General features: G+C 41.4%; 2 protein-coding genes across 2 annotated transcripts; one reads left to right on the forward strand and one right to left on the reverse strand.

Moving 5' to 3' along the window:
- Window positions 1-310: 310 nt before the first annotated feature.
- igfbp2b (insulin-like growth factor binding protein 2b) lies at window positions 311-34,148 on the forward strand (the record flags this gene model as incomplete). The annotated part of the gene is made up of 4 exons (XM_079254770.1): window positions 311-665; window positions 18,944-19,092; window positions 25,528-25,668; window positions 33,990-34,148. 4 exons carry the CDS (start codon window positions 311-313, stop codon window positions 34,146-34,148), a joined length of 804 nt encoding a protein of 267 aa, XP_079110896.1.
- Window positions 34,149-43,612: 9,464 nt separating this feature from the next.
- On the reverse strand, window positions 43,613-60,140 carry igfbp5b (insulin-like growth factor binding protein 5b). Its single transcript, XM_079254117.1, has 4 exons — window positions 59,389-60,140; window positions 50,090-50,304; window positions 49,704-49,823; window positions 43,613-46,829 (listed from the first exon to the last, which is right to left on the reverse strand). Exons 1-4 carry the CDS (start codon window positions 59,720-59,722, stop codon window positions 46,698-46,700), a joined length of 801 nt encoding a protein of 266 aa, XP_079110243.1. The 5' UTR covers window positions 59,723-60,140; the 3' UTR covers window positions 43,613-46,697.
- Window positions 60,141-144,179: the final 84,039 nt, after the last annotated feature.

Here is a 144,179-nt window from a genome sequence, read left to right on the forward strand (position 1 = left end):
ATCATCTAATTATGTGCAAGTGAGAAAACTGTAACACTGAAGGTTTTTTTGAGGGGGGATCCATTGCAGTGAATGTCTTCAGTTATATTTTCATATATACTTTAACATTAGATTAATTATTTGTGTGTTTTCATGCTTTTTTCCTTCATCTGTGTCAGTCAGTAATATGAGAGCAGATAGGACCCTGTCAGTTGCACCACAACGCTTACCCAAACAGCTGACTCGCAGAAAATCCTGAAGTCCAATGCTGTAATCATCCAAGGGTCATTTTACCTCCAGTTGTCACTAATTTTACCCTAGTAACAGCAAAATGATCATATCTTTTGGATTCCTCTTTGCATGCATTGCCCTTCCTGGACTTTCACTGGGGGATTTAGCTTTCCGTTGTCCGAGCTGCACAGCAGAGCATCTGGCAGCTTGTCCTGAAGACACATCAGCATGTAGAGAGATAGTGAGGGAGCCGGGCTGCGGCTGCTGTCCGGTCTGTGCCCGGGTGGAGGGGGAGCTCTGTGGGGTCTACACGCCAAAGTGCTCCAGTGGCCTGAGGTGCTACCCCAGCGTGGATGCAGAATTTCCTTTGCAGCAGCTCATTCAGGGTTTTGGTCGATGTGGACAAAAAGTGGACCTCGATTTCACAACAGGTGTGAACCAGCAGCCAACAAATGGTACGTCTGCCACTCAGAAAACTGTAACTACATTAAACAGGTTTCTAGATCCTTCTCTCAGATCTGGTTTCAGTTTTATTTCTTTTAAATGATTGAAGAGGTGGTGGTGGTGGTGGTGGTGGTGGGGGGGGGGGTTATCAGATGATTATCAAAGTATTTATGTTATAAGGAAACAGACTTGTGATTCACATTAACCCTTAATCTTTCACACTAGCAAAAAGACCAGAGAAAAATGTTTCTGTGTTTTTATGTTTGCTTTGTACAAGAATAAACAAAATAAATGTTTTTTTTAGCAAATCGTTGTGATGTTGAATAGAAAAGTTAATAATAATGTAACAACAGTAAAATGGTTGAAACAGTAGTGTTATAACCAACATTTTGGGGTTTTATGCCCAAATCAGCTGGTAGAGATGCTCAAGCAGGTTTATTTCCACAATTATTCTAAAGAAATACATCAAAATCACTCCAGATTTCCATTTACAGCATGGTAGAGCAGGACCTTAAAGCGTTAAAGCTACAAGTGACGTGGATCATCCTCAATTCTTTCCACAAGGAAGAATTACTCGATCCATCCTTCAAACTGGATGGCTTCTGGTAGTTTATGTCAGTTTTTATTAGTACCATATGAACACCTAAATGAGGTTATTCTGAAATATTTCATTGATTTGAAGTATTAGTGATGGGAAGTCTGCTCTTTTGAAAGCTTCAGCTCTTTATTCTCAGTTCCCACATGGCGCTTCATTTCATATCAATCCGAGCTTCAATTTTAGCCTTATTTCATTATGATGAATGATATGTGTGTTGCAAGAACTTTACTTAGTTCTCATAAATTATTTTTGTACTTTTTTTCATTAAAAAACAAGTACGATTTTTTTTCCCCATTTGTACTCACAGCCGTTTCTTCTACATACCAGCTGTCTTGAACGTGAACGTCCTGTGATTTAGCAATGAAATGCCAGAAGTTATTATCAAAGAAACAGAAGAAAAAGAGAGAGTTTGATGAAAGGAAGACAATAGTAAAGAAAGGATTGTCTTTAACTGACAGGAGAGAGATGTCAGAACAGGTGGGATGCAAGAATTCTGCTGAATAAGCCGCCAGTAGAGGAAAACACTGAGACAAACGGCAAAGGTTTCTGTGCTTGTTATCTGTTTTTTATTTTTAAAATGGTTTTGGCTTTTTTTCCAACTGTCTGATGTAGTTGACTGACTGCTTGATGCACAGCCATGGATGGATCAAATCAATGTCATGAAGTCTGTTGGATCACAGATCTGGGCTTCTTTCTTTACAATACAGTAAACAGCCACATTGGGGAGCCAGCTAACACTCCACTGGGCTGCTCCTGTGGAATAGCATTTTATAAATAAAGTCAAAATGTCTTGGATAGAACTGGAATATAATTGGATTTATTTAACTACATGTTAGATTGAACTTGTTTCCTTTGTCTTTAAAAGACCTTAGATGACTCCTACTGTAAACGGGAGTTTTATTAAAAATAAATAAATAAATAAGTAATTAGACTTGTTTTATGTAACCAACCACCTGACACATGTTGGTTTGCTACGAAAGCAGCTTGACATGTTATTAAGTACAGTACAAATCTCAGGTAACTTATTTGTGCACGGGATGTCCACAAACCAGCTCACCTGTTGAACTGGATCCGGATCTGAAAGGAAATACAGCGACCTTTGTTTTAACATTATCAACAGGATTTTCTTGTTTTTTTTTTACATGATACAAGAGGTTTCATAAGCAAAATTAGCCCAGTTTTTTTTATCCACATGGTACCACCAACAGGTGAGGTCAGAATATCTCAGACATATAGTGGATACATTAGCTCAAGCCATGAGAGGAAGACATTTTATCCATTCTCATGCAATGAATAAGGAAAAGTATATAGTCATACTCTCTGCGATTACTAGTTATTTAAATGCAACAACTTCCAAAAGTACAATTTTGAGGAACATGGATGAGTTTTAAGGGGATTAAAAACTACTGGGGATGGACTTTAATATAAAGGGTAGCATGTTTTCAGATGTACTCTCTTTTAAAATGTAGTGAAGGGAAGCATGTAGCAGGTGTAAGCAAGAATTCAAAAGGATACTCAGAGACTCGCTGGAAAGAAAAATCTGCTTCCATGGTTCACAGTGAAGGGATGCTGGGAATTTCAGAACAGCTGTGGGTAAAGACAAACAGGTTCTGTGAAAAAATTCAAAAGCACTGAGAGAGCATCCTGTTGCCGGGCCAGAAAAGGATCCTAATCCACTCCAAAATGTAACCTGCTGTTTTCTTGCCAATGGCTCGTCTCAAGTTCTTAGAAGAAGAAAAACAATGTCCTTATTGTGTCAAAGTCCTAATTAATGTAGTCCACCATGACACTATACATTTGTTAAGTATTAATCTGTGAAGCATTTACACATTACCCAGTATCTGTTTACAAATGATGCAGATGTGAAGTTGTCCTTTGGCTTTTGGCCTTCATCCAGCAACAGCCAGCAAGTACTTTAGCTTCTGTCCACAAGTTTTACAATATTAATCCACATACATGCTTTACTTCCAATGCAGGATTTTTTGTCTTGTACCCTAAAAAACCACCATCTACATCAAAAGTGTTTGGTAACAGTAACTACCCAAAACAAATAACCAGAAAGTCCACAGAGACTAAGAAATGCCAAGCACTGCTCTCCCAAAATACAGTTAGAAAGGACAAAGGGTCACTATTGATTCCTTAAAATGAATGTTGACATATGCAATGCTTTTGGCCGGCAGTGGCAAACCCACATCTGTGATCTCAAACAAACAATATCCCACCGTTGAACCCATAACATGTCTGTAACCCACATTTCTTCTAACTTCTTGAATTAGAAATGTCTTTTTTCCCTTAAAAAAAAGACCATTTAGGACAGATTTGGATGGCTAGAGAGACCTGAAAGCAGGTTCAGTAGTGGAAAGTGGATGCAACAGTTTTGTACAAACAAAGCCCATTCCAGTCCCTGTAACTCTGGCTGATGGTATGGTTGCTGTGTTGTCTGCATGACTTACCATCACAGGTGTTTAAACCACATGAGGGGAAAATGAGACTGCGGTTTGCTCTCGGTTCACAGTGTTGTTTGATATTTAATGCACGAGTTAACAGCTAGCTATGAAATGTTGCCTTCATTCTACTTCGCAACCACCAACAGTCATTTTGCAGACGTTGCTCCTGCTGTGCTTGCTTCTGGCCCCCAAATGACTTGGGGCCTAACTGCAGCCAAGTGTTTGTTGTGGTTACTGGTCTCTTGAAATGTCCAAAACTATCAAAAAGTGGTGTTTAGCGATCTAAATTTCCTTGCTTCACGGGTTACGTGAACATCGGTATTATTGTTTTGGATTCTTCCAGTTCTTCAGAGTGGAATATATTAGAAATGGCACATCACTTTAAATGTCCCGTACCTGCACCTCCCAGTCATGATCCTGAGAGGTCTGATGGGTGTGAGCTTCAGTGTCGAAATGAATCCAAACATCTCTTACTTTTGACTTCTGGACAAAGAAAATGAACGCACCATCTGTCCTGAGAAGCTGAAGTCCGTGACAGGTATGGAACGTCTGTCAGTGACGTAGAAACATCATTATATCATAATATTTGTATTAGCAACCAACATTTAGGCGTGGACGTATTTATGGAAGCAGGATTTTTATTCTGTTATCCAGCGCCGTGCTGCATTCATCTGACGGGGCTGGAAAGCTGAAATTCTACACCGAAACTGCTGCCAGCAGTTTGGCGTTTGCGAGGGAAAATGTTGCTTTGGAGGTCTAAAGAATCACTCAATGACTGGCTGACCAATCCGGAGAAAGTAATGCTAAATCCACTCGGTTTCAGGAAAAAACTTCACCCAGGAGAAATGTCCCCCCCTCCTCCCCTATCCGGAGTAATTAAAACCTATTTCAGTTTGTAACACATGAAGAGCTAATCTTGAGATACTCACAATGAAGAGTCAGACAAATGGAAATGGAATAGCTCCTAACTTTAGCTCCAGTTGTCATCGATGGAACCAGACAGAAGGTGTTGCAGAATGAGCACAGCTCATTTTCTGTGTATGAACACCTGATTAGTTCCTGCACGGTGGTGGTGAAACTCGCAGATATAGCTCACGGACAGAAAATGTTAAGTTTAGTCAAATTTATCTTTCAAGTCAGCTTTGAGCTCGTTTTTCACCGTGGTGTGTCGGGCTGATGTGCTCAATCCAGACAAAAACATCTTCTGGTTTAAGCATGTCAGAAAATCTTGCTAATTGCAATATGTGGTCCAACAGTCTTTAGGACGACGTGTTATCTATCCCCGGATGCTGCTGTAGATGCAGACGAGCTTCTGAACCAGTTCTAAAACCAGAACCTTATGTAAAAACACTGGTCCAGGCGGTGGAAAAGGATCGTTTTTGTGGATGTACAGCAGTATAAAAGTTTCATACATTTTACATTTGGTGTTAATTGCCACATGGTTTTGGAATCGCCTAAATATTTTTGTTGTGAAATCTACAATCTTATTTTCAAGACGGTGAAATGGCAACAAGTTTTTCAGGCTAATGGGCTGACTGGTCCCCATGATGTATACTGGACTGACTGTAGTCTCTACTTAACGTCAGAGACACAAGCCTTTTAAAGTAACACAGCTAAGAGTTTCCTCTGGATGACATCCCTGCATTCTTCCTCAGTTTTGACTTTACAACACAGTAACTTGTACTGATGAAACCAAATGCTTTAATTCAGCGAGTTTGCAGTATTTTACAAGAGGGGGATAAAGACTAACACCAAACTTTAACCCTTTGATGCATCGTGTCCGCTGCAGTGGATGCCTATTTAAAGGCTGTTTTCTCACATATTCATAAGTGAGGATGGTATATTTGCTATTTCTCCACTTCAGTGGACATCAGGAGTCATCCAGCACACTCACACTCACTGAAGAATAAACACAGACAGTATCAAATTTCATATATACACGTACACGTTTACCTCTGTGACAAGCAAGACTACTTGTCCATTTTTAAAGAATATTTCTATCATATAAATATGATAATATATTATTTTATAAATATTTCTACATAATACATAAATAAACAAAATAAAAAGTTTAAAAAAAAATATTGGGAACAAAGAAAGCTGTTTTTGTACATTTCTGTAGAACTAAAATATTGCATGTGAAAAAAAAGTGCTGTTTTTTAAATGATTCATGCATCAGAGGGTTAACTTAAGATTATTTTCTTCAGGGAATGTGTAATTTTTCCCAAAACCAGAACTTTTTCACATGATAAGCTATCCTATATTTTTTACAATTGTTATTTCAATTCAGCTTCAATTAGCAGAAAATTCATCTCAAGGCCTCATCAAGCTAAGCTAATTCCTCCTGATCACATTAAAACTAATTAATATTCTTCTAATTCAAAACAACTTTGTTCATACAAGCAAATTCATGAAAAATGAAAGTTTATCAATGGAAACCATCTGATTGTATTGAATCTAGACTTTAGTTTAATTCCCCATCCTGAGCTGCACAGGGTGGAAGTGTAAAGGAAAAACCTCCGGCAGAACCTGGAGCAGGGAGGACAGCTGTCCGTCTAGACCAGTTGGAAAGGACACGGAAGAGCAACAAACAAACACTGCAACTGTTACCCAGAGAGACCCGATCAAAGAGAAGATAAATGCAAGTTAATGACACAGATGGCCCTGCGATGGACTGGCGACCTGTCCAGGATGTACCCTGCCTTTCACCCAAAGACTGCTGGGATAGGCTCCAGCTTCCCCGCGACTCTTCCTCGGACCAAGCGGTTCAGATAATGAATGAATGACACAAATATTGTCATAAATGCATGAAAAACAAAGAATGGAGACAAAACTGGAAGGCATCATGGGATGTCCTGCAGTCGTCTGAGCCTATGTTAGTGAGGCTATGGGATGGCTACACCAACCCTTCTGGGTTAGAAAGGTTCCACTGTGGCTAAACTGGCTGTCACATTGTTGCTTTTGGAAGTTAATTCATTATCATAGCATGGCAGCAAACACATTTTAGCAGCAGTGATTATGCTAGTTATAGTTAGTATGAAATGTTTGCTAGGTCCAGGAGTCACAGAGCCTGCTATGTAAATATTGTTTAACTTGTTCAGGGTCAGAGTCGGAATTTATTCTCTTTGTGTGTAGGATCTCGTTTAGAAACAAATTCTCACTTCCTGGACTTCCACCAACTGTCTTTTACCTTTTGGCTTGTATATCTATTTTGATTTGATACACTGAGCAGCACATTGGTTGCCCTTTTTATGTCAAAGTGCCTCATTATTACACTGGTAAGGAATTCACGATGCAGAATGTGACTTACTCTCAGATGTAAGTTGCTTTTGAGAAAACCTAAATGTCTGTAGAATAGAATAGAGTAGAATTTAATTTAATTTAATTTAATTTAATTTAATTTAATTTAATTTAATTTAATTTAATTTAATCTAATTTAATAGAAAATGGATAGGCAGACGGAGAGACAGTTTCGTCCATCTCCTGTGTCGGTTATGAACATATTTTGGTCCTTTTTCAAGGAGCTTACCTGTTTGTTACGACACAGAAAACAGAGCAATGCCACTGGAAATGATGGGGGAGTTCTGAGGTGGACAGCTGACACACAACCAGAGAACAAACCCAAGAAGAGGAACAGTAGGAAGACAACGCAGAAACCCCCAAATAAAAAGCACCCGAAGAAGAAGCAGAAGATGGTTATTACTGCTACCAACAGGTGTAAAAATGTGGACGTGAACTCTGACCTCAGCTCCGCCCACTAGTGGATGAACTGACTTGTCAACTACACCAATGTAATAGACACAATGAAGTATGAGGACGGCGACACACAACATATAAAACTAATGCCAATAGAGCAGAGTTTTGTTGGTAGTGAGATAAAAAATAAAATACAACAGCACCATCACCTAAATAGTCTTTATAAAGTTAAGAGGCTAAATAAACAATAAAAACACAGAAAAATGTCACACATACCACTAAAAAAGCACTCGGAGAGCGTAAACTTCCGGCAAGGCCTTAAAAAAATACCTGGATCCAGACGGTGATCCGGATCACCGCCAAAATGAAATCAGTTCTTCCTTTTCACATTTTCAACAACTCCTGAAAATTTCATGAAAATCCGTCTTTTACTTTTTGAGTTACTTTGAACACGAACACACAAACAAACAGATAAACGCCAGTAAAATCATGACCTCCTTGGCAGAGGCGTAAGGTGTTGTTGTGTCTCTTGCATAGAAACTGTTGTTCAGTCCATCCCTTCTGGCCGTCAGAGTCCTGCAGTGTTTGCCTGAAGGTAACAGCTCAAACAAAGAGTGCCTGAGGCAATGTGAGCTGTGGAGATCCTCCCATGAAGGAGCACCAGTTCTGACAACCCTTTGGAGTGCCCTCCTGTCTTGGAAACCATATGCAGATGTTGTAGGATAAAATGTTCTCAAACGAGCAACAGTAGAAGGACACGTGCCTGTTCCAGAAACTGGGTTCAAAAGAAAGTCCAGGTTAGCTTACATTAAGCTGAGCAACTCTGAGTTTCCTGTTCCAGAACAACTGCTTTCGGTTGGCTTAATCAACTGGGCGTCTTCACCAAGGGTTGGGAACAAAAGACAAACCATCTTCAATGGAGCCCCGACACCTGGATTCACCATGGCAACAGCTGACAAAAGGCCAGTTGGAGAAACTGTGGCCTGCATTCATGCAAACAGACAAAACAAAGACATACGTTGTAAAAAAGAAGACATTAAACCCAGAACTAAATGTTGCAATAAAACAACACTAATGGAAACACCTACATTTAGAAAAAGTCTTAAATATCATTAAAAAGTATTTACACCTTCATGTGGTAGTTTTTCAGAAGTTTTATATACAAACATATAGCAAAAGTGTAACGGAAATGACATGGGGGCCGTAACCAATTCATTTCTGGTAAAGATGGCGTGGTATGGAACGGACACCAGCAAACTTCAGTGCTGCCAGCCAGAGCCAGTGCTGAGGCCGATGGCAGAAGAAAGATGGTGGTCTACTCTCACCTTCTGGGTGTGATCCATCAGAAAGCTCTTGATCCAGAGTCAGACGGAGTCAGACGTTCCCAAAGCCGAGCTGAAATCTACCAAAAGAGGCACATAGCTTCTCTGCTGCACCAGGTGGAGAAGGACGAGAGAGCCTGTTGGCCCTGGAGGTGAACTGATGCGGGTCAAGGCCAGGTTGAAAGTAGGAGATTATCCAGACCAGGTTTTCACTGGGCGGTAATCATTTAAGCTGATAAAGGTGCTTTTTTGTGGGTGTGAGATGATGATGGGGGATTTCAGGCGGAGAAGGAGTAGTCTGGATCAGGAACTGGTCTTTTTGTAAGACTCCAGCCAACCCGGTGTTTTTCCACCATAAGAGCATTACTACTCTGGGTGGATAGATGTGGCGCGAGAAACCTGGACCTGTGTGTGGAAGCAGTCCTCTGCCAGGGACGCATCACCAGCTGAGGAACATCAAGGTCTGAAGTTGGACATAAGATGTAATGTCTCAGTAGAGGACATAAACACCAGTCCTATTTGACGTTATGATGGCATGATCCCACTTCTTCACTGCAGTTGATGTGAAATGTAAATGCTATCCAGCAACAAGGCTGCAGTTGCAGCATACTGAAGACACTGGCTACGTTCACATATCAGATGTCATCAGAGGTTTTTGCTCAGGTTGCTACAAGCTTGTTCTTTAGCAATGTTGATATAAAAATGCACTATTGGTGCAGGCAGAACATTCATTGTCAGTCTCTACCTTGCTTGTATTCAAATTTTGAGGGCAATGGATCTGAATTAGCCAAAGATGCATATAACTGATGGTGTTATTGGTCTGGATCATACTTTTTTTCCTCTTCATTGCAATGATACTGTTATTGGAAATTCCTTTTAAACCTCAGTTATTGCGTAAATGCAAATCAGAGATCACAGTGTTGATAATCTGAGTCAGGGACTGGCTTTCACAGCTGTTTATGCTCTGCATGTGCCAGCCCAGCCTTCATCCAGATCTGACCAGTGAGGGGTCCAATAATGGCAATGATTCACATTTCTTTGCAGGATAAAAGCAATTCGTCCTAGTTTCAGTGTTGGGGGTAGTGTGAGACTGATGCGACCAGTGGTCTGCATGATGAACTGATGTACAGCTTCCCTTTTCTCAACCATTACTGTTGGTCTTTAGCTGTGCATGACTCATGTAAAGCTGCATAGAGAACTTCAGCAGTGTTCTTCTCTGCTTTCTTGTGCTGTGGATGGTCTGAGACGGCCTTTGTTGCCCTGGAGGCGAATCTCTGTTCAAACTTGCTCCTCTCCTCCGCTCACACTCTCAAGTCTTTAATTATTCTTCGTACTTTGTGCTACTCTCAGAATATGTGAAAAGGTGAAGCCAGACGTGATCACTCTGGGTGGGAGTAGCATGTGGGTGCCTGCAGTTCTGACAGAACTCCCCCCCGAGGTGTTGTGGCCTTCCCTCCTTCTTTAGCTAATCTTAAAACTGTTCTCGCCGAGAAGTTTCAGCTTGCACAAAGCCAGCGCAACACTAATAGTTTACAATTTACTATATCGGGATAAATATACACTTCAGCTCAAGTAATCTGATCACACATATTTCTGCAATTCTTTTGAGTGATGCATTTATGGTAATTGTTAGTTACCAGACAGGGAGAGAGGGGCGGTAGCCTGCTTGTATTTAAACTAAAGTAACTATGATTAAATAAATCTGGTTGCTTGAATGACTGACTCATGTATTTTTCGTGTTTTTTTTTTGTTTTTTTTAATTTTTAAACTTGATTATATTACATTATAGGGTTGGGAAAATTGAATCGATAAAATGAAAAATCATGATTTTTTTGCTTCACAATTTTAAAATAGATTTTTTTTTGTTAAAAAATTAAGATTTTGCAAATAAATAAAAAAATCCATTATAAACTTTTTTGTCAATTTTTATTGTTTTTATTGACTGTTTTTACTTGTCTTCTTGGGCATTATAGCAGCAGAATGATGTTCTGGCTACTGTGTTGTTTTTCCGAATTAAAATCATGAAAAATAACGAGCAAAAACCAGTTTTATATATTTTTGTTTAATCTGCAAAAATCAGCAATATTGAAGAATTGTGAGAACTGCAATTTAAATCGGTATCCAAAATATCGGAATCAAATTGAATTGGTACAAATACATATCGTCACAGCCCTAGTATGTTAATCTTAGTATTTATATTGAATAATATCTATTATGTTGATGCTGTATCAGAGGCAAATTCGCTGAGGTATGAATGTAACCAGCGTTTTCCATGGTTGTGTGTAAAACCTTGTTTACTAAACATGCTAAACAGAGCTTTCCCCGAAGGAAAAATAAGCTACAGCTGCTATCTAAACACTGTGTTGTTGATTCGGCCTCAGCTCCATAGAAACGACTTGTCTCAAGCTGTTGAGAGCATTGGCTTTGGTTTTTGCCTTTAAGCAATGCTTTCACAGTTCTCTCATAGCACAGAATGAGTAATGTTTCTCCAGTGTTGCTTAGCATTGGTGTATTTGCCCAGCTATCATGTGTCTGAATTACTCAAATGGGCTTTGATGGCCTTGAAAGTGACCTTAGAGAAACCATTGTCTGTGCAAATGTTTCCTCTTAAAGCTCAACCACTTCAAACATTTCCATCTGGCAAATGTTCAAAATGCTGCAGAATAATGGCGCTCCCACTTCAGACCCTGCAGAGCTTTCACCTCTTGATGTTGTAGTGGCGGTGTGTGCCGTCTTAAACTGAAGGAGGTGTCTTTGCACCAGATTCAGTATAAGAATCCCGTTGACTAAAAGTTCAGAATGTTTTAATTTTAGAAACTGTGACCCGTGACAGTCACAGAGTACACAAATCAGAGGGAGCCCTGTGTGCCGAGTGTCATGTTGGCCATGGCTGCAGGGGCGCCTTTATCATCACTGGTTTTTTACCAGTTCCCATGCTGGTGCTCTTGTTGCTGTGGTCTGGTCGACTCCTGGTGCTGATAGTTTTCCTATACTGGGCTCCTCTGTGCCTGCATCATATTACTAGGTGTATGTATGATGATTGAGACTGGTGTGTGTGTGTATGTGTGTGTACATTTGAGTGCGTGTGAAGGGTGATGGGTTATTCTTTGTAGTGCTTTTAAAATGCGTAAAGCCCTTTGTATTGCATTTAATTGTACAAAAAGTGTTTTCCTAACAAAGTTTGTTGTAATACACACACACACACACACACACACACACGTGTATATATATATATATATATATATATATATATATATATATATATATATATATATATATATATATATATATATATGTATATATATATATATATATATATATATATATATATATATATATATATATATATATATATATATATAGTCAGTGTCAATTAGTGTTTATTTAATCTCCCGTTGTCTGTGTATTCTACATGCCCTTAATTTGACTAAATTCAATTTTACTTCATTAATAGCTATAATATATAGTTGACTGACTAAATAGTATCCTACAGTCATGCGACTGATGCTTGGATCCAACCCTGAGAAAAACCAGGAAATAATGCTGCGACACTAGAAATCCAGACAGAACTCTGTTTATAAAATACCATTTGTGTAGTTTTTATGGGCTATATTTTGCACAGAAATAGCGTTGACATTAAATTTGTGAGTTTGTAGAAGAACAGAGTTGTAGATCAGAGTCTCTCCTGGACGAGCGCGTTGCACTGTTTTTGTGTTTCTGCATGCGGTGTTTGCTCTGGAACAACGACCTCAGCTTCAGGAATTCCCTTTCTCCCTTCAGGTTTCTGTCAGTGCTGCCATGATCTGGCTGCTCCTAAAATAATTAAGAAACCTTGTAACTTTATATGTCTGAGTCAGTGACTGCATCACATCATGTCACTCATACAGATGCTGCAAGTCGGAGCCTGCTGGAAGCGTTCTGACAGAGATGCAGCCTTGAATCAAACTTATTTCAATTTATGACATTATGCAGCTGTTTAACTTTTTCATGCAGGTTCTGTTTGGGTTTTACATGTGGCAGGGCGTGCACACACACGTGATAAACACAGAAAGATTTGGACGATCCATTGCATGTGTACGGAGGGAACATTTCCCTCACGGGCATGATTTACAACCTTGGAGTTCTGCTTCAGTGCTAATTACAGATACACACAAAGCCTCACACAGTAACACACACTTACACACATTCAAGGAGCCTCTCACAGGTAATTTAGGTATTCAAAAGAAAAAAAACACCTTCGTCATCATGAGAAGCCTTCATCACATGCATCCCTACAAGTCATGGACTCTACTCAAAACCGTGATTCCTCATAAATGTGTGTGTGTGTGTGTGTTGTGATTTCCATGTTTGTTTGTTTGTCTTCTTTGTGCATGTTTTATTTCTCCTGTTTCACCAAATGATGAAAGAAACTCACCTCTTGGAGTTGTGCAATCCGTGCCATGAGGCTAGTATTGAAGACCGCTGGATGCGGCGCAGAGTCTGTCCTCGCTGTCGCCATAGTAATTACAGCCATAGCAATACCTGACTGTTCAGCATGGCATTAGTCACATGAAGTATGAGGCATGCAGGATGCCTTAAGGATACAGAACAACTTTGTCTTCTAATTCCAGCATTAAGAAAAGGGTCTGTTAAAGGGCCTGTTATTAGAAAATTGTCTGCTCATAACAGCCGCTTGTGATCAAAGAAACAAAAGAGTGCAGACAAACGTGTCTTTTAGAAAGCAAATGTGAGAAAGTTTGCCGTGAGGCGTCGACTAGATTAAACATTACAGACATATCGTAAGAAGCTGCTAAATATCTCAGTGTCCGCCTGAGCTTTGAACGGTTTTGGACCCAAAGTTTCCTGCCAGTTAGCGAAAGTTTTCAGTGCATTTTTTACAGTGTTCCAGATTATTCTGCATGCAGGATTTCAAACAATGAAACATTTGGATTTGAGTTCTTCTGTGTTATATTAGTTTCTGCTGTCTGTATGGATCTTTGATAAAAATCCCAGGTTTGATCATTAGTTTCCATGTTTTCAAAGGAAAACAAGGGAAGGTGGACCTTCCCGGATTTAGTGATCTGCCGTGGAGTCTGGAGAACGTGAAGACTTTTCATGCAAATGAAAAGCCCAATATGGTTCAATGTCCTGAGAAAGGACTGAAAACATGAGAACATTTCAGTGAGTGTTGTATTTAGAGAGCCGCTGTTTAAATGGACTGATGAGCAGCAGGTATCTGAAGCTGCTGGTGAGTCTCTCCATGCAGGATGCTGCAGTTGTGCACAAAGCTGTATCTAAGCCTCTCTTAACCAATGTTCACATGGAGAAATATTTGCAGAGGGCTCAGAAATGCACGAAGACTCGTTATTAAACAGCTTTATTCTGAATGCCATGGTCCAGAAGTCTACCATGTTCCAATGAGGCTGCCACGTCATCAGGGCGATGGGGGAGGGATGTTTGGTAGGACGCTTTATGGTCTGTAACTGAATACTTCCTACTATGGCACAAAAGGAAGAAGCCATGTTCCATCCCATCTTAAATCTGTCCTGCAGAAATGCCAGCATATATTTTAGCTCAGGGGTCACCAACTCTGGTCCTGAAGGGCTACCATCCTGTAGGCAGGTACAACACACCTGACCCAAACCAATGGCTCATTAACAGGCAGGTGCAGAAGATGACAACAAGTTCTTGGAGAACCTTTTCACTTGGATTAAATGTGTTGTACAAGGGAAACACTAAAACCTGCAGGATGGTAGCCCTCAAGGACTGGAGTTGATGACCCCTGTTTTAGCTGCTGTGGGTATAAATTGAGAAAAACTCTTGGTGAGACCTCCAAACATCAACTTCAGGAGGAAAGTCTGGTCTCCTCACTGAGATCCCGACTGTCTCGGACTTCCAGGTTAAACGGATGAGATAATTGTCAAGGTGATTTCCGAGAAAAATGACTAAAGCGTAAAAGAAAAAAATCTTTGTATATAATGTCCTGACAGAAACTTACATTTTCTGTCAAGTGTCTAGACACCTCTGTTAATATGAAAATAGGAAATTCTGCACTTCCACAATACATACACCTTGTTACTTACACAGAATGAAACTACAATAAACAGCTAAACCAATGAAAGAATTTGTTTTAACGATAACAAGAGGCTGAATGACGTTTATTCAGAGTCCGTTATTACAGTCATCCTAAGCATTTCTTCCACGCTGATGCAGCACAGATCAGATGGTGGGTCTCCATTTAGCATTCAAACTGCTGAATATCCCAAAAACATGGTCTAAATGTAAAGATAACACAGAAAAAGTAAAACACGTGACTGGAATTTTAAGAAATACTATCTCAAAAGGTTAAATTCCTACTGAATGTGCATTTCCCATGAGCATTTGCAGTCTTTGCACATGTGCTGCTGTGCATTTGTGAATCTAGAGAAGGCATCAGGCAACTAAAGCTATGTCAAACTTCAGCGTTGAACAGATGACTGCAGAATGCAGGACTTCAGATATGTCAAGGTTTACAAAGGTCCTTGTTCCCAGGATGCAATGTGTAAATAAAGCATCAGGTTAAACTACTCCTCTCCCTGAGCCGTCACCTTATCGTGGTGGAGGGGTTTGTGCGTCCCGAAGATCCTAGCAGCTATGTTGTCGGGGGCTTTATGCCCCTGGTAGGGTCACCCATGGCAAACAGGTGTCTAGGGGAGGGACCAGACCAAGCACGGCTCATAGACCCCTATGATGACGACCAACCTGGGCATGAATGTTCCCTTGCCCGGACGCGGGTTACCGGGACCCCCCCTCTGGAGCCAGGCCTGGAGGCGGGGTACGAGAGCGAGCGTCTGGTGGCCGGGCCTTCGCCTATGGGGCCCGGTCGGGCTCAGCCCGAAAGGGTTACATGGGCCCCGCCTCCCGTGGGCTCACCATCTGCGGGAGGAGCCGTAGGGGTCGGGTGCAATGTGAGCTGGGTGGCAGCAAGGGGCGGGGACCCTGGCGGTCCGATCCCCGGCTGCAGAAGTTGACTCTAGGGACGTGGAACGTCACCTCTCTGGTGGGGAAGGAGCCTGAGCTGGTGCGCGAGGTTGAGCGGTTCCGACTAGATATAGTTGGACTCACCTCGACGCATGGCTTGGGCTCTGGAACCAGTACCCTCGAGAGGGGCTGGACCTTCTTCCACTCTGGAGTTGCTCATGGTGAGAGGTGCCGAGCTGGTGTGGGCATTCTCATCAGCGCCCAGCTTGGTGCCTGCACGTTGGGGTTTACCCCGGTGGATGAAAGGGTAGTTTCCCTCCGCCTCCGGGTGGGGGGACGGGTCCTGACTGTTGTCTGTGCTTATGCACCGAACAGCATTTCAGAGTACCCACCCTTTCTGGGGTCCTTGGAGGGAGTGCTGGAGGGTGCTCCTTCTGGGGACTCCATTGTTCTGCTGGGGGACTTCAATGCTCACGTGGGCAATGACAGCGAGACCTGGAGGGGAGTGATTGGGAGGCATGGTCCCCCCCCTCTGAACCCAAATGGTGTTTTGTTATTGGACTTCTGTGCTCGTCATGGATTGTCTATAACGAACACCATGTTCCAGCATAAGAGTGTCCATATGTACACCTGGCATCAGGATTCCCTGGGCCGCAGTTCAATGATCGACTTTGTAGTCGTATCGTCGGACCTGCGGCCACATGCCTTGGACACTCGGGTGAAGAGGGGGGCGGAGCTGTCAACTGATCACCACCTGGTGGTGAGTTGGCTCAGATGGTGGGGGAGGAAGCCGGTCAGAGCTGGCAGGCCCAAACGTGTTGTGAGGGTCTGCTGGGAACGTCTGGCTGAGTCCCCTGTCAGAGCGAGCTTCAACTCCCACCTTCAGCAGAGCTTCGAACATGTCCCGGGTGAGGCGGGGGACATTGAGTCCGAATGGGCTGTGTTCCGTGCCTCTATTGCTGAGGCGGCCAGCCGGAGCTGTGGCTGCAAGGTCGTTGGTGCCTGTCGTGGCGGTAATCCCAGGACTCGTTGGTGGACACCAGCAGTGAGGGATGCCGTTAAGCTGAAGAAGGAGTCCTATCGGGCCTTCTTGGCCTGTGGGACTCTGGAGGCAGCTGATGGGTACCGGCGGGCTAAGCGGCATGTGGCTTCGGCCGTTGCCGAGGCAAAAACTCGGGCATGGGAGGAGTTCGGCGAGGCCATGGAGAAAGACTTCCGGACGGCTTCGAGGAGATTCTGGTCCACCATCCGGCGGCTCAGGGGGGGGGGGGGAGCAGTGCTCCATCAATACTGTGTACAGTGGAGATGGGGTGCTGCTGACCTCAACTCGGGACGTTGTGGGTCGGTGGAGGGAATACTTCGAAGACCTCCTCAATCCTACCAACACGTCTTCCCATGAGGGAGCAGAGCTGGTGGACTCAGGGGTGGACTCTCCTATCTCTGGGGCTGAAGTCGCTGAGGTGGTCAAAAAGCTCCTTGGCGGCAAGGCCCCGGGGGTGGATGACATCCGCCCGGAGTTCCTTAAGGCTCTGGATGCTGTGGGGCTGTCCTGGCTGACACGCCTCTGCAGCATCGCGTGGACATCGGGGGCAGTACCGCTGGATTGGCAGACTGGGGTGGTGGTCCCCCTTTTTAAGAAGGGGGACCGGAGGGTGTGTTCCAATTACAGAGGAATCACACTCCTCAGCCTCCCTGGTAAGGTCTATTCAGGGGTCCTGGAGAGGAGGGTCCGCCGGATAGTCGAATCCCGGATTGAGGAGGAGCAGTGTGGTTTTCGTCCTGGTCGCGGAACAGTGGACCAGCTCTATACCCTCTCTGGGGTCCTGGGGGGGGGGCATGGGAGTTTGCCCAACCAGTCTACATGTGCTTTGTGGACCTGGAAAAGGCATTCCACCGTGTCCCCCGGGGGCTCCTGTGGGGGGTACTCCGGAAGTATGGGGTACCGGACCCCCTTGTACGAGCTGTCCGGTCCCTGTACGACAGGTGTCAGAGCTTGGTCCGCATTGCCGGTAGTAAGTCGGATTCGTTTCCGGTGAGGGTTGGACTCCGCCAAGGCTGCCCTTTATCACCGATTCTGTTCATAACTTATATGGACAGAATTTCTAAGCGCAGCCGAGGGGTTGAGGGGATCCGACTTGGTGGCCTCAGGATTGGGTCCCTGCTTTTTGCGGATGACGTGGTCCTGTTGGCTTCATCTGGTCGTGATCTCCAGCTCTCGCTTGAGCGATTCGCGGCCGAGTGTGAAGCGGCTGGGATGAGAATCAGCACCTCAAAATCTGAGACCATGGTCCTCAGCCGGAATAGGGTGGATTGCCCTCTCCGGGTCGGGAGTCAGGTCCTGCCTCAAGTGGAGGAGTTTAAATATCTCGGGGTCTTGTTCACGAGTGAGGGAAGGATGGAGCGTGAGATCGACAGACGGATCGGTGCGGCGTCTGCAGTAATGCGGACTCTGCGCCGGTCTGTCGTGGTGAAGAAGGAGCTGAGCCAGAAGGCGAAGCTCTCGATTTATCAGTCGATCTACGTTCCTACCCTCACCTATGGTCATGAGCTGTGGGTCGTGACCGAAAGAACGAGATCTCGTATACAGGCGGCTGAAATGAGTTTCCTCCGCAGGGTGGCCGGGCTCTCCCTTAGAGATAGGGTGAGGAGCTCAGTCATCCGGGAGGGGCTCAGAGTAGTGCCGCTGCTCCTTCGCATTGAGAGGAACCAGTTGAGGTGGCTCGGGCATCTGGTCAGGATGCCTCCTGGACGCCTCCCTGGTGAGGTGTTCCGGGCACATCCCTCTGGGAGGAGACCCCGGGGAAGACCCAGGACACGCTGGAGGGATTACATCTCTCGGCTGGCCTGGGAACGCCTCGGGATCCCCCCCGCAGAGTTGGCAAATGTGGCTGGGGAGAGGGAAGTCTGGGCTTCCCTGCTTAGGCTGCTGCCCCCGCGACCCGACCCCGGATAAGCGGCAGAAGATGGATGGATGGATGGATGGATGGATGGATGGATGGATGGATGGAGGTTAAACTACTGACAAAAGGTTCCAGTGGAAGGTTTATTTCACACTTTTCCAGCACATATGGTCCTATTTTAGACTTTTCTAAGTGTGTGTGGTAATGCTGAACTGGGCCTGGAACAATAAAAGCACTGTTTTTACTAATGAAAAAAAGACGATTTTACAAACTGTTTCATGCTTTAAAACTGTTTTTAAATTATCTGTAGCATTCAGATTAAATGTTACATAATAAGAGAGTGTCTTATATTGTTTACTAAGGTATTTATTTATTTTCTAACTCCAGAGGTGCTTGGGACTGAAAGTCCGCTCACCAAGAGACCAACCATAGATGCCTGGCTTTGGCAGGAGTTCGCCATCAAACAGCACCAGCATGACCGCAAAGCCAAGATGAAAACCAACCAGCTGGAGGTTTGTCCTCCCACTCAGCCACAGGTTGGGACTTCAGTTTATGTTGCATCCACACAGACTTATCAGACCATAATAAGACCTCCTCTGATGTTTTACTTGTCAGCAACCATGTAGAAAATAAAATCTGATAAAAGTAGAGTTTTGTTTGCTGCTGTGGACTTTTCTCTCCCCTCACAGCATCTTCTGTCATGTGGGCTTTAGTTGTGCTCATAAGGCTGCTATGAAGTCCTTAGTCTGACCAGAGGCAACACACACACACACACACACACACACACCCACACACCCACACACACACACACACACACCAGCAGTGACACTGTGGGCCTGGTACATTAGTGCCCTCCTCTGGGCACTCTCTGCTTCAGGCAGACATACTGTATGGGCCAATGTTCAGCACAAAGGTCTCCTGAGCTGATTTTCCATGAGAAACACTGAGGTCAGACATGCTGAGGTATCCGCTTGTTCGTCCTCGTGTGGACACCGTTTATGGCTGACAACAGTCATATGAAAAACACAGCTCCAGGTCTCAGGTTTTAGCCATCAGGATGGTATAAAACACCATCTGGTCCTTTACCATACAACAAGAAGACATGATGGATCGTCATCCTGCCACTATTTGTTTCATGAAACAAAATCAGTAACAGCAACAGCAACAGCGTGGAAACACATCTCATGACTCAACAGCAGCAATAACTGGAGGTTATCGACTTTCTCCGTGATGTTATCAGGCTCTCAGGGTGCCGGTTCATTCTTCTTCTGCACAGCTTTCTGAAGCTCTCTGAAGCTCCCACCACAGCTGTGTTTAAGACCACTGGTCTGCTGTGTGAGCCAGCTTTAGCCAAGAGTTAGCCATCAGACAGACGGCCTCGCATTTCACTCTGTGGTACTGACTAGCAGCCGACTCTGTTGCTGAAAGGCAGCATGAGAAGCCCAGATCATTGTTACTCCATCACTGTGCTTTACACTTAGAGTGTTTGTGCTTTTCAAACATTTCCACTTTTGTCTGGTTTGTCCAACGAACACATTGTTCCAGAGGTCATGTGGTTTGTTTAGATGCAGCTTTGCAAACCTGTCATGGAGGCAGTGGTGGAGATGTGGACCCAAACGCAGGACGGAGAGGCAGGAGGCCGAGGAAATGCTTCGTACTTTAATGAACTGAAGAACAACAGGGGAGAACTACAAAGAACTGGCAAATGAAAACTGAAACCAAGTTGTATTCATACACAGAACAACCAACAAGACACAGGTGGACTGAATGAACTAAAAGAAACAAGGTGAACTGTTGAACAGGAAGAGGGAAGCCAAATACACCAGCGAGAATAACTTCAAAATAAAACCGGACTCTAGAACGGACCACGCAAAAACCAAACTAAGCTGTTCTTTTTCCTAGCGACCTTTCCAAACAAGCCGCACTTCTAGTCTTTTTCTTCTTGTGCTGTTGTGAACGTTAGCATTTGGCATGCTAGCTGGTGTATCCAGAGTCTGACATGGAGCTTTTTACTGCTTTGAAACAACGAGGTGAACTTTCTGGGACATCCAGTCCTGTCATGGATGCAGATGTGGGTGGTAACCAGTTACATTTACTCCATTATAGTTCACCAAAGTATGTTTTGCAAAAAATAATTAAATAAAAGAGCTCTTAAGAGTAGTTTTCAGTACCTACACTTACTTTGGTAAACATTCAACTGTTTATTTTAATTTTTTATTTTTCACTATTTATTTATTTAGACATGCTTTATTTTTACCAGAGATGCTGCAGTTTGATAAATATAAAAAGAACAATCTGCTCACAGTGATGTTCACATATTCTTTTCCCCAAAAATCTTTTTAACGTTGCTTAAGTATTTATTTTAACAACATTTTAACTGAGCATTACTGCCATTGAAGTACCATGACTCTTACCGGAGTAGTAGCTATTCTACCCACCTCTGCTCAGATGTTTTGTCATCGTGAATAATCTTTCTCACAGCTGGAAAATAGTCTAGTTTGGAAGCTTGTAGAATTTTTTAGACTGATGCACAGCAGCAACTGCTTCTGATTTTATTAATTTAAAATAAAAAAATATTTAAAATCTTAAAATATATGATATAGCTTTAGCTCTTCAGGCTAAGTTTCATATCAGTTCAATGGAAGAAGAACTATGATAAAAGACATAAATATGATACATTAGTGCTAATTTATTACTAGTTACAAGCCCAGCTGGACCAGTTGGACCGCTGTTCCCCATCCCAGTCGGCATCCTGCCACTGCTGACTTTTTAACTGGGCCATCATTATACCTGCAAATAGCTGAATTCCTTGCTGTGCTATTGTCTTTATGTGACTTACATGGTGTTTTTGTGAGACAAAGATGCAGAGAGACAACCTGGAGATGGTTTGAACAACCCGGACTTGTGATTCAGTCTCAGTTGGCTGATTTTCAGTCAGGACTTCTGAAGCTCAGAACAAAAGATACAAAAATATGTCATTCTAAAGCAGTTTTTTGGCATTTTAATTGGTTAATATACATTTCTACCTTTCTATTTTTAAAAGATGAAACTTTAGAGTGTGTACAACCAACTGTGTTAAAACAATTTTAGGTAAACCAACATGTTGAATTTTAAAGTTCTGCTTTTGGTCTGATTAACTAAATCTTTTTGTTTCTATGTTGTTGATCAATTAACTGATAGTATTTATTTAATAACACTTGGGTGCTGCTTATGGATGGACTTAGTTTTTACACACTGATTCTGCATTTTGGTTTAGTTTTGTTTTGCATCTTCACTCTAAAATCAACTTTTTTTTTTTTTTTACTTTATAAGAACCAGATGATCTTTTATTATCTTTAATTCCTAAAAATGACATTTTCTACATCACAGACTGTATTCTTCTGGTTATTGTTTTTTTTGTTTTTGTTTTTGTTTTATTAACTCGACTGCTCTGAATTTAAGGTACTTTTAGGGGGGCAGAGTTGTTTTATCACAAATTCTCATAACAAGCGTCTATATTCTTGAACAGGGATGTTGTTTTTCTTTGCATGGTTGAAAGTACGTTGGCAGTTGTAATCTATAGACTACAAGCACCGCCCCCTTTGTATTATTCAGCACTCACTCAACATTTCACAGTCTGAAATGTGGCTCCATAAAAAACATGAAAACATGTCTTTGACAACCTTCACTGTGATGGCGTACAAGCGCAAATATTCTGTTTCATGCAAATGAGCTTCTACCCAGGGGGCTACGCGTATGGAGGCCCATGTATGTCTCAGTAATGCAAACAATGATATGCTTTTTGCTCATTTTCTCCCTCGTTTAACTTAATTGCTTGCAGGAAAACAAAACTAAATAAAAGCAAGAAAAATAATAAGTTGGGCAGTACAATAAAAATGTCAAGTTCATTAGGAGGAACAAAAGAGCGGGAGCATTAAACGGAGTCGAGCAGCTGGCTGAGGGGAGGAACTTCAGACGGCTGGTGTCAAGCTTGGATGCACTTCATTGTGGGTGGTCATGTCACATAACTGTATATAAAATGTGAGCTTGAGTGTGTGTTGGGCCTGACTGGGCAACGTATATTCATATATTCCAGGATATACTCACGGAGTCCTTTATCAGAACCACCTGTACGCCTGCTTAACCATGCAGTTCTGCCAGAAGTCAGTCATGCAATGCATTTAAATCCTGCGGGAATGGAGATAAAAATGCGTGCTCAGTAACTTAAAATGCATGACAGTCAGGGAAGCCGAAATTTTCAGGACAGAAGTTTCCAATATTAACCGGGAATTTCACTCATTAAAAACTCTTTTTGAGCCATGAAAAGCTTTAATCTGCAGCGGTAATCCATAGCTTTTTGTTGCTCCTGGTTGCTGATAGCGGGGTGATTGTGTGGAAAAGCTTCGATTGGCGAATCTTCATTACTTTATTTAGTTTAAATGACGTGCATCCCTCGAAAGCAACATTTTGTCATGGCAACTCCCAGAAACTTAATAATCAATGTCCAAAACCGACTCATCTCAAGAACTCAGGAGCATCAGAGCAACAGATTGGGATATTAGGATGTGGAAAGGGAGATGCACAGATCTGTAGAAACAATGTGACATGAAATGTCCATTACCTTGCTGAGAGGAACTATTGCTGCTGTAGGAGCAAAGGCAGGCCCAACTTAGAGTATTTGTGGAAGAAGTGAATTGGGGATGCCAACTCTGGTCCATGGTATCTACTGCTGGTAGTCAGGTTCTGTTAATATCAAGCCAGTTAAAGACTCATTTATCTGTGTGTTGAAACTGGAAAACAACCTAAACTAGAAGTGGACATGCTCAGGAGAGTCAAATTATTATGGTGTTTGTTCCCAGGTGTGCCAAACTTTTCCCTTTACTGTATGCTTGGACGTGGCTAACAACCTAGCTTGACACAAGAAAATATCAAAAACACATTTATCTTGATTTATTAATAAAATAATGGGAAGCCGTATAACATATAAAAGTAGCTCTATTAACAAGGTCTTTTACAAACATTACCAGCTGACTTTAAACTTATTAGCGTTGCTTTCGGGCGTTGTAAAAATGGGTGGGAAATCTGCTAAGAACATAAATCCACGAATCTGAATGAGTTACAGACCATGTTGAAACAAAGATTTATTCACAAAAACTGTCCACTTCTCTGCGGAGAAAATGGTTCCAAACACTAAACATTACAATGTTTAAAAATGTTTAATAAGAGGCTGCAAACAATACAGATTTATCCAACACCTGTTTTTATAACTGCTCTTCATATGAAAAGATTAAGTACATCCACACACTATCAGCTCTACCTTGTTTGTGCCATGGTGGAGCCATTTTTTCCTGCAGACCTGCTGTAATTCTTGATATCAAAGATCCAACAAGGTGTTGGAAACATTCCTCAGAAATTTTGCTCCATGTTGACATGAAGCATCACACAGTTGCTGCACATCATGATGAGAATCTCTCGTTCCACCACATCCCAAAGCTGCTCTGCTGGACTGAGATCTGGTGACTGTGGGATGGACATGGTCAGCAGCAACACTCAGGTAGGCTGTGCTGGTTAAACCATGTCATGGTGGTACTACGGGGACCAAAGCGGACAAGAAAGACAAGAAAATCTTTTTCCCACCACGACACCAGCAGCAGCCTGAAGCGTTGATCCTGACAGCAGGATGGATCCATGTTGTCATGATGTTTCCAGCAGATTCTGATCCTACCATGTGAATATGGAGCTGAACTGGAGACTCATCAGACCAGCAACGTTTCTCCATCTTCTATTGTCCAGTTCTGGTGAGTCTGTGTGAATTGTAGCCTCAGTTTCCTGTTCTTACTGACAGGAGGGAACCCGGTGTGGTCTTCTGCTGCTGGAGACCATCTGCTTCCAGGCTGGACGTGTTGTGTGTTCAGAGACGATGTTCTGCAGATCTTGGTTGGAACCAGTGCTTACTGGACTTCCTGTTGTCTTTCCATCATCTCCAACCAGTCTGTCCATTCTCCTCTGATCTCTGACATCAACAAGACATTCTGGTCCAGACAACTGCTGCTTACTGGATATTTTCTCTTCTTCAGACCTTCTCTGTAAACCCTGGAGATGGTTGTTGTGAAATTCCCAGTAAATAAAAACATGCCACGTCTCCTTTTTTTTTTCCATTCTGAAGCTCAGTTTGAGCTTCAGCAAGTCGTCTGCATCATGTCTACATGACTAAATGTGCTAAGTTGCTCCCATGTGATTGGCTTATTAGATAATTTGTGTTAACAAGCAGTTGAACGGCTGGACTTGGTGATATGAGTGGTAGATCTATGTAGTACCTATGAATGCATAAAAAAGACCATGAAACCCCTGAAGCTGTCCCTCTGTGTGTGGTAGCCAGGGCGCTTGGGTCACACTGAAACCTGATGTTGCGTGTCATGACGTGTAGGCCTCTGCATGTCTCCATTATGAGGCAGTGAGAAAGACAGGAGTCAAAGACTGTAAGAGAGAGTGTGAAAGAGACACCCAGAGGGAGAGAAAGAGCACTTTTCATCCATACGTTCAGATGTCTGATAAGGTTCGTGGCAGACTGCCTCCTCCTGCTCTTTTCTCTCATCCTCAGCCAACTAATCATAAGACTGGACCCCTTTGATCCTACAAGCACAGTCATACACACTGTGTGTGTGTCACAATGAACTGTGTGTGCTCCAGGAGCAACAGTGTGCACATTAATAGTGCACATGTATATGCATTAACTTGTGTGCATAGGTTTGTGTGTGGTAGTGGCCACCAGCTGCGTTCATGTTCCACTCCACCAAACTCACATCGCTAATCATGGCTGAACTTTCCGCTCGATCAGCTAAACTACACAAATGTCAGCTTTTAAATATCTTCATTTGAGATGCAGATATTTTATTCTGTAGTCTCCTGGACAGAAAACCTTTGCAACATCAAGTCTGTGTCTGTTTATGCTGAACTGCCTCACTAACAGTGACCTTCTTTTGTCAAATCAGACAGCCTGTGAGGAGGAGCTGGACAAGGTCTTAGAGGAGATCTCCAAAATGAGCTCTGAGGATAACAGAGGCCCGCTGGAGGACCTGTACGGACTCAAATTTCCGAACTGTGACAGACATGGACTGTACAACCTCAAACAGGTGAGCTATGGACAGACGTTAGATATTAAACAGATCCAGAACCTGGTGACATCTGAGGATAAACAGAACATACACAGTGAAAGGAATCCCTAAAGACTTCTGCCTGATTTGTTTTTCTCATATATGACTGAAGCATCTGATTTTGTGTCCTAATTTTCAAGGTTTTCTTTTAAATTTTATTTTGGACTGGCGAGGGTCCAATTCTTAGTCCCACCACTACTTTATTCAGTGCAGACTCCAAGCCAGCCGGAACACTGTGTGAGATGTAAATTAAAACACAACATAATGATTTATAAATCTTGTACTCATGTTTAATTATTTAGATGTGGGAATTCATGGTTATAACACAAATGTTTATTTAAAACTATATTCTAAAATTACAACAATGTAACAGAGTTTTGCTTTACTACAGTTCAACTGTAGACCAACTAAAGGTGCATTCACTCGAGCCTTTTTTCATTTGAACCCTAGTCAGTCTGCTTGGAAAGTCTGCTCATTCCAACAAATTCCAATTTGAATCAAAGAAGTGGACATTTTTCGCAGAGGTCATGTGGTTTGTTCAGATGCAGATCTCAGTCCGTTTTAAGCGGACTAGAAAACAAAGTGTGGGGGACGTGTGGGATGATAAGCATCCCTGAATGGGAGAAGCAGCTAACTGTCAGATGTGAAGGAATTCAGTAAAAGTTCTGATATAAATATAATCAACCCAACACCACCAGGATTTGATGCGGCTCCAAGCTTTACCGTTATCTACTAGAAACTGAGGTTGCTCACAATTAATCAATAAGTGAATAAGTTTTCTTCTGTCCATTCTGTTCATTCGTCTCCTTCAGTAAATCTTGGTGCAGCGCCTCCTCTTGAGGAGAGTGGAATACATTATTTCAAAGGTTTGATTTGCTTGAGAAGTGCAGCATGAATGAAAAACCGATCGGGAAGAATGTTGCCCCCAGAAGAATGAGTCCCAGTCAGGCTGTCTAACGGACTATCCTGATGTGAATGCACCATAAGTTAGACAGGACCTTGCATATGCCATTCAGCAATGGATCCACAGCATTATTGTTCCTCCAACACTGTAAATCCTTCAAAACCAGGAAATGTTCCACATGTACCCCAAGTATAAGCAGGTCGGTCTCTTACAACCATTTCCTGCAATTAACTCATATAGTTACTTTATTTTCTGCACCACTTAGTCTAGCCCAGGGTTGCAACTAGCAAGTGAGAGGCAGGGTACACCGTGGTCCCTCGCAGGGCCAACAAGAAGAGACAAGCTAAGAGTGTCCAATTAATCTAACATTCATGTCTTTGGGCGGTGGGAGAAAGCCAGAGTACATGGAGAGAACCCACACATACACAGGGTGGACATGTAAACTCCACACAGAAAGGCCACCATTATTACCCCACCCCCCCAAACATGGCACCTTCTTCCCATGAGATCATGGCGCTAACCACCACACCACTCGATATCACAGTAATTGATATCACAGAATCATAATAAGTGACAGACTTGAATCCAGGTGCACAAACAAAAACAAGTTGTTATTGCATTAGTAACACATGACCACAATTTGCAAAGAAATGTTTATTTCAACTAAAAGAGGCTTACTACAGATGTCAGCTTTTCAATACCTGTCTCACCATTAAAGCTTCAAAGGCCATAGATGTCTGAGTACATCTTATTCAGCAGTGTTATAGCAGGTATTTATGATGATGTCATATAGGACAGAATGAAGTTTTAAGGATGTCTATGTGTGTGTGTGTGTGTGTGAGCTGACACTGGTTTGAATGACAACTAGTAGTATCTGTGAGTGTTCGGTATTTTTGTCATGGAAGAGATGGGGCTACAAGCCAGGTGCAGAGAACACGTGTGGATTCTAAACTAGGCTCATAGTAAAATGTGTAACATTGCGTCTTGTTGAAACATTTCTGCCACTTAACTGAATAAAATGTCATTCACATTGTTAGCCTCTTTTTTCAGTTACTCTCAAAGTTTTTGAACCACAACCAAAGATAGCACATGTTGGTGTTCACAGCCTCCAACTCCATGCATTGACTGAGTGAGTAATTGTGAGATGTGTCAGATGTTTCATCCTGCAGCCATCCTCAAAACGCACAGCTGTAAACTGTCAGTAAGAGGGATAAAGTGGTTTTCATTTGATTAGGTGCACCACTGTGACTCAGCATCATGTCCAAAATCCGCTTCTCGCAAAGATAATGCCAAATTCAGATATAATGTGTACTAACCATTGTTTAAACATTAATGTGTTAAAAATGAAAGTGTTACTGTCATAGGTTAATCTCTTCAGTAATGATTTAATCAAGACAGCCATGTAATAATACTAAATTTATTTGATGAATGTTGGTTATAGCTCATCAGTCATCTGGCAACCCCCTACAATTATTTTGTGACCTCTTTGGGGTTCCCAATTCCCAGTTTGAGAACCACTGGTTCAGATGACTTATTGACAGAGATAGAGACTTGAGTCTGGAACTCAGGTCCCATGACTTGAGACTTGAGAATCCATTTTTCTCTCGCTGTCTCAGGCTAATTTCCTCTCTTAGGCTAATCTCCAGTCTGCAGTCATTTCCACAAATGAGAACTCCTTTAGTTTGCAGTGTCTGTGATAGTCGAAATCAAGGATTCCAACTTTATTGACCTTAAAACACACCTGGAGGGGTGTGTCACTGTAATATGAAAGCTAATGCTAGCATCTATGTTAGCGTCGAGCTTACATAAATGCTAACGAGCGGAGCAAACATCAACTTGTTACTTACTCCATCAGACTGTTTCCTTTGAATTTGTTGAGAAAAGAATGAAACATTCACTGAAACCAGTTTCCATAAATGGTGACTTTACCATGATGACGTTAAACTGGGATAAAAACTGGGATCAGACCCACTAAACAATGTGTTTTACTGGGTCTGTTTATTAGAAAAGTACGTTATTTATTTTGGAATGTCAGGAAAATGTGCCTGCAAGTATCTGAATAAAATATTGAGGCTTTAAATTAATTTTTGAAAAGTTTAAAATGATTTTTTTCTTTTTAGAAATTACGTTTTTCTAATGCACTAGTGCAGAGGTGATCTCCTGAGCCTCTTGAGGTTTTACATTAATGGGATTTTGTAACTGCATCCTCTAAGGAGATCAAACAGCCGACCAACTAGTGACTTGACACTTGGCTTGATCCACAAGACCGCAAACTGGAATTGGACTTGTAAACAAGAGTTGTGAACATCTATAGACTAATCCGACGGCCGTTTTGTGTGTTGCACCATTGTGCAGCTGAGCCATTTAGAGGTGGCAACCTGGTATCTGCTGCTCTTTGTAGACACTGACAGCAGAATGGATGTCTGGACCGATGACATGAGATAGCGGCCAACAGTTACTGAGTTACACAGTTAAATGTTTTTCATGCTAGTTAGGAATTGTTTACAACAAAAACCAGAATAGAGAAAAAAACTCAAGAGAGAAAAAGTCCACTTGACTTTTCAATTCCCTTCTTAGTACTGTAATACGTTACTGTAATAGCTACATCGTTTAGTTGTAGTCAGTCACTGACTACTACTTTCAAGATTGTTTAATCAGTCACACAAAATATGAACTACAGGTCTGTCAGAGGGACAAAATGACCTCAGCTCTGGATAGGTTAGCCACATAATGTAGTAGATGTTCCTGTCAAACAGAAACATTTCAGATCTTTTTGTTAAGGTGCAGCAGCAATGTGGGACATTTACGAGTAACTCTATGTCACATGCCTGCAACAACAGTGCGTTTGTGTGTGTATTGAGCATCTGTCAATGGTTACAGAGCTGTCTTATGAAAACTAGCATAAAATTGTTTCAATAAATTGTGGGGACAATAAAGTTAACAGCATGTCTGATTTAATGGCCGGACATCAATATTATCACCGTATCATCTGAAGTGTAGCAGCAGAATGTCTCCGTGATTCAGTCCAACATGAAGCACATTCTTATAATAATATGTATTATGCAAATGTAATGCTTTCACCAAAATCTGAGGTCTGAACTAAAGTCCAGAAGTCACACTATCTCTCAAATTAGTCATTTACTCTCAGCAGCCTCTCCTCTCTCCATTAGCAGTAACTAGCATAGTAACTTGCTCCGCCATGTTAAGTTTAACAGTAGCTTGAAAACAGAATTTAGAGCTGAAATGACAACTTTTTACGTAAACTTACAGAGTGTTGTTATTGGGAATAAAATCATTGTATTGTGATTGACCAACTTCTGTTGAACGTCCGTGTCTCCTGCTTGCCCAGGAATCTATGTAAACCTGGAGTTCTCGAACAGGGACGGTTTTCGTGAATTAAACGTCTGTGTTCTTTGCCTTCATCTGCTTTCCAGAGTTCAAGTTTTCTGCTGGTGTCAGAACAACCAGGAACAGTCAATCCTCCCAGATTTGCTTGACATTGTTCAACAATAAATAAAGCAAAAACGACCCGATTTTTATCAGAATTATATGGTAAAAACACCACAGTCCTACCAAAAAAAAAAAAAAAGGTGGACAGTCTACTTCCCATTCTTTGCTGGGATTAGTCCATACTTACTGAGGTTGGCAGACCAACTTTGCTGCGTTACTGCCACCTACTGGACATGAAGTTGCACATTTACTATTGAGGCTGGAACTGGGCCATAATACAAATTTTGGTATTGATCTATCCATCCATTCATCCATTTTCTGCCGCTTTTCCGGGGCTGTGTTCATGGGACAGCAGCCTAAGCAGGGAAGCCCAGACTTCCCTCTCCCCATCCACATTTGCCAACTCTGCAGGGGGGATCCCAAGGCGTTCCCAGGCCAGCTGAGTGACATAATCCTTCCAGCATGTCCTGGGTCTTCCCCGGTGTCTCCTCCCAGAGGGACGTGCCCGGAACACCTCACCAGGGAGGCGTCCAGGAGGCATCCTGACCAGATGCCTGAGTCACCTCAACTGGTTCCTCTCGTTGCGGAGGGGTAGTGGCTCTACTCTGAGCCCCTCCTGGATGACCGAGCTTCTCACCCTATCTCCAAGGTAGAGCCCGGCCACCCTGCGGAGGAAACTCATTTCAGCCACCTGTATGCAAGATCTCGTTCTTTCGGTCACGACCTACAGCTCATTACCATAGGTGAGGGTAGGAACGTATATCGACTGGTAAATCGAGAGCTTAGCCTTCTAGCCACTATGACAGACTGGCGCAGAGTCCGCATGACTGCAGACACCGCACCGAGCCACCTGTCAATCTTACGCTCCATCCTTCCCTCACTTGTGAACAAGACCCCGAAATATTTAAACTCCTCCACTTGAGGCAGGTCCTGACTCCTGACCCAGAGAGGGCAGTCCACCCTGTTCTGGTTGAGGACCATGGCCTTACATTTGGAGGTGCTGATTCTCATCCCAGCCGCTTCGCACTTGGTTGTGAATTGCTTAAGCGAGAGCTGGAAATGGTGCCAAAAGGACCACATCATCCGCAAAAAAGCAGAGACCCAATCCTGAGGCGACCAAGCCGGATCCCCTCAACACCTCAGCTGTGCCTAGAAATTCTGTCCATAAAATTAATTAACAAAATCGGTGATAAAGGGCAGCCTTGGTGGAGTCCAACCCCCACTAGAAACAAATTCAACTTACTGCTGGCATTGCGGACCAAGCTCTGACACCTGTTGTACAGGGACCGGACAACTCGTACCACATACTCCAGGAGTACCCCCACAGGAGCCCCCGGGGGACACGGTCTAATGCCTTTTTCAATTCAACAAAGCACATGTAGACTGGTTGGACAAACTCCCATGCCAGCTCCAAAGAGCCCAAAGAGGGTATAGAGCTGGTCCACTGTTCTGTGACCAGGACGAAAACCGCACATCTGCACAAATTGTCAAGAAGTTGTTCTCCATGGCCTCGCCGAACTCCTCCCATGCCCAAGTTTTTGCCTTGGTAAAACCGAGTAAATCCAGATAAATATCAGTATTGATACAGATACTGATATGATTGCTTGACAACTTTCCCTTAATTTAATGATTATGATTATTTTCTCAAATAAAACACTTTTGAATTATAACATTTTTATTCAAGCTTTTTTAGTTATTGATCTCATGTCACTGGAATCAAACAATACTGATACCAGCTTTGGTAGCAATGCTATTGATATTTGATCAATCCACCCGGCTCTTCGGGATGCAGCCTCACTGCCATGACTAAGTTTCCTGCCACACACACACACACACACACACACACACACACACACACACACAGACACACACACACACACACTACAGGTTCTCAATCAAATCAGCGTCATCTCACACTTCTTAAACCTCTCATTTGCATGACTATGAGCTCACACATGCACGTATGACCTGTCACATACTGTTTGGCTATAAATGATTCAAACGAGTATAGTGTGGGCATGGAGGGATGGGCTATACCTCCCTTTGGTTCACTGGATAGTCGGCTTGCTTTCACACTACAAGCAAACCGCATCATGGTTCACTTGCATGTCAACTATGTTAACCAGTTTGTATCTTCTTTATGCCTGGTGTCACAAATTTGCAACAAACATCTTGTCCACCTCGTTTTTCTGTTGACAAAATGCCATTAGATCCTGGCCATGTGGAATATAAATAAAACTCATTCAGTCATTCATTGATTAATTTTCTTAACCGTTTTGTCCAATTAAGGGTCACAAGGAGCTGGAGCATATCCCAGCATTTATTGGGTGAGAGGCTGGGTACACCTAGACAGGTCGCCAGTGGTGTAGTTAATGAATGAATGAATATGATAAAACATAATGTCCAGTAACCAGCATTAAAACAGTAATACATGAAAACAAACCTAATTCTAACTAACAGCAGCAGCTTCATCATGAGATCTTAAAGTCCAAAAGGCTACTGTGATAATGTGACGCTGAAGGATTACACTGTTGATGGGCTTTAAACACAACTTTATTGCCATAAATTTTCAGTAGTGAAAGCAAATGGTCTGTTATCAGCTGAATAATATCCATCCTCAAAAAAGTATCAAATCCAATATTTTAAAGTCAAAGAATTAACTCTGTAGTATCAATATGCCCTCCCTTAGTAGGATGTCTTTATTTAGAAGAAATTTATAACATCAATGTGTAGAGTTTCATGTGTTTCAGATTTACAAAACTTTAAATAGTTATTGATAATGTTAGAAAAAGTTTCTGTTGCAATTAAGCATCACCATAATTGATCTACATGTACAATACATTTAATTTTATTTTAACTTCCCGTTTTATCCCTCAGCCTTCTGTTCAAGTTTGCACCACCACACTTCCCAAAACACACACAACCCCCTTCCCTTCTTTGGCACTTCGCTTTTAAATACACACACATACACATGCGTAGTTGGATGTTGTCATGAATGAGGCAACAAGCTTCTGAGCTTAAGGTTACAAAGCAATAAAAATGTTTGGCGTACTTCATGGGAAGACTTTTGTTAAGCCGAGGGAGGAACTGTGCTTCCGACTGGGGGGAATTTGAATCCTGCTCATCCATAGAAATCAGACAGAAGAGGACAAACGAGGTCACATATCCAGTGTTTTCTTTTTCTTTTCTTTGTTGTTGTTGTTGCTTTTACAAAGATAGTGGAGCAGAAAAGAAGATTTGAATAGCCGCCACCATTTCCTAAAGCAGGGTTCTCAACCACTCGGCCAATTTTCGTCACTGGTCACAAACAACAGCATTGTTTCTGACTGGAGTCCTCAGTTCCCAGGGAGGAACACTGTACCTCCTCAACACTTGGCTCCTCTTTGGAGTTGTCCCTCCTTGTTGCGCGGTAATTACTGTAACTGTCACTTTTTTTGTTCTTTCTCATCCAAGGAAGAAAATGGAAAGTCCTTTCTTTTCCCCCCAGCACCTCATTCTTTTTGCCGCCCCCTACTCGGTCACCCCACGTGCGCGGCGTAAACTGTGTCCACTTCAAGTACGACCTCATTTCTGAGTAGAGGAGGGGTCTCTGCGGGGGGGCTAGCATACTGGCATGGCTCTGTGTGTGTGTGCCTGTTTGTGTCTGTGATAACGTGTGGCTGTGGGTAGGTTTTGGGTTGTGAGTAGGGGGCAAGACCTGAGGACGGCCTGTTATTGGGTGAGTGTCATCCCACCCGAGCCATAGCCCTCACTCTCGTCCAATGGCCTGCCACCATTAGAACATCCACATGCACACAACATGCACACACAGACACATCTCAGGCCACCGTATGCCATGCTTCATTAACTCATCCCCTGCTTCCCACTGTGCATCCTTAGCCCCCCTCCTCTTTTTTCCAATGTTTTCCAACTTGTCTAGTTTGTGTTTTTCCTTCTCTCCTTGCAGTGCAACATGTCCACCCATGGCCAGCGGGGTGAGTGTTGGTGCGTTAACCCTTTAACAGGGGTTCAAATACCAGACACACCTAAAGTTCGAGGGGATCCCAACTGTAGCCAGTTTCAGGAGGAACTCAGGGTGATGTCCACTGCTGCAACATTTCACTAGCACACCGAAACAAACTTCACACTGAGATGGCTTTTTTTTTTTTGAGCAATCTACAGAAGAGGATCATTTTGTTCCAAAATGTGCAGTAGTTTCAGTATTTGGAAGGTTTTTTGCTTCTTAAATGGTGTGAGGCTTAAGGTTAGAATTTAAGCTATACTAACTACACCAAAGTAATAACACTGTTCTTCAACAATAACTGCCATTGATCACATTTCCTTACTTGTTCAATCTGAGAACAAAGATCAGATTTAGTCTAACTCAAGGTATGGATAGCAATGCAATTATGTTTGTATTTTCATTTCTTTAAAGAAAGAAAAAAAGTTTGCTATTTTAACAGCTAGACACAGTAGTTATTAGCAAATGTTAATGGAACTAAGGAAATAATTTGGTGCTGTTTGAAAAGTATTTGTAGGATTTACTTATTAAAAATTTCTTGAAAAAACAAGTGAGGATACGTGATGTATACGTATGTATGTATGTATACGTACATGACTATAAATGTATATGAAAAAAATAATAAAGCCAAGTAAAATTTGTCATTGTCTTCATTTTGGTCCTTTATCGATTGGTCATGGGGGCTGCATGTTTGCAATATGCAACACAACAATGGTGGAGAAAGATAATGATGCACATGCATTTAGCCTCTTACTCCAAGATTATGCTCATAGTCAGTCTGACTCTGTGATGAACATATTTATTTACGTACCTGGTTACAGTGTTACATACCAGCACATGCCACTGGGGGGCACATTACAGTGTGTTCAGACCAAACGCGTTTTGAGCGTCAAGAGCGGCAGGTTTCCATGTAAAGTCTATGGGGAGGCGCGGCAAGGGGGCATCGAGCTTTCTCGCGTCGCGTTTTGAGCATTTTGGGCATCAGCGTTCCATGCGGAACACGTGTCAAAAGCCAAAGATGGGAAAAGCTGAACTTTGGCCGCTTGACACGGGGCATCAACCAATCAGAGCGATCAGCTCGCAGCTCCTGGAGGATTTCTGTGGTGAACCCGACACGGGGCTGAGATTCCATTACTTTGTGCAATATTTAGGATAACCATTCCTTGCTAAAAAGCTGAGTGTTTCTGATTTTGCAACATAGTAGTATACGTTGCCTAGCAACGCTTTGTTTGGGGGCGGCTGCAGCTTTCTGCTGAGTGCGGCTCTTGTTGCATTAACACTGGCTATCACTGCCCTACGACGATGTTCTCTAGCTTTATTCATTAAATAAAACCATGCCATCGCATGAATTCAATTCAATTCAATTCAATTCAATTCAGCCTTATAGCACCATTTCACAACAATGCCATCTCAGCACACTTTATAGACACATCAGTTCAAGCCAATTCATAATTAATGTCTAGTGAAGCAAAACCAACAGATTGCATCAAATCTTGACTTTGATCCAATCCCCCATCCTGAGCTGCCTGAAGTAACACTGGTTACAGTTTTTTTTTCTGTCTAAAAGTACCAAACAGATGATTTAACCACTGCCAACATTTTTACTAAACTGTCTCTGATGGAAATTTCTTTTGTTCAGCCAATGGAAGGTCTGTTTCTCTTCCATCCACACCTTCTTTAACTGCATGTCGGTTCACAGCAACAGCTTCCAAATTAAATCATCACACCTTGAACTATCTCCAGACAAATTTGAGTTGATAGACCAGCCTATCAGATCCATGATTTGAGGAAAAGAGATGTAAAAAAAAAAAGGTTCTGAGTCAGACAGGACAAAGTAGCAGGCCATAGTGGGGGGGGGGCGTTGGAGAGCAGAGAGTGGTATGCACCAGAAAAATTAGACTTCTAGCAGCTTTCAGGGTAGCAAAGGTACTTTCTTTATGGAGGAGTTGGAAACAACTTGTTTTGTTATGTGTGCACAAAATTATAAAGACTGAAACGATGAAGGAATTTAGCCTTTACTTCATTTTAAGATCACAACAGCAACAGTAATGTGGATGGCTATGTTTTGTCTTTGAAAAGTTTCCATCATTTTTATCACTTCCGATCCTGTTTATGACCTTATATTTGGTTAAATCTGTTCCTATGCAGCTACTCATTTGCTCAAATGTTGCAGCTTGTGAACATGCGGCTCTAAATTAGAAGGACTTGTTGAAAAAGATGTTTCAAACTAAAGGAAAATATGGTGTTCAAAAGGCAAGTATGTTCAAAATGCATGCAATGCATAGATTAGTTATATACCGAATATACTGAACTTTGACTATATTATTCAGGTGAAGGGAAGAAAACCTACAGGTGGAACGTGAGTATTACTTTAATCATTTTAATGATATTCCAAAAATTTTCATTTAAATTTTGTTTTTTACTTTGAAGCAGTTTAATTACGATTCATTCTGGCAAGCAGTTATCTCTGTGAATTTCTATTCAATTAGTAGCCTAAATGGCAATCACCCTGATCTTATCATGCTAATAAATACTGTTAAACTCATTCAGCAGATGCAACTTAAATATCAGGCTTTCTACAAACATTGAAGTCTTTGTAATGTCATTTGTAAGTTCATTCATTCATTCATTCATTCATTTACTATAACACTTACAGTTAATGATCCTGGGGAGGCTGGAGCCTATCCCAGCAATCATCAGGCGAGTAGGTATGAAAAGTTGTTTCACGATTTTTTGCCAGGATGTCTTTGAGTATCTGAATTTAGGATGATGTAGATTCCTTTGATGAGCAACACCTGGGGTTTAATGAAAAAAACAAAACAAAACAAAACATCAAGACATACCACAAATAAGTCATCACTGTAGCATCATTGATCTGAGCTTGAACAAACCAAGAAGCAAGAAAAGCAACTTAAGCGACATAAGAACCTGATAACACTGAGCTAGCATAAACTAGTCAGTTTATCAGGACCTGTTTGGACCACTTTTTCCTTCAGAACTGCTGGAATTCTTGGTGACAGAGATCCAACAAGGTGTTGGAAACATTCCTCAGAGATTTTGCTCCATGTTGACATGAAGCATCACACAGTTGCTGCACGTCATGATGAGAATCTCCCGTTCCACCACATCCCAAAGCTGCTCTGCTGGACTGAGATCTGGTGACTGTGGAGGCCGTTGGAGGACAGTGAACTCATCGTCATGGTGGAGATGATGTGAGCTTTGTGACATGGTGCATCATCCTGCTGGAAGTTTCCATCAGAAGATGCTACACTGTGCTCAGAAAGGGATGGACATGGTCAGCAGCAGGACTCAGGTAGGCTGGGCTGGTTAAACTGTTCCACAATGGTACAAAAAGGGCAACAATGGGGGACAAGAAATTATCCCCTGCACCATGACACCACCTGTAGCCTAAAGCATTGTTCCAAAGCAGGATGGATCCATGTTGTCATGATGTTTCCAGCAGATTCTGATCCTACCATGTGAATGTGGAGCTGAACTGGAGACTCATCAGACCAGCAACGTTTCTCCATCTTCTATCGTCCAGTTCTGGTGAGTCTGTGTGAATTGTAGCCTCAGTTTCCTGTTCTTACTGACAGGAGGGAACCCGCTGTGGTCTTCTGCTGCTGGAGACCATCTGCTTCCAGGCTGGACGTGTTGTGTGTTCAGAGACGATGTTCTGCAGATCTTGGATGGAACCAGTGCTTACAGAACTTTCTGTTGTCTTTCTATCATCTCCAACCAGTCTGCCCATTCTCCTCTGATATTTTCTCTTCTCCAGACCTTCTCTGTAAACCCTGGAGATGGTTGTTGTGAAAATCCCAGTATATATTTTGACCAACATCATGCCATGTTTAAAGCCAAGTAAATCTTTCTTCCTCATTCTGATGCTCAGTTTAAACTTCGGCAAGTCATCTACATCATGTCTTCATCTCCTCTTGAATGAGCACATTAGGTCAGCACACACATCAATCAGACTATTTGCTACCTTTAATGCAGGACAGTTCAAGTTAAAAAAAAAAAAAAAGAAGAAAGAAACCTTTAAAATCTTTCCACAGTTACATCAGAACATGTACATTGCTTTTGCTGCTTCAGATTTCCTCCACTATTTCCTTTGCATGATATACGAGTTTACATTTAACAGCTATGTCAGCCATGTTAAATGCACAGCCTGACATTTCTCATGAAGCTGAAAGTATCAACAGTGCCAGTGTCCCCACTAAAAGTCACCAAAGATTTGTGATCAAAATGATTCAGGACTTGGGTGTAAAGAAAGAAAGAGTTCTTTGTAGTTCTGGCCAAAAGCGTATCATATGAGCCCACTCCTGACTGGCTTTGGCCTTGTAACCTTATACATGTGCCAGTGTGCCAGTTAGCTGAGCACCAGTCCAAGGCTCCATATAATCAGGCTGTGCAAAATATGAGCTACTCTGCTACTCTGTTCAGTCTTTGTGACATGTTGTTTTACCCATTTCTTTTTATTTGGTTTTATTAATGCCTGGGCTGTTTTTGGCAGATTGTTTGCTATTAATGTTTGACAGCTTGGCTTGGTGTTGTTTGTGGGTCTTTGGCTTCTTCGCCACATTAAATGGTAGTTTTAGGCTGGTGATTTCCTGAGAACAAATCAAAAGAGGCATCTTTTGTTTTGGGGTTTACAGATCAGGCACAATAGGCCAAGGAGAGTAACTTAGCTGTAGGAGTAATAATGGGGTGAGTATATGTGCTTAGTGATAGCGTCATGATGCATGAGTCTGTGGAAATGATGTATATTGATACGAAAAAAAACAACAAAAAACACACGTACATCTCTAAGGTTTAAATTATTTAGGCCTCAGTTAACAAATGTTAAAGTTCACAACACAATCATTAAATGACTGTCTTTGTGCACCTTGCAGTTGTTCAGTGCAGAGGTTCCCAATCTTGTAGCTACAAGATCATTTGGGGGGGGCTGCCAGATAATTGTAAAACATATATAGCCCTTATTTATCAAATAAATTAAGGATTTTCATAAGGAATGTCTACATTAAACCCCTAAATTAGTGAAATTAGTACCTTAAATTTGTTTACCCCAACAATGCATAAACAACAAAGTTAGTGATTCAAATATTTAAAGTCTGAATTTTGGTTAGGGTGACGTACTTGTCTCACAACAGTGAATCACCAAAAACTACTTTACCCTCATTATTTATGAATATTCTGAAAGTTTTCAAGCCTTACATGTAGAGGATGACCGATCTGATGTATCACACAGTTGTGTGGGGCTGGGGGTCATGTACACCAACCTGTGTTGTCTTGGGGGGTCGCAGCTGGTTTGTGGACCATGAACTCTTCTGTATACCAAGGTTTTCGGGAGTCATGTCATCTGCTAGTGTGATCCTAAACAAACCTGTAAATGTCAGAATCCTCCATGTGGCTTCTGATGCTCGTCTCTCATCTGCTGCGGTACTCCTTGGCAAATGGTAATTAAACTTGTATTCATTTAGTACTTTCCCAATCATGCCAACCCTCAAAGCACTTTACACTACTTGTCACATTCATTCATTCACACACATATTCATACAACACACACATCCCGAAAGGCACCTCAGGGAGCAACTTAGAGTTCAGTGTCTTGCCCAACGACACTTCAGCATGTAGTCAGCGGAAGCCTGAAATTGATCTCCCAACCTTCCAGTTGAAAGATGACCGCTTTTCCTCCGGAGCTACTCTTCCTCCTTGACCTTTGTTCTTGCTTTTTACATAGTTGATAGTAATATTCTGATAAAAAAAAAGTTATATTAGTGGGTGGGCATATCAGGTGTGGCCCCAGACTGGTTGAAGTCGTGCCTCAGACACGAGTTTTCTTGTCTTTATGATCCATCTTCTCTGACTTGCGATGTTCAACAGGGTTCAGCCTGGGGACCGATATGATTATGTTACCTTTGGGGCATGTTATTGGCTATTTTAATGTCATAAATCACTTGCATGCAAGACACATACAGCTCCACTTTCTACTTAAGAAAACTGAATTATCTAAACTCACTAGACTTGTTCTGTTTTACTGTAATGGAGGCGTCAGAAGGGAACAACGCGGTCATCTCTTTCCTTTGCATAGAGATGACCAGGCTGTTTAGTGTGGTGTGTGGAATGTTGGTCCACTCCTCTTTTGAGGCTGTGTGAAGTAGCTGGATATTAGCAGGAAGTGGCACACCCTGTTACATACGCTGATCCAGAACATCCCAAACATGCTCAATGGGTGACATGTCCGGTGAGTATGCCAGCCATGCACAAACTGGGATGTTTTCAACTTCCAGGAATTGTGTGCAGATCCTTGCGACATGGGGCCGTGCATTATCGTGCAGCAACATGAGCTGGTGGTTGTGGATGAACAGCAAGACAATGGGCCTCAGGATCATGTCACGGTATCTCTGTGCATTCAAAATACCATCAATAAAGTGCACATGTGTTTGTTGTCCATAACACACTTTCTGCCCATACCATAACCACCATGGGCCACTTCCCAACACTGACATCAGCAAACCCCTCGTCCACACAGTCTGCCACCGGCCGTGCACAGAGAAAACACCTCTCTAAAATGCCAGATGCCACTGAATGAAAGCACTTGTCCACTCAAGTCGGTGATGACAGCGCACCACAGTCAAGTCAGCACCCTGAAGAGGACAGAAGTGTGCAGAAGTACCCGATTGTAGCAGCTTTCCAGGAGGCTGGTCTCAGCTGATCTTGGAGGTGAAGATGCTGGATGTGGAGGTCCTGGGCTGGTGTGGTAATACATGGTCTACAGTTGTGAGTCTCCTTAGATGTGCTGCTGAATTCTCTGAAACATGTTTATCAATGGCTAATGGTAAAAGCGGGAGCAACGGCTCCGGGACATTCCTGCAGTCAGCACACCAGCTGCCTTCAAAACTTGCAACATCTGGGAAATCGTGCTGTGTGACACGTTTTTTCACACAATGCTAAAGCAGTTTTCTCTAGTTTTTGTGAAATGCATGACACTCTTTAGTTTGTTATGTTTTGTTTATCTGCAGCTGGATTAAGTTTATGGTAAATGAAGTGCTGGTTTCATAGCCTTCAAACTCAGTGTGTTTTTACTCTATCACATGACAGTCTTTTAGGTGCTTTTTCTTCATGTTGGCATTCAACAACGTCACATGTTGACGGTGGGTTTGTTCCTAAGACACCCGGAAGATGTACTTGTTGAATGTTAACAAAATAATTGTTGTTTAATCTTTGTTGGGATGACGAGGTTCTCCAGCGTTAGCAGGAAGTACTTGAGTTTATCTTTTGTACATAAAAAGCCAGTTATTATGCCTCAGCTCATCCAGGCAGGAAAGACTTCCACCACATACAGCGATGGGAAGATGTTCTGATGAGTGTATGGACTTGAATAGATTCACTGTGTGAAGAACAGCGGAACAATCTGCACGGATGAACACTTTTAAAAAACTTAACACAGAAAAGACTGGGGAGAAAACTTAGTTTCTTTTTAAACTATTAAATTTATATTTGGCCTTTTAAAAAAATGTAAAAAAATGTAGCATTTTTTACCATTTATTACCATGGGATAGGTCAAAATGATGTAGTACAGTCTTCTACTTCTTGGTATCTGTAAGGGGGAAAGAGACAGGTGCCAGATTATGTTCATCAACCAGTTGTGGGCTTTTGGTCCATATGTCTGTGTATATGAGTAGTAATTTATGGTTACTGCGGCGATGCATCAAGTAAACTGAACCAGAATAAAATACTTCGACCAGAACTGATGTCTGCCCTGCGATGGACTGGCTACCTGTCCAGGGTGTACCCCGCCTCTCGCCCAGAGACTGCTGGCATAAACTCCAGCTCCCCCTGCGACCCTGAATCAGACTAAGCAGTCTGAACTGGTTTCTCACAACTATCCCAATACTATACTGGGATGTCAACTGATCAGTTACAATGCATGTAAAATCCTAACACCAGTGATATAAAGATTCGTCTTTCATTGTTTGCAGGACAAACTCCTGCAGTCAGCTTACTTAACGTTTGTGATTCTCACAGTCACAACTCCAGCCTGTCTGTGATGGAAGGGCTTGGATGAAACCAGCAGACACTTGTCTGCTAAATTCTCCCACCAGCATCGCGGGATTCCACCCTGAAGTCATGTGATTTGCTCGCCACTGCTGCACATTCTTTCAAACCTCCTTTCATCTCCATCTCAGCGATGACAAGAACCACTATTACCACTTTAAGAGATGGTATTAAACAAGCAGTGATTTGCAGAGATCCCATTAATGCAGTGTAAACATCTGCATGCCATTTTGTGCACGTTTGTCTTAAAACATCCCATGGCTGTTGCAAAGACCCCAATTGATGAATTGTACACTTTGATTTTTACATGATTGATCATTTGTTTGACTGGATTACTGAAATGCAGAGACAACGAGAAGACAGACATCACAGCAGGTTTTGGAGGTGTGTGTGGCAACAGACTTGCAGTTGGACTGGATTTGGGATGGATCGAGGTGCGTGACTTCATGTGGCATATAGACGACTAACATCGTTGGTCTAATCGTGTAATAAAAGGGGCATAAATGCTTTGAAGTCCTAAGTGCAGTTGTCAGTTTCTTTGAAGGCAAATAGTAATTGTCATGTTCACTGTCTCACAAATCAAATCTTCTGCACATGTTTCCACCCTCCCTGAAGTCAACATGCACACACGCATACACACTCAAACAAGGAAACATACCACAACAACCTTTACAGCAGCCTTGATCTGGCAGCTATACAGGAACTGCTGGGCCCTCAGCGCTTTCATACCCTGCCTCTGTCGCAAACATCTGGACTTGTTCAACGTCGGACAAAGAACCCCAGGGAAAAAATTTGTTTACCCCACCCCCTCCACCCTTACAAAAGATGTCACATTTTGTCACTTCCTGAAACAAAACAGAGCAGAGACTCATCTCTGGAGATCCCCAGATCCTCACATCTCCAAACATTTTGTCTTCACAAGCTGAAACCGAGAGAGAATATCTGAGTTAGTTCTTTCTTACAAACATGACTGCCAGATCTGGAGAGCACATATGTGTTTAAAGTTTAGCGCTAATTCAGTGTTGAGCGGAAATGTTGAGTCCATTTCCCCTTTAAGTGGTACTAAAGGCAGGTTTTCCATAACATGATGAAGCATCCTTCAGGCTACAAATCCCTCCTTCTCAGTCATTCGAACACTGAACTGGTCCCTCTAGACTAAGCGCCCCCCCCCACCCTCCTCTCCTCAATCTCTTGAAGTTCAAACTCGTGTTAAATGACTTCCTTGTTCCTGTGCAATCTTTCTGACTACGGTGTTGAAAACCAGGTGACTTGCCTTCAGGCGAGGCTTTATAAAGTCACATCCTGCATGCTGCATGAGATCCTGTGGGCTAGCCCGGGTGTCTCAGACTTAATGTCTAAGAGGTTTATCAGCTCGTGCCTCAGAGATTAGCAAGCGCTTACAATCAGGATCATCCCAATTCAAACTGTAGATCTGAAGCCAATTCAGAAGCTTCTCCTCTTTGAAATAAAAGAAAAGAGAACACAGAACTAGAAATGAAAACCTCACCAGGGTGCTTAAATGAATACATAACTTTATTTAAATAAATGCTTTGTCATAACAAAAAAAAAAAGACAAAGGTTAAAAGAGTACATAAATTACAAGTTGAATAAATATTACACAGTGATATTCACTTTAATAATTTGAGATTTTTTGTCTTTTTTTTTTTAAATTCTTTTTTGTCTTTATGTAGCTCCAAATACTGACCATTATTTCCCGCTATCCTCCTGCCACCGATGGGTCTATTTCACAAGCCAGTGAACACCAAATTAGGAAAAACACGAACCAATTGAACTGTCTCATTACATCCGAAAAAGTGTTATGTATTCAGAAAAAAAGCTGTACTGTAGTAACTGTCCTACTGAAGAATGAAATGTGAATACGAGTTCAAACCAAGCAGGAGACATGAAACCAGAGGAAGCGACTGGGTGACTGAAGGCGATGGACTTCTCTGCTCCACGCTGCAGCAACGCTTTCCCAACGTTTCCACGACTCCTTGTAACTGTCTTACTAAATGTATCTAAAGTCATGTAATTGGTGACCCCACATCGGGGAAGTGGCTAGGCCCTGATAATGACCACCGCCCATGGCGCTCGCTCTTCCTCTTTCCTCTCTCCCCCCACCCCCACCCTCCCCCCAACTCTCGCTCTGTCAGCTGTCATTTCTGTGCAATAGGCTGTGAGAACATCTCTGGCTGTGTATTCTGTTCATCTGCTTTCTGTTCCTCTACCAGATGTTGCTGTACTGGAGGCCACTCCCAGGCGTGGACTTTTGCAGCCCCTGTCATTTAACGTTACCTCAAAGGATCATCTTTGAAAGGTAAGCACAAGATAACAACATGTAGCTTTCTGTTGTCGTTCCACTAACTTCATGACATCCCATTGTGGAGTGTCGTTGTGTATCAATATCAATAGTGATTAAATGAAATAAGTGCAAGCTGCTTTTTTTTTCTTTTTTCATTCGAAAGTGGTAGGGTGGGGGTGGGGGGGAGGGGTTGTTTATGGAAACAGGGCAAGTAGCCTTACAAATATTTTCATTGCCAGAAGCCATGTAGGATGCACACATCACCCCCCCCCCCCCATTGCAGGAGAAAACCAACATCCAAGCATCTTTTGGTTTCCCTCCTTTTCTTTCTCTAACATATACATTGGCATTCACAAGAACAAAAAAATAGCAAGAATCTTAGCTTATTGGTTGTCAACGAAAGAGAAGAAGGAGGTTTAACTTTTCCGGGTTAAACTTCCTCGCACGTCTTTCTGGTCGAGAATTTAACCGAGGTACATGCAGAGATTACGAAACAGATTTGCAATGTCGCTTACCACATTCACTGCTCCCCTCCTGATTTAAGCTGAACCAAGACCTGTCTGTTTTTCGTCATGTCAAGTATCGGCTCCCAGCTGGGGCTGTCTGGAAACGGCCCCTGTGTGATATCTCTGACACTTTCACGTCAGTATTTAAATGTGTTTGCATGTGGAAAGGCACTGTGATTTGCACACAGAGAGAGGACAGCTCCATTAAAGACCCTGTTATGTCCTGTAACCTTTATGTTTTGGTCATGCTCCACTGAGATAGAGGCAGATAACCTTTTGTAAAGAGGCGTGTAATCAGAAGAATTCCAGAGGCGTCGCTTCTCCGACCGCCCTGTAGTCAAACGACAGTGGGTCACTCTCCTGACAGGCCACAAGAACTTGTTCAAATTCTTTACAGGCAAAAAAAAAAATCCAAGCACATTTACATACTTATCATACTTTGTTTCTGCAGGAAAAAACAACATTCAGTAACTATATTCAAAAGTAACGTAATACACCATGGTTACACTGTAGTAGCAGTACTGAAGGGGAAACCACTTGATAAAAGGAACATGGCTCAAAAGTGGGCAACCTTTACTTCACTGAAGGCAAAGAAAACAGCACAAACAAAACCATACAAAACTACACTTCACACAAACAAATCAAGAGAAGCGACTGGCTTCGACTGGGTCATCAAAAGATCAGATACGTAACTGAGCCCCAGCATGAGAGCTCCAGTTCTTCATTCCACCAGTAGAGCCAGCGCCCCTCTGAAGCTCTGTGTCGCCCTGCATGGCAGTGTCTGGTCAAATAGGCACAGTTGGCATATCAGGCTAGCTACAATGTCGAAGAGCCACTTACGAAGGTTCATCTGTGAAGATCTGCTTGCTCTTTTGTTTCGGAGAGACATTCTTTCCATTAAAGACAAGGCCAGCCCCAAGACCACCTCAAGCGTTAGCAATACTCGTAAATCAAACAAAAGAGGAAGAAAAAAGACTTTTTTTTTTTTGTAATAGGCTCACTCCATCATACACCAACTTCGGCTCATATGTAACACACATTTGCACTGTACACATACTCGTCACCAATCACACGTTGTTATGTGAAGTTATAATATCTAAGCAGGATCCCCTATTCATACGTGCTCTGACAGAACCACATGTCCAGATGGAGGCAACTGTTGGGTCCATTTTTTTGTCAATTGTTTCTTTCTTTTAAAAAAAAAGGAGGGATTGTTCTGCCAATTATCCGTTTCATGGTGGCACGATGTAACAAAGCCTAAAACTGATTCCTTCCAACCAGCATGCCAGATTAGTGTTAAAGCCACAATGCTTATTCTTTTCTTTGCAATAATTTAGCTTTACACAGAATATTGTATGGAAATACCCAGCTTCTGTAAAAATATATACATTCTGCACATGTTTTCTCCAAGTCAGGCTCATAAAAAGGGATCTCATGATTGATAGTCAAAGGTTTCTATTAAATCTTCAGGGTCCAGAATCCCCCCCCCCCCCCCCATTCATTGAAGAGTGCTTGGTTAAAAAAAAAAAAAAAAAAAAAAAAAAAAAAAAAAAAAAAAGCAAAGAAATTAGTCTTTTTTTCAGCCTGCTCTTTTTGTCTGGATTTTTCTCTTCTTTTTGTCCATTTTATTTAAAAGCAAAAAATCTTGAGGTGAACAGAGGGCGGAGCAAACAGGTGTGATTCAGAGAAGAGGCATGGGCCCTGGGTCATGTAGAGGTTACAGGGTGGGGGGTGTGGGGGTTTGAGGGATTGGGAGAATTGGTGGGGTCAAGGGTGGTCTTTCTCATTTCACTCGTTGTTGCTGCTTTCCAGGTCTTTACACTGAATGTCTCCTTCACTGTAGTCTGTGCCCGGGAGCTTGACGCCATACTTATCCACACACCAGCAGATGCCCCGTTTGCGACCGCGAGATGGTTTGCACTGGAGGCAAGAAAACACAACACAGTTTGAGACAAAAGGCCACAGCATTGTGCAGTGATTCATTTCTATGTAACTGGGAAATTAACTACTAGTTTGGAGACATGGTTGGTGGTTTCTAACCACAGAAACCTCAGCATATTTCCTTCAACTGTAAAAGCATCTCCAGTTGTGTAAAATAGTGTTTCATGGTGAAAGCACCTATGTGCACAATGTTCAAATAAATTCCTTTATGAGTGTGATAAGTAATATTAAACTTATTATAATCATATTATATTGTGTCATATCATGTCTTCCTGTATGAGACCATGTGGTATCATGTTGGGTCATAATGTTGCATCAGTGTCACATTAAATTGTATTGTATCACATTGTGTTTTATATGATGTAATATTGTATCATACAGTGAAATGTTGGATCATGTTTTGTATCACATCATACTGCATCACATATTATACTGTCAAATATTATTTTTTGATTTCATGTGGTAAGCCATAACATGTCACATTGTATCATATTTCATGTAATTTCATATTATAATGTCATATTTTCATCATGTCAAAATGATCATCAAATTTGTCACACGACAACACGATATAATGCGATACGATAGAATACGATACGATATGATGCAATACGATACGATACAATATGATGGGATACGATATGATGCGATACAAAAAAATATGATATGATGGGATGCACACAACACAACATGACATTTCACGATACAATGTGGTACAATATAACACGATGTGACATGACATGATATGATACCATACCATACCATACCATACCGTACCATACCATACCATACCATACCGTACCATACCATACTGTACCATACCATACCATACCATACCATACCATACCATACCATACCATACTGTACCATACCATACCATACCATACCGTACCATACCATACTGTACCATACCATACCATACCGTACCATACCATACTGTACCATACCATACCATACCATACTGTACCATACCATACCATACTGTACCATACCATACCATACTGTACCATACCATACCATACCATACCATACCATACTGTACTGTACCATACCATACCATACCATACCGTACCATACCATACTGTACCATACCATACCATACCGTACCATACCATACTGTACCATACCATACCATACCATACTGTACCATACCATACCATACTGTACCATACCATACCATACTGTACCATACCATACCATACTGTACCATACCATACCATACCATACCATACCATACCATACTGTACTGTACCATACCATACCATACCATACTGTACCATACCATTCCATACCATACCGTACCATACCATACTGTACCATACCATACCATACCATACCGTACCATACCATACTGTACCATACCATACCATACCATACCATACCATACCGTACCATACCATACCATACCATACCATACCATACCATACCATACCATACCATACTGTACCATACCATACCATACTGTACCATACCATACCATACCATACCGTACTGTACTGTACCATACCATACCATACTGTACCATACCATACCATACCATACCATACCGTACCATACCATACTGTACCATACCATACCATACCATACCGTACCATACCATACTGTACCATACCATACCATACCATACTGTACCATACCATACCATACTGTACCATACCATACCATACCATACCATACCATACCATACTGTACCATACCATACCATACTGTACCATACCATACCATACCATACCATACTGTACCATACCATACCATACTGTACCGTGAACTTTATTGCTCCCGTAGGGAAATTTTTGCTTTGCCTCAATTGCTTTTGCATTTGCAGCCGTGACAAAATTTATAAATAATACACCACAATATGATACCACTGTGATCTACATAAAACCAAGCAGAAATTATAATAATTGTATTGCATATTTGGGAAAACAAATACCCAATATATCAAGTGGTGTCCCACTGTATGTATTATATTATATTATATTATATTATATTATATTATATTATATTATATTATATTATATTATATTATATTATATTATATTATATTATTTTAAAGTGTGTATAATTTGATCTTATATTATAAGTATAACAAATTATTATGCATAAAATGATGCCATATTCTATCATCTTGTTGTCATTTTCTTAACCACTTGTCCAACTAAGTGTCGTGGTGAAGCTGGAGTCTATCCCAGTAATCACCTTTGACAGATAACCAGTCCATCACAGGGCCAACGCAGAAAGACAACCATTCACACTCACACACTCAGTGAGTGTCCTCTTGTTGTATTCTTTTATATCATATGATGGTATCATCCGGTTGTATTGTATTTGAAATTACAGACAAAAGTTTTTTTATTGAACTTTGCAGGGTGTTTTCAGGCCCAGTATCAGACTGGATGAGTGACTGGTCCAGATTTCATGCTGAGATTATGCTGACTGACCGAATACAAGGGGTTAGTTCTGAAACACACCAACCAAAACAAACAAACTTATACATTGGAAAACTGCTAATTTGATGAAGAGTTCTTGTATTGGCTGTTAATTTTATCCCCTCAGCGTTTTTGTCTGTGGTGTGAATGCAACCAGACAACCCCCACCCCAGTATTTGACTGGAGCTACCAACTCCCCATTTTCCCTCAACAAGCCCCAACAATTTGCTCCAGACTACACCAAGGGTTAGTAGGTGGGGTTTTACCTGGAAAACTAATCCTGAAACTCTTTTAAAGGCAAGGTGTTTATTTTGAATGCTGCAGTGACCAAGCCTTTTAAAGATGCTTGGAATAGTGAGGAGGCCCCTGAATGCACAATGTCAGCATTTGACATGAAAGTGTAAAGACTGGGGGCAACACCCACCTGCTTGCGCTTGAAGAATCCTTTTCTGTCACAGTTGGGAAGATACAGAGACAGCGCCATAACACGAGAAGTGTCCTTCATCCCCTGAATGATCCCATCTAGTTTTCTCCTGCAGGGACCCTTCAGAGAAGTACAACACAAGTTTACGACCAAGCAACATAGTCTTCTGAGGTTATCCTATCGTTCCTGTTACTGGCAGATTCAAGACAACAAGGTTCAGTCACTTTACGTTATCTGGAAAAGCAGCTGGAGGTCTAAATCTTTTTTTTGTAATGTGAAGCTCTACTTGGAGAAACAATCTCATCCAGCTGTATTTTTCCACAACTAAGAAGTACCGAAGCCACAAACATTAGAAATTCATACACAAGAGGCTTGAAAGTACTTACAAATTCCGGCTCGTGCTTGTCCAGGGGTAGAGCTGAGTAATCCAGCGGGGAGCCAAAGGAGCGCTGCTTACTAAGCTTCCTCTTCTGCTCTTTACGCACTGCGATGACTTTTTTACTGTTCACAATGTCTTTGGGATGAATTGGCACTTTAGCTGGCGGCAGCTCCCCTGTCATCTCTGGACTGATAGTGTCCTCATACTCCCGAGACTCCCGCTCTGCACCAGGATAACAGAAAACAGGGTCAATGTGTTAAAATGTATTACCAAGCGACAGCTTCTCACTTATGTGCAGGAAGACATGGTCCCACATCCAGCAGACATGAGTATGTATAGGAGACAATTGTGTCATTTTCATTGATTTCCGTCATTTGCAATATTGTGCACAATAACAGGTTTGTCTGAACAGTTGCTAAAGATTTGTTTATAGGGGTGATGAACCAGCACAGCTATGACCATATATACAAGTCCTCCTTTTCCTTTATAAAATATGTCCATTTCTTTTGCTAAAGTTAGTTATATAAAGCTTGGACACATCGAGCTAAAAGCAGAAACACACTTTGTTGCGCACAGATTCAGTAGATCGGGAAAAACGCATCATAAGCTGCATGGCTGCCGAGACTTCTCTGGGAAAAATGTGTTCACATATCATCCGGACTGCAAACTGCGACCAGGGCCGAGGCCCCCGGGAGCAGGAACGTTACAGCAACGTCTCCTACATGAAGCAGAATGAAATGGCAAGCTGAGGAAAACACAGTTGCCCTCTGGGCAGACATAAACGCTTGTGCTCGTTTGTGTCACATTTTATGCACTTTCTAGATGTGATTCCAGCTCCCCCAGGGGGCACTGTAGTCTCAGGGATCTGAAAGGCCTGGTCTGATAGGATATTTACAGGTCCGGTCTTTTATCCTAAACCAAACCCCCCTTTCCTATCTTTGGGGCTCAGCCTCTTAAGCCTGGACCCCCAGCCAGAGGTTCTTTGAGGCCACAGAAAGAAGCCCCCCACCCTCTTTGGCTTAGCTGCACCATAAGGACAGAGTTGTTGTGGGGACTTTGCCAGGTCCCAACTGGTTGTAGTGATGGTGCCAGTGGATGACCCTGGCTATATTTATCTGACAAGGAAACCCGCCTCGGTGCGGCGAGCCAGACGCTCTGAACCAGAGAGGAATGCTGGACTACAGGCCAACTCCTGCTAAACGACAAATCAACTTCCATACGCAGAGAACAGCTTGGAAAATATGATTTAACAAGCTGCCACCACCGAGGAGCGAGCACTGAGACGAAACAAGGGCATGCGCTCCGAAAAACTGATGTTCAAAGAGCCTGACACAGCATGATTGTCTGGGAGTCTTTGGGAGAGGAGGGAAGGGGCGGTGGGATGGGCGGAGAGGCTGTGGGGGGAAGGCAGGGGGGCAGGTTGATTACCAGAATTGGGTCTTTGGCTTCTGCACTACACTGTCGTCTCTTTGAAATGAATCTCACAACTCATGACTTGGCAGGCCTTGGTTTGTGTTTAGATATGTCCTTGTGTCTCTCTGCTCAGACTGCAAGGCTATTGCTGGCTATAAATAAATATTTCAAACAAGCATTCATGTGTACAGCACGCATGTGACCACTGTGGAAAAACTTCATTTCTGCTGTACAGTCCAATCATTTTTACAGGGCGTCTGATTAAAATGCCACATATTTGGCAATAAAACTTCTTATGTTTTCAACATGCATTCCTGTGTCATGTGTCACTTAATTTGAGCTCATAAATGAACAGGCTGAAAAGAAAAACACACAACAAAATAAATTGGACTTATAAGTCAGTTGCTTTACAGAAAAAGTTGTGTTTTTTTTTAGAGAATATTGTATAAAAACAACAGGGTGCCTTTTAAAATTCATGTAGTGTTTACAGGTTAAGACACTTCTCATTTTATTTCTAAATTTATTCTGAAAAACTCGTTTTTTTTCTGAGGGTACAGAGCATGTAAAGGAAGCTTAGAGGGTCTGGTTTAACTCCTGAAACTCAGCCAAGAGGCTGAGTGGAAGCCAAGCAAGCCAACTCGTGCAGCTTCTCTGAACCCAAAGCTGGTCTATCTCTCTCTCTCTCTATCTCTCTCTCTCTCTCTCTCTCTCTTGTCCAGCTAAAGATTTCATTAGGAAAAGAAGAGCGCACCAGCCAAAGGAGGTGCACCTGATACGTCTCTGTTTAAAAATTAACATCTGTGGACAATTATGCTTCATGAATATCCCAAGTTTCTTACGGGCAGAAGTCCAGGAATGAAAGATAAGCCGCCCCCTTCTTCGGACTTTTCTCTCCACTGGATCTTGAAGACAAAAATTATACCATTTCCACAGCAAAGCAGGCAGGACAATCGATTCCCCCGCCTTTCACCAGATTTCCCAGCATTACAGCACTTGGTTCTGTCCTGCCTTTGATTCAGTCGGTGTCTGCACTGCATCTGAAATTATATCTTTACAAGATGTAAGAGAGCAGTGAATAGAGGTGCTGTTTAATCTCATCTGGGGGTAGGACAAGATAATTGTGGGGAGAAATGAGCCCGAGGGCTTGAGCCACGTAAAGCGCAGCGATAGTAAACCATCCTCCAGCGTCACACTGCCTCTGCTGCTTAATATTTGAAAGCTGCGGCCTGATAACCGAGCAGAAGGAGAGGCGTGAAGTTGAGACGGCACCTGAGAACGTGTGGAGCAGTAGAACCGCTCGGTCCTGGAAGCTCTTTAGAAAAGCACAGGTTGGCTTTTCTAGACCTTTTTAGCAGCCAAGACATCAGGATGAATATCGAACTGAAATATTTGTTTTTTCAGCTGAGCTTGTGGTCATGCAGACCGATAATGGTCTCATTTTGTGTCTTAACATGATTTGTGATTTCTTCTCCAAACTGAGCTTTAGTGCCTTCTAGAAGCCCTGAATGTTTCTGAGCGATATCCCAGCTTAGAAACATTCATGTCGTACGATGAAACTGCATCCTGCAGGGACCGTAGTCCCCTTTATTACTCATCAAATATCATTCAGTTAACAAGAATTTTCCACTTTATAGTAGGACCGTGAATAAATAGCGGTAAACTAAAATATCACAATATTTTGTGTGATAATATTATATTTAGATTCAAAAGCACTGTATAGATTTTTTTTAGGAAAAACTGACTGAATATGCAGACATTAACAGCGGTGGGTCATTACTGAGGAACACTCAACCCTTACTTGGTTTTTCTGAATGTTTAAACGAAGAACCAAAAGCATTTAGATGTTTTTTATTTTTATAAATTACATATAGATAGGGGTGGGAAAACCGAATCGAAAAATCAAATATCTGGATTTTTTGTGTCACAATTTTAAAATCGATTTATATATATATATATATGTAAAAAATAATGAAAATGAAAAGTTTTTGTCATTTTGTATTGTTTTTATTGATCTTTTATTGATCTTTGTACTTGAATGATGATCTGGTTGTTGTGTTGTTTTTTCTTAACTGAAATCAAGAAAAATGACGAGTAAAAAAAGTTTCGTACATTTTTTTTGTTTTTAGTCTGCAAAAATCAGCGATATCGAGGAATTGTGAGAATCGCAATTTAAATCAAACTGGCACCTTAAAAATTGGAATCAAATCAGGACGAAAACATATCGTCACAGCCCAACATTTAGATGATGATGGTGACCTTTCTGTGTGGAGTTAGCATGTTCTCCCAGGTATGCGAAGGCTCTCGCCAGGTACTCTGACATGCATGTTGGGTTAACTGCTTACTTTAAATTGTACCTAGGAGTGTGAGCATGAACGGTTGTTTGTCTCTTTGTGTTGTCCCTGCAACAGGCTGGTGACCGGTCCAGGGTGTACCCCGCTTCCCGCCCAGTGATTGCTGGGATAGGCTCCAGCTCCCCGCGACCCTTAATCGGACTAAGCGGTTTGGATAATGAATGAATTATTGTTTAAGGGGTAACAGTTAAGTGTAATGACTTCATTTGACTTCATTTTGTACATAAAGAGAAAGTGTTTTTTACTCGTAATGAAATGTAGACCCCCTTGTTCGTATCAGGCGAGTTGTCCAGTAACATCTTTCAGCGTTTACTTTGCTCTGGCAGTTTTCTTAACTTTATAGTATTGCAAATATCCAAAAACATTGTACTGTTGCTCATGTATTGGGATACATATAGTGTTGTATGATAGTTGCCAACACACCCTTTACCTTGTGGTGAAGCTGCATCAAGCGACATGTGTACTTCTTCTATGGTGTTTTTTAAGACGTTGTTTATTCCAAACGGCGCTCTAGCGCCTGTCAAACTGCAGTTTTAAAGCATCACACAGTTGTGTGTCCATCAGCTGGTGGTACCATCACCAAGCAAACAAAAAGCGACCCTGGTACATCTAGTCTGTGTTTTCCTCAGAGCATCCACCACAAGTTGCTGCGTACGGTTTTATTTTCATTGCATGACTGAAGATTGGACGCATATTTTCTGCATCCAACTGAGATCTGCAACTCACTGAGGTAAAACACACACAGTCCCGTTCCACTTAACTTTCCAACATTAGTTCTGGAAAACAGATTTGTGGTTGGATTTTAAATAAACTTTTACTGCAAAACTATTGTTGCACTTATTTATTTATTGGTTAGAATTAATAAACACACATCTACATCTGACAAACATCCAACTAAAGCTGTGAAGGAATAAATTATCTGTCTCTACTGGACCAATCCGATGGTAGCAAGCTGCCACGCCGTCTGCTGTGTCCCCTGTTTTCTGGGAAAACTTTACCAGTTCAAGATGAGCTGTGCAACAAGATTAGCCATTAGCCTGCTTGACTGAAAACAAAGAAATCACATGACATCCCGTGTTGCTGTAAATTATTTGATTTAAGAGATAAAGAAATAAGAGTTCTCATGAGTTCAAGTTAAACGGTCTCTATCTTTAATAGAAACAAACGTATTGTTGACGCTGAAGCTAAACTACTAATGTTAGCTTCCAGTGTAAAATTGCAACGTAATGTTTAAGTTAAAGAGACGTTTCTTTAGAAACCCCGGCCAACCTGAGGAATTTTGTTCAGGAAGAGTTCTCGTGTTTCTGAACAGAGAACAAGGGGAGGGAGAACAGAAATATACCGCAGCTGAACATAGAACATACATTTTATAGTCTTCCTTTAATCTCAACATGCACAACCGTAAGGTGAAGGTCAAAAGGCTGATAACAACTGGCAGATGGAGCTATTTTGGATTTGACCCGAAAAGCCAATGATGTATATCCCGCTGCACAGGACATGACAACAGAACGGCACTTTTGTGTGAAGGATTAGGAGACTGATGGCTGAAAAGGGCCCACATCCAAACCAGCTGGAAGAAATCCGGGGGAAAAAAAGAGTTTATGCAATGTTGTTGTTCAGGAATGTGCTCTGCCACCAGACGTGCATGTCCTGTTGTCAGCGGACCCTCAGTTGTTCAGCCTTGTGCATGCTCTCCATCAGCTTCTGAATATGTAGGAAATAACTCTTCCCGCCGTATTGTGTGCACAGAATATGTTCATTGCAATCAAAAAATTTCCTGCTTTTCTGAATGCATGGTATAAATAGCAACAAGAACAATTCAAGGATCATAAACGGCAAAACAGGACTTATGAGAGGATGCAACGGCTTTCCAAGAGGGAAATGCAGCTATAGGTAAGCAAACCGCCTGACCTGTTTACAGCTTCCGCAACACAAAGTAAGGTTTGGTTTCAGTTCGCAGCTATGTGAAGAGGAAATGATCAGAGCGAGGCGCATGGCTGTTCTACTGTACATCGCTTATTTCGGTCTGAGGTCGCGTCCCATATTTGGGTTTGGGTTTTCAACAAGCCACACGCATGGATGCAATGTCTTTTTGGGCTACCATCACCACAGCACAATTGCTGGGTGTGACGAACTTCGAACTCCCTCCTCGTGGCAAACGCAGCTATTTTGGCGAGAGGCTTCTGGATGAGCAAGATGATCTTCAGGCAGAATAAAAACAAAGTCAGAGCGGGCGAAGTAGTAAGCTCGTGGTTCCGTCAGGGGAAACACTTCTGTTTGTAATGTTTTTAAGTATTCCTGTTGTTAGAAACACTTGTTCTGTTTACCTAATGACATACACACAAAGATCCTCTGATCAAAAAATATTTTTCTAACTGATCAAAAGTAAGGATCATTCTTCATCGTTTAGGAGGAATGGTAATTTAATGACCTTGGACGCGTCATTCTAGCATTCCAGAAAAGTCACTGGAGTCTAACCCTAAACCGAACCCATTGTTTTCCTAAATCCCTGGAAACTTGAACCTTTCTGTCCTGCTTACGGATGGAAACTTTCTGAAAAGTCTTGTATTGCAACAAAGAGATGATCCCTGTCCCTTCTTACAGCAATACCAGAGTGGAACCAGGTGTTGGGGGTCGACATTACGGCCCACAGGTCGAGTCAAACACATGTGACATCATTTTAAAACCCTGCACTACAGTGAGTGTTGATTTCTTTTGCAGCTGTTGCCACCAGCAGGCTAGGTGTCAGTGACCAGTAAGCTGTACAAATACCACTGTAAAGTTTTACTGGGAGAAATCAAGCAAGTGTGCCAAAGAGGTTATTAGCTCGCCAGAAACGGCTCCAAGGCTTGTCAACCGTCCCCGTGATCCCAACGCAACTGGAAAGATGCTGTAAAACAGGCGACAGCTTTACATCCAAGTCTTTGCTCCACATTTTCAACGAATTGCAATCTTTCTTTTTTCTCAGTCTGCATGCGACGCGATGAGAAAATGAGCTTTTTATTTCCATTAAACACCTGCAGCAGATCATTTGCAACATGCTAAACTCTCACTGCACGGGCATGCACATGCTGGATGTAAAAGCTGCCAGGCAACGTGGCATACCCACGGAGTTCTGCCACTGGTGCACCGTCAGACAGAATCAGCTCTCCTGCTTGCTTCGGCCTCTCAGCTACGAACCAACAACCAGCTGCGCCAGAGATGATGTGAGCATGGAAAAAGCAGATGGTAACGTTCAAAGCTGAACGGCTTTCTGCAAGTAAGCGATGACATTCAGAATGGTGATTAGACACGATAAGGCAGGAGTGGGACCGCGGCGCATCTGCAACATCAGAGGCCTGCAGTTCCTTAACCTACAGATGATTGTAAATATTAATGACGTTGCCATGTGACATGAGAAAAACCATGAGCTCTACAGAACATTGCTGCGGCCAAGACAGCCCGCATTAAAACTGCATCCACACACACACATGCAAAGAGCCGAGACTAACATAAAGTATTAAAGTTGTCAGCGAGGGCGGCAGGTTTCTTGTTGCTTTGCTTATAAGGAGCGTCTACGTCCGACAAGCGCGCCGGATCATCTTTTGTTTCTTGGCAGAGAGCAATCTGTTAAAACATAAGGCCCTTTCAGAAGCCTGAGGGATGAAAGGATGAGAGGCCTGCTGCCGTCAAGTCATATCTCTTGGCAAGCTTTCTCGGGCCTGATTCAGCGGCAGAGCGCGCCCACAGCGCATACCACCGCCTGCAGCCGACAATCCAAGCAACTCCTGGAGTCACGGTGCAGGAGGAAAGCATGAATTACTGTGCTGTTGAGACATGAAGCCAGACGGAGTGATGGCCAGAGGTTTTTCTGATAAAACGAGAGAGGTGGGGGGGGGGGCATTGTTTCACTGTCACGCTCAGTATTTAGCCGGCTGTGGACACTCGAGCTCCTCTTCCCTGCATTCGCCTCACTCAGCTGCCAGCTGCAACCCCACACGATAGGAAACCAGAGGCTCACCTCACCAGTTCCCATCTGAGAGAGCTGGGGGGGAGGTGAGAGGAAGAGGGTGAGGGGTTGAAGGATAGGTGGGGATCTGCTGAATCACGGCGACGTTACTGAGCGGCCGTACGATGAATGCACCGCAAGAGGCAGGAAAAGATGCTCCGATTACCTCCAACGGCCAACAAAGGAGTCTGCCTCTGTGTGAGTGAGACAAAACTGCCCGAGGTGTCATCACTAACAACAGTCTCACACACACACACACACACACACACACTCAGACACCCACGCAGCCCCACCCAGATATACATGAGAGTAAGCACACACTTGAAGCCGAAACACAGCGCTGATAGGGAGGACTACCTCTCACATCAAAGCATCATGTCGTTTTTTTTTACTTCATATACCACAGAGAGGACACTCTGCTCCTGTCATGAGAAGAAGAAGACATGATGATGATGATGATGATGATGATGATGATGACTCCATCAGCAGTCAAAGGGGAGACCGTTTTGTGTCCAAACCTTAAGCGGTTGCCTCCAACAAATCTTGTCAGTGACAAGCTACCAAAACTGAGCCACACCGAGGAACGTCCTAAATCATTCAGGACAAGCGGCTCAGCTCCTCTTCTCCCTCTGCCTCGTTTTCTTCCCCTCTTCTCTCTCACGCATGCAGCTTTACTGGTAATCCGACTCTAAACGCCACCCCAGGGGTAGCCTGCAGACCTAAATCTATCTGGATTCTGCTTCAACAAGACCTGCAAATAGCAGAGCAGCATCTAGTGTTAATACCAATGGATGTGTGTGTGTGTGTGTGTGTGTGTGTGTGTGTGTGTTTTCTCTTCTCCTGTTCTGTCTGGAGGAACTTCACATCCCCAGCAGGGAGGTGTGAATGATGAAAAGTGGAGGAAAGAAGAATCCTGTTTTTTATTTTTACAGACACTTGTTAAAGGAGCTGCATGTTAAAGGGACAGTCTCCTGGTAATATCCCAAACACCAACAAACAGTCCACAGTTTTCAGAAAGATCTGATAAACATGTAAGAATAAAAACTCTCCTGTCATCCAAAGCTAAACATCTGAGACAAGACCTGAGACCTGGATCTGTCTCAACCCCCCCCCCCCCCCCCATGACAGCCGCGACACATGGAGCTTTTTCTCCTGACTGGGGAATTCTGCTTGATTCGGAGCATGTTGGGTTCCGAGCTTCCCACCTTCACGGTGTATCTGTGCCTCAGCAGAGGGAGAATAAGCTCCTGCAGACGGTGTGGATAGAAGTTAATGAGATGGCTCCTCAAACCATCTGTCAAACCAGCGGTGTGTCAGAGAGCAGAGCCGCACATGATCCCGGACTTTCTGAGCCAGTCTGAGGCGCGCTTTGGGACCACAATCAGTCCTGCTGGGAAACATTTGCTCAAGTTTCTTCCTTAGGATGTCCACACACCAAGAGTTTTTCTCTTTACGCATTAAAACCAGAGCCCCCCCCCCTTTTTTTTTTTTAATGTATTTCTTATATTTTCTGTCCTTTTCATCATGCATTCACCAGCCGGTGCGCGTGCTTACCTGCGGGCGGGAGCGCAGGTTTGTATCCTTTCTCGTTGGTGCACACTCCCCTGCCGTGGAGAAGGGCGTGCAGGGGTTTCTCCTCCCCGCTCCGGGGCAGACAGCGCAGGCCCTTGGTGCACGTCCCGGTGTACACGCCGCACGGCGCGCCCTCAGACAGCGCGCACGTCAGGCAGCAGCCGCAGCCCGGCTCCTTGACCAGCTGGCAGCCGACCGGGACCGGAGGACACATGGACAGCGCCTTGTCGTCACACGGCTCGCACGGGACGTAGGAGCCCAAACACCCGGACAGCCCCAAGATAAATGTCAGCAAGAGGCAGAAACTCAGAAACATCGTTGTCGGTCTCTTCAGTTTATAGCATGAAGCTCAAATGCGAGGAGGAGGGGGAAAAGTAGAGGCTGCTCTAAATGGACACAATGCCTCAGTCAGATAATCCGATTTTTACAGTTAAAGCCAACAGTCTTTATCCACAGTGGTGCTATCTATATATAAAAAAAAATCATTTATGTCACTTTTTGCTGTGCACACTGCAGTGACTTAAAATAAGCAATAAAAAAAATAGAAGCTATATATATGAATATGGTGCTATTTTCTGTTTTGTTTTGTTTTTTTTTCCCTTTCTCTGCGGAAATCTTCCCCTCTGCAGGAGCAAAAGCAGTCTGAGCTTCCCTCCTCTTCAGTTTGGACTCCGGTACTTTCTCCAGCAAGTTTCCTGAGCAGACTGATCAACTTGAGACCTGCCTTGCCTTTTTAAAAACAGCCGTGCCCAAACCCCGAACTATGAATACGCAAAGCAGCAGGGAAGGGAGGCGCACTTGTCCCACGTCCTGGCAGCCAGCCAAGCTCCTTTTTTTTTTCTTTTTTTTTTGTCCCCAGCAGGAGGATCGCTCTTGGGCTGAACTGATACCGAGGTGCAACAAGGAGCAACAGTTAAAGAGAGAGAGAGACGCAATCCTCTCTGGGGAACAAAGTGTGCAAACAGAAGACACAACTCTGGTGTGTTTTCTCCAACTTTTGCACGTTCACTGCGCAAAAAACTGCTCAGTAAAAACCCCTGCTTGAGTCAGAACCGTCTCCTCTTGTCAGCGGAATATCCCCGGGAAGGAGAAGTGAAAAACCTCCTTTTCTTGATGGGAAAAGGGAAAAAAAGGTGTGTGTCGGGGGATTATTTCTGAATCATCCACTTCATATGAAACAGCCCTGGAACCAAAGGAGGGAAAGAATTTCTCTTTCTCTTCCCGCTCTGTTCCCTTTTTGTTTGGGTAACTGCTGGCTGGAAGTCACCTTTCCAGTCTGCACCTGTTGCTTCCACCGGACACCGTTTGCGTTTGCCAGGAGCCAAATCCACCGCTCACATCTCCCTCTCTCACGCGCACACACGCGCGCACACAGAGGGAGACACAGAATGTCAGTAATTTTGAGATTGGAAGAAAGAAAGGGACAAAGTCAGAGCAACTGTGCCGCACACACACAATGGACACCTGGTTGCCTTAGCAACTGCGCCAAATGCACATTCTGAACAAGCCCGGTCTGGTTCTGCTTCTAAAGAACCAGAATATGTTTTCATACAAACCACTTACTGATTTCTGCTCACGGGATCTTGCTTCTTCCAACCCTGCATTGCCAGACTAAAAGTCGTCTGCGGCGCGCACTTTGGCCACTAGGAGGCGCTGTTAACAACGCTAAACTGCGGAGCAGCTCTCCCACATCACTGCATACCTGTGAACACAGTAAATGCCACAATACTTGAACTTTACTCAAAGTCACAGCTTCAGTACTGTGCTGTAACATGGACTATGCTGCTGTGAGCCGATACATGTGACTCCAAACGTTGAGCTGATGGAGAATTAATTCATCAGCATCTCTGTGGAATGAGTGGCAGGACTCTGTACTGTCTAAACATCTCCAAACATCCTAAATAAAAACATGATTTTATGAACTTATTTAGTGAGTGGACTCTATCAGACAAGCTTCCATCTATATACACTCAAAGTAATCTCCAGGAATAGTTCTCCTCACTTCCTGGATAACTTTCCAGAACTCTTCTTCTGTTCTGTCTTCTGTCCAGATGATCTCACTCTGCTTCAGTTATGTTGTAGTCCAGACTCTGAACCTCCATCAGAGGTTCAGACTTTGTGTCATATGGCAAACCTCAGCCTTTTCTCCATGATTCTCTTCCTTAATGACGGCTTCTTGACAGCTGACCTTCGAGTCTCACCAGTAACCATCATCCAGATGGTTACTGGTGAGACTCGAGCCAGCTGAAGTTCCAGCTGCATCTTTCCAGCTCTTTCCTAAATGATCATTCCGTTTTCTTTCAGATTATTTTCATCTGTAGTTATTTCAGGCGTGACACTTCTTTCTGTCCTGACCTTGTCTTGGTAAGAAAATATGGATCTGCATCAGATAGTGGTCTGGACTGATCAGGTTTCCATCAGAACTTTTACCAAGTTCTTGTATTTCTGACTGTGAGCTATTCCGCCTCTATGTTTTGGTTGTGTTTACCCACAATACCTTGCACTGAAGCCACCTTGCACCTGTAGTCCGTATCCTAGTTAGTCCACTTGAAACGCATCAAGAATTGCGTTTGCAGGTGGACCTTTTACGTGTCTTTGATCTGAATCAGAATTTGTTTACACATTCACAGTACCCAAACAACTTTCTGAGCAAACAGGTGTTGATTCAGATCAAAAAGGCTGCTGTAGATCTTATCTTAGGAATCCTGAAGAACTTCTGCTTAAGATGACTTCAAATCATGGCAAAGTGTGGCTGCTTGACCTGTTGCCACTGATTTCTTGTCCAGTTCTTGCGTTACGTGGCAAACCTCAGCTTTTTCTCTCTGTTTCTCTTCCTTAGTGATGGCTTTCCTTGACAGCCACCCTTCCAAGGAGATCATTTTTCACTTTTCCAGTTTCCATCTGAGACAAATAAAATATATTTAATCCATCCATCCCTTTTCTGTACTTGCTCATTCCCGAGCAGGGTCTCTGAGGGCTACAACAGTTACCAGGTGAAAGGCAGATCTGCGATGGACAGATCTGCAGTCCATCGCAGGGACAGACAAAATATAAAAAATTTCATCTCTAAGGATTCTTCAGAGATGGATGGATGAACTGAAAGTCCAGATGCAGCTGAGGAGACTGCAGCTCAGGAGGAAGAGCAGTCGTTTCTCAATTGGAAGTTTGGTTGATCTTGACAGCCCATTTGGACAGTATGTCTTTGGAAAGATTCCGAACCCAAAGTTCATCAGCACATGAGTGGGTATATGTGTTGGAGATGACACAACATTGATTAAAAAGACTAAAAAAGCTGTTTGAGTGTGTGTGCGAAAGGTGAATGTGGCTTGTAGAGAAGCTCTACATATGGACAACCCATTAACAACCTCTAGGGACTTTTTCTGTAGATCACCGTCGGCTTTAGATAGTTCTTCGTCTGTTTTGTGTCGACAGAGTGCTATTTTATGACTTGAATTAGGAGCCTTTTCAATGATTTCTTGGTCAGTATTTTTGAAGAACTGGACGGAGAAAGAGCGAAAAAGCAGCCAATGTTCAAAGGGAAACTTTTTAAGACCCTCAGAAAGCCTGAGATCCATTGATTAAGACCACAAAGTCTGGGCGCTTGTAAGAGAAATAGAAAGAAAAGAGAGGTGGAGTTTTGTTTCCTTTGCTGTCTGATTCTAATCATCTCTGGAAAAGCTGTGATAAATGTGATTTATGCTGTGTGGCACATGGCAAGCATTTTCTACACTTTGCTTCAGCTACGGTTGTGTAAAACTCTGAAAACCTCCATAAGACCCATTTACATATCTGAACAGTTTTTTTTTTTCTCTCTAGATGTTCCTCTCTGCTGCTTCGCATGCCTTCATCGATGATGTCACCTCACATCATTTGCACTCAACCATAAACATTTGAAGCTGAGAGAAGTCCTTTTGTCAGAGTTTGACACAAATGAAGAGTTTGTGATTTAAAAAGGAAGAAGACGGTAAAATAATGACTGCAGCAGCCGCTTACACTGCACACATGGAACTGGGACAGTCTCAACCAGCCAACTCCTCAGCTAAAGAACAAAAAACACAGAAAGAAAGTTGTGGTGAGTCAGTATTCCCTCCAGAAACCAAGAGGAGTGGCAAACCCTCAAAGACATAAATCTGAGCTACTTTGGCGATAATGAAGAGATTAAGACAATAAAGCAGCGGGATTAATGGTGCTTCTCCGCTGGTTGTGTGACGATGGATGAAAAGACAATGACAAATTGCGAAGAAAATATGCTCCAGATACAAACCCCAGTTAAGGATGTACAATGTACAGATTATCGGCACTGAAGGAACTCAATGTTCTCCCTCCTGTTTTAGTCCTCCGCTCAAAGCAAATCCTAATTCCCCAAAGATTTGCTCATGCATCAATCCATCTGTTCCTCCCTCGGTACCACCCTCCTCCTGTTGATGCATCATTCTGACTTAAAGGAGAGCTTGCAACGTTTTATGCTGATCGAAACTGCAAACTCATGTCTGAATGTCTTCTTTGGGTGGTGTTTCCATTTGAATGCCAGAGGACTCATCGCTAAACACTGCAGTTTTCCAGACTACACATACAATACTCGGCTGTTTCTGTAACGGCTGTTTCTGACTTTCTGTAACGTGCAGAACCTCAGCAGCAGAAGCATTAAGAGCTATGCTCCAGAACGAGATGCATTTAGCAGAATTAGTTTAACGCTTTAACAGGAAATTGATGATAGTTGATACATCACTTTCTGAGACCTACTGTGAATAATTTGAGACTTCTTCTCTCACTTCATTGATTTATTGATGTTGTCATCAGTAACAGTCTTTAAGGTCTGATGGTCTGAGTTTTGGTTTAGATGTTATTCTTTTTGTGTTTTATGTGTTTTTTTTTTGGTTCATTTTGAGTTATTTTATCTTGTTTCATGTATTATTTTCTGGAGGAAGGTTTTCCGCTTGTGTATCCAGTTAAGTTGGTTCCTACATCACACACCTGATCTTCAGTTTCTCATTGCAGTATTCTCTCTGTGTACAAAAGCGTTTAGTATCAGCTCATCATCTCTGTACCAGTTTCACTTTGTTGCTGCTGAAGTTGGTCCACTTTGTCTTTTAGTGGCTCTTCAGTGGAAATTACGCCTATAAACAATGAATGGTGCAGATGGTTTTATGTCTTCTGTGTACTTTACATGCATATTTTTGTCTCTTTTCATTAAGCTTTTAGATGCGTATCCAGATGAGGCAAATATAGCAGTACCAGCGGGAATCAGGGGGGCAGTGTTGTGCTGTTTAACTCATATGTTACCAGCAAAAGAAATAGAGAAAGAGGAGGCTGCTATGTGTTTATCGTTCCACTCTGCTGCCTCTTTTCATATTTCTCTCTGAGAACCCTAACCTACATCACCATGTTTGCTATACTGCTGAAACTGTGTGTCAGGACTCTACAGAGAACTCAGCACTGCCCTCTGGTGGTTGTGCCACCCAACAACCACACCAGTGAGGACGCGTTGAGCATGTGGGCAGTGATGTTTGACAACAATTGTCAAATGTCAAGATGCATTTAGGCTTTTTCAACAATAACCAGGACCCAAACTGAGCTCCACGTGACCTATGACAACCCTGAAAAAACACCCCGGTTGGGTGGTCAGTATTTTTGACACCACCCTGAACGTTTGGGATGGGTCTTACTGAGCTGATAATTTATGATTTTTTAAATTGGTTTGATATTTCTAGCATTTTATTTCTTCCTTTAATGTCTCAACCATCTGAGGTTCAACATCCACAGCTGATCAGAGTATCTGGTAACTTTAGGTTAAGTCATAGTAAATTTTTTCTTAAACACAAACATTTGTTTTAGGAACCCTAGAATAAATAATTAGATATAATACGATTAGAAAGCTTTAATGTGAGTTCAAGATATTGCAGCTGTAAATTTATGTTTCCAAAGAAGTTCAGAGTTTGTTTGTGTCAATCAAGTTTTGTCATCTAGTAAAAAAAATTGCCAGAAAGTCATCCACCATGCCTGGATGGGGGATGTGCCAGAAGATCCAGCCCCTTGTGTACCTAGGGGGCCAACAGCCACCCATAGGTGATGGTTGTCATTAGAGGAACTAGGGAGAACCATGTTGAGCCTCCTAATGTAGAAGCAGCTATCCTATAATCCAAATGTATGTAACTTGCAAAGATTTTGAGCCAACAAAGCTGAAGGTGACATCCTGATTTTAATGTATGTGAAGTCTTACTGAGACTTTGGTGGATGCTGCTGGTTACAGTTCAATGGGCTTAACTTGACCAACCTATTTTCAGATATTTATGAAAATGCAATAGATTCAGGGCTTCCATCTATCCTTTTTGCTTCCCTGAAGTCAACAGGTCCATGAAGGAAATGCAGACAGCTCTGTCAACTGCAACACTCTCCAGTGCCTCATACAGGGATCCTGAGAAGCAGCAAGGCCAGAAAGGATGTACAATCCCTCCAGAGTGATTTGGGGTTTTCATCATGTCTCCATCACAACAACCAGGTTTTGCTTCCAGGAATTTACATTCCCAATCCCTGTTTCATCTCCTGCTTCCCAGCTCAAACTGCACCAAACATAAATCTCTGAAGTTTGGCTACCAGGTGTCCCTTCAGACCTGATGGCAACAGGTCTGGTGTCAAAGTTTCACCCCTTTTCTAGGCGAGGTGAATGATGCACTACAGTGAGGTTAAATTCATTCCTGAAAAACCAGGAAAAGAACGCCATTTGCCTTCTGTTCAACCAGGAAGGATTTCCATAATCTGATAACGGAATCTGGGGTTATCAGGGCTTAGTTGCTCAACAAACTGGTCTCAGTGGATCTGGAGTCAGATTAAGACGTATTACTTATCTTCTGAAAGACTTTTTCAGGTCTTACTGGCGGCCTGAAATTCCCCACCACTCATTAAGAATGACGAGGTATTTGGATGAGAAGTAAAACCTCTCCAAGACTCAAGAAAGAAAATGCAGTTGCTCTCTAATGAAGCACTAATACTTTAATTCCTCACTTCACCAGTAAACTTACACTAGTGTGGTGTGGTTCTTGAGAGAAACCAGTTTGATTTGATGACCTCAGGTTGAATAAATACCCATGTTTCAGTTTTTCAACATGCAGACTCTCAGTGTAACCAACCGAAAGATCAAATTTAGTTTTTACAGTACCGTACTGGCCATTGGGGATACCAAGCTTTTTCCTGGTGGGATGATGTGATTTTTTTGGGCCATCTTGGTCAGTGTACTGGTATTCCTGGTCCTACCTGTCAGACCCAAGAGAGTAAACAGAAGCACAGAGAAACTGGGAGATTAAAAAAATACATGCTTCCAAATGTTCAGTTATGATTGACATGTTTGCCACAACAGGACCTTCATCAGCTGCCATGGATGAAGACGATGATGATGATGAAGATGATGATGTTCACTGCTTTCACATCACTGAAATTCTGCTCTGAGTAAAGAGAACCATTACACCCAGTAAGTCTGAGCCAAACAACAAGCTAGTGGTTAACATGCTAGCTAGCTAGCTGTTAACAGTGTTATGATGAAGTGATGGGGAATAAAAAATCTGGTTTACTGGTGGTGTTAACTGGTTTAAACATCAGATCTTAAACTTATTCAGTGTCTTGCTGAAGTAAATCAACATGAGAAAACATAATGTTTTAGCATCACTCAGCAGCATCAACAGTGAGTCAGCAGATTTCTCATTTTCTTTATCTGCCTGCCGGCTATCAGTCGTGGGCTGATAGTTTGATACTTTTGGCTCAAAATGTGTCCGAGGCAACTTTTCTGCTTATGTTATGGTTACATTTGTGTCACTATGTTAGGTTTTCGGCTACTGATGCAACTGTGTGCCTTTTTATCACATAATCCAATAATTCTGCATCTGACTGCAACATTCTGGTAAAAAATAATAAAAGAAAAAGAAACTCCATTTAGTGTTTAGTTGAAGCTGGTTGAGTTAACACATCCAGAAGAGGTGAGGAAGAGGACAGTCAGTGAGGAAGAGAAGAGCAGGCAGCAGGCACAGAGACACTGTTTCTTAACAGTTTTCATCTGATCCATTCTTCTGCATGTCTTTTCTTTCTATTTTTTTTTCTCAAACAATAGGATCAAGATGGATCTATATATTCATCAATGTTCTGGATTATAAATGTTTATTTTATTAGCAAATAAACTTATTAAAAGTATTCATCATGTTTAAAATCTGATTCTGACTGCATGGCATCGGTGGTTTTATGGGGTTGCACCATTAACATTCACATTTAAGGAGCCAAAAGATTTGTGTAATGACGATCATACATTAGCTGGTCCGGGCCAAAATGCCAGGACTGATATTCTGCTCTGGGTTTGAGGTATGAATTTACAGTAATATTGATGCTGATACAGATAATTTAGTGCCACAAAGGAAAATCAAGTGACTGTACAATACTTAAAAGTAAAAATGTGTGTGTTTGTTTGAGCACTACGATGATAAACTTTCAAATAAACTTTATCACATCCAATTTGACAAGCGGAAATCAAAATACTCTCTTCAGTATATTATACATCCATTCATGCTTTCACATGGGAAGTGACGACTTCAGCTGGAGATGCAAACATGCTAACTTGTACATACATCTTTTCTTAGAGCTTCCTAACCTCATGCGCCCCACAGACCGATGTCTGCATGCAGACATGTCAAGTCTTTTTTGGACTTCTGCTGTAAGGCAGACAAAGTGCAGGAATGTGTTAAAGTTACTGCATTTAGCACGTGCTGCTTTTTGCAGCTGATTTTTCAGTTAATATAAATGTTATCACTCAGCACCAAACATTGAGTTTGTACAAAGTGAACTACATATAGTAATAGCAGCTTTTTATTCAACTGATTTCCACCAGGCACGGTTTGCTGGCTGTTTAAAGAACACATAAGCACCAACTTTATTACGTGAGTGTGAACAATTTCTCCCAAACACGCTAAGGCCATCACACTATATGTGCATGTGTGGTTTATAGTACTTTTCATGTGTATATGTCTACATTTAAGGTACTGCATGGATTTGTCTGTGTGGGCCACTTATGTTTGTGTGTTTACATAAGCTGTAAATGGTGTGCATGCCTGCGTGTCCGTGTGGGCAGGTGTATTTGTGTTCAATGTCCTTGCATTTCCATAGATGGAAAATATCCAGGACCAGAGAATGCGGCTCGTAATTTTTCGTTTTCCACTTCATCAAGTCGTCACTTTACACAAGAAGCGTGCGTGATACACAAACACTCTGAGGCACACAATCAGTGCTTTTTCCAAGGACATACAGAAAGGTGTTGTTGTGTACATCTGCTGAGACCAGACAGTGCGGCTCCAGGAATGAACCTGATGGCTTTGTTCGAATTTCAAAAGCCTCGTCTGCTCTGCGTCACTTAAAATGCGGAATATAACTTTGAAGGCTGTGGAGTCATAAATGTGTATAAAAGTGTCAGAAACACGACATGACACAAGGATCCGTTACACAGAGACAGAAAGACACAGGGGAAGGAATCTGACCAAAGCACTGGGACTATGATCAGCTTTGGTGCTTCGAAATAATGCAAACGATTGGGTTTTTTATACTTTCTGAGAGCAGCAGATCTCTGCTGCAGGGAGATATTAAACCTAAATACATTCATTTTGTCTGGGCTTCAGTTGTTCCGAGTCCTCTAAGGTGTTATTGCCATACAAACACTGTTAAGAAAAACAACATTAAAGCTTTGCAGCATGGTTATAGTCAAAATTTAATGAGGCGTATTAAATATCAGGACAAAACTCAAGCTAAGGACAGCTCCAGCGCAGACACACTGACGTCAGTATCAGCTTTGAAACATTTGAACTCCGCACAATCCAACTTTAACCCATTTAGAAAAGGACTCGGAAGAGAACTTGGTGGTTTTAGTTTTATGTGTGCATTGGCACAGTGAAACCATCACACTAAAAGAGAGTACACATCCTACAAATATGCTTTCTTCCTCTGACACATGACACTGGAGTCGTGAGGAAAGCTTTTAATTCACCAAATAGTGACAAATATCCAGCTCGCTTCCAGCTGGATTGCATCTCCCTGCAGTTGACAGTGTTGCTATAGTGGCATTGTCAACAGCACGGTGAACTTTCTGGCGTCGAGCGCCCTGCGGGCTTCCATTAACGTTGAATCGCCTCGACGTGACCGTGGGGGGACCTGCATGATCTTGTAACGTGAGTCAGTGCGAAGGCTTATCTGAGCACTGTGATGGAAACTCTGCAGATCGAGATAAGCTGGCGGTGTAAAACCTTTCACAAGTGGCAGCTTTTTATAGTCTATTAATGTATGGCCGTCCAAAGGCATGTCCAAAACAAAGTCCAATCAAACGTATGTAGGAGACGTCAAACAGGCTCAGAGATTACCGGCAAACAACAACTGCGGCTGTTTTTTTGGCTCAGCGTTCTGGTTTCCAGCCAAATCTTTAGCTTGAAATAGCCAACGCAGGGTTTTGTTAAAAGAGGATGCATTTGTGGTTTCTCCTCACTGTTGATTCACTCCTGCAAAACAAAGAATGATCTACTCAGAGTTGTGTTTTTCTTTGCCGCCTGCATATTGTCTTACCTTATACCGTGTACTTGTAATTGACAGTCCAGCTTATGCAATCAGTGCAACAAAAGAAGCTTGTCTTTGTTAATGCGTGCACAGGAATTTGACTGTTTACATGACTGGCCAGGTCAAAATTAGTAATCATACAAACAAATGTTTGAATACAGCACCAAGCAGTCCTTGAATATTCTTAAAACGTCTCCAAACAAAGCCTGTAGTTTGTCATGTTTAGGTATTAACCAACTCTATCATGATCTGTCTGACACAAAGATCAACATCAATGTGGCAACATCTGACGGAAAAAAGTGGATATAAAAACCCCAAGCAAACAAAATAAATTAAATTTTTACAAGCATTTAAGCAATGCCATGATGATGTTAAGGCCACGAGGGGAAAAAAAAAGAAAGAAAAACAATTGCATCACACTATGACCTTGTCATTAACTCCAGTATGAAAGTGAAGTATGTCTGATAAGATGTTGACAAATTTCATCAGAGGACAAGCAGTCAATTGCGTTTATTTCAAATGTCAATCTAATAAGTGTAAAATCAACAGTCTGGGTAAAAACACAACTTTCCCACGAAAGTTAGGACCCTTCATTCCTTTGGGGCTCCAGTTACACTGTAAAAACTGCAACGTATAGCTGTATCAACCATGATTCAGAGGGATCAGGCGTCTGACACAACAAATCTACATTCATTAGCTTATTTTTCAGGCCAAACTCTGTTATGGCTTTTTAATGAAAATAGTTAAAAAGCCAATCACATGGCAGCAATGCAACACACAACCATCTCTATGGTTTAGAGAGAATAAGAATCAGATTATTGTCATTCAGCCAGCATTCAGCGCAAAACAAGATTAGTTCCAGTACAACCCAACCAAGAGTCGACTAAACAACTAGAGCTGCAACTATTGAGGAATTTTGGAATCAGGTACTCTGTCGATTATTTCTTCAAGTAATCGAGTACTCTAACGATTATTTTATTTATTTTTTTTATTATAATTTGTGAAACAAATACTATAAACTCAACCAAAGTAAATCTATAAATTTATATTTGTGAAGCTGTTGCATGTGTTGTTACTACCTAATGCACAAGGAAAACGTTTTAAAACCAAAGCAATGAGAATCTTCAGACAGAAAGCAAACCTCTCGCCAGTGGTCTGAGAATGCATAAATTAAAATATATCGCCACGTGATATTAATTAAACGGAGCCTCGAGGCAGATAATTTGCCTCGATCAATTTTTGTACTCGAGTTACTCGAGTAATCGTTGCAGTCCTAAAAACAACATACATCTGACATAAACAGGACCAAGCAGACGAGGCAGCAGCCACAGAGTGGTATGCCTGTTTACCAAGCAGCAACCTCCGGCCGGTTAAAAGTGAAGCCTATGCGGAAGTGCCAAAAATTGCAGTTCCCCCCTCTTCTACTAGGGGCTTCAAAACAGACCAAATCCTGATAGATTCCCATGTAAAAAAATGTCTGGTACAAAAACAACATTTTAGGTTTGATAGGTCAGGTTTACTTCACGACAACTGCGGAAGAATGAATTTTTTTCAAACTCCTCCGTTTAGAAGTAATGTCACGTCAAAATTTGGCATATTTTGGGGTGTGTCCTTTTGATTGACAGGTACCCAATATCCCGCTTCAAGAAGGAGGAGGAATGTAGAGCAAGAGCAGTTTTAAGACGGTTAACAGCTTGGCTTAGTTTTAGCCCGCTTGCCTCCTTTTGCTGGTTAGCTCCTGTTAGCTCTGGGCTAGCTCAGAGGGCTCCTGGCTACAGGCAGGTTGGAGTTCACGAGATGTCAATAATCCACCTTCACACTCACAGCCCCCCCTTTATGCTCTACCTCTTTGCCCATTTTTTTTATTTTCCGAGACAGACAATGCACGTGATGCTGTCAAGATGAGAAAAGTACATGGAATCATTTTTAAAGAATGATCTAAAAAGAGAAAATGTCCCGTGTGCAACCAAGATATTCAGATTATCATCTCTGAACACACAACACGTCCGACCTTGAAGCAGATGGTGTACGTGTTTGCTTCTATCAAAGACTTTTGGATAAGAATCTGGATCTCAGATCAGTTTTAAAAATCTAAATCTGAAAACCAGTTCAGCTGTCCCTGCAGTCCAGTTTATTTTAGTTCTCTCACTTTTAACATAATTTAATATTCATGTTCAGATGCAATTTGCTTATTTCTGACTACAAATCATTTGGAATTTTGTGCAAACACACACACACACACACACACACACACACACACACACACACACATATATATATATAATTCAAATAAAAGGGTTAATGAACTATACCACATAACTCAGTTTTTCTTTAACTTGCTATAAATTGACATAATTACTAAGAAAAAAAACACACAACTCAAAAATGGGTTTATCTTTAAATGAACTTTTTTTTTTTTTTTTTTTTACATGATCTTTTTTACACTGTACAGCTTTCACCATTCAACCGGCTAAAGCCATCATCCCCAGAGAGACTCTTCCGACTTGACTGAGAGTTTCACTGCAATTTGAGATAAGTCAAAGCCACAGACATAAACATGCATAAATGTCACTAAAAGATAGAAAAATCACTGATCAGAACCAGAAACTACAACCAGGACTGTTGCTGATTTAGCCTGAGGTGCTTCGTCATCATCTGAAACTGTCACAACACCCGCGGCTGATGAAGTTTCAGTATGAAAATGTTCACATTTTGGATTAAAACCTTTAACTATGTGCAATATTCTGATAAGAAGTTTTTTCTCTACTTTTCTTCTATTGTACCTGTGTGAAACCTTCCTTTGAGGTTTAAGAAGGATTAGTCCTCACTGTGTTCTGTGTTGGATGAGCAAGAAAATACACAGAAAGCAGATCTACAATCTCATGCCAGCTGAGAGCAAAGGATAAACAGTATGGCAGAAGATAATGTCCACACCATTTGCTTCTCATGGACTGTGTTGACTCAGCTAGCTGGCAGCTGCTATGAAAAGTTGTGTAAACAAAAGCACACTTCTTTCAGTTCTTGGCTTTTAAGTTTTAAGTTGTGCCGGTACTGTTGTTGGTTTTTTAATCTCTCTCTGACTCCATGCATTTTAAAAGAGCAAGGAGTCAGTTTTATTTAACTGTCGGCTGCCTGTGGAAGAGGTGGGAATTAAAAACACTTGAAAACACTGAAACACTGATAAAAATCCAGAATACAAGACTCATTAGCAAACAATTAAAAATGAAACTACCAAGTGTCTGTTGATGTCTGTGGACCACTTGTGAAAAACATCCCAGTGCATTTAAATCAAATGCAAGCAAGACACAGTCCATGCTGGATTCAGGAGTGGCACCCGGTGTGGTCTTCTGCTGCTGTGGACCATCTGCTTCAAGGCTGAACATGTTGTGTCTTCAGAGATGATGTTCTGCATGTCATTGTTGGAGCCAGTGCTGATTAGACCTCCTGTTGTGGTTCTATTATCTCCAACCAGTCTGCCCATTGCAGTTAATCCTACATATAAATCTACTGAGTTTCTTGCATGTGATTGGCTGATGACCTGCAGCTGAACAGGTGGACACGCTAGTATGAAGGTGAATGTAGTGATTGTTGTAATGTTCCATTTGCAACTTTACAAAGAGATAATATTTGCAGTTATTTGTTATCAAATGTACTTTCTTTCTGAAGTCCACATAAACTCTAAAAAACTTTTTTTTGTCCGGGACTCCCATTGGTCCCAGTGCTGTGTTTGCTCGCAGCGCTTCATCCGGTATTTCAGGAAACTTCTGCCAACTGGAATGACGGAACTTGTTTTGCTGTAGAAAATAGAGCCACTTCACAGTGGCTCCAATGTTTGGCTGACCTGCAAATCAGAAATTACAACCCGATTGTTGTGCAAGGGTATTTAGCAAACTGCAGACATAAAAGTAAAAGAGAAAAGCCTCTGGATGTGAGTTTTCCAGCTTTTTGATTAGAGAGTGGGTTTGAATTTTGATTTGGTCAAGGCTCTGGTTGTGACTGGGACGCTACAGAGAATCCCAAACAGGCCCGAGTGGACACAGAGGCTTTTGCAGAGTATGTAATTACATAGCAAATTATTCAGTGGGTCCAAACCAAAACATAAAGGCATTCATTTTCAAAACCAGCTTACAAGGAAACCTCTGCCAGCAGAGCCAAATAAAAAAAAAAAAGAGTAGGAAGCTACCGTTGGATGAATGCTGGAATACTGTACCTGGAGTCATTTGTTTTTGCAGAGGCAGATGAAGCCTTGCGTCTCTTTTATAATGGGAAATAACATTGATATCTAACTGTGTCTTGGCTCGAGGAAGCAAATTGTGGTTGTAAAATTGTGCTTTGCGCAGCGAGAATCGCACCATAAAAATGACAGCAGAAACTCCATGATGACAGAAAGAAAGAGGAGGATGTATGATGAGACTCTAACTGGGTTGGCATCCACTCTGATTCAGCCAATGCAGATTAAACCAGCGTGTTTGTTTGGGCAGAAACCATCCAATGGATCCTGTTTCTTACAAATCTGAAGCGCAGCATTGAACTGACTTCAGCGAAGAGGTCAGTATTCCAGTTCAGCTGGAACATCCTCTTCCTCGGGCAATTATTAATGTATGATAAAGTGTCTGGTGTTTCGTTGCCAAAATATAACACACGAGTGGAGATTTTCACAGAGTCAGCAAAGTAAGGTCATCGGATCATGCTCGAAGCTTGTGGTTCAGTTGTTAGAAGTTGCTTAAGATCTCATGCTCCATGCATTGCCATCCGGCTTGTGGGCCAAACCTCGCTGGTATGGATGGTGATGACGGGGAAAGGTGATGATAGTTCAGGTTTATCAAAGGAAGAGCGGCATTTCTCCTGGAAACATTTGCTTGCAGATGAAGGATGATCTGGAAGTAGCGCTGGTGGGTCGATGTTGTTCCTGGCGGATTACTTTGGATGAACTTTGCTGTGCACTGAAAAATGGAGCAAAGGGCTTGTGGTTTCTTTCCCTTCATGCAAAAACACATGCACGATCTTCTAATGGCAGAATCAGAGTAAAGGCTGAATTAATAGCAACCCCTATTTGTGCTTTTGGTCTGAACAGTGAGTGTTGCGGTTCGGTTAAAGTATGAAGAACATGTAAAACTGTACAAAGAGAAAAGGAATAAATGAAAATTTCTGCAGATGCATTCAATCCTGGTTTAAAAGAAACATAAAGCAATAGGTGAAAGTGTTTGGGATTAAATGTGAAGGAGCATGTTTACAATCCTAGCTTGCCCTCTGTGACAAAGTGGGTGAGATTGTAATTGTTCACCACTTGTCCCTAACATTGACCTTTTCTCATATTTCTTCCTTTAACTTTATTCTGTTACTTCTGTTGCCAGGTAACCATGCTGCACTTACTATCCTGGGTTGTTAGTGTTTGCATTGTGTTGCATTTTTCATTGTGTTATCATTTAACATTATTCTTTGTTTGACTCCACCTTGCAGGACAGGAGTTGGGAAATGGCCAACCCAGCACTTCCTCATTGCAGGTGTGAGGGACTTCCTAGATTAGGGGATTTGGAGAAACCAAGTGGAGGATTTCCTCTTCTGTAGTTTCTTTAAGTGTGGGTTTATTTGAAATAATATATTAGAACTGGTTTGTTTATTAATGTTGGTGTAGAATAAGGTTGCTGGGGATAGTGATATGGGGAAATGGTTTAAGCTAAATCAAATCAGGTGTGTGTCTAATGGAGTATAAGTAGTCCGTTTTGGGAGTTCGCGAGGAGAGAGCGTGAAGGAAAAGGATATGAAACTGGTGACTGATGGCCCTGATCTTTGAAACTGTATAATGGACAATTTGTGGAAAATAAATGTTCATCTTTAAGGAAATCCCAGGACTGTTGATTCTGTCTACGTATAATCTTTAACCTCGGACACACTACCTCACACCCTCAGAAATGAACGCAACTGCATGATGCCAGCTGCATGGCGCTGCTGCGCTGGGAGGGTGCCAACAGCGGTCACTCAGCACAGACACTTCTGTACAGGTGAGTGCAAATACTTGTGAGATTATTTGATATTAAAGTTTATATAAAACTTTTGGTGCTTTCATCATTAATTCAGCTTTTTTCTGCAGACAGTCATGCAAAGCTGATGTCACACAACGCCATGTTGAGACGCCACGTTGTATTTGAGTTACCTAAGCACTGTCCGTGTGGATGCTAAATTCTCCTTCACTCAAACTGTCGGATCAGTGTCTGTGGTAATATTTCCCATCCTCAGAACCAAATATTCTACAGACTGTCTGTTGGACATACGGAGAAACACGTTCAGTGGGTTTTATGGGACAAAAACATAGTTCTTATTAATATAATTTAATAATCAAATAATTCAACAATAATATAATAATAATATGATCAATATATGAACATTATATGATTGTAAAATCCACTACGTATAACTCAACGGTGATTAAATATCACGTATCATTAAATAAAAGAAAATTTAATTGTGGTCAGTCCTGACAAGATGTTGCTCCTGTCCCACAATGCAACACTGCCTTTACGTTCTTCGTTCGGTTGCATAGTGCCTGTGTGTTATGGTATTGTTCCATAACGGTTTGTACCTCACAGTGGGTTTGCACTGAGATGAATAAGCGCAGCTTTTTCTTTATTTATTTCCTTTTTGAAACTTAATGTTTTAAAACTCCCAGTTAAAACCAGATGGTGGCAAACTGTGCAAAAATGGCCATTCTGGAGACCTTACCTAAACTGTACTAAAACCTCTCTAACTTTGACCTTAGCAGAGATAATGTCCACATATTGTACAACGATCTGTCAGGAGGTTTACAGCTGTACCTGCATCCTTCCAAAGAGATGTTCAGCTTCCTGAAAGTGTTTTCATTTACTCCTCACCAGTAACACATACAGATACTTACACATCCTTTCATGTATCCGCCTCGTACCTTGTAATTGTGAAGATGTACGTATCTGATTATCGGAGTGCCGTTTTAGAGCGGAGTCATAAAAAACAGGTGCATAGCTCAAATCATTCAGCTGGCAGACAAAGGGGGTTGTTGCGTTACATGTAAAGCATTTGCATATGTTGTAAAAGGAAAAACAAAAGTTAATAAACACGCTCTGTTGTTTTCTTTTTAGGCTTAAGTTTGGATTTGCCAGATAAGCGGTAGAAGATGGATGGATGGACGTTTGGTCAAGTGTTTTTTTATTTATGCATTTTGCAGGTCAACTGTTGCTGCACTGTGCAATTGCTCTTCAAAGAGAGAAAGAGAGAGGAAAACAAAACAACTCGGGCCTGATGCAGGTTCTGAGCTGAGAATTCCTAAAACCTCTCGGACCAGGCCAGGTTAGGGCCAGACTCTGGCCCAGAAAAGAGGCCAGTGTAGGGCTCTAATCTGCCTGCATGCTCATAAACACAAAGCCCACATGTGCTTGCATAAAAAATAAGTGTATAGACTGTTGTGTTCAAAAATAAATCTTAAGAGCTTAAGCCTCCTGGGCGAAACGGTCCCTCGGGGAAGGTTGTGCACCTCCTTACTGCATCACATTTCCACTCAGAGAGAGAGAAAAGGTCAGAGGGAAGACTATCTGCAATCTTATGTTCACATCATTGCAGTGTTCTCTGACAATGTCAATGCACGTTTATGTGATTTGTTCCACAGAACTTTGTGGCAACAGCAACTCCTAAAAGCAGTTCATAAATTACAGCATCGCCTGGACCAGACATCCCTCGGTTGTCTGTTCGCCATGTGAGCGGCTGCAGATAAACCTGAGTAGGTCCAACCAGCCCAACAAATAAAATGGCTCCATCTGGTTTTGTGAAGACTCTGGTGTTGACATTATTAAGTCAGAAAACCCTCCAGTGTGGTGAAACTATTTTGGACTCTCCTCAGAACATCTGCTCTGCTTCAGCTTTAAAGCGGCCCAATAGTTTTGTCACAAAGCATTTGTATGTCATCTCGGAGCCCCCAATTAGTGGGAACTATCATTCCACCTTAATGAGCACATGTTGGTGTAGCAGTTTTCTGCTCTGCCATGAGGGAAAAGTCGTAATCCTTCTACTGCAGTAGTTTTAATGGGGTGAAAGTCAACGAGAAGAAAAAATATGAGGTGTTTTCAAAATCTAAACCACATTTTGTTACGAAATGATGTACAAATCTGCGATTATTTTTTCTACGCAGGGCAGGATCGTAGAGCTCCGCAGCCCCATTGCTTCTTGAAACACCGCAGTGAGTTTTGGGTTGGTGGTTAGAATTTATTACGTATCCATCCATTTCAGCTCATTTAAAAGGAAGAACTGATTGAGTCCCATAATTCCACAGAAGCTTCAGAGGTTGTTAACCCAGCAGAGGCTCAGTCGCCACACGTCCTGGCTGGGGGAAAAGGGGCTGGTTTTAGGCAGCGGGGGTCAGAGGGTGCATGTCAACATGGGGGTCTACTTTCAGCATTTGACTGCTGACCCATGCATTGTATCACATTGCACTCATTAAAAAGGTCAGGACATGCAGAACTTGGTGCCTGTTGCTTAACCTGATGCTTGACCTGGTGTGGACATTCGCTTGGTTTTATTTCCCAACAATAGCAACCTTTCAGAGAAAGGCAACCTGCAGAACATCTGTTTCTGTGTTGAAAAACAACCCATCAACCAGCACCAAGGAAGGGGGTCCACTGTGGATGCTGTTTAGTGTGAGATGCTTACTTTTTTCTGTGAAAAAGTCATTAAAATTGACCGGTCGGCTTTGCTTTTAGGTTAATGAAGCAAAGAATTTGTGATCTGTCTCAGAGCAATTAATATCTCTTCTTCAAACCAGCCTTTAAACCAATTTTAATATGAGTGCTTACTGAAACGTAATATTCCTCTTTATAAAGTAAATAAATTCAGTTTCCTGATTTTAGGTAAATGACATGTTTTTAAAACAGATTTAGATTTAGATACACAATCATTTGGATTATTGACTACCTGACAAACATCAGAGTATGTCAGTCAGAACGGTTGTTTGTCTGAGAAGGTGGTCAGCAGCACACCACAGGGGACTGAACTTTGTTTCTCTGCCGTCTGAACGTTTGACTCATCCCGTCCAACCCAGAATCCTGTCTTCTGCAGAAACACTCTGATAACTCTGCAGTTGTGGGGTGTATCAGTGATGGACAAGCAGATCCCATAGAGCTGGTTCAGTATGTGGCACAGTGTTGCAAACTGTCATCATGAATGTAACCAAGACAAAGGAGATGAGCATGGGTTTTAGGAAGGACAAAGTAGCATGAGGTTCTCCTGTTGGAGCGGAGAGGAATGTGGTAGAAGACTGTGGATGCTGACCCAGACAGAAGATGCTGCATGTTTTTGATACATATGAAGGAAAGTTTAGTTTGCTTTTGCAGTTTTTTGTTGAGGACCAGCCTCAGACAGATGTTCGTTTTGTTTATTCCATAATCCCCAAACATTTTTATGTGCATAGAACAATCAAATCATATATGTTATATGTAGTTCAGAGAGGTCCAGTATGAGCAGTAGGATAAACATCCATCACGTTGCACTTTGACAAGTCCCACCGTTGGTCCGCTGAGCGGTCTGTTTGCTTTCACACTGTCAGCGAATGGCACCACAGTTCAGTTGCAAGTAGCAGCTTCAAGCAGACCATAGCTTGCTTTTCTGGTCCATACATGAAAGCAAATGGGTGTTTACAGCACTCCAAGACACACGAGAGACACATGACTATTCACATTCATTAAAAGGCAAAGTTTAGCATGACCAGTTAACCAAACATGCATGTATCTTGACTGTGGGAGGAAGCTAGAGACGGAGTGGACACACATATACTGGACACCATGACAACTCCACATAGAAAAGCTACTGTTTGAACCCCTCCGTAGCCGTACGATGACCTTCTTGCTGTGGTGCAGCAATGCCAAACATCACACAACCCAGAACGTGAGCCAGATTTACAACAGACCAAACAGTCCCTTAAAGAGACACACTGACAGAAGACCGACTCCGTGCTGCTTTCTGCTCTGAAAGTGTTAGCAGTCATTATGCAGAGAAGAATTTAGCAAAACCTGCTCAAAATAATGGACAATAAAGCCCACTGTCTTTGTAACAAAGGTACATGTGTACAGTCAGACGCTTCTTCAGCTCCCCTGCTGCAAAGAGAAGTACCTGAGGTTACATCTTCCAACAGCTTTAAGTGTATGATGACTTCTATATAGAAGCGACCAATACACTGCAAAAACTCAGCCTTAAAAAACAAAAACAAAAAATACAAAAATTAGGTAAATGTTGCTTAAAATAAGATAAATTATCTGCCAATAGAACAAGAAATTTGGCTTGTCAAGACTTCCCAAAACAAGTAAAAATACAAGAGGAATTATCTGGCACAAAAACAAAGAATTATCTTACCTTTAAAAAAATAAGCATATGTGTAATAAATTTAAGATTTTTAATCTTACTTAGATTTCAGTGTTTTGCAGCGTAGGAGAAAAAGGTTATATTATTTTGGTTGGTAATATTTTTCACCCATATCTGATCAACTGTCTATCCATTTTTTTCATTCTGGAACTTTGCTTTTACTGTTTATATAAATAAAAAAAATACTGTTTCTTTTTCAAGTATGAATAAATAAACAAAATAAGAAACTGCTATTAGCACTGCTTCCAGGCAGTAGAACATATCACAGCATCCTCTTCAGGGTCTGAACTGAGTCACAGAGAGACAAAAACCAATGTTTTAGATCAACATATAATGTTTCTGTCTCGTTAGTCCAAAAGCAGCTGTCTGTGTGTTTGTCCTTTACTTCTGTTCTGTGTAGCGTTTCAACACACATCAGAGTTTCCGGACCAGACCTGCTTCTCATTATCTATTATTTTCACTGGTCCAGTTTATGAGATGTGTTTACCCGTGAACAATGACCACCTAAACACACACCTGCTGAGCACTCACATACTAGGTTTTCCCACCTTTATGAGTAGATATGGACTTCTCTGTGTGCATAGTTGAACTGATGTCGTATATTGGTTAACTGAGGCTCGTGACATCTAATGCAGTTGAATAATGTAGTTGCACCCTGCAAGAATTGGTCACATTACTCAGCCAGCATGGTTAAGTAAAGGTTTTTTATATGCATTTACTTAAGAAATGACATTTGTGATTTTGCCTTCAGTGAGCTAGTTAAGTGAACAAGTGAAGCCCCACCACATTCCTGATATGATCCAGATGTTTCCAGGTGCTATGCTTAAGTGGATGCAGGCTTCTAGTAAATAAATCTCAGATTCTGTCAAAAGATTTTACCATATATACACATATATATACTGTAGGTAAACAGAGTGATACGTAAGAAAGAAGTCAGATACTGCACCTCTGAATCACATCGGACACATGTTGCTCATTAAATAAATGCTGTATATGTCAGTAAGAGTAGTTACGTTTTGTTTTCTTTGAATTCACTATGAGTTGACACACTGAACCTGTGAACTGAGATGAACAGAGTGGGGAAAAAAAAGGTATTCTTTCCCCTCCTTAACAAATATGGTGCTAATTTAAGTCTTTACTCAGCAGCAGCACAATGCAGATTATGTACCATGCAGATCCAGTTACACATGCGAGCCACTGTCTGCTCCTCTCCTAACAGGCCTTTAACACCTCGGGCGCTGCGATGTTGGCAGGCCACAACAAGAAGTGATGAGCTAGTCTTACAAAAAGTGCTGACATGCTTACTTCTCTCTGCCTTTTTTCAATCATGGCAAAAACTACCCTCTTTTTTTGTACATGTTTCTGTTTTGTGTTTTTCCAAAAACAACTTTGTTTCCATGGGTTTCAAATATCTTTCAGGCAGGATTTTATTCACCACACTTTTCTCTTCATCTAATGTGTGGGAATACGAAAACGTGTTGACATCAGGTTTATAATGTCTTATTTCATGTAAAACCACCACCATGGAAGTCTGTTTCGCCCATCTCAATACATTGTGCATTTTTTCAACATTGAAATTAATTTACATGCTTTGTGAAGATATAATAAGGATATCAAGAACAAATAGTTGTTCAAAATCTTTAAAAAGTGCTTAGTTCATATTACAAAGTATTTTACAAAAAATACCGAGATATGAAACAATGCAAGACAGGTGAAAAGATAAAACCAGATGGTATTTGTTTACAAAAAGGAAAAAAAGAGACTAAAGCAAGTATGATCAAACAGAAACATTACACAGAAGTACAAGTATAAAAGAACATCAACTATTTTTAACAGCTTAAACAGGTTTTAACACACTAATCTTGCCATTGTTTTCACATGTTGGCACAATTTCCTTAACTCTTTGTCCCATGCGGTGGTCTAACTACCACATAGAAACAGTAGAAAATCTCCGTCCTCAACCATGAATTTACAGATCCTTTCATAGGAATGCATGAGAGAGCCTTTTACAGCCTCAAGCTGTGAAAGCTGCGATAGTAAATGTGGAATTAAACTGTACTATAAACCCCTGAAGCATGTACCTTACTGTATGCATGTGAACACCAGCACACACTGCTACAAACACTCACGCTATGACAAAGCAAACTGATACTTTTAATCTTCTGATATTATTTTCCATGGAAGTCGCGTTTAAGATTTTCAGCAGCACATTATAAAACACAGACATGATTATTACATCAAAATCATCAGTCACACATTGACTTAGACTCCAGACCTCTCCGGTTCTTCATTCTGGTATTTGTTCAAGTATTTGGAAGCTAATGTTCAAGACTTTCCTACGGTTTCACCATGTTGCCTGCAGGCAAATTTCCCTTTTACATAATGCAATGATTAAGGGAAAAACACAGAGAACCAATCATCATGTTTTACCTTGCCACGTGACTCTCGGGACTGAAACCCTTTTTGGAGGATTTTTATTGAGAAATAGTGTAAGTGTTCACAGTGGAACTGAGAGAAAACCTTAATTTAATTTTGCTTGATGCAAGTTATTTGCTACTTAAATAAAGAAAATGTGTTAACATACAACTTTTGCCCTGGGGCAACATGAAGCAACAACGCATCATATGAAAAAGTAGCAAATTGATTTTATACATAGAAAATAAAGAACTCTAAAAGAAATAAGATTTTCAGGTCAGATAGAACAGCCAAAGTCTTATTATATCATTATTAGCTCATTTCTTTTATTAAAGATAATTTAATTGCTGATTACAATTTGTTGTTAACAATATAGCCAGGATGCAGCAAGAACTGAGTGGAAGTAAAACTGAAGGCTTTTGTTACATTGCTAGATATAAATTAAAGCTACATTTACTATTAGCTGGCTTCCATTCACATTGTTTGGCTTTTTGCCCCCCCCCAAACCCTCCACAATACAAATATCAATCTCACCACACTCGTATCAAATGACACTGATACTGGCCTTGCTATTGATACGTTCGATATTTGCATCAATCTGCCCAGCCCTACTGGGAATACTCCGTTTATGCATCTGCAGGTGGAACAGAGCCGTTGAAACAGAGTGCCTGATGTGCTACCTACACCCAGAAACAGCATGTATGTTTTCTGCATGTGCTGAGGTGGAGGGGGGCAGATATTTACTTCTACAAAAACCCGGCTACATGGCCTAAAAGTTGCAGCATAGATTTTTATACCTTCTGAGCCTCTCTGGTTGGCTAATCAACTGTTGATGAGTGTACCATGGACCAGCTGAAGGGTCAGAGGGCACCGGGCCTTTGTGGTGGCAGCAGCTCCCGCCTAAAACTTGATTTGTAAATTGTTTAGTAGTTTTAACAGCATGTCGAATTCACTGTGTTTCTGTTGGTGGTTCATGATTAAAATCAGCAATAAGGTGTTCCACAGACAACCTCTCTGTCTCCAGATTCATCACCACGGGCTCTTTCTCTGTCCACGAATAAAAGGGCTGGGCAACCATAACATTTTTAATCATGATCAATCAATGAAATTTTCTAGTCCAATAACCAATCACAAAACCAAACCAAATATTTCTATCTATCAATCTATTAGTCCATGTATTGTATATATACATACAGAAATAAAAAAAGGGCTGTTGTGTAAATACTACATACAGCCTGGCTCTTTATAATCAACTTTGTTGCGATTCAGACATTTCCTAATGGTGTGAGAGTTTTGTGTTACAAGCTTCTTGGGAGGTTCTCCAGAAGTGGTGTGTAGAAGCTGCACGTTGCGTGTGTTAGACCGTTGTAAAACAATATTGCTAACTTAGCAACTATATTTAGGAATTTTTTAGTCCATTTTAGTGATTTTAAATCTTTTTAAAATGACCAATCGATACTTCTTTTTCTGGTAATATTTGAATCTTTGAGACTAATGTTAAAGCACGCATTGATTACCGATTATAATGCTGCCAGCATCTTTCCTGTCTGAAAGATCTCACAAGAGGCTTGTTCCTCGAGCAGCATCAGTTCCTGCTACCAGCTGCAGCCAGCAGAACGGGAAGTGGACACAGGCTTGACATGGGAAACATGGAAAGTAGGGCAGACTGAGGGTCCTAGGCAGACAAGGAAACACCACAACAGGGTTAACCACCCTGGTTATTGTGAAAGGGCCAATGCAGCGAGGGACCAACTTGCAATTCTTAATACGAAGGGGATGGTCCTTGGTAGACAACCACACCCTCTGCCCCACTTGATATACTGGTGTGGTGATCCGCTGACAATTTGCAGACCAGGAATACACAGCAGAAGTCTTCAATAGGGCACAGTGAGCTCTCCTTCATACTCGCTGACATCTCAGTGCTGCTGTGTGGGCAGAGGGCGCTGTAACAGCATTCTCCTGCAGTTTGAAGATAGGTTGCTGGTATCCATGAACAGTGTAGAACAGAGACAACACTGTGGCACTGGACGGGAGTGAATTCAGGGCATATTCCACCCAGGGAAGGTTCTGCAACCACACAGAGGGATACTGTTCACACAACATGCAAAGTTTTGTCTCCACCTTCTGGTTAACCTGCTCTGTCTGCCCATTCGTCTGTGGATGGTACCCAGAAGAGAGGCTTACTTGGATACCCAGGAGGTTGCAGAATTCCTTCCAGAACGTAGAAATGAATAGAGGCCCTCTGCCAGAGACTATGTCAACAGGCAGTCCATGTAACCAGAACACCTTGCCAAGTTCCTTAGATGATGGCAGCTTGACAAGAGGAACCAATGAGTCATTTTAGAGAAATGGTCAACTATGGTAAGAACTACTGAATGAAAATTGGAGTTTGGAAGACCTGTGATGAAATCCATTGATAAGTGAGACCATGGTCGACTTGGAATTGAGAGTGGCCGCAGGTTGATGTGAAGATTTTGCTTGGGAACAGACACGGCATGCAATGATTAACTCTGACATCTTGGACCGAGGTTTCCCACAGGAAGCAACCCTGCACCACTGACCGCGTCTTTTTCACACCTTGGGGACAAAATAAACTGGAACTATCTCTGGGACTAGGTTTTCTGGTACAAAGAGGCGAGCCTTGGGACAGTTATCAGGAGTCGGGTGTTGCTGGTGGGCCTCCTTTATCTCTCTCTTCAAAACAAGTTGGGTGAGCCCCAGTCGCACAGATTTGGGAAGAATGTCACACCGACCATCTGCTCGTCCCTCGTCTGGATCCTCCTGAAGCCTTGAGAATGAATCTGGCTTGGTGTTTTTGGTTCATGGTCTGTAGGAGCTTGCAATCCCCCACATAATTCCTTTCAGCTGTGTAGATGCCTCTAGAAAAGAAAGCACATTGATGAGTCTTGCCATCAGAAAACCTCTGTCTAAAAATAGCACCAAATCCTGAGTCAGAGGCTTCCACCTCAACAATAAACTGGCGATCAGAATCAGGTGCATGGAAGACAGGTGAAGAGGGGAAGAATTCTGTTAAGTGAGAGAAGGCTTGGTCATCTAGTTCCAGATGAACTGGTTCCTGGATGAAGTAAGAGTATGTAAAGATGAAGCGATGGAACTGTAGTTTCTAATGAACCTGCAAGAGAAACTGGCAAAGCCCAGGAATCTCTGAAGCTGCTTATGAGACTGGGGAACTGTCCATTCCTTCACCGATGAAACCTTGTTGAGGTGCATGGAATTCCTGTTGGGTGAGGCATAACACAAATGATAGTATTTCTGTGAAACACACTTTTCTGCTTTCACAAATAGATTATTTTGTAAGAGACGGAGAAGAACCGTACGGTCGTGTCTCTGGTGCGTGAGGAGGTCTTTAGAAAAGATCAAGATGTCATCTAGATAAACAAAAACAGTCCAACCATATTAAGATCATTTACTAGGGCCTGGAAGACTATAGGAGCATTGGTCATGTCAAAAGGCATTACTAGATACTCATGCCTTGTGGGGGTTGTTGAACGTCACCTTCCATTCATCTCCCTCCTTGATGCGGATAGGTGGAAGGCATTTCTGAGATCTAACGAAAATTGTGGCACCTTGAATAAGATCAAAAGCAGTGTTCATGGGGGGAGAGGATAACGGTTCTTAGTTATGCCATTTAATCCTATAATCAATGCAAGGTCTTAGGGTTCCATCCTTTTTTCCCTACAAAGAAAAATCCTGCACCAGCAGGAGATGAAGGTTGTATTATTCCTGTCTTGGGTGCAATATCTATGTAATCTTTCATGACCTGGGTCCCTGGTCCAGACAAGGAGTATAAGTAACCTTTGGGAGGGAAAGCACCAGGTAAAGGCAATAGAGCAGTCATAGGGACAATGTGGAGGAAGAGAAGTTGCCAAGTGCTTGTTGAAAACCTGCTTTAGGTCATGGTACTTGGGAGGAACTTTAGATCAGGGTAGGTCTCTTGACAAAGAACTGGTTCAGTGGCTGGGAATTTAGCCATTAGAAGACAGGTGGAATGGCAATAGGGTGTCCAGCTCAGAATCTTGCTTGCCCGCCAGTCAATGTGAGGGTTGTGGTTCCGAAGCTGAGAGGCACCAAGAATGGATAACTCAAGAATGAATGACAATGATTATTCCTGTTGATTGCCACCAATGATGAACTGTCTCATGACCAGTGCTAAAACCTTCTAGCTCTTAGAGGTGGGTTGTAATTTAATGTTCAGAGATTTAGCCAAACCTGCATCAATGAATTCAGTGTCATCCATAGACTCAATAAATGCCTTAACATGCTGGGAAAACCATTTATTCGAAGTTGTGCCTGAACAGAAACCAAAGAGGATTTCTCCGACATGTGACTCAGTAGGAACTTTCCTTCTTTTAATGGGCACCGGTGAACCAGATGATCACTCTTTGGAGTAGAAACACAGATCTTTCATCCATCGTGCTCACTCTTGGAAAGTCAGACAGGTCCCTCCAATCTGCTTGGACTCTACAGAGTCCTCCAAAAGAGCTGGAACCACAGAAGATTGTGTTAAAGGTTTGCGTTGTGACAGGGGCCTGGATTCAAAGCGAAGGTTGAGGGGTTTTCTGCAGAGTATGGAACCCCCCTCTTCTGGTGGAACTGGATCAAAGATTCTGAGCTCCTTTGAGAAATCCTTATACAGTAATATTAACAGATGAGCGAGCGGTTTGTTTATGGATTCTTCAACATATGACCACCACTCCTGTGTGGAGAACAGGTCCATGGTGGCCAGATTATACTCTAAAGGGTTACTGTGAGGACCTAGAAGTTCAGCCACACACACACACACACACACACACACACACACACACAACAGAGCTGTGAACAAAAGCCAGTTTGAGGAATGGAAGACGAGGCTAAGGAGCAGAGGAACAATCCAGGGAAATGAACAGCTGTGAGAATCCAGGTTCTAGAGACAAGGTCAGAAGGGAGGCAAGGTAAGATTATTGTAGATAAAGTACTTAGCCAGGACGAGAGGCAAAGCTTGGGGGTCCAGAAAATCCAAGAGGCAAGAGGTGTCTGTCGTGGGCAAGGCAAGGAGAGGAATCCAGGGACTTGAAGAGGTAGGTTGGCAACAGGAGACAATCCATAGACCGCTGGACAACAACGTTGGTCTGATGATAATCTGGCAGAAGGGAAGAGACTGGATAGTGTTTAAGTAGGCTGTGAGTCAGGACAAGATGGGCAGAAAACCAGGTGAACCGAATGAGACTGATCAGCACTGCAGAGGCAGTTAGGAAGCTTCAGGTGGACAGAGTTCCAACTGATGAGTGCCGGCAGGTCAGGGAAGAAAAAAATGGCACTCAGTCTAAACTTCTGCATATGAAAGTTTTTTTGTCACAATATTATAGTCTAATGGAGTGAGATGTTAATTACATGCTTATGGTTGAAGAAGGCAAACACAGTAAAGATGGCTTCAAGTCATGTCCAACATAGATCAGCAGCTGCCTGAGCCTTTTCTCTCATAAGCGCTAGATGAAGTAGATGCATGTGAGCAAATGGACAAACTAAACACAGCCTGCAATAAGTGTGTCTGTGTATTTGTGGTGTTTTGTTTGTTGGAATGAAAGCCAGCATGATGCAATACATGTACTGCATGCTTTCTACAAATAAGCGTCTTTATTTTGGAGGCTGGATAATAAGTTGTTCCATGTGTTGGGAGTTTCAAACAGTATGTCATCAAGTGAAATGATGCACAGGTACTCTGATGTAATGACATGCACATGCTAATCTGATTAGCTGTAATGAAAGCAACAAGATGGGAGATGACATGCTGATGATACTTGCAGAGATTGCCTCATGTGTTATCTGACTGCTGTCTTTGCTGGATGAGAACAAGTTTTGACAAACAATAATTCCAATAATTCCAAAATGTGTATGAAGGGAAAAGGGTGTGCGGTTTGATTCCCTGTTTTATTCTTGTCACAGTAACCAACACCCTCATGGTTTCCTGGATGCACATTGCATTCTAACTAGATTGCTTTTGGATGACAACACCTACACATTAAAAGTTTTACAACGTTGATCTAAGATTTAATTTGTAAAAAAAAAATGTATATGCATGTTGTTTCTGAGTGTGCAGATTTCTAACAATGTGTTGCTTTATTCACACACCTGGGAGTTGAGCAATAAAACTGACAAACTCTTCACACTAAACAGATGCAGAGCGGCATTTGGAGATGCAAAACCTTTCAGAAAACCTGACCAGAAGTTGATTAAAGAGCAGAATATGTTAAGCATTTATTTAACTGTCCACATATTTTCTGAATTTGGTAAAAATCCCTGTTATTTCTGTCCATATGCTTGGAGTCCCAGTTCAGTGTTTACATGCTGCATGACCTCAATTATATTCATCTGCATGTAAAATAAAAGTAAAATATTTTATGTGGCTAACACACACACACATATATATAAATAAATTTGCAATTTGTTGGGGGGGATGAGGGGGATTTACCCACCCCTCTGCTTTTGATGTCCCCCCTTCTGGTCATTCTTTTTTGTTTTTTTTTTTATCCCATGGGGGATAGACTAATTTTCCAGTCTATGGTCAAGGCAGTCAAAATGCTATATAAAAAGCTATGTACATGGGGAAAAGGTCAAACAAAGCTGAGATCCCTCCCCATACCAGACTGTTCTGCTAAGTTTATAGGTAAGGGCATTAAAAAAAATAAGAATATTTTAAATAGGCCAATATTTTGGGAACATTATACTGACTTTCATTTTTATTTTCCGGATTTTTCTTCCAGTTTGGAATGAGAAGACCCAAGTGAAAGATATAGTATTGCTAGTTATTTTATATGAAAAAATATTTTTTAAAATGTCCCCCCATCTGGTTTTTATATCAACATCAATCTCTCTCTCTCTCTCTCTCTCTCTCTATACATCTACATATATATATATATATATATATATATATATATATATATATATATATATATATATATATATATATATATATGTATATATATCAATATATCAATAAATATCAATCTCTCTCTCTCTTTATACATACATATATATATACATATATATATATATATATATATATATATATATATATATATATATATATATATATATATATATGTAGATGTATAGAGAGAGAGAGAGAGAGAGAGAGAGAGAATATATATATATGTATATGTATAAAGAGAGAGAGAGATTGATATTTATTGATATATTGATATATATACATATATATATATATATATATATATATATATATATATATATATATATATATATATATATATATATATATATATATATTTTTCTGGCATCAGAGCTAGATGTGCTAACTCTGCAAGATATTTTTCATTGGCTTAGATGTGCCTTTACTTTACCATAAAAAAGCTAAAACACTGAGAATTTACTGACCGTGATCAACTTTCAGTAGGATCTCCAGCAACATCGTGTCGCGGCTCACCCAGTGACGCGCGTGCCTTGGCAAAGTTTCAACATTGAGTAAATATTCTGAATTTATTAATTCACCTTTACTTCAGCATTATCTGTCATAATCTTGGAAACTAAAAGAAGTTACTCAGCTTCACTTCTATACAGAGTTTGGATGGTCTACCCCTGGATGTGTTGGTGCCAAAATAATGCATAAAATGGTTACTAAGGAAACTGTGATGGCTTTTCTCCAGAGCGCCTGAAAACATTTTGTTTTTGTGATAATAGTGACAACAGTGCTGTATTTGATTACTTTTATTATGACAGGATAAGCAGACAGGGGAGAAACTGGTAAAATGAAAGAACAGGCACAAACATGCTGTGGATACGATCTTTTTGCAATGTTGTGAAGAATGAACAGAAAGGAAAGGAAGAGTTGAAGGCAGTGAAGTTGATGGTGGGGGGGGGATACGGGAGCCAGTGTGAAAGAAAACAGCTGGGACTGGATGGTAATCTTAATCTGATAATGTTCATGTACCGTGCAACTGAGCATGGAAGGATAAAACCTGATGCCTCAAACGCCCCTCCTTTCTCCCATATCTGGCTTTCATTCCCTTCGCTTACACCGTCTGCTTCTCTGAAACAAAACAGTAGCTGTCCACGAATTCTTCTCTAGCAGGAAATCAAGTTTGTTAGGACACACGACCCGCTGTGCCTCTTGTCAGGTTCCGAGGTTAATATCAGTTATTCGCTGCGTTTTCTTATCTCTTGTTCCTCTCGACTTGTTGACGTCAGAGGTTTGTGGTTGGGTTTCTGTGTCTGTGAAAGCCCGCCTGTCATTGTGTAGCGTTAAACATCACAATTCTGCTACAAAAGAAGATTACTGGTACTTATTATGTTTTTACAAGTTACGACTCAAAAGACGAGAAGCAGGGAGCCAACTTTGTATTTTTCCGATATACGTCTTACGTCACATGAACCCTCTGTCCAATCAGAACCCTTCTAAACCGGCGCTCTAAAGAAGAATTAAGTAAAGATGTGTTTCATATAAACCTTCATTTGGAATTATTTTATTTATATAAACTCATAGGATAATACGTTAATTCTGAATTATTTAATTCAAAATTATTAATCCTGAATTAAAAAACATCATGTAACCGTACTCAGTGATAATCTAATATGATTCGACCTCTCTCTCTCTCTTTCTCTTTTATTCTTTTTTTAAATTTGTTTTCCATGAACTGGAAGTGATTTCTTGGTTACAGCATCACAAAGGACGCGGGATGTGACGTGACGTGGATTATTTCACCCTACGGAGCAGCTCATCATCGGGAAGTTTGCAATCCATATTCTGTTTGCTTGTTACAATTTTATTCAAACTTTCATCACTAACAATTTCATCAGACTTTCGCCTTTATCGATCAGCCTACGCCATTTACACGCTAACACACTTCACCAGGTGTCGTCTGTGTACGTCTGTAGCGCTGCATCGTCACATTCAGAGTGTAGCATATCCACCCATCTCGATCCTGCAGCAGATACAAACACAACACTGATTCTGCTGAGGGTTTCATTCCAGGCTCTGCACTAACCAGCAAGAGAAGGCTGGCAATTCTTCCCTTCGTTTTCTCTTTGGAACATTTTCTCTTGACAATGATTTATGACATAATAAATCCCTGGTTGCTCAGACGGATCGTAGTTCTTTTAAAGGTAACGTCTCCAGTCGGCAAACTTTATTTTAGAGAAATGCTCCTCCTTCCCTGCTCACAGTCACCTCCCAGCCAGCCTACCGAATGTACCAGAGATTGCAGAATAATGATGCCTAAATGGATTTTTATTGGAATATGTGACAAAGAAAACTTCTTTGATGATCTCAAATTTCTTCTAAACATCATTAAATGATCCATCAACCTTTATCCAACATAAAACCTGGGACGCCATCCCAGCTGTCACTGGGGGAGAGTCTGGAGACACCTTTGACAGATCGCCAATCCATGACGAAAATATTGCATGTAACCAGACTAACAGCCTCTGTCTTATCAGAAAGGAGCAGCATTTACCAGCATTTTTGTCTCTGGTGGAAAACTTGCTTCTGATGTGGGTTTCTAAGTCAGAAACATATCACAACTCTGATTCCAAAATAGTTGGGACGTTGTGTACAATGTGAACAAAAACAGACTGCGATCATTTGCAAATCTCATAAATTTATATTTTATTCCCAGTAGAACATAAACAACAAATCAGATGGTGAAACTGAGACATTTTGTTACTTCATGGAAAATATGAGCTCACTGTGAATCTGATGGCAGGAACACATCTGGACTGCAGCAGACCAGTTCTCCTGCTCCACCATCAGGATGTGGTCCAGCATGGTGGAACCTGCAAGGTCTTCCCTGAAAGAGACGTTGTCTGGATGGCAGCAGATGTTTCAGCATTGATGGAGCTTCCCAGATGTGGACGCTGCCCACGCCATCGGCACTAATGCAACCCCATCCCATCAGAGATGCAGGCTGATAACAAGCTGGATGCTCCCTCTCCTCTTTAGTCTGCAGGACACACCGTCCATGCTGTCCACAAACTATTCCACATCTTCATCCAGGTTTCCACTCAGAACATTTTAAATGAGCTTTGGTCCAGAGAAGACGGCGTGTTTGTGGATAATGTTTCCTTATTAATTTTTCAGGTCGTCATCCTGAGTCCATGTAGGATCTCCAGAGAGAATCATGTTTGTTTTAATGCAGTGCTGTCTGAGGGCAAAAAGATCACCGGACCGGGCTCTTGACCTTGAGCCTAGTCCCATCTGTACAGAGATTCCTTCTTTTTATTTAAATCATATCATTATATTATCTTCAAAGTCTTTGCAATGTTACACTGAAAATTATTTTTCTGAAATCCTAAAATCTTCAGACCCAGTTTGTAAATATGTCCATCTTTCTGTCCATCTGTGAGACTCTTCCTCTCTCAAATCTTCCTCTTACACCCGGTCTTATAACAAACCTGTTAGTAGTTAACCTAATTAGCTGTCAAGTGCTCATCCAGTTGGTTTTGATTTGTGCCATTTCCTTTTCCAGGCTTTTTGTTGCTCCTGTTCCAACTTTCGACAGATGTCTTGCTGCCATCAGATTCAAAATGAGCTCATATTTTCCATCAAATGGTAAAACGGCAGTTTTAACATCTGAAACATTTCTATTCTACAGGAATGACATGTTTACATTTCACACAGCTTCATAACCTTTTTGAAACTTTGGTTGTATGGAGCTACAACAAAGAAAAGAGCATTTTAGGACCTCGCAGTTCATGAAAGGCTTTAGCTCAGTTGCAGAAATGACTGTCAGAAGCTCGGCTAACAAATCCCCCAGGCAAACTTTACTTATCATGCTGATGATATCTTTTTCAAGAATGAAATTAAATATTCCCCTAAAATAGGCATGAATGATGAAACTGTCACTTCAAAGTGACAGATAAGTAGTTTCTAAAACAAATAAAGTACATTCAAATCCCTTCGGATCGTTGCAGTTTCTCAGCTCCGGGTTTAAACACGCAGATCTACGTAATTCTTCCATGATGTATACACAACTCAAAACAGAAATTCTCCTGATGGTTCATTTGTTTATAACTCTGACACTTTCCCTCCAACAGCAGCAGGAACCTCTTGGCTCAAAGGAAAGTTATAACTCAATGATTTTAGAAGCCTGATACTCTCAGTGGGTGCGAGGATGAGCACCAGACACCGTATATTGTAGATGAGGAAGGGCGGCTACCAAGAAAACATCATAATGTTGAGAAAAACAAAGAAAGATGGAGGCAGGCTGTAATGGATCTTTGGATGAAGTGGTGATAAAAATTTTGGGGCGATAAGGGCCAGTCTCTTTGTCAAGTGCCAAGCAGATGACAGCACTGACACCCCCGAAGCACCATTAGTCAGTGGAGCTGATAATGGAAACACAGAATGGAAATATCTACTCCAGTGTTCTCTAAAGAGTACTCACCCACCGAGCCGTGTTTTTCTTTATCACGGTAAATGAATCTGACTGCTCCTCAGTATTGTTTTAGGAGAGCATGCGTCTGCATCCCGCCGAAGCGGGCCGAGGAACCGTGTTGTCTTTACTTGAAGTCAAGTTGGGTGTTCTCACATCTTCTCCCTGGGGGACACTTCCTCAAAGAAATATGGCCAGGCCCTGTTATTTTCCCCTTTCGGAATAAATCAGATATGTTCTAGTTTGCTTTGCAGCGATCAAATATAATGAAAAAAGCAGGAGAACATTTCTGTAATATGAATAAAGCCTGGCAAGAAGAGAGAAGAGCTGGTGTATGATGCCATTTCAGATGTTCTGGCATGTTTCACTGTCTCTCTGGGTCTTTGCTTAAACTTATGTAAAACAGCAATATGAGGATCAGAGCATCTTTACAAGCAGCAGGGGTTCTAGAAAGGGTCCAGGGTGGGTTGGGCCATCTGGACCGCAGGATTGGACCCCCTTACAACATTTAGTTTAATTAAACTATGTACTTCACTTTCATAACTTTTTTATATACACTGTTAGAAAAAGGCTTCTTAAATCCTTTTCTCTATCAGTTTTAGGTTTTTTAAGAGCAAGAGAACAGAAAGATAACAGAAACAGACTACAGATTAAATTATACTATAGATATTAGACTATAGATATAGATTGACATGTCAATTATAGAATAGGAATTCTTGTATGAAGTTCATGGAAGAAAACGGCGCACTTAACAGCTGATTAAAAACCTTCTCGAAAGGCTAGAACTGCCCCTAGCTCCAGATAAATCACACAAAGAGTGCGCTTGTGATAGCAATTTCCCCCATTAAGTTTCGTCTTGTGGTTCCTGAGATATTTGGCAAAGTGTTGATGCTGACGTGTCAGATCACTTGCGTACCAGCCGAGTGGTGAGAATTAAAGACGATTCTCTGCATTTCCTCTGCTTCCTTCATTTGGGTCCACATCATCACCACCGCTCCATAACATGGATTAATAACAAAAATGGTTGGCTTCATTTTACACCTGCCAAACTGCTCCGAAAGATTTCATTTTTATCAAAATGCCAAAATGACTTTAAATCTGCATTTAGCAGGTTGATCAGTGATCATTAAGAGTATGTTGTCTACAATTAGAGTGAAAGTGCTACACCTGCTTTGCTTCAGGAAACATAGAAATACAACAAACATATCAATGTGTTTAAAAAAAGCATAAAAAGAACAATATTAAAGACTTATGAAGAGCTAGAGGCATAATGTGAATTACCTTGAATAATTACAATGGTGTTACATTTTGAATATCTGTAAATGCTTTCAAAAATATTAAAGAAAGGAATGTAATGGGAAATTAATGCAAATTTTGGAACAACTGGATGTTGTATGTGAATATTGTAAAATGGATGATCATGATCTTAATATCATAAGATTGCTCTTCTTTATGCTCCTTTTCATTCAAGCCATATTTAATTGGCAGTCTTATTTCATTTTTTTTTTTTTATGTTGCTTTGAATGAAATAAATGAAAATGAAATAAAAAAATGAAAATATTCATAACAACACACCAGTTAATAAAAAGTTGTTGTGTCCCTTTCGACTTGTCCCTCTGAAGGAGTCGCCACAGCGAATCATTGCACGGTTGAACTTTTTGGCACATTTAACGCCGGATGCCCCTCCTGATGCAACCCTCTGCACCAGTCAATAAACAGTACCGCTCAATTAAAACTGGAGCAAGAGATGTCTGTTGTAGAACAGTAGATGAATGATTAATGCAAGCGGGTGGACAGCTGGGTGATGGTGTATGGTTCCGTATCAAGAGAATAAGAACAAAAGTCAAACAGAATTGAAATCTGACTTTTTAAAATGTGAATACAACTTGTGATCCGACTGGGTCAACACAGCGTTCTGATTCCCCGGCTTGCTGTGTGACGCATGGCGCATACCAGGCTGAGAGGAAATCAAGTGATGGAGCAGAGATAAACAGGTGGAGACAGGATGGCCATTATCTGGGAATGATGACGGTTTGGGTGTGCATTAGGAGACAAGCCTTGCGATGAGCATGGTTGGAAATGCAGGCCTGATTTCTGAAGCCTCGGCTTTTGTTTAGAAATGAGCTGAATTCCTTGTACCCAAACGACGCCTCAGAGGGCAGGAAAAAACCCCACTGTGATTGCGAGCCTTACAGTTCTGGAGATGTGACTCAAAAAGGGCCATTGTTTGGCATCAATGCTCACCACAATGTGGCAACGGAGCCTGACCAAGCCGATGGCGAATACCATGGCTACGCCTTCATCACTCGCACTGTCATCGCATTTATTTTGTCCAGAGTCACAAAAGACTTATGAACACAAAGAGTCTTGCTCATACGGAGTTACTGATAATTTGCTAATGTTCCTAAAGGCAGAGCATCACACTGAGCTAACCAACCAGCCCACACACAGGCGCCCAAAGCATCCCTCCCATTGAACAATGCCTTGTGTTGGGCTGATGGTGTGGCAATGTGGAACCAGCTTGCAAGAATTAACAAGCTTACATTGAGGGGAGGGGTGGGACGACATGAACTAGGACACAGAAAGGGAGAAAGAAAGATTTATTTTCTTCATGTAACCCTCTGCTGTTAACTGGGGAGCATATTCAGACTCACTGGACTCACTCTTTCCCATTAGACTTCAGCAAAACATTGATGTGTTTGTGTTGTAACACTTAGGCTGAATTGCTGCGTGGTGAGAGCATGGCTGTGAAGGCCTTCTGATCCACCCTTCTGTGTTAATGGAGAGCTTCCCACTCATTTGGAATGAGACTTACACAGACATGGGGAGCTTGTTAATATTGCCAACTCAAGAAAAAGTCAAAGAGGTCTTGAACGTTCCTCCAGTGAAGTCTTCCTGTCTGGCACACCCCAACACAGAATCAGTCATTCAAATAATAGTTTATAAAAAATACAAAGAAAAAATAAATATGTTTCATCAAACACCGGATTATAGGCTGATAACTGATCCTCATGGATTTTTCATGAGAAATATTGAAAAAGAAAACAACCTTTATTTGTTATTCATTCATTTTAAAACTTAGACACTGTTTTTATAATTTTCTAGACAAGTTGTGAAATGATGCTTTCCATATTTACTCTAAATTTAATGTCATCTCATTAACTACATAATAAACGCTCAAATTTTTTTGGTGCAGATGTTTTTGATGCAAATATGTAATCACACAATCACATGCCAGCAGTTCAACACATCAAGTCATGTAGATATGCTGAAGCGACTTGCTGAAGTTCAAACTGGGCAACAGAAAGAGGAAGGAAGGATATTTAATTGGAATTTGAACATGGCGTGAGGTTGGTCTGAGTATTTACTGGGATTTTCACACACAACCATCTCCAGGGTTTATAGAGGTCTGAAGAAGAGAAAATATCCAGCGAGCAGCAGATGTCTGGACCAGAATGCCTCTTTTGAATCCTCAAGACACACAAACATCAAACTCTTGTGTGAATAAACTGCACATCTGACAAACTGCACAAATAGTATTTCACACTAAACCTCACAGATTTTTACGTTAAAAACCGTCTATTAATATAAGGCTTTTCTGTCATAAAAAATGTGCTTCTCATGCTTTAAAAATATCGACAAAAATTGCACACAAATTCAAATCCAAAGAACCCAGCTTTTCCCCAGCACTTAAATGTCCCATGTATTTTTTAATATGAGGAGTCTGGAAGTGACTCATTGTAATATTCATCACGTACCAAGGCCATTGCATCTACTTATGACTTTTTATCTTCTCAAGCTCTTCTTAGTTTTTGTATGATTTTGCAGACATCTGAATTAACAACCAGGAATTCATCTTCTCATATAGAAATGTCTTTTATCCAAAGTGAAATTTTTTGCCATAAATGTATATATTTTTTAAATTAAACTCTCATATTTGCCATTCCTTTTCCATTCATTTTTCATGTCATCTCAGAACACATGACAGACACATCATTTCAAGCCAATTCATAATAAATAGCCTGGATAAGGGAAACCAACGGATTGCATTGAATCTTGACTTCAATCCAATCCCCCATCACGCATGAGGCGACAGTGGAAAGAAAAAACTTGCTTTTAACAGGAAGGAAAAAACCTCCAGCAGAACCCTGCTCCGAGCGGCCAGCCATCTATCTCAACTGGTTGGAGTGGAGAAGAAAGGAAAGACAGACTAATAGCAGCTTTTATCCAGGACGACCTGCAGAAAAAGGAGAAATATGTTTTTGATGGCACTATGTCATACATTTATACATGGAGGAAAAGCAGCAGAGAAATGAAAAGAAGTGCTTAGTGGATCACCACAAATCTTGTGGTGAGGGGTAGATTTGTTAAGATTTGTTAAAAAGGAAGGTTGATCTTAAAGATAGAGAGGGAGTCTGCCTGCTGAACCCACAGTGAGCTGGTTCCATTGGAAAGGAGCCTGATAGCCGAAGTCTTCCTCTTATCGTACTCTTAGGGTGCATTCACATCAAGATAGTCCGCTAGACTCGGTCCTATTGGGGACTTGGCTCAGTTGTAAGGGGGTGTATCCATTCTGCTCTGCACTTTGGTAAAACGCACCAAACCGATACAATAATATATCCCTATTCCCACTAAAGGTGGCGCTGCATTAATATGTAGCAAAAGAGAGGACAAGACCGGCGTGAGGAAGAAAAACTCAATTGCGCGTTAAACATGAAACATAAACTATCGCTGTTTTGGGTTTTTTATTGTGTCTTGTGCAAGTATACTGAATAAATACACTGCATGGAGGCAGAATGAACAACAAGATGAGGCAGAGGACTCTTTGTGCCATTGCTACGTATTTACCCACAATGCAATGCTACAGCAAATGTAGGAAGTGACTTTTTTTTTCAGTCTACAACCTGTATTTGGTCCGCTTGAAACGGGTCAAGACCTGTGCTGGTAGGTGGACCGAGTCCGCTTCATTTGGCGCATTCATGTTTCCCCAAAGAAAGTGGACTTTCCAAGCAAAAGGACTCAGATTGGAATCAAAAAGACTGATGTGAATGTGGCCTTAGAGACTCTGGGAACAACAAGTAAACCTGCATCTGAGAGCGAAGTGCTCTGTTTGAAATATATGGAACTTCTCTCAGACTTCTTAGTTCCTAGCTCTTTCTTCCAGGCCAGCCAAGAGACATACCTCAGGGATGACCAGGGTCTTCCTCAGAACCAACTATTTCTTCCCTTTCAGCTATCACCCAGTTTGCAGTGCAGCCAGCCTACATTTTCCTCCCCATAAACAGTGAGTTCTGGCTAGGTCTTATGTGCACCCCTCTCAGTCCTGGCTCCAGGAAGATGCCTACTTTTTCATTTTGCATGATGTATCTAATTAATCCTGGTGCAGGACTATTGAGATCTTCGAAATGCTCTTCATCTGACCCCTTCTGTGAGAGGACTTTGCAGAGGTACTTAATAACTGTTTACTAAATTTATTTCCTACGATTTTCTAAAGTCTGTATTTACAATTTATAGGTGTGAATGATGTTGACCAGGACAATATACAGTATCTTATAACATCAACGTTCCTTCACGACTCCAATTAAACAAGAGCAAAACAGAACAAACAAAAAATTCTGTTATGGGAGAATAATAATACACAGTTCACTATGTTGGAGGTCTGCTCAATAAAATGTTGTGCGATCCATTTTTCCTCAAACCTCCAACAATCAACACTGTTTATGAAGGTGACATCATTATATAACAAGCTAAAGGAAGTAACCCATTAATGCCAGCAAAACCACATTATATTCTGAGGAGGATAGGACATGGTTTACAAGGCAGCAAAGGGAGGGCTGAAAGCCTGTTAAAGTGGGACTTGTGCAGATAAGTAATTGGTGCTCATTTTGCCAAAGACATAACCTCATAAAAACAGCATCTATTTAAAACTGACTTGGCCTACACACACACACACATGCACACACACACACACACACACACACACACACTACACCTCCTTAATGCGAACAACATGAGTAAGTCAACTGGGTTTGCATAGCTTTAATACGTAAACCAGGTGGTCATCTCAGGACCAGAGTAAGAATAATGAAGAGTGTATGGTATATTTGAGACACACACACACACACACACACACAGTATGAACATGCAGCAGCAGACATTTATTTTAGCTTCTCTTAGTTTCACCAGCACAAACCAAACCGCAACAACATGAGTTTGATTAAAGTACAGACGAGGTGATGGAGAGATCTGGAAGGCCTGTGATTGGTTAATCTGGATTCATAATTTCAGGTTGGGGGGAAGAGAGTTGGATGGAAGTTCATCTCAGGATGTCACAGAGATGATCTAACTTGGTCTGTCTGTAGAGTAAAAGATGGATCTATGAATGACTGACGCAGTGATGAAAATAATGGATTAGAAGAGAAGGATGGATGGATGGATGGATGGATGGATGGCTGGCTGGCTGGCTGGATGGATGGATGGATGGATGGATGGATGGCTGGATGGATGGATGGATGGATGGATGGATGGATGGATGGATGGCTGGCTGGATGGATGGATGGATGGATGGATGGATGGATGGATGGATGGATGGATGGATGGCTGGCTGGCTGGATGGATGGATGGATGGATGGATGGATGGCTGGATGGATGGATAAAAAATATATTCCTTTGGAAAAAGTTTATGTAAGTCGAACTAAAATATTTCTAAATTGCCTTTAAAACAACATGTAAAGATTAAAAGTGATATTATGTCAAAATGAATGAAAAGTATTCTGTATCTTTAGAGACTATTCCTGCTCTATTGTCCAGGCATGTCATTTAAACGTGGACATCAGTAACTTTAAATTAAGGATGCCTGACAGAAAAGAAGACAGTCCAGTCTTGACATTAAATGCCTTTAATGTTTAGGGCTTAATTTTTGGCCCTTCCACAGACACATTTAATAGGGTGTCACGTCGAAGTTGTTTATTGCTTTTCTTTTCCATCACAAGAAATCTTTTGTTCTGCAGAAGTTTACTGCCTCATTTCTTCTGGTTTGCTGGAGTTTGTTTTATTTAGTTTTGGGGTTTACATAAGTGGCTGTCTTCATGTTTCATTGTGTTCAGCAGAGCTTATCCAGTATGAGGCGATGGCAGAAAGGGAGGAGTCTGCACTGAGTTAAGTCAAAACTGTACAAGGATGCGGTGATTAAACCATGCCATACTGGTACTAATGGCCCTTTTCCACGAGCACTTACTAAGCACTACCCAACTAAAGTTGACCCCTCACTACCTGGTATTAATTATCTCCATTACAATTAAGGCGCCCTTAGTGTGGACAGGGTTACCGTAGCAAGAAGGTAAGTATTGTAAGCATTGAGAAGTTATTTGTTTCCCACACACAGAACAACAATGGAGGACGCCAAGATGATGTTCGATCTGTGTCTTGTAATCAGGAAAAGATTGTTGTGTTGCTGTCAGTTGTTATCGGGAGTATGAAATGTTGCTCATAAAAATGCTTGTAAATCTTGCATTTTGTAACTATTTTAAACTATTGTGTCTCCTTGGTACTTGTTAACACTTGATGACAGACTAACTTTTTCTTACAAATGTTGCAGTGATGCATGACTTTGTGTTTGAGGATTCAAAAGAGGACCAATGGTAACCAATTCTGTAACCAGTGGTTACAGAATAAAAAACATCAGGAGCAAATACATAAACTTGTGCAAGGACATGTGTTGCTAGTATGATCTATCAGTTCTAGCCAGTAGGCTAGGATCAGTATCATTCAGTACCAGTGTGGTCGGATCTTCAGTAGTCTTGGTTACTGTAACAGAATTTTAACGGGTCTTCCTAAATAATCTATTAGACACCTGCAGCGCATTCAGAACTCTGCTGTTCAAGTCCTCACTAAAACCAAGAAAGTGGGCCACATCATTCCAGTTCTGAGGTCTTTACAGTGTCTGCCTGTCTGTCTGAGGACAGACTTTAAAGTTCTACTGCTGGTCTATAAAGCTCTAAATGGTTTGGGATCAAAGTACATCAGAGACCTCCTGTCCCATTATGAACCTACCAGACACCCCAGTTCTTCTGGATCAGGCTTTTTATCAGTTCCCAGACTCAAAACGAGACATGGAGAAGCTGCATTCAGCTTCTATGCGCCACATGTCTGAAAAAAGCTCCACATGTCCCAGAAAAGTCTGAGATCAGCTGAAACACAGTTTATTTAGATTGAGGTTAAAGACCCTCCTGTTCTCAGCTGCAGGAGAAGTTCTTTTAATATCTTGTTACACTCTTCATTTGTCATTTTATATTGCTTACAAACAAAAAAGATGAAATTTAAGTTTTTTAAATGCCATCATTGTAATAAAAATGTTTCACAATTGTCAAAGAAAGTGTTTAAGAGATTTTAACCTTATAAGATAATATATTATATTTGATAAACAGTTTTGCATCACTTTATGGTAAAAACATTGTTCGAAACCCAGTTTAACACAACCTGTCTTCTGCCCACTAATAGATACCAGCAAGCAGAATTTTTGACCAACCACTTGGTCACAAATGGTAAACATATTGCAGTTTGTTACATGCAGTTTTATTAGCGTGTAAGTCATCACACATTGTGGTCTTTTTAAATTGTCTTACAAATATTTTAAATTTCACTGTAGATTTGAATCTTAGTGCAAATTAACTATTTTTTAAACAAATTGCTTGTTTTGATCATTCAGGTTGCTTATTTCTGCCACAACAACTGGCAACGAAAACAAAGACGACAGCTCCATATGGTCACACCTCAGTCAGGATCGTAGCCAGGATACTGCATGTTGGGAGGCCACTGTGCTGAACCTTTGTGCTACTCTGTACAGCTCAGTTTCCATCAAAATAAAGAGGATGTCAGGCTTTACGCTTTTGATTTAACTAAAACAAATTGTACATGTTGATTTGTGATCTTACAGCCAACGGTCTCTGGCCACGTATCTGTAAGGAAAAAGGTATTTGTCTCCAGTTGGGATTAAGCCAAGAACATAGCGCACCTTGTCAATGGCTCCCAAGAGAGCTTTCCACAGCATTCTGTGCACATCATTATTGAACATGTCATGAAATATTGCTCGATTGCACAAAAATGTTCCTAACATGGAGTCCAATGTGGCTCCTAAGAAGCACCTGTTACTTGCACCTCCATCCCACTTGCTGTCTCGGGACATTTTATTTACAGCATTTTAGATTTGGGTGTGGTTATGAGTCCCACATGGAGCAGGAAGCAATGAGAAGAGACTTTGTGGTTTAAATTCAGGCATTCCCACATAAATGTTTTATTGAGGATGTCAAAAGGTTGTAGGAAGATTACACGCGGGGAAGAAAGGTCACGGAATTTTAGTGCAAACACATGAGGACACGACTGATTAAATCAACTCTGCACACATTGGAGACATGAAATATTTTATATAGGTCCTGTTGCACAAGCAGAAAATTGATTTGTCTGGTTTGTCAAAGTTCAGAAAATAAGTGAATGTGTGCAATATATTGTCAGTTCAGCTCAATATATATATAACTGTGGTTTTTCAGACAAAGCAAAAGGCCAGTCAGTGTTAAAAGTCAACCAGTTCATACTGGTGGGGTTAGTTTACCCTCTCTGCTTGAAAAATGACTATGCAAACCTCAACAATAATCCAAAGTGGTCAATTCAAACTAAAAATAAGAAAAAAGAAAGAAAAAGAAAAGCAAACATGGTGAACGGATAACTGAAATCTTTGTAGTAGTCTTATACAAGGCAGGCCAGGAGTTGCTCTGACCCTTTAGTGACCACACCATAACAGGGATCAGACTTCACATGAAATGCTCCAAGATATTTTCTTTTTGTGGCTTTAAGTGGTCAGAAAGAGTTTTTATTTTACTGTGCTTTGTGGAATTTGATTGCAAAAGAAAGAAAAAAATGGAAATAAACCTCATCATCCTTCAAAACTTCTTTAATTCTTGGTGTCATAGATTCAACTAGTTGGAAACATTCCTCAGAGATCTTGCTCCATGTTGACATGAAGCATCACACAGTTGCTGCACATCATGATGAGAATCTCCCGTTCCACCACATCCCAAAGCTGCTCTGCTGGACTGAGATCTGGTGACTGTGGAGGCCGTTGGAGGACAGTGAACTCATTGAACCCCTAAGAGACCCAAAGGATTTTCATGATGATCCCACCAAATTCTGATCCTACAGACCAGCAACATTTTTCTGGAGCCAAGTTTTCGAGCCACAGAACAAGATTGTAGTAAATCTTTGAGCTCCTGGTAAATTGCATCAAATCTTTCTGTGGAACTAATGTACATGTTTTTCAACCAGCCATGTGGTACTTCAAACAGATATTCTTCTAATGGTTTGAAGTGAAAACAGTGATTAGACCCAGTACTCACATGTCTATACCTCTATAGCAGGGCTATTCAAGTGACCAGACCAGAACCAGCCCATGAGAAAATTTGGATTGACCCAGTGTCCATCTAAACATAGTAAACATAGTAAACTAATAGCTGCAACTGATTTGTAACTGCGCCACTTCACAACATTACATAACACTGCTGTTAACGCTACAGACTGAAATTTAACTGGATCAATAAGTATGACCATATAAAATTGCTAAAAATAAAAATCCTGACAATCCAAGCCAATGTTGGCAATGAATATTACTTCATTAAAAAATGGTCATTGTCTGTTATTCACTGGTCTTGATCAGAGAACTTGACTTCTAGAAATATTGGTAGTTATAGAGCAGGAGTGGGCAACTCTGGACCTGCGTTGGGAGTTTCCCTGCTGCAACCAACCTGACTCAAATCAAAGGTAATAAGCAGACTTGTGCAGTGGTTGTCACCAATTCTACACAACACTTGCAGGAGTGTGGCTCTCAAGATCCCAAGGTCCGGAGTTGACCAATCCTGTTGAAATAAAACTGTTTTTATTTACTTCTGTTATTTGCACTGAGAATCAAAGTTGCTGTTGCTGTGATTTTATGTGACTGACGTCTTGCATTAGAGTAATAGTAGAGATGAATGTATGGCCCATATGTGGTCCATTGGAAAATGTAGTTGGACAGACTGCAGACAGACTGCTGTTCAGACTGCAGACATAAAAGGTTAGCTTCTCAAAGCCACTCCTTATCTGCATTGACCACGCAGGCAGCTAAAGCCCAAATCTGGCTTTTTGGCCCAAAGTCGGTTTGGTCACAAGCAAGCAGCAACCTCCAGTGTTTAAAAGAGAAGCCTATGTGGAAATCGCTGTTTATCCCTTATCCACTATTGGCTCCAAAACAGAGCAAATCCCCATAGACTACCATGTTAAACAGACCAACATCACTGCAGAAATAAACATGTTTACAGCCTGGACACCTCTTTCATGTTTAATAGGTTTAGATTTACCTTCACAGTCCCCCTCTCAGCTTTACCTCTTTGTCCATTTTTGTATTTTGCGGGAGAGATGACATGCGTGATGCTGCCAAGATGGCGATCGTCAGAACCGCCCAATGAGCATCACTTCAACTCTTCAGAAATATGGGTGATGGCACAGAGGCTCCGTCCATCTTTTATATACAGTCTGTGGTAACAAGTCATTACCGATTTGATCTGATCATGAGCTTCACTTTATTTACTTGATAGGGACAGTGTGCAATTACAGGATCCACCAATTAGCTAAAGGCTAATTTGCATGTGCAGGCCCTGGGCAGGTAAACAGGCAACAGTAAATACAAAATGGGGACAAGACATTACATAAAATAGAGGACAATCAGTGTTTTATTTACTTCTCAGACTTTTTTAAACGATCTCCCGCTTATCATCTGTAAGGACTGAAAACAGCTGACTTCCCGTGATGTTATGTACGTCGCTGTTCACTTCAGGTGATGTAGATTCCATCACGGTGGTCCAGAGAAGAAAAATAATATTTAAAAAAATCACTTACGTTGTGGCTTAATGTGTTGTGTTGTGACCAAAGATTGTTGTGTTTTGGCTTTTGTTTTGCTGTGACACTTCAGGCTGCACACCTGAGGGCCACCGTAGAGCGAGGATGAGCCCTGACCTCCTGGTTAAAACATCAGCTCTCATCTTCCCTGTCTCGCCCCAGTCTCATGTCCTCTTATGGATATTTTCTGGCATAATCTCTCACCTCTTATCAGCTCATGATGAGGGTTGAAATCATCTTAAGGGCAAAGAACAATTTTACAGAAAAAGCTTTTTTAAGAAATTTCTGCAAAAATTTCAGTAAAATCTTGAAGGAAATTATGGAGAAATTATGGAGTTGTTCTATTTTTCAGAGTCAAAAGAGCTCTGCTGATGTCATAGACATTTAAGTCGTTTGCGTCCAGGACATCATTTTATTACATTCCTGTAGTTGTGTTGTGGCTTAATGTGTTCCTGTAGTTTCTCGCTGCATTGTCCTCGGTGTGCAGCCTTCATTTTTTAATTCTCAAAAAATGATATCCCTTACAAACACATGACTTTTTCTTTTCTCTGCATTGCTTCAAAATGTATAATGGAAACTTGTTCGAGATAACATCCTTCATCACAGATCTGAGGAACATGCCCCACTTGGGTCAAACAGCCATGAAATTGTAGCAGAGCCTGATAAGGCCTGATTAGACTTGTTAGATTCGTTGCTTGCCAGAACGTTAGGCAGCACCACCTGCATCTTTAACCCTCCAGCCGTCTAAACCACTCATCCCCCTCTCTGGGAAATGCTGAATGTGCACTTTCTCTGCTCACATCTGTGACCTCTTGTGTCTCGGTGAATGCTGTCTGCTCCCTCTATCTCCATCTCAAACACACACACACACACACAGGCATGTGCACACAAGCATGCACACACATGCAAACAAACTTTTTTTTTTCCTTTTCAGGCTTTTCCCCAGTCTGTGTCTCTTCCACACCCTGACACACATCCACTCTTCGCTATTCAGCTTCAAATCTTGGGTTTCCCTGCCCCCACTCAACAACTCTGTGGGTTTAACTTGAACCTGTTGCGTCTCAAGGGCAGCATCCATCGCAAAGAAAGCTGCTTTGTAAAAGCAGCTGTGACCGTGTGGAAGTCAAGTCGAGTCCTGCTCCTGCCAAGAATTAAACATGATGATCATTTGTTAATGAGGTTAGATTTGGAAGTGAAGTTCATCATCTGCAATGTATTAAGCTTAAAGTCTGAATCTATGCCAGCTCTTCTGGATTTGTTTAGGCACATGCATTCATGCAATTACAGCTACAGAAGGCCCCTCCCATGTTTGGAAAAGGTTCATAGCCACAATGTGTTTTCCACTACAGGGATTAATCCAAAATTCACCAAATATAAATCCTTAAATATGTGGGTGCATATCAAATAAACCTTTATAAATAGCACCCATATGCACACAAATGCAGATGTTTGGACTCTGAAATTTGACACTATTGGGCATTGCAGCATGCAGAGGTTTCATTTTATAGAGCAGTATTTACAGACACATTTAAACTGCAAACCTTAACATCCTAACACTTTTTTTGGTATGCCTTTCTTAATCTAAAGTCTGGTTAACAATTGTAAATAATGTAAAATGTATGTATGTGCATATAAGAAGCCTATGTAGGTACAGAGTTGGAAATGTATGTATATATGTTGGTAAAAGCTTGATGACAGCTGATTGACATGTGTGTCTTTATAAATGTGTATCCTCTGCCTATTGTTGACATGTTGACACTGTTATGTTTACACAATTTTGAAAATGCAATAAAAAAATATGTTATCCCTTTAATAAAAACTCAGAAAACTTATAAGTCCCTATTATATAAAAAAAATAATAAATAGAAAACAAATAATTTCCATTTACACATGTTTATAATTTCTGTTGTGGTGTGGTTAAATTTTCTAGGAACTGGGCCCCAGCTACAGCCTGTTCTCCCCTGCAACAACTAGTCAAGTGAAACTTTGCACAGCAAACTAAGACTACTGGCTGTTTTGGGACGCAACTGGGCAGATATTTAGCATGCATTTGAGGAATGAAAGATGTTAGAAGCTAGCAAAGCCAGTGTGTATGCCAGCAGTGGCCAGTATTTACATCTCCAGCTGGGTGCTAGCTGCTGGTTGTTAGCTGCTAGCATCTTGGACAGGGTCCTGCATAGTGAAGAAAAGCTAGCTGGCATTTATTTTGAGAAGGCTGAGAGAGGAAAAAAATCTATCATCGACCGCACTCTGGCAGCTATTCTCCTGGTGGATAGATGCTTATCAGTTATAAGCTGCCAGAACTGGATGATGCTAAATATGCGAGTAGTAGCCTAAATCTATATGGACAGGTTCAAGTTTGTACATGGCAGATGGTGGCTGATAAATATTCAGTTCTTTGCTCTTACCAAAGTTACAGATGTCATATGTTTGCATACAGATAAAGGAAAAATATATGTCTTAGATTCACTGGACCTCAGTGCTACATTTGATACAGTTGACCAGAATATATTACTGCAATGACTGGAGAGCTGAGTGGGTCTCTGGCACTGTACTAAACTGGTTCAAAAAGGACTTACTTTTACCCCACACTGTAACAGGTTATACACACACACACACACACACACACATATATATATATATATATATATATATATATATATATATATATATATATATATATATATATATATATATATATATATATATATATATGTATATATATATTCACTCAACATATTTAACTAGTCCAGTGAATGCTTCATGAATGGTTGAGGCATAATGATGCATTAATGGTGTGGAAACAGTGTGGATTTCCTTTATTCAAGGCAAGAACTGCCATCAGAGGCATGTATAATAAGCCAGTGGTGTTATTTTGGGATTATGCAGTGTGTTTGTATAACATGTTGCAGTGTGGGGTAAAAAAAATAATTAAAAAGTGGTTCAAAATTCAGGTAAACTGTGCTTTGTCTGCAAGTTGGTGGATCGTTTCACAAGGAAGAGTTATATCATTAGCTACCTCTTGCTACACTAAGAGTAAACCACACAAAGCTCTGCACAACTGGATTTCACAAATGGCTTAAAACTAATCCTGCAATTGCAGATTGCCTTATTTTGCACTTCCTCTGGTGAAATCCACAAGTTTCCTGAGGTGGGAAACCAGAAGTTTGTAAATCTTCCTGTCTGTAAGCTTCTTAGTCTAAATCATATGTCTGCACAAATTGCTGTACAGGTACCACTGTGTCATCTAGGCATTATGTACCCTTTTTAGGTATTTTCTTTTTCTTCTTTTCAGTCTTATGTATATGAAAATGAGAAGCTGTGTCAAAGTAGCTCCTTGGAAGTATGTAATGTGTAGATTCTCATTCATTCATTTCCTAACCAACTGGTCCAATTAAGGGTTGGGGGGAAGCTGGAGCCTATCCCAGCAGTCTTTGGGCAAAAGGCAGGGTACACCCTGGACAGCTCGCCAGTCCATCGCAGGGCCACACAGAGACAAACAACTACTCACACTCACTCCTATGGGTAATTTTAGAGTAACCAATCAACCTAACATGCATGTCTGAAAACCTAACCTGATCCATCACCATTACACCATTACATCCATTAAAAGTGTTAACCTTCTCCTTCTTTTGCATTACAGTGAAACAAACAAGAGTCATTACAGAAACCATAAAGAGAGATTGAGTCCATCTTCCAAACATGATGAACCTAAATAAGCTGCAGGTAGAATCCCTGCCGGGGAAGAGGATACTTATGAGCAGGAGAACTGCATTCCTTCAAGCTCATGCTGACACAACCACCTCACCGTGCCACCTCACTCAGGAGTTTATTAAAATAACAAAAGGTTTTTGCTCACAGAGCAGACTCTTCGTCTTTACTGGTGCAAGCAGCAGGAAGCGACTTTTTATGTGCTTCTGGCCTGCAGTGTGTTTTTCCAAAACTCCGACTAAAACTAATATTTTACATTAAATTATTAAGTTCGAGTGAACTTAGTATGACAATAATAACTTTTCCAATGTTTCACAAGAGGCTTTAGTTCTTTTTTTTTTTAGTTTTTTTAAGGAGCAGGGGATTAAAAGTGCACACACAGCAGTAGTACAGCTCTTCTCCTGTGAGACACATCAAAGCAACAAAATTAAAATGTAAAATTGATCCATTCCTCCCATCAAGAATGCCATGTAGCTTTAGAAATAACACTGTAGGCCCCTACATTATTTTTCTCATTTGCTTAACAACACGCTCCTCCTTCGACCCACGTTCCCCCCTCGGGAACGTGGGTCGAAGGAGGAGCGTCCCGTCTTGGGTCCCCCTCGGGAACGTGGGTCGGAGGAGGAGCGTCCCGTCCTGGGACCCCCTCTGGAACGTGGGTCGGAGGAGGAGCGTCCCGTCTTGGGACCCCCTCGGGAACGTGGGTCGAAGGAGGAGCGTCCCGTCCTGGGACCCCCTCGGGAACGTGGGTCGAAGGAGGAGCGTCCCGTCCTGGGACCTCCTCGGGAACGTGGGTCGGAGGAGGAGCATCCCGTCTTGGGACCCCCTCGGGAACGTGGGTCGGAGGAGGAGCGTCCCGTCCTGGGACCCCCTCGGGAACGTGGGTCGAAGGAGGAGCGTCCCGTCCTGGGACCCCCTCGGGAACGTGGGTCGGAGGAGGAGCATCCCGTCTTGGGACCCCCTCGGGAACGTGGGTCGAAGGAGGAGCGTCCCGTCCTGGGACCCCCTCGGGAACGTGGGTCGAAGGAGGAGCGTCCCGTCCTGGGTCCCCCTCGGGAACGTGGGTCGGAGGAGGAGCGTCCCGTCTTGGGACCCCCTCGGGAACGTGGGTCGAAGGAGGAGCGTCCCGTCCTGGGACCCCCTCTGGAACGTGGGTCGGAGGAGGAGCGTCCCGTCCTGGGACCCCCTCGGGAACGTGGGTCGAAGGAGGAGCGTCCCGTCCTGGGTCCCCCTCGGGAACGTGGGTCGAAGGAGGAGCGTCCCGTCCTGGGACCCCCTCGGGAACGTGGGTCGGAGGAGGAGCGTCCCGTCCTGGGACCCCCTCGGGAACGTGGGTCGGAGGAGGAGCGTCCCGTCTTGGGACCCCCTCGGGAACGTGGGTCGAAGGAGGAGCGTCCCGTCCTGGGACCCCCTCGGGAACGTGGGTCGGAGGAGGAGCGTCCCGTCCTGGGACCCCCTCGGGAACGTGGGTCGAAGGAGGAGCGTCCCATCTTGGGTCCCCCTCGGGAACGTGGGTCGAAGGAGGAGCGTCCCGTCCTGGGACCTCCTCGGGAACGTGGGTCGAAGGAGGAGCGTCCCGTCCTGGGACCCCCTCGGGAACGTGGGTCGAAGGAGGAGCGTCCCGTCCTGGGACCTCCTCGGGAACGTGGGTCGAAGGAGGAGCGTCCCGTCCTGGGACCCCCTCGGGAACGTGGGTCGGAGGAGGAGCGTCCCGTCCTGGGACCCCCTCGGGAACGTGGGTCGAAGGAGGAGCGTCCCGTCTTGGGTCCCCCTCGGGAACGTGGGTCGAAGGGGGAGCGTCCCGTCCTGGGACCCCCTCGGGAACGTGGGTCGAAGGAGGAGCGTCGATCTCCTGGACCCCCTCGGGAACGTGGGACAGAGGATGTGGACGGGCTTTGGACGCTGGCGTGGGAGCCTGCAGCGCCGGAGACGTGGACCGGAAAGATCTCAGAGTGAACCGGAAACCAAGGAAAAAAACACAACCACCACATCATAACACACGGGGAGCACCAAAAATTTAATAAAACTCCATTTAAATTTTCATTTGGTGGGTTTAAAAATGAACTTTCTAGCCACTTTGGCAAGTGATGAATTAGCAATGTGTCTTTGAAGCTAATGCAAAGTTAGCAATTTCTAAATCTTCAGCCTCTGTTGGACACAATATATATAAAACATGGGCGGAGCCTCTGTGACGTCACTCGTAGGTTTTTAAAGAGCTGAATTAAAGCTCATTGGCCAAATTCTACCATCTTGGAAGTGTCATGTGTACCATATCTCCTTAAAATTACAAAAATAGCAAAGAGGTGGGAGAGTTGAGAGTGGGGCTGTGAGCATGGGGGTGGAGAAACACCAACCTTCTTAATGTAACTTAATGTGAGCTAACCCACTAATGAAGCTGGGTTAATCAAAAGGACACACCTCTAAATATACCAAATTTTGAGATTAAATTAGTTATAAACGGGTTACAACGAGTTATAAAATACATTCACTGCCCCCACAATTATTGTGAACATGTTTATTTCTGCTGTAAACATGTTTATTTCTGCTGTGAAGTTGGTCTTTTTAACATAGGAGTCTATGGGAATTTGCTCTGTTTTGGAGCCCCTAGTGGATGAGGGGGGAACTGCAGTTTTTGCACTTCCGCATCGGCTTCAATTTTAACCACCGGATGTTGCTGCTTGGCTGCACAGCAGGCAGCGGTGGAACTTTAGTTCAATAGGCACTTTAATCAGCCAATTAGAGGATTTGTCTGCTGTGGTTCTGTGTTGAGTTGTTCATTCAAGAATTTATTCAAATATTAACCAATATTGAAAAACAACATAAAATAAGGCTTCTCTCAAAATTACTGAGCAAAAGTTGGTCACTGATATAAAAACAATTCACAATTGCTAAATTTTGGAAAAAAAAAAAAAAAAAATTACAATGTTTTTGCATAAAGTCATTTGGGATGCAGAGAAGTTAACTTTTCTAAATGAGTCAAGTCTTTTATGTTGTTACAATCAGCCGCTTTGAATCTGAGGGAGTGGCCATGACTTGTGGAGTACCTCAGGGGTTAGTCCTTGGATCTCTTTTGTGCAACTTTTATCTGCTTCCTTTGGGTCAAATTCTGCAGAACTTCAACATTAATTATCACAATTATGCATTTGATACACACCTGGATGACAGAGTATCATCTACAATAAATCAATTAAATGAAGACTAAACTGATGTGGCCAGAGATTGTCCCTCCGGATCTCTATATGGCACCATGCCAGACTTACCAACCACCTTGTTTAGTGGGAAAGACAATGCCCTCTTCAAAAGTATTTGGCCATCTGGCTTCTCTTTTCCTCCCATCTTTATGGTAGGCCGTTTGGCGTGGTCCAGTCTGTTTGGAATTGTGCCAGTGAGACCCAGACTCTGCACAGGTAAAATGTTCCATCATTTGTTGTGTGCATTTTTGTACACATCAGTGACATGCTTGTTTCCTCCAAGCAGTGCAGGTTATATTGGCTGCTTGGATAAATTGCATATAAATACACAGTCATTATGCCAACAAGGCCATATGTTGTGGAAAAAATACAAGAGGTAGGTTATATTTCTTCTAACTTAACAATAACAACAACAATAACAATTTTTCAATTATTTTCAATAACAATTGGAAAATATGGGACGCTTGTTTTTGATGTACATCAAAATTGAACTGATTATGTTTTAATTTGGTTTAAAACTAAATGAAATTCTAAATAAATATTGCTTTATTTGCACATGTTGACAGAACAGCTAAGCCTAATGAAGCCACTCAATGTCCAGTCTGCAAACACGATAGTTTGTAAATACACTGATGTTTGTTTCACTGTTGAAATACAAGTAAACAAAAGAACAAGGCTTTTATGTTTTTAATAAAAACATATTTATTATTAATATTAGTTAGTAGTGACTACATACTGTTTAAATGTCAGACTTTAACAGATTGGAAATGACCATGTGAGTGGAAATAAGCTGCTTGGTGGGGGTCTGCGCTCTCCGAAGGCTTTTCTACTTTATAATGTAATTTCCTGAAAGAAGCCTCGTATGTCCAGGTAGAGGTCCTGCAGTCTTTTCTATCTCTTCTCTGCAAGCAATCCAGATTTATCATGTAGGATTTATTTATTCTTTACAGATCAGCAGTCATTTGTTGGATTGAGACTTTTTAGTTAATTTACTTTCTTATTAAGTTATCTTTTCATACTGTCATCAAATCAGAAGTAAAACTTCACGACTTATCAGGAGTGTCCATGTGCTGGTGATAGTCATAAAATCCTCACGTCTTTGACAATAATCATAAACCAGAAAATCTATAACTGTGATGTTTAGCTGCATCTGTAAACAGCAGCAGTGTTTATACCTGCTCGGCCTTCCAGTTCATCGCCAGGTTGTTGGTTTACTCAGCGGAACCCCGACCTGCCTGCTTTTCACACCGTCATCATCCCTCGGCTCATCTTTCCCTGCCAGTGGATTACAATAAAACCTTTTCCACTCAGCTCTGCGTCCGCTTGGATCCTGGTTTCACCCTGAACACCCAACAACTCCATCCATCGCTTGCATTTGTTGCTTTTTTCTCGGTTTGTTCACTTACCTTAGATCCTTAAATCCTGGTCTCTGTTCACCCAGATACAAAACCACGCTGAATTTTCTTTTCGTCCCATAAAACCAATCCCAGTCAGATGGCTCAGATTTAACAGCACAAAATGCAAATTAGACAGAACTCTGTCTCCACTTTTTCCTGGCTACAGCTGCTTTCCCTCCACTCTCCTCAAACACTCGTGACTTTTCGATTTCACGATGCCAACAATTAATGTGTTGCTCAGATAAACCCTTCTCCTGAGCGTCTAACACATCCCACCTCGCAAATTGACAGTATTGTTACACATAAGGTCTTGGACGTTTGAACCCATTGAAAACGACTGCTTATTTAGCCTTTATGTATTTTTAAGCATTTAAAATAACAAAGAAACGGATGAAAACTTTATCCTTTATTTTAACTGAAATGGTCTGCAAGCGCTACTGACATTTTTGACACACAGTCCCATTGCTCTGCTCTCTCCTGACGGCACACACGTGTTAATGCTCATTTCTGATGCTTTATACGTGACGGTGTATCGTCCAGATGCTTCCTGCTTCGCAGTAAGAAGGCTAGAAGCACCGGAAGGTGAGACTAGGATAACAAATCTATTACTACAGACGCCAGACGATTAACAGTCACACGCCTACACTCGGGGTCTGAGGTGTGTGCATGTGCACACACATGCACAAACTTGAAGGGCTCTTGATAATCCAACATTTCAGCTGCGAATGTCAGTCGTCCAGTTAACGGAGGCATATTCCAAAATATCTCATTAGCTTCCTCGCTGCTCTCACGTCTATTTATAGCACATACGACATGTTTGCACACATTCTTCCTGAGTCCGTTTGAGGCTTCAGGGTCTCACTCTGGGTGTGTATGTGTGTGTGTTTGTACATGTAGAGAGCGGAGGTAACTAAATTAGAGATTATGCACAAGTTTGTGGGGTTGGTAGGTTAACCACTGATTAATTGCACAGCTCCAGTCGGTTGCGGTGAGGGCACGCTACTGTAATTTTGCAGCTGTATGATACATGCAGTCCAATCGGCCTTCTGACTGCATACCGAAGCACTTAAAATAGTGCTCATTTCTCAAGGCCCTGCGCTGTCAACAAAACAATAAGGGAAGTTGTTAATAATGTGTTTTCCTCGCAACAACAAAGAAGTCTCTGCCCTGAAGGCAGTCATTATTAGGTTAGCTGAAGGTGGTTAGTTAAGCTCTTCTTTCTGTTATGTTTTTAGAAATAATTTTCCTGGCTGCATGTGAAGACTTGCTTTTAATTTGATCATAATGGGCTGTTTGTCATTGAGCAAGTGAACGGAAATATTTACTAATGGCACAGCAGTGTGTGTATAACTAAGTAAGCAAAAGAGAACAATTGAGTCACTCTTTTAGATCTTTTAGTTCATTTTTATTTATTTACCTTTTTATGCTGCCAGTGTTTTAAAAAATAAGCCTTCATCATGAGAACTGTGGGACTGCATGCGGCGCATCGTAAGATTTGATTTAGTTGCCTCAAGTAAAACCTCGGACACATAAACACACTGATGATTTACTCCTACGAATGTGTGTAACTTCGCCAAAAGTCCGACTTGTTTGCTCTGATACAAGGTGTTTTTAATCACTTACAGATTCCACAAAGTTGGATCTTGCCGGGGTGCGTAAAACACAGCAGATGGAGATGTCTGCTTGACGTAGCTTGATATTAGACAGATAAGAAGGAACGCTGAGAGCCTGGACGACTCAACTGAATTTGTTTATTAATGACCGTGGCGTTCTGACAGTAGCGCCGTGGTGAAGATGTTGAGTTACTTTTCACACCATAAATCATCGTGCAACGTTTAGGCCAACATTCTTTTTCGAGTCACACAATGTCCATCCAGCCACCAGAGGCAGCTGGGGCGATCTCGTGTTACCGATGGGAGCTCAAACAAAGAAAACACCTGTTAAAACGACGATAAGACGTGAAGAATAATTGCTCCATGTCACATGACGTCACGCAGGCCAAGATGTGATAAAAACACAGCTTTGTGTGACTCATTCAAGGGGAGCAAAGGAAAGGGGTTAAGGGATAAAACCTGTGGAGAGTTTGGAAGCTGTGCTTCTGGACTTCCTCACAGTGTGTTTGACTGAAGAGATAATTAAAAGTGAGCTGTTGGGCGCAGGGCCACTGCAGGCATGGAGACTGGCTGTCAGGGGGATGGAGGCCGGCCAGGGATCCTGACCTGCCGCACGGCAACGGCTCTGTGACGTGGCGAGGCCACTTTCGTGCTGTGAAGTGATCAGTAATGGAAACCTGACACAAGTCTTTTCCCTTTTTCTTTCTCAATCTCTCCATCTCAAGGATGCACGATAAGTCACGCTGTGGCAAACGTTCACACACCCAGACCTGGATTAAATTACACATCCCTCCCTCATCAGCGCTTCTGTTGATTGCAGTTTGGACAAATCGGGCGGAATAAGTGATGTGAACGATGAAAATGTGGAATGAGGAAGGTTTTCCATCTGTTCGTTTCCAAAGTCAGGGTCAGGAGGGTGGACTGGAGTGTGTCCCAGCTGCTATCAGAGCATAGAGGAGGGGTACTCCCAACAGCTTGCAGTGTTTTAGAAACAAACATTTATTGAACTCTTTTTAAAAACACATCATTTCTATGACATAATTATGGATATTAATACTTAAATTTCAGTTTACGTTAAATTAGTAAACTCACCTGCCCCTTTGGGGCCATCGTGGTTGACCCCCTCGCCTCCGTCTGCCTTCAGAACTGGCATAGATTCAACAAGTTGATGGAAACATCACTCATGCTGCTGATTTGTCATCTGAACATCCATGATGAGAACGTCCTGTTCCATTACATCCCAACGGTGCTCTATAGGCGGCGTGAGTAACCGTGGTCCCTGAGGCCCACCGTCCTGCAGAATCTGCATCCCACTACGACAGCCCAGATTAAAATGAAATGGATCTTAACATAGCGCTGTCTAAGGATCACCAGCATCTAGTTCTGACCTTCAGTCTGACTTATTTTTTACAGACTTTTCAGAGTGTTGCTGCAGCCAAACATGAAATCATTAAATGTTTGAGTTTTAACATATGATTTGTTGTTTATGGTCTAAATTATGAGAAGATAGAATAAGAGCATTGATCCTGTTTTTATTTATTGGTGAATTTTAGGGGATTTAGGTCTATAATAATTAAAGGAGGTGCAACAATGTCTCACAGTTCCCGTTACATCCTCTCGCTGATGGAAAAAGTGACAAATATCTCTGAAATGTACAAAAGAGAACCTGAAAACAGTAAAATTGTTAATGTTAAGGTTTTTTACGTGATAGATGCCGACAGCACTAAAGATTTTTATTTTGGTTCGAAGTTGTCATACTTATATAAACCAAAACATTCAAAGGTCAGAGGTGGAGGAATTGATTTCATGGTATCTCATGTGATGGTAAAAACCGTTTAGAGATTAGTGGATCTGAAAAGGGGGCCATGCCACAGCTTGTCTGCATTCAGGCATCTTGGATCTGTTTAACAAATTCATCAAGGAAGACATGGAAGACCCAAGAGTCCTTTTTGCTACAGCCCCCCTCTGCTCTTGTTCCTGTTTTGGTATTCTTCTCTGGAGAATCCTGCCACCCAGAGCTTGATGCAGAACAGTAAATGAGGTTTCCCCTGACATTTCCGGAGTGCCGGGGTGTGCCGAATGGTAGTGGCATTCAAAGTAAGTCTAAAGCCGCGCCTGAACTTTTGAACCTGTCACCTCGTCTTTCTTCTCTGCAACTGCATGTGAACTCTTCCTGCCTTTGTGTTACCGCTGAAGATGGAATCAGGCAGGTTGGACTCTGTGTGAACTGTTCTCATTAACCTAATTCCTCCTTTAATATAGATGCGATCATCCCAGAGATTTTACAGCTCAATTTACCCAACATGGTATTTTGTTTACTTTGCGTTACGTAAGAATTAATCATGCCTGCTGTAGCGTTACTTAACATGTCTCCACATAACATAACATAATTCAATTCTTTCTATTCATGGATGGGAAATGTCACCACAGTTATAATGTGCCATTCCATAATGTTATCTAACATCTTGCTTCATTGTACAACATCCTGGTGTTTCCTTTTCTACAGCTAATTAACCAATAAAGGCAATAAACTATGAGCAAACATGCGCAGTTCACAAACAATTTAAGCTGAAATCTGTAACCATATTTTGCGTAATTACAGCTGGGATTTTATGTTTTCAGCTGTAATCTGTGGACTCTTGAGCATGTGCTTTTCATAGCTGATGAAGAATCTTTAATGGTGCCATTTCTTGGATGCCAACTCTTTAAAACTCATCAAGAAACATTCAAAATCTTTTGAAATGAAGGATTACGAATGTGGCCTGTTAATACTTACATTCCTTTGTGTTATTCTGAGCAGACCAAACAATGTTTGTCCACATGGCTGCCGTCGTTGGCTAGTTAGCGTTGCAATGGCTCTGATAGGTTTCCAATTGGTTTTATATTTCAATTTCTTTTTTTTTTCTTTGAAATTCAAATGTAGAAGAAGGGAGGGAAACAACAGTCAAACAAACACTGCAGCTTTTTCTTTCTGTTTATAAACGCTTGGTCAAAAACAAAAAAGCGCTAAACTAATTTTTAGACCCAATCTTTTAAAATTTGTTCAAATGTGTATATGATTTAATCCATTCATTTGCACTTATCTAACGCCCTCTCCCCCATCACCCCCAACACACACACACACACACACACACACACACACACACACACACACACACACACACACACACACACACAATAACTGTGACTAGTGAGAATTCTGCAACTACAACTTCATTAAAATGCACTTTAAAAACAAGAAAGTTCACCAAAGTGCCACAGTTGAAATATTAAAAACTATTAAAATTAGTAGCATTGAAGATAATCAAATTTGAAATAATGTTAAATAAAATATAAAATAATCAACAAAAATGGAATCAAACTAAATTCACATCAGAAAGTCATTGTGTAAAAACTGATAAATGTATAAAGGATAGCAGTCAGGACAGGCTCGGACCCCCCAGGGACCATGTGTCGAATGAAGTAGGTTTAGAAAATAGATGGATGGATTCTTTGCTTGCCAAGAAGAATCCATTTTATATGATTATTATATAACTTCATAATGAACCTGCTGCAGGCTATTTAAGTATTTCTAAAAGGAGAAAGTTGCACTTTTAAATCTTGTGAAAATGCACTTGTTGATGTGTCAATAAGCAGTCTGGCTTCCTTTACAAATGCACTTTTCCTACTGCACACAGTGCTGACATATGCTCAGAGGAATGCAATGAGGTGACTATAAAACTTTGTGTCTGACATAAATGAAAGATTTGGGATGAATAGCACTGCTGAAGAACAGAGCGATGCTTTGCGACTGTGGGTTTTGTGCTTCAAATCCTGCCTGAGCATCGGCGTCTGCTGGGTGGAAGCAGCTGGGGGATGTCTTGGCCTGGAGTCCAAAACCTGGCTCCTCTTTGCTTCCCAGCTTGTTTGAAAGAAATCCCTTTTCAGCTGGTGGAAACTGAAAGGTCTCCTAGAAACCCACAAGGCTCCATAAATTGTCTCAAATATCCTTTCCTGCAGAGACAGGGGGATATCTCAATTAAGTATCAGTGAAGCATCAATTCTTTTATGACGTCTTTCCCATTGTTTATACACAAAAACAACATGGAAATAACTTTGTTTTTATTTGTAATGTTTGGAATCAACAGTTTATCTCTTTGGCCCAAACTAAAATGCCCGAAGCAAAAGATAAATAATTTTCCCTGCTTTGATTCCTAAAAAAACATTTGGATTTTCTCACCTTCCTGCTGAAAAAGAGAATAGAAAAATCATCCAATATTTCCAGTTTTCCTCATGTGACTGGCTGTGGACTAGAGTTAACATACTTTTACATTTAAACAGAACCATATGTGTCCTGTAAATAATGGATTTGGACGTTGGTTTTATCATGAACCAACATATTTCATTTAGGGAAGAAACCCTGTTTGACACCACTGACATCCCAACGTGTATTAAAATGGTTTTCCAAGTAATAGCTGCAAAGGAAAAAGCATGTGATTATTCTGAAAATTCACTGCAGAAGCCATCTTTAGCTCTGAGGTTAGATATGTATATATGACTGCACCAGCTAACGTATCGAGTAGCGGACTTCTTAGTTTCTGTGAACTTCCATAAAGATCTGCTATTAAGGATTTTTTCCTGCAGACTGCAAACCACACGGTGTGCTAAAGCAGGGCTGGGCGCGCTGGTTTCTCTTGATGTCAGTTTTAAAAGCATTCTGACCACAAACACCTTCGCATCTAATGCTGTGAAATATGAAAGTGTGTGTTCTGATCTCCTTGCTTCTTTCAAAATACCTTTTTCAGGAAGGAGAGCTTTTAGCTGAGGATGAAGAGTGGTCATCTGCCAATTCTACCAGCTGAAAAAGACGCATCACAACGGATGTAGGATGATGTTTCTGAAGGAGACTGAAGTGACAATCGAAACATGTCAAAGGCTAAACTACACCTCCATTCTGAAACACTCGCTGTGTCATGACCTGGCTCAAGAGCCATCACAATGAAGTGGTATGGTGCAAAGTTACAACCAAAAAGAAAACATGGTTTGTTAAACAACACAAACGTGTCCAACAAAACAGGGAAGGCAGGAAGGGAGGAAGGAAGGGGGATCATCAGGCTACAAAGAGTGTGGGGGGAGATTCCCAACCCTCTGGTAATCCAAGGCAGAGGTGTTTCCCTGGTGGACACCATTGAGCGCAGAATGGATGACAATCTGCTCTGTCACTTTTAGTCCATTATACTGTCCTCCGATGAAGACGAACACATTCTCTACAGTGATGATCAACTTTTCCACAAAACTCTGGCAGTTGAAGCCACAACCAGTCTTCTACGCCTGCATTAGATGTTCCGGTGCTATGAACAGCATTCTTATCAGTTGCAGATACAGTAAGAAGGTGTCCACTGTGAAAAAGAGGACTTGTCACAATTACTTCAGACTGACGGCACACCCGTTGGTCCACACACACACACACACACACACACTGATGGGCTTACCTAACTGTTGGCTCGGGCACCAGCACGCTACCAGCGACACGCCCGCGATGCCGATGTCCGTTCAGACATTAGGGGTGCATACAGAACAGTTTTGCTACCAGCAGTAGGAATGGCTTTCTGCTTACCGTGGCTCGCCATGTTTGTAGGTAGTTTGTGGAAACCGAGGCAACATTTAAGACACTGTGTCGCAATGTGGCAGTGACATCATTGTCATGTGATGCACTGAAACGCCGCATAGCAACGTATTATCATGTTTATTTTTCTTTTCACAATGTTAATCATTACAGTGCTGGGGTTGTGTAAATTCATGTCCATGTGGGGATATTAATGTATGTCTATTCGTTATGGAGAACAAATAGAACTTAAGAAAAACTGCATTTTCTGTGCTAATTGGTAAGCTTCCTGTGAAGGGAGGAGCTTCATGTTTATAAGACGCTCACTCTGAGCTAGAAGGTGTGGAAAATAGGTTAGATTGTGGATAGCAAAACGGGCATTTTAGGAACTAATGGTGAGAAACACTTGTAGATATTGTACACATTATAAATGTTGTACATATTGCATGGGAACTCTACATATTGCTGCACTTGGGAGGAGTTATAAATAAATCACCTCAATGAAGTCACGACTGCGCCATCATCATTGGGAACAGCACAGAACCCGTGGTACCACACTGAACAGTCTGATTTTCATCTCTATAAATGGGCCAAATGTTGCCTTCTTTCCTTGCCTGCAATTTTGCTGAGATGTGTTTGATGCAGAGACTTCACGCTGTTATTGATGCGCCAACCGGAAAGTAGAGAAAGGCTGAAATGTGTTCTCAGAGCAGACTGGTTTTATAGCGATAAAGACTTCCTGACAACCACAAGGGAAAAAAGAACATTTTGACAGCACATTGTGGAAGGCTTGCCATAATCTTTTAAAACTAATACAAGGACTTTTTTTTTTGTTTTTTATTAATTTTATTTATTTTTTATTTAAAACATTTGACACATTATTGAGCAAATTTTATTCAAGTGCAGTGGTTCATTTTGAGTCTTAAAAAGTACTAGCCTTCTTGGTTATATAGCCTCAGTGAAGTTTGCCTGAGAAGCATTAATTTTCCCAGCCATGGTCTAAGCTACGTGTTCATAAACTTGCAGCAGAAAGATGTGAACGTGCAGTAAAGTGCATTACTTTTACTCTGGAGAGTAGCTGTTAAACTAAAACCCACACCTGCTAAACCAGCCACTCATTAGTCCATTTGCCAGGTACAGTAAAACCAGCTCAGTGACCTCACAAACTGGTCTCCAGTGAGGGTCTGGGATTAAGTTCCCAGAGCCAAACAGTTGCAGACAGTAGTGACTGGTTTGCTGGAGCTGGACAGATGGGACAACTAAATGCATCAGTGGTAGCAGGACAAGTTCAGTCTGCCGCTGCTGCAGCAGCCATCTGGAAAAGCGAGCAGGATTCCAAGCCCTGACGAGGTGAAGAAAAGTGTGTCCCCCTCTGGGCCTGCCGGGCCAGGCAGTGATTTGTGCCGCAGCAAACAGGTGTTTGGTCCGACAAGCTGTTTTGTCTCTCCAAACTGTTATCTGGAGATTTCCTCATTGCTTGTCATTCCTCCTAACCTTTCTTTATTACACACTACGTTCCATCTTTTCCCTCAGAGTCTCAGAGGTACCTGTTACCTACTTCTCTCCACTGTCTTTAAAGTGTTTATCTTAACAATTTTTATCCATCAGCCGGCCTCACAAAGTGCACAAAGGGAAAAAAAATCTTTTTTTTTTTGCCTCAAAAAACGTCGTTTTACTTTTCGGTTATAGTATGACAGCTCTGACCAGTTTTGTCTACTGCATGGAAAGCAGTGAATGATTCCCATCGAACAGCTTTGAGAAGCAGCTGTTTAACAGGGGTGGGAAAGTCATCGCGAAGAACTGCCAACAACCAATTCCTCTATGTTTTAATGTTTAATGTGTTGCAAAGCATCAGTGTGAAAGAACACCACAACATGAGATTCATCCCTTTAGTATTGTATCTGCTTAATCCTGTGCAGATCCAAACGGGGTGCAGTCTTTTCCTGCTGACACTTGGCAGGATAATGTTGGAAAAGTCACCATCACACCATAAATGTTTCCAGTAACCTGGAAACATCCCAGTATCAGTGCAGATATTAATTTGATTTGGTGCAATCACAATGTCACCTGGAAATATGAGACAAACATCCTCTAAAAGTGGTTAAATGAGTTACAGCTATGGTGTGTGTGATGTGATATCAATGATCACCACAGGGTGTGAAATTTGATTGTTTTGTTATGTCATTATGTGGGTTAAACTCAAGTCATGTCTGGACCTTAATGTGGGTGCAGCTGATTAAATTAGAAGTCAGCTGTGATCCATTACATGTATTTTGATATCAGCCACAGACAAATGGAGAGTCGATGTATTTCTACAGTATTGCCATAAGTGGGGATTTAAATGCTTTGATAGCTGTCTTATCTTCACTGGTTCTTAAATGAACCATAGTTTCTTTCTATGACTTATCAGAGGATGATCCTATAAAGGTATGTGGAGTTATACTGTTTAAGGCAGGGGTGGCCGAGTCTGGTCCTGCAACGCACTACTATTAAATCCATCTCTTCTCCAACACACCTGACTTCCTTGATCCACGTGTCATTCAGCTCTGCAGAGGCCTCTAAACTGGAAACATTTATGGTGTGATGGTGAGCCATTCATTTGATTCAGGTGTGTTGGAGAAAGGATGCAGATAAAAGTATCAGAATTAGGTCTCCAGAACTGGACTTGGCCACCACAGGTTTGAGGGGTCATTGTGACTAAGGACTGAGAAACCCCTTGAAATACAAAGTCAAATTTTTATGAAAAAGTCCTGAAAGCAGGATATCTGTAAGAATGTATGAAGGGCTTGGGCGTCATGACATTGTTACTTGGCAGGCCTCCATGTTGGAGGCTTAATTAACTGCTCCTATGGCAACTGTGCAGTGTCCAGATGTGATCTTGTCGTGTGTGTATTTGTAATAGGTATCTTACATGTATTTTATTCTCTAAACCAACACAGTAAAGTGTAGCATCTTGTCAGTTTAAATAACTTAACTACACTTTTGAAGAACATAGTTAAAAGAACACCTGTGCATGCTGCTTCAACCTAAGTACTTACAATCAGAAGAGTCCAATGACTAATGCAAAAATACTCTGAAGTCAGTGTAAACACTGCAAACAGGTAGCCAAAGATGTTGGTTGTGCAGAACTGTGGAAGTCGTTGTTAGTCCTTCTTCTTTCTCAAGAATATAATATGGGTCCAAAGAATAATTTCTGTTTTTGCTTTTCTAGTAAATTTGGATTGTTTAAAAGCCAACAGTAGCAAGCTGGCTAGCTAACTTTAGCTAACTGACTTTTAAAGGTTCTTTAAACCAATAATTCTATACAAATCCTGTTTTCACATTCCCAGAAGAATTTATGATAGTTAGCTTGCATGACAGCTAACAGTAGCAAGCTGACAAGCTAACTTTAGCTTCTTGACTTTGAAAGCTGTTTTATTTATTTATTTATTTATTTTTATTATCAGGATGTTCTGCTTTTGCTGTTTGAACACAGTTAATGCTTTACCAGACACAAACTTGTGTTTTCTTGATTTACATGTTGTCAAGAAGTGACTATTTAAATAAGACAATGGTTGACTGACTTTCTTGAACACCAAACTCATAAATACTATCCTGTGTACTGCACATTACTATCAAGTATTCCTATCAAAGTTTAAATGCACACAAAAGGATCTTTGCAACACATAGCCTGTCAAATAAAACAGATAAAAAAAATGTCCCTCATGCCAACATCAATGTACAAATATAGAAATATAAATGATTTGTTGAAAATAATAAATGTAATAGATTCATATATATATTGACGTGACGGTATGTATTAACACATCAGTAGTATTTCACATAGAAATTATCAGGGTTTAAATGAAAAAATCTAAGCTGAGTTGTAATATTAGCCATTGGGGTTATTTCACATCTTATGACATGGGTGTGGGTGTGAGTGTGCGTGTGCGTGTTGTTGTTGGGGAATGTGGACATTTTCAGGGAACAAAATGTACTGTACTTGTTTTGGCCTGATGCTCTGTACTTAAACGCTTCTTCATGGTAAGAAGCACTTTAGGAGTCCAACATCCCCATTCAGATGCCACAGTCCAGCAGAGCATCAGCCTGTTGCGGTTGTCTTCAGCTGTTTGGGTCCCATAATGTGAGAGCTCTGGGCTCCTATCAGCCCTCTTTGTCTTGTCCCACAGAAAGGCTCCTGTTGATGACTTATTTTGGAAACCAGAAACACAGGGCTCTCAGCACTCAGGACAAGATGGCGAGTGACAGGGCCAGGCTGGCTGAGTCTCAAGTGTGTGAAAACTGGAAGCCTGATAACAGATTTTGGGAACACCTCCAGAAAAATTACTTTTATTTTCTATGTTCTTTCTTTCCCCTTCAAGGGCTCTGGGTTTGTTTTCTCATCTTCTGGCATTTAATTTGTTTTGTTTTTCCTGATTAAGCATTCGATCACGCTTAATGGGGGACAACATTGTTTACTATTTAGTGCAGCCAATCATGCAGCTTCCTTTTATAAAGCTGTTGCCGTTGATGATGTGCTGTTGTGTTTCTGTATTATTCTCAGTTGGCTGGCTTCACTTTGAAGAATGGCTTGCCGTCATTCCCACTGAAAAAGTTTTCAAATTTAACATGATGGAAATGCTAATGTGCTACCAGCTCTGCATGAAACTAATAAATGTAGCACTGCAAGTATGCAAGTTAAACGCAGGGTATATCTGTGTGAGGGAAAAACAACCAGCAAAATCGTCCCAGGAAAACGACTATTGTTTCAGTGCAATACATCTTAGAATAGAAGTAGATTAACAGAAGAAAAGCACAGTTCTATTTTTCTCACCATTTAGGTCAGTAGCAGCACACTTTGTTTGATGACAGAGATGGGAACAGCTTGGTGTATTCACTGTAGACTCAATCCTAAGAATGAAAAGAAGTACTAATTGTCTCAGTCAGCTTGCAAAGTGAATCAGTTCCATACATTAAATCCATTCAAATCCCTCTAAAGACTTCTCCACTGCATAAAACGTTCATGATGTAAGACTAACAATCCTAACAGGCTTTGTTTGAATCTGAAAACTGACTCCTCTAATTAGGCTTGGGGAAGGAAAGGAAGTATTTGTAACTGAACTGCTGTGAAACACTGCCAGTCTCTGCACTGTGATCTGCTTCCTATTCGTCCAGCAGTTAATTAACATACCTTTGATGAATCACAAAAGATCTTATTGGCAAGAGAAAGTCTTAATTAGTTTTACTGAAAACTGATGTACTGAAAATGAGATACATTAAAGTTTTTCCTGTCTGCCTCTAAACCTCCGAATAGATATTTCTGACTGACGTCTTTTCAGTGTTAAGTATTTTATGGCATATGAGATCAGTGCTGGTGACTTAAATGTGCGTTTCGAGTTCTCAGTTTGGTTAGTAGGATAAACTGCAAAATGCATTCAATTACATACTGGCCTTCTACTAAAAAAAAAAAAAAGCAAAAAAAAGAACTAAATAAAATTATCTAGATTTGTAAAGTGGTATGGGACAAATAACTTCTTTTTAAAGCATGGTGAATCAAAAGGGCAGAATATTCATATTTACTGTCCTATAAAGGCCCTAAACTCCATCTTGGACTTCCAGTTGCCTTCAGATGTCACATAATTAGTTAAATATGTTTTATGCTACAAGCAACAAAGAAATATGGCACCACAACAAAGGGCAGCACTAATCAGAGCAAACGAGATCAAAGGAAAGTGCTACGGAGACTAGTGCATCTGTAGGACCACCATAAGTCATATACGCCACAAAGCCTGTCCAGAAAAAACAAATCCATTCCATATAGGTTTGGCAAAATGTTGGCAGGAGATTTCCCAAACATCTGGACGGTCCTCTTGGTCAGATGAGACAAAAGGCCTGTTTAAGCTCTCTTACATACCTAAATAGTGATATCAAATGTTTTCATACTTCGCCACTCTCGCATATATGTGTATTTTATTTAGTCATAGTTGTTATCAGTTCATGCACTAGTAGGCAGTGTTGAGTTCAAGGTTTACTTTTGCTTATGACACCAGTTGGTAGCAGCAATGCACCACTATAATGTCATTTAGAATAACAGAACCGCAAAGGTTTTTGCTGTTCTCAACATCCGCTTCTTCTTCAGGTCCTTTTTATGTGGTGGTTTCTGCATCATCTTCTTCCTTTTCATATTTTCCTCTCTGATTTGTTACTTTTGCTGGTTGCATGTCAGCTATACAAGCCAACACTGCCTCTGGGATTTCCAGTGGTAGTGCTCCGTCTTTTGTGTTATATAGTGGATAGCAAAACCCCTTAAAGAAAAAAACCAGACAATGGTTGCAGAATACCGGAAAACGCTATGTCTGTTGTAGACACTTCTCATATCTGCAATATATTAACTCCACAGCGAAGCATGGTGGTGGCAGCATCATGCACTGGCAATGTTATTTAATGACAGCAACTGGGAAGCTGGTTGGGATTAAGGGGATAATAGATGGAGATAAATACGGTGAAAATTAAACATGTTTATTTCTGCTGGGAAGTTGGTCTTTTTAACATTGGAGTCTATGGGATTTGCTCTGCTTTGGAGCCCCTAGTGGAGGAGAGAGGAACTGCAATTTTCGGCACTTCAGCATCCGCTTCAATTTTAGCCACGGCAGGTTGCTGCTTGGGTGCACTTAGACATGTTGTCTAGAGCCTGATTGACACAATCTGCTTTGAAAAGTTCATCAAAGGCTAAAAGTTAAGATGACAGAGAGTAAGCTGAGTGTCCAGCATACGGACTGCTGTCATGTGACGTGTGGTGCTGCCTCCTCGTTTCTTTAGGGTTGCAAAATGACTGAAACACAATTGAGGGAAAAATGAAATGATTGTGTTCCAATATGAACAACTTGACTTCGATGTGCTTTAGTGTAGATTTGGCCCACTTACTTTGTGAGGCCAGAAACATGTTTCACTGTCCTCTAGGTAGTGAAGGAAAAGCCAACATTTTCAGTTCAGACTCATCTGACCAGTTCTTCATTTCCATTGGGGTTGTTCTCAGCAGACTGAATGAGGAGTCTAGTTTCAGTGTGTTTGTGAAGTCTTTCCCTCTCCAAACAGCATCCTGCAGTGCCTTTAAAACACACAAAATAAAGTAAAAAATTAATATTTACTTCAGCAAAACCTTGACAAAATTAGACAAAAAATAATATGACGATATGTACTGAATAAAGTACAAGAATATCTCAGCAGGCCACCAGTGTTAATATGACCTGCATTAATCAAAATCATTCATTTATTAGTCTAATATTCTGCGTTAATGTGTCAATGCATGCAAAAGAAATATAAAAGACATAGGCAAAGTACAATGCCTGATTTTAGTCATTAAACTGGAAAAAATAAGTAAAACAGGAGTTTACAAACAGAGCAGAATGGCGCCATGTCTCAGCAATCAATATCAGGCTCTGTTGAGGTTGAAGTTATGATTTTTTTCCCTGCGTATTGGACACCCTGATATTTAAAATAAATAAAGAAGAAAATAAATGAAAAACACTGGTTAACAAGTAATAACAAAAGCTATGAATGTTATTATGAGGTTATGCTGCCACCACACAAACGCAATAAAAAAAGAAGTAGTTTTTTATGTACGTTTCACTACAATTAAACCTGCTTACTTTCTCACAGTACTCTTATGTACCATAATAAAACACTGTTTGGTGCTACGCCAAATATAAAAGATGGATTTCATGACATTTGCAGAAAAAAGTCAGGCACATTTAAAACAATAACTCATACTGAGTATGATTTACCTTTCCTGTGATAGGGGGCTTGGGTTTTCCCACGCAATGTTTGGCAGGAGGCCTAGAAATATCAGTGGTCACTCAAATGTAACTGGCGACACTCACATAGTCTCACTTTTTTCCTGTCAAAATTAGTGGTAAGCTCGTCTATTTAGGAACACCTCCACACCTAGCATCTATCTGTGTGCGTGAACAGCCATGATTTAATACTGCAAGGTGCTCATTAATCTTTAATTCCAACCAACAGAAATAGCCGGCATAAATATGCAGACTACATGAAATGAGAACTCTACTTGATTTAAACAGATCATTTCTAAGCTGATTCTATTACATTTTTTCTCAAAATAAAAGCAAGATTTCTAACATTTTGATAAAGTACAACTGCGTCGAAAAAACTGACTTGAAAAAATATACTTGAAAGCTGTCTCTGACGAGGCTTTAGCTCTCTGTTGTGTTGATGGAATTAATTCAATGTTTGCAGCCCTCAGAAAATAAATGTATGACAGTCCATCCAATGAAAATCTGTACCGTTCATCCATGTCGTCTGGGACATCAAAAGGCGACTTCTTTCCCTAAAGACTTTCACTCCTCAGCGTTCCTCTCATGGTCCACACACCAGCATTGTTATAATGGGCAGGCTATTTTTCCACAGAAGTGACTGGTGACTTGGAGAGGTTTTTATACTTGCTGATGTCTTCAAAACAATCAGAACCGAAGCTGCTGGAGTGATGCTGTTCAGCATAAAGGCCTGTTTCAGTCTATGGTGGGTGAGGTGACCGATGCATCCCAAAAGCACCTTGTCGCAGCTCTCTGCATATGTACCAGTCCCCCATGCAATCAATCAATCAATCAATACTACTTTATTCATCCCTGAGGGGAAATGCAGGTTGGTATCGTGAACTCTATAAAGATTTTGTCATTAACAATGAGAGGTGAATCCTCAGGGGGTCTCAGTGGGTTGTTTTTTTTCCTATCATGGATAACAAGACATTTGTCATGGAAGTGGAGAATCAGAAGATTTTTTTTGACTCCACAGATCTTTTATACGAGGACAACACAAGAAACACAACACAAGAAAGGAAATAAAATAATTTGGAGAAAGGATGGTGTATTTAACATAACATATAAATACGTTCTGACAAGCTTGAGAACAGGTTTGGTTTGCTGCGGTGGTCACATGACCCTGCAGGACGTTGCAGAACTGCTCATTCTGACTTACATTTCCCACAAATGACTCTTTGTAGACTTTGCTAGAGTTTAAAAAAACTGCACGTTAATCTTAAGCTTACACACAGCTTCATTTGCAGTTTTTAAAAAGCAAAACAAAGCCGCTTCAAAGTTTGTTGTTTGAAAGAAACAAAACAAAGCATAAGACATACTTGTATATTTGAAATATGCTGAGCTGCTGCTTGTATTTTCCTTTACCTTAACCCAGCTTTAACACAGCTCCCTTTGTAACACCTGACCTGAAGATAACCCGAGACCTAACCTACTGCACCACGGGAAACACATGGGGAAGCATTTTCCAGAGGAAGCTGGCTTTGACGTGAGAGCGGCAATAAAGCTTAATAGAAGGTCCAGCTGAAGTGTTGCAGGAAATGCAATTTTAAATAGAAGGATGGAAATGATTGTAAGAATTATTAAATTGTTTTCAATGATAAGAAACAACAGTTATGTAACTGCAACCTTGGTCACAGCCAGTATTTACTCTGTATGTCCATTTTAAACCACATCCTGTGTATTTTAGGTTTAAATGCCACTATTTGAAAGGTAAACAACTGAAATATTTCAGTTAAATATAAGTTAAAAGCTCAAAACCTTTTTGTATTCATAAAAAAAGTCAGAAGTAAAACAAACATGAAATCTACAAGTGTAGTTGTGACCGTGGCAAAGGCAAGGTCAAAGTCAAAAAGTGAAAGTCAGAGTTGCTGAGGTGTCAACTCCATTGTATTAAAAGGCAAACAGGTCATTAAAATAGGATCTTACCCAAATCCACAGTGAATTTACAATATTTATAAAGTTTGAAAGATGTGTAAAAACTTCTGAAATACTTCATATAGCTAAATCTAAACTCTGCTTACTGTACACATACATGGTCTGTCCACATAACTCTACTTTGGCTTCATTCAGATTCCAATAAACATTAAGTTTCGTCACTTTCCCTCAACATAGCCAAAGACTTCCAGACTTTTACTCAAACATTATCAAAAAGCAACTCCACTGAACAGGACTGAAAGAAACACTGATTATTTTACCTGGTCTTATTGTATTCTGTTTTTTGTTTGTTTGTTGTTTTTTTTCCTTTACACAGTTCTCAAAATATTGTGTATTTGTTGGAAGTTTGATTGACTTGAAACATTCAGCCTTGTCAGACCATGTTACATACCTAAACATGCTGAATGGTTGAAGCATTTCAATCTTATAAGACAAAAGTTTATGTTGAAGTGTTTTTATTTGATTGTTTATGGTGTTGAAACTTTGACATTAAACTTCTCCGATGTCTGATGCTGAATTTATTTAATTTTTCTTTGAACTTTTCAGACATATAATCAGCAGTTAATAGTGACTGATGCTTCAGTTTTGATGTTTAAGTTTTTTTTTTAAATCCGTTCTGATATATAACAAAATTCTGATATAAATATTTAAGTTTTTTTTTTCCATTGCGCAGATAAAATATGCTGTATATGGAACACGACCAGGGTTGCACCAGAACAAGTGAAGCTATTTCTTTCCCACTCTTCTACCATCTTCTTCTTCTGTTATGCCAACATTTTCCTTTGTTTTTTTCTTTTGTTAAAATCACACAATCATTGGAGAGGTTATGAATATGATGACTGATTGTTGTGTCTAAGTTTGAGGATGTTTCCAAAAACTAATATTGTTGAAAAATGCTTTAAAATCAATTAATATTTGATCTTTGTTAAATATTTCTTTCTACTGTCACTACTGTAAGCACAATGTGATAATCATCCAGTATAACTTAGGCTATATTATATGTGATGCATGGACAAAAATGATAGATTACCATCCGTTTGCAATGCATTATGCTCCGTGGCGTTGTCACCCAGCTGCTCGTTTCATCACCTTAAGAGCTCTGGATTTGGCTGTAATCAACTAATTTTCCACTCACTACTCCACTGTGTTCACCGGCCAGAGAAAAGTCAAACCAATTGCTGTGTGACTCTTTGGAGACTGCTTCATTTTATGTTTTAACGGGAAGGAACCAAGTTGTTGTCAGGATATTTCAGCTTCTGCAAAAGTCATTCACAGGCTGCACGGCGCAGACGTCCCCCAGCAACCTGCAAAAATACACAGTGGAAAAGGAAATACATATTGTAATGGCAAATTAATAGCTTGTTTTGATTAGCTGACCAATTATGAAGACAAACAGCCAGTTGCCCCTTTACATGGGCCCATGTCATCAGGGTGTCTTGCCTAGAGTATAGTGCTTCCTCTGCTGCCATGGCAACCAGCAAGCAAAGCTATCTCTTGTTTCACGGCTTCATTGTTTTCCTTCCCGTTTTAATTGAAAGGCCTTGCGTGCCCTGAACAGTAGATTTTACAATAACACTTTTAAAGCCAGGTAAACTGGCAGGATGTTTGCTTTACTAGTCCTCCTGCAATTTTTACAATCAGTAATCACACCATACATTCAAATGCTTGGGAAGAAGTAAATACAAACATATTGCTCTAGCTTGCATACCACTGAATTATTATATTATTTCTTTTACAAAGCAGCTTAACCTTTATAAGAAGGATGTCACTTTAGTTGACATAACTTCCACTTCCATAGAAATACTGTGAGAAATCCAAATTCCAGAACAGATTAAGAGCTAGATCATATTTATAAATGTGTCTGATGCAAAAACAAGTCATGATCTCAAAACGTCTGAAGCTGTGTCAGTGTTGAAAAGCTCCAACTAATTCTGCTGCACTGCTTAGCTGGAAACTTGGGATGGAAACCACCTGTGTTTGTCTGACATTCCTCTGGCTCAACGCTCTACTGTGACCTGATTACATCGCACTGTAAAGGATGATCTTGTCTGTTTATGAAATTATGAAACGGTTGAAGCAGCCTCATCACTGCTCATTTTCTGGTGATGTAAATGTCTCCCTCTCCTCTGCTCTTCAAGTTTCCTCCAGCTTCCTGCCCAACTAGGACAACAGATCTGTTGCACACATGTACTCTCAAAACAAGTAACCCGTGTCTGTCTGGCAGTCAGCGAGGAGGCTGGCTTTATGTTTGAAAGCACATCATGATGACCATGTATCATTTAATCCAGAAATGAAGCATGAATAATGGAATATTGTTTCCAATTTAAGAGCTTTAAGAAGTTGTGTAGGCCAGACTCTTCTGTTAAGATATCAGCATGGGGAAACTTTAAAACTTAGCCTTGAGTTTCATTTTTCAGTTAGACAGTAAAACTGAGTGATGATAAATGTTTTGGTTGAAACTTTGGTTTGCTATCTTTGCAGCTCGTTGATAGATTTCAATAAAATGTAGTGCAGTCAAAATGTGCAGAGTCAGATCAACAGTCTGCAACACATGCAGATATTCTTTAACAAATGTAGCTTTTATCTGCTAAACAGCAGCAAGAAGAAAAGCCGAGCCGAGGGCGCCACCTCACACTGGTTTAAATCATATCTGTCTCATGTCTCCATGATCGTGATGTGACCTTTAAGCACACCAGGGTCTGTTGTGGTTTTCCTTGAAGTTCTTGTCTTGGTCAGTTCATTGTCTTTATGTGGGACCTCTGGGCAATATCATTCAGGAATATTCCATTGTTATGCTGATGACATTCAGCTTTATTTACCCCTCAAGTCAGCTACTACAGCTTCAGTCCAGTCTTAGCGGCTTCAAAACATGAATTTCCTGCAATTATCTGCTCTTAAAATTAATTTAAAACTGAGGTCATTGTATTTGGTGTTCAGAATAAATTCTCTGTAGTAGTATTTGGTGGTATTACTGTGGCTCCCATTGCTATGAGGAACCTTGTCGTAGTCTTTTATGAAGGATTATCTTTTCTACAGTCATTCAGCAGCCGCTTTTTACATATTGAATAGCTTTCAAGTACAACAGTTTTTCATCTGCAAAAAATATTCAAAATCAGGAACAATATTCCCTAAAGCGATGCTGAAAAATTGATCACATCTCGGACTGACTGTGAGGCTACTGTAGCTAGATGTCTAGACAACTCGCCTCAAATCATCCAGCTTATCTAAAAGTCTGTCAAAGTGTTCCAAGAGAAATCACATTTCTCATATTTTAACCTCACGTCTTTGGCCACCCATTAAATCCAGAAAAGATTTTTTTAATTAGCTAAGCCCTAAATGGCCTAAAACCATTTTATTTGAAAGAAGACATTGTCCATGGTGTCCGTTAGAGCTCTTGACTCCCAGAATGGCCGAATGGTTTTTGAAGAAGCTGTAAGTCCAGAAAAAGATGCAGTCTTTTAGTTTTGTGTTTGTTGTTGCCAGAGGAAATGTGTGCTTATTTGAAATGTTGGACAACCAGAGTAAAGTGATGACAGAAAGCTAATGACTAACCAAACATTCAAACCATTTTCACAACAAAGTGGTGATACTGGGAGAACTGAAGACCAGCTGATAATCTTACCACAATCCTTAGTTTTCCAGTCATTTCCGTACAGTATAATTCACATTCCAGCTTCTTGTCAAGTTCTGCACAATGACCCATTAGTGTGAGTAAAGCTTTTAGGGACATAACTACAGGACAGTGGTCCTCAAGGTCTGGAGTTTAAGAACCCTGTTGTAAATCATGGGTAACATTTGGAAAACTCCTTGGCAGTGTTTTTATGTTATTTCACTGTTTAAACACTGATGACATGAACACTCTTTTGGGCTGACTTTTTTTGGTGTATAAGAGCCCTTATACTACCACTAAAAGTCTCATTATAAGGCTGTGTAAACCATTGTCAGGGTGTCAGTCAAGTCAGCAACTATGCAGTCAAGGTTTTGCTCATACTCTGCTGAAGGGATTGTAGAATAAAATGATTTATAACAGCCTTCACGCATGGCTTGTTTAATGTTTGCTGTGCTGAACTGCTGCATGTTTGTATCGAGACCTACCATCATGCTGCTGATTGTAACGCAGCATGTTTTGTTTGTTGAGACTTCTAACATAGAACTTGTATTTAGTTATATGTCTAGAAAGGTGACAAGATGAAAGCTGTCCAGCTGTATTTTCTGAGCAGGCTCTTTTAGTTGCTAAAAATAATTAAAAAATAAATCAACTGTAAAGCTGATTTCCATCATACAAGATGAGCTCTATGTTTTCATGCCTGTATTCAGCTGCCTGCTGTTTTTTATTTAGTTGACAACTGCTTCCATGATGTTTACCTCACGGAGAAAAAAAAGGTTCAAACTCTAGAGGCACGCAGATAGAGCGTGTTGTTGGGCGTAGCTTTGGAGTAAGACTGGTACAATACACTGAGAAAGTCCCAGTTATGGTTTAAAAGAATAATCACCAACGTTTTGATTTTTCAGAAACGATAATGTGATTTATTCTTCGCTGGTAAATAGGGGTTGGGCATTGGCAAGAATCTGGCAATACCATGTGAATCACAAGACAGGGCAATGATATCTTACATGACAACGCAATAAGCAAGACGACATGGTGCACCTTTTTACTAGAATGTAATGGTATATATATATATATATATATATATATATATATATATATATATATATATATATATATATATATATATATATATATATATATATATATATATACATTTCCTATACAAGGAAACCAACAGATTGAGTTGAGTCCAACTCAATCTCCCATCCTGAGCAAGCACACTGGCGACAGTGGGAAGGAAAAATCTCCCTTTTAACAGGAAGGAAACCTCCGGCAGAACCCGGCTCAGGACAGGCAGCCATCTGCCTCTGCTGTGTGGGGGGAAGAGGACAGAAAGACAACAGACAACAGGAACTGCTACTTCCAGCCAGGGAGACCTGCTGAGACAGGAGACATACATGTTAATGATGCAACACTGTTATTGAGGGAGGGGGGGGGGATAAAAGAGAGAAATAAAGAGAGAAAGAAAGAAGCTCAGTGTATCAGGAAATGTCCCTCCGCAGATAAGTCTTCAGCCTAGTCTTAAAGGTGGGGAGGGTGTCTGCTTCCCTAACACTAACTGGGAGCTTATTCCATAAGAGAGGGGCCTGATAACCAAAGGCTCTGCCTCCTGCTCGGCTCTTTGAGACTCTAGGAACCACAAGTAAGCCTGCAGTCTGCGAACGAAGTACTCTGCTTGGTATATAAGGAACTATGAGGTCTTTGATATATAGTGGTGCCTGGTTGTGGAGGGCTTTATATGTAAGGAGAAGGATTTTAAATTCTATTCTAGATTCAACAGGCAGCCAATGAAGAGAGGCTAAAACTGGAGAAATATGATCTCTCATGCTGGTTCTGGTCAGGACTCTGGCTGCAGAATTCTGGATCAGCTGAAGGGTTTTCAGGGCATATTTAGGACAGCCCAGTAATAGAGAGTTACAGTAATCTAGTCTCGAAGTAACAAAAGCGTGAACCAGTTTTTCTGCATCACTCTGAGACAGAATGTCCATAATTTTGGCTATATTACGTAAATGAAAGAAGGCTGTTTTAGTAACCTGCTTAATATGTGGGCCAAAGGACAGGTATATATATATATATATATATATATATATTTATATATATATATATATATATATATATATATATATATATATATATATATATATATATATATATATGTATATGTGTATATATATATATGTGTGTATATATATATATATATATATATATATATATATATATATATATATATATATATATATATATATATATATATATATATATATATAGGTTTAGATAAAAAAGAAACAAAAGCTTTCATTGATGACGTAAATGTCCTCTGCATAATGCAGTTGTAGCTTTAGACTTCTATCAGATCATAATACAACATGTAAAACATCTCTGCAATAGTCAACTCTGATGAAGTGAAGCAGAATAAAACTGGAGGTTTTAGTGCAGTTGAGTTCAGGCGTGGTTTCCAATACTTTTTTTGACCCAGTTTGGTGCAATCTGCTTTTAAAGTCTCTCAGCTGTAGGACCTCATGTTTTAAAAGTTTTAAGTTAATTCCTTCGATTTTTAAAGACTTTGAATTCTTAGATGAATGATCTTGATAGAAAGATGTATTTAGTTTATTTAGTTTTCTACTGCAGTAACATCGATGTGGACATGTTTGGTACAGACAGTGGACATCGGGCATGTTAGCAGGTCCAATTCAGACACTAACACTGCATCTTGCAAAGTATTCGGGGTCTTTTGGAGATTGCAGATAACAGACTGAATGTCTCAAATGCAGAAGAATCATTCTGATTGATTTAACAGGAAAAATGTTCCTCTTCATTGCCATTTTTACCACAACTATAATTTCTGTTCAAAAGACTGAACCTCGGTACAAAAAGAATATTTTATAAGAATTATTTTTAACAAATGAATTAATGATTTTTTCTGGAGCAGTGCAGAAGAGTGATACAGTTTAACCCACCCTGTGCACTCTGCAGTGGTGAACGGCTGCACCAACCAGTCACAAGCTGCCTCTGCATTATTGTAGGCTCGCAGGTGGAAGACATCACTGAAAGCAACTTTAAATGTTAAACAGATCTCTGGGGGAGAGGGTCTTTAGTCAATCACTGTTTGTTTAAATTACCAGTTCCATATACAAACTGGAGAAGTCTCTTTCCCATCATGGATGGCAGGAAAAACAGCATGTTGATTAGCTTTCCAGGTAATAAGCCGGATGTGTAATCGTACCGTTGTGTTGTTTACATGAAGATTCAAACAAATTGAAGAAATCTCTGCAGACGAGGTGATTAACTACAGAGTGAGCAGTTTCTGAGGATGTCCTCCCACAAAGATGTCTTCCCTCTTCTCTGCTGGCCTCTGCTAACACTGGACTAATATATCATCAAGATGGGACTTTTTGTGGTGCACTGGTTTGCTGAATTATGCCCGAGCACATGTGAGTACAGCCTGTTATGCCTTTTATTGAAAACCTTTCCATGCCAAAAAGGAAGGGAGAAGAAATTAGGCATTTTACAACTCCGGCACTAAAACCTCTAAAAGCAGTCCGTTGAATTCTCATCAGAGATTGTAACCTTTGACACATCAAGGCACTGCTTGGGGTTGACACATTTTCTTTGTTAATGAGATGATGTGCAGTCACCAGAGTCAACCATTCTCTCGTGTTCAGTGCAGTCAGGAGCCTAATCAAACGATCTGAAGTCAAACTAGTGAGGCATTCCCAATATAAACTAATTTAGTGGGACAGGTTTAGTTCTCAACCTAGCAAGTGATCCACATCTGCAAAGAGAAACAGCCGGTGCTGTTTCCATCGAGGAAACACAGAAGCAAGGGTCTTTGGTGCGTCCTGTCTGATGGCCATCGGCACAACCAGGCAACTGGAAAGGTTTCAAAGGGACTGTATCAGAGCCCTGCTGGTCTGAAGTTCTCCTATGGTCCTTTGTGAGAGCTCTGACCACGGCTGCTGGAGAGATGGCTGGGGGCTGTGCAATGCTCTACTGAACCTCTTTCAGATCTTTGTGACTTGCAAAGGATATCGAGTTATATTCTGCTGCATGTGACTACCTAACATTTAAGCACAGCACCTTGAACATTATTTTGGTAGGTAAATGGCCAGCTCCTTCCTCATATCAGAGGATTTATACTTTAGCAACAAGGGGTTTGACCCTCTTTAAAATGTCTGTTGTATGACCCCAAGACGTTTTGGTGTTATGACTCTCAGGGCTGCTGTAAGAACGGTGACACCGGCGAATTTGTCTTTACTAGACTAGACTACTGTAACAGTGTCCTTACAGGTCTCACATCAAACGTCCATCAAACAGCTGCAGATAGTCCAGAACGCTGTTGCTGCAGGGAAGGGGATCCTACAACTCCAGTCCTCAGGTCTTTACACTGGCTTCCTGCTTGACAAAGTCATGACTTCAAAATCCTGCTGTTATTTTACAAAACCCTGAATAGTTTAGGACCAAAATACATTCAGGGTCTTCTGGTTTGCTTCGAACCAACCAGACCCCCCAGGTCATGAAGGTCAAGACAGAACTAAACACAGAGATGCAGCATTCAGGTTTTATGCTCCTCACATGTGGAACAAACCCCCAGGAAACTGCAGACTCAGCTGTTTAAAACTTTTCCATTCACCGACATCGATCAGAACAACTGTTAACTCCTCAAACTTTAACTTTTATGTCTTGCTTATCATGGTTTTCTCATTTCTTTCTTTTGAAAGTTAGTTTTAAATGTACTTTTAATGCTTCCTGCACTCATGTAACGCTTCTGATGCTTTATGTGAAGCACTTAGAATTTTCTTGTCCATGAAATGTCCAATAAACCTGCCTTGATGGATCAGTTCAGGGACCTTGAATGTTACCCTATGGCCTCTTGATTAGAACAACACCCTTAGAAAACCTTCAGCAAAATTAGCATTTAGAACATTTTCATCACAAAGCTTCTCCTCACCTGACTGTCAGCTGGAGAAACAGTGTAAACAGTTACACACACACAGCACACACTGAAATCTGATACGGCTAATAAAAATTCTGAATGTTTCCCTTAGACCTCATGTTAACTCTGTCATCCCAACAACATCTTCTCACAAACTTTCCTCCTGACAGGAAAGGTCCTTCAATGAGTCAGAGAGACGGTGGTGGAACTGGTCTTCATTTTCGAGACTTCAGATGGAACTTCCCGAACATTACTAAATCTGGTTCTTGACAAGATTTGGGGAAAGCAACATGGGTTGGTTTTTTTAATGATGAGCCCTCGTGTTCGGGCACCGAGAAGTTGGCTTTATGAAATGTGTTGGAAATCCAGCTGTAGTCCCTCATGTATGCGTTTGTGATGGATCTTGTACCTTCCCTGTCTGGTGAGCATCCCTGACGTTTGAAATGAGCACCATAAGGTTGTCTTCATGCTAAGCCAGAGATAACCCTGATGACATCATGCAAAACCACACCAAGCATTGCAATTCCATAGAAAAAGGAAGAGCCTCCAAGTGGAGGCTTCATCGGTGTCTGGTTGGTTGCAGTAGCGAGGCTGTCTAAAACTGCAAGACCCAAAGGCCCTGTAAACTTCCCTATAAAGAAAGCATCCCTTATGTGTTTCAGTGCAATTACAGATGCTTTTATACACCGTTAAAAATAACACAGGATGCAACATTGCTGCTCTCAGGACTAGCTTTGGGTTTAAAATGTGAAATGGCAAATCCAACCAGTATCAAGTCTTAAATTGTTTAACTTCTTCCTTAACTTGTCATACATGGAGAAAGTGGACATGAGGAAAAAAGCTATTCGTTACCCACTTTCATCATGACATCTGCAGCCTTTGAAAGTCATCGTCCTCAGAGTGAGCCGTTACCTCCGCTGCTGCCTTGCGGTTAAAATCATAAACATCCTGGTGGAAAATTATTAGATCAGATGATTCTGGTAAAGATGTCTGGTCCAAAACCAGCAGAGTGCACATAAAAATAAAGAACCTACTTTGTATTCTAAGCACACATTAGTGAGCAGTGAATGTGTAAAACCATTTGAGAGATTCTGATCTGAACTTGGGTTCACCTAATATTGCTGAGATGACATTTTAAGCAGATACCACATTCATTTATGGATGGCTGCACTTTGTGATTACCATGGGAGGAGCATTACGAGGGATAGGTGGGACAGTTATTTTCAGACCCATAAAGTCTGGAGTGCAGGTCTATGGAATAATCCACCACCCCAAAGGCCTCGCTACCTCCAGCGCAATAACAGCCTGTCTCCAGCCTTAAAAATAGCTGGACGCTGGAACTCTCATTATAACCATCCATCCCTGCAGTGGAAAACGTCTGACAGAAGGAGAGAAAATAAAGTTTGTTTATAAACGAGACACATGTGCCCTGCCAATATTTTTAGTGAATGATTTCAGTATTTTACATGTCCAAGTAGCGATAAGTACAGGATGCTCTGTAAAACAGCTGGAAGACTGAAACGGAAGGGGATGTTTAAGGAGGACCTCACTTTTGGTGCTTTTTACAGACGACACAAATATGTTTCACTGAAGTAAAGAATCCTTTAACCCAGACATGTTATTGTTGATAGAAAAGAGCTTGGATTCATCCAACTATAATCCGATCAGTTGATCAGCTTCTGGTATCTGATATCCGGGCTAGCCTGGAAATTTCTGTGAAAAAAATGTCAGTTCTGTGAAATTTACAGCAGCCGTACTGATGTCAGCACGCTGAAAATTCTGGTTCAGACCATCCCGCTAAGATCAAATCTGTGTATTCAGGTGCAAAGTGTGAAGTCATCTCACACAAAATGGGCCAAACTCTGAGTTTGCAGGGAAGCTGGAGTTTCAGGGCCAAAACTTTTATTTTTCTACCATTCACCCTTCAAGCCTCTTATTGTCCCAGCCTCTCCAATGTGTTCTTCCTCTGGTTGAGTTGTTGTTCCCCCACAAATGACTCCCCCACACACTCCTCTAGGGTGTCAATAAAAAAGATTTGTTTCCAACTTTAACAGTCATCTCACTTCCAGCAGTGCAGTGAAATCATTTCCTGCCACCAACATCATACATTGTATGAGAAGAGTAGAAGATTTATGCACATAGTTTTACAATCATCTTTATGTTAAAGAGTTTAAACTGAACTGATGATGTATTTCTATATTCTGGACAACAAATGAGGCTCTATAGCGTCACATACCCAAAGTTTTTTAGGGTATCTTGTGCATGAACTTGCATTTATACTGTGAAAATAGGTTTTTATGCATCTTTATTGCACCATATTGGACACCAGAAGTGCACGAGCCTGCAAAAGTGATTACAACCATAGATTGTAAAGATAGAAGAAGCCTCCATGACGTTATCCGTAGGTTTCTGAAAGACTGAAGTGAAGCTCACTGGACAGTTCCTGCTCTCTCCATCTTGGCTGCATCACGCAGGCTGTCTCTCCTGGAATAGACAAAAATGGTAAAAGAGGTAGATCTGTGAGTGTTGGGATGGAATGGCATCTATCAAACTCTGACCTGACTGTAGCTAAGAGATAATCAAGCACCTAAACTTTTTTTTTTCTTTTCTTTTTCACAGCAATCTGTGTGCTGTATTTTTGCCAGACAGATTTGCTCTGTCAAGGGAGACATGTCATGCATATGGCTGCTCTTGATATTTTGAATATTTTTATCATTATTTTTATTAAACTCATCATCAGTCCTGATGTGGCAGTGCTGGACCTGGCAGGGGAAAAGAAAAAGAGAAAAAAAAGAGAAACCCCCCAAGCCCAGAGCGAAGGAAGCACCCAGTCAGGAGCCCCAAGGCACCACGGGGCACGGGCACCGAGTAGCACAGGGCGACGGCGAGCAGGGCCGGCGGACCCCGGGCGCTGAAGCATGGACCACACGGAGAGCCAGCACCCTACAAGGCCAAGGACCATCCATATCCCCCTGGCAGAGCCCCGACCAAGACCCTGCGGGATACACCTGCTCCGAGCAAAACCACCCAGGCTGGCACCACAATGATACCAAGGGAGGAAACCCCAAGGACAAGTACATGTCCGTAGCCCACCCCCCCAACCAGCTCCTTCTCTCCCTCCCATCCAACCCCTTCCTCTACCGATCCTCCCCCCTACCCCTCAACCCTCCCTCTCCCTCTCTAGCAACAATAAACTAACAGGGGCTAGCTGTCACAATCAGCCTTGCTTCCTCCAGCATTGCTGCTTGCCACACCCCTAATCAGTTCACTGCTCTCACCTGCCTCTGCCACCTGTTGACAATCCCCATCAGTTCAGCCTGCGTATATATGCAGCTTCCACCATTCACTCACTGCCAGATTGTCATTGCTCTCATGCCTGACCTTCCAGCACTCCGACCACAATTGCCTGCCCGTTACCGACCTGATCCGTCCCCGATTTCCGCTTCCTGCCTTGCCCTTGGAGCCTGCTCCCCAGTGGTTACTGGGTTTCTGTCCTGGAGGACCCCCAACCGTGAGTTGTGGATCTTCAGTCATCTTGTTGTGCTAGTTGTCTACTCTGTCGGTCCGGAGGAAGGTTACTCTGCTCTGCTCATTGGGAACCAGAGTTCAACTCCAGCACCGAACCTCACCAAGTGGCTAAAATAAAGACTGTTAACCTGCCCAGATCTCTTGTGCTGCTTTTGGGTCCTTTCTCCGATCATTTCAGCTAACCAGCTAAGGGGAGCTAAAGCTAAGTCAGACTGTTAGCTGGCTAAAATCCACAGAGGACACGCCCCCAGTTGCACCAAATATCAAGATTAAATTACTTCAAACCAATAAGTTATAAGAAAAATTCACTCTCCCTACATTTGTCATAAAAGTAAACCCCTATTAAACCTAAAATGTTTTTTTCTTTGTTCCAGGCTGTTTAATATGTTTAGTTCTGCTGAGAAATTGGCCTTTTTGACATTGGAAGAGCGGAGAACTGCAACTCTTTGGCACTCCCACATAGACCTTACTTTTCACCACCACAAATTGCCGCTTGATTGCTGAGTCAGGATTTAGATCTTCTGTTGCAATGTGACAAAGTTTGTCACAGTTTGCAAGAAACTTGCAAACTGAAAAAAAAAAGAAATCACTTCATTTTGTTTCATCTAAAACAAGAATAAAATTCCTAACAATCATCTTGATTTTCTTAGAATCTTGTTGAGCCTCTTTGCTCTGATTCTTAGATTTACTTGCAGTGTATTTAAAGAGAAGAGATTTTCTCATATTTCCAGGAACAGTATCTCAGTTTATTATTACTCACTGTAGATCCCATCTGTACAGCAAAAAC

This window comes from Telmatherina bonti, assembly GCF_933228915.1.
Source record: "Telmatherina bonti genome assembly, chromosome: 15".
NCBI lineage: Eukaryota > Metazoa > Chordata > Actinopteri > Atheriniformes > Telmatherinidae > Telmatherina > Telmatherina bonti.

What these genes read in the sequence shown, in the direction of transcription:
- igfbp5b (XM_079254117.1), bottom strand. Translation starts at nt 59,722, where the DNA reads ATGTTTCTGAGTTTCTGCCTCTTGCTGACATTTATCTTGGGGCTGTCC. An exon ending in ACCTGCGCTCCCGCCCGCAG is followed by an intron (nt 50,305 to 59,388) that starts GTAAGCACGCGC and finishes ATCCTGGTGCAG; the next exon opens with AGCGGGAGTCTCGGGAGTAT. An exon ending in ACAAGCACGAGCCGGAATTT is followed by an intron (nt 49,824 to 50,089) that starts GTAAGTACTTTC and finishes ACTTCTCTGAAG; the next exon opens with GGTCCCTGCAGGAGAAAACT.